General features: G+C 40.0%; 7 protein-coding genes across 12 annotated transcripts in view; 3 read left to right on the top strand and 4 right to left on the bottom strand.

Annotated features, from left to right (window-relative positions):
* Positions 1-12990: 12990 nt before the first annotated feature.
* On the bottom strand, positions 12991-22184 carry slc17a6b (solute carrier family 17 member 6b; the record flags this gene model as incomplete). Its single annotated transcript, XM_079470216.1, has 12 exons — positions 12991-13332; positions 13781-13908; positions 14425-14535; positions 14759-14891; positions 15403-15552; positions 16405-16547; positions 16832-16918; positions 17184-17271; positions 17741-17855; positions 19829-19947; positions 20481-20736; positions 22099-22184. The coding sequence occupies 12 exons, from the start codon at positions 22182-22184 to the stop codon at positions 12991-12993; spliced, it is 1758 nt and encodes a 585-aa protein (XP_079326342.1).
* Positions 22185-23418: 1234 nt separating this feature from the next.
* Positions 23419-57405, bottom strand: ano5b (anoctamin 5b). 2 transcript variants are annotated; one of them, XM_079465041.1, is made up of 19 exons: positions 56908-57405; positions 45746-45804; positions 43285-43392; positions 37172-37240; positions 36271-36678; positions 36067-36182; positions 35779-35913; positions 35570-35675; positions 35430-35490; positions 30429-30580; positions 29705-29779; positions 29356-29584; positions 29080-29258; positions 28532-28629; positions 28257-28387; positions 27968-28173; positions 27621-27823; positions 26171-26276; positions 23419-25722 (listed from the first exon to the last, which is right to left on the bottom strand). In XM_079465041.1, exons 1-19 carry the CDS (start codon positions 56981-56983, stop codon positions 25492-25494), a joined length of 2748 nt encoding a protein of 915 aa, XP_079321167.1. In that variant the 5' UTR covers positions 56984-57405; the 3' UTR covers positions 23419-25491. The 2 variants fall into 2 exon arrangements, with proteins under 2 accessions (XP_079321167.1, XP_079321166.1); XM_079465040.1 differs by lacking the exons at positions 43285-43392; positions 45746-45804; positions 56908-57405 and adding an exon at positions 40847-41225.
* tssc4 (tumor suppressing subtransferable candidate 4) lies at positions 57352-59879 on the top strand. 2 transcript variants are annotated; one of them, XM_079465066.1, is made up of 4 exons: positions 57352-57767; positions 58093-58209; positions 58353-58383; positions 58580-59879. In XM_079465066.1, exon 4 carries the CDS (start codon positions 58642-58644, stop codon positions 59545-59547), a length of 906 nt encoding a protein of 301 aa, XP_079321192.1. In that variant the 5' UTR covers positions 57352-57767; positions 58093-58209; positions 58353-58383; positions 58580-58641; the 3' UTR covers positions 59548-59879. The 2 variants fall into 2 exon arrangements, with proteins under 2 accessions (XP_079321192.1, XP_079321193.1); XM_079465067.1 differs by having other exon boundaries at positions 57758-57785.
* A 491-nt stretch (positions 59880-60370) lies between these two features.
* On the top strand, positions 60371-71301 carry ano9b (anoctamin 9b). 2 transcript variants are annotated; one of them, XM_079465028.1, is made up of 24 exons: positions 60371-60621; positions 63847-63903; positions 64555-64686; positions 64773-64909; positions 65024-65073; positions 65505-65563; positions 65679-65764; positions 65848-65982; positions 66082-66175; positions 66301-66361; positions 66446-66528; positions 66611-66715; positions 66922-67086; positions 67408-67444; positions 67524-67635; positions 67718-67775; positions 68208-68305; positions 68405-68574; positions 68767-68919; positions 69018-69165; positions 69841-69963; positions 70201-70294; positions 70428-70540; positions 70704-71301. In XM_079465028.1, exons 1-24 carry the CDS (start codon positions 60601-60603, stop codon positions 70744-70746), a joined length of 2334 nt encoding a protein of 777 aa, XP_079321154.1. In that variant the 5' UTR covers positions 60371-60600; the 3' UTR covers positions 70747-71301. The 2 variants fall into 2 exon arrangements, with proteins under 2 accessions (XP_079321154.1, XP_079321153.1); XM_079465027.1 differs by having other exon boundaries at positions 60405-60621; positions 63847-63915.
* A 1154-nt stretch (positions 71302-72455) lies between these two features.
* Positions 72456-90193, bottom strand: pkp3b (plakophilin 3b). 2 transcript variants are annotated; one of them, XM_079461103.1, is made up of 14 exons: positions 90053-90193; positions 89091-89250; positions 84570-84658; positions 83303-83940; positions 82132-82255; positions 80802-81006; positions 79327-79501; positions 78881-78998; positions 78587-78751; positions 78329-78508; positions 77875-78028; positions 77214-77409; positions 76249-76336; positions 72463-73429 (listed from the first exon to the last, which is right to left on the bottom strand). In XM_079461103.1, exons 1-14 carry the CDS (start codon positions 90074-90076, stop codon positions 73388-73390), a joined length of 2358 nt encoding a protein of 785 aa, XP_079317229.1. In that variant the 5' UTR covers positions 90077-90193; the 3' UTR covers positions 72463-73387. The 2 variants fall into 2 exon arrangements, with proteins under 2 accessions (XP_079317228.1, XP_079317229.1); XM_079461102.1 differs by lacking the exon at positions 90053-90193 and having other exon boundaries at positions 72456-73429; positions 89091-89496.
* A 1281-nt stretch (positions 90194-91474) lies between these two features.
* Positions 91475-120003, bottom strand: cd81a (CD81 molecule a). Its single transcript, XM_079464682.1, has 8 exons — positions 119790-120003; positions 113790-113904; positions 96783-96880; positions 96522-96596; positions 93656-93769; positions 93453-93539; positions 93250-93333; positions 91475-93127 (listed from the first exon to the last, which is right to left on the bottom strand). The coding sequence occupies exons 1-8, from the start codon at positions 119853-119855 to the stop codon at positions 93065-93067; spliced, it is 702 nt and encodes a 233-aa protein (XP_079320808.1). The 5' UTR covers positions 119856-120003; the 3' UTR covers positions 91475-93064.
* A 2803-nt stretch (positions 120004-122806) lies between these two features.
* The window catches only part of kcnc1a (potassium voltage-gated channel, Shaw-related subfamily, member 1a), a gene marked incomplete at both ends in the record, with an annotated part of 22911 nt that continues 21103 nt past the window's right edge, over positions 122807-124614 (top strand). The window contains one exon of one of the 2 annotated variants that reach the window (XM_079464660.1): positions 122807-123388. In XM_079464660.1, coding sequence (XP_079320786.1) covers positions 122819-123388 — 570 coding nt within the window. The remainder of the gene's footprint in view (positions 123389-124614) is intronic. The other variant, XM_079464659.1, reaches the window with a different exon arrangement.

Genomic DNA, 124614 nt, shown 5'->3' with positions numbered 1-124614 from the left:
ATTGAGCCAAAAACAAAAGGTCAGGTAAAATGTAAAATATACATTTCATTTTGTAGAAAAATATGTTTATTGATAAACTCTGTGTTACTACACAGCATTTTAAAATGCTTAAAACTTTTCACAGTTTCAGGTAGTTTAATAGAGGCTTTTGAAGAGCTCCTGGATATATCAATTTAATTTGTAAAATGTCCTAATCATTTTATTTTTAGACGTAACTTTCAAATAGATTTGGTCAGGTGGAGAGAAATGTTTTAGCACTATAGCCTCTTATGTATTACACTAAACGTGGAAGACAACTCTGCGACGATGATGCCAAAAACAACTCTTCAAGCAGAGGTCAATACATCTCGTTTCAACGACACGAACGAACAATGAGGAATTAATTTACCTTTCAAATGAGTTACAAATCAAAGGCTACCACGTTGAATTCAGTTTTGTTTTGTTCATTTATTATATTTTAAGAGAATAACAGAAAGATAAAATACATAGGGGCAAAGTGGCTTACCTCCTCAGCAATGCAGATCAGCAATGTAAGTGTCAAACTTTCACTCTCTCCTCCGAACACACTATCGGTGTCAAGTTACATTTACACATTGGCGTGCTCATTCACTCTATGTCTGGGACGTGTTTAACAACTAGCCATATGATCATTCTGTACCATGGAGCTGACTCAAGACACCATAGGGTTGTTATAATTGGGCAGAACGACCCACGAATATCCGTTTGATGCTACAAAGACGCACACCGCAGTAGCAACAAAGACACAGCTTTATTATTTAAAAGTGTACATCAAGTTCACAAAACGCAGTTCAAAGTGTCAGACTGAAAAAGTACATATGTTCCGTGAATATCTTTAGCTGAAATCTCATCTGGGACGTATCTTATGTTCTGTGAACAAAATTTACATGTGGGTGCTGTTTCTGTTCGATGAGATATGTTTTCTTAATTTGCATAGGCTGCGCTATAAACAGACAAGTGGACGACACGTGCAAACTATTTTAACCACTTGTAAAACTATAATCTTGTGTTGTTCATAGAAAGTTTCGATTTTTATCAAAACTACCTCTTGTTGCAGCAGACCATTAGCTGTGAGGTCCAGGACCACCCGATTCCAGGACCACCCCAGTAGATGGCGCTGGTGTCACTTATTCGCAAGCCTATTTGTTCTTTTTCAGTATGCATCAAAGTTGCATTCAGTTTCTTTGTGAAATTGGTTTAAGCATATCTTTTTTTTATTGGATTATTTATTTTATTTATATTTGTTACGAAAGCCAAAGTGGAAATAAAGCTTTTAAAGTTATTTTTGTTTTATTAAATTCAGTAGGCTACATTATTTATTAAGGTCATGTGGGGGTGTCCTTGTTAGGTTGTAAAAGGCGGGTCAAATCGTCTGCGTTTATTGGGCGGATATGTCTACTTTCTCCACCCACTCGGTTGTTTACGGCGAGAATAATAGATGTGTATTCGTTCTCCTTCGTTAAAGAGTGGTAAATATTAGGCCGTGTCGCGGCTACACGTCAGGGATCACTACGCAGCACCGTAACAGATGGCGAATTTATGCGTTTCCTGGGCAACCAAGGAGCGCGTCTGGTCTTTGGATAGACACGCGCGATGCCAGCGAACACCAGGCACGTGCCTGACCAAATTGGTCCCTGGGGTCTGTGGGACCAGTTCAGCATCAGATGGGCCCATCACTAATTGGAGTTCTTTGTCCCACAGCAATACCTTTCTTTCTGCTCGATATAGGACATGTCTACATCGTATAGGCTATTTATAGAAATAAATGGCCCTGGATCCAGCAACTTAACTGTATAACTAGTTTAACTTTATAACTTAACAACTAGTATAAAAAATAATGCAGTGCATGGAAAACAATTACCGACTGGATGCATATCAGATGTTTATGTCGATCTACAGGTAATGTGCTCTGTGTCTTAATTTACTCTCAGATTTAATTACAGAGTGAGTGATGCGGTCACTGTTCATAAAGTGTCAATCCATCATCCGGGTCACTGGCCTGAGGCTGCGACTGCAGAGTAATTACCGCAGCTGTTAGATTGAACAGCAGCCTGTGCGCTGCTGCTGACGTGTAGAGCCGAGTTGAAAATACGAGGTGCACATTTGGAAATCGTTTCAGTTTTTAGAGTTTAGGCTGAGTACGTGTTTGTCCCTCATGCTCTCGTTTAGTTTTGTTTTAAGAGAGCCTGATCGAGTGGAAATCTAAACCTAGAGTAGTTTTTGGGCTTGGATGGTTTCTAACAGGATCTATAGGTTCTGCATAATGTCAGTTTTATAACAAATACTTGATTTATTACTCGCACTTTATTTTAAAGTCGTCACTAGGTGGAGCTGCAGTACAGTAATCCTATTCATGACTGAGAAATTATTCTTAACGTTATGTTCAGATTTGGCTGTTGATTTCCAAATAAAGGTTTAAGTGGTAATTGTATCTAATTTTGTTTGTGACGTTAAAACACCAAAGAAAGACAAAAACAGGAAAACATCCTTGTGATCCCTGTGGTCCTGATGCAGCACCCTCAACTGTGCACGCCCCCCCCCCCCTCTCTCTTGTGCTGTGTGTGTGTGTATTGTAATAAGATTGTGTTGAGCAGTGATGAGATGTAATATAATTATCACATGATGGAGAACTCGCCATCAGTACATTATCAGTTTTCAGTCTGGCATCCACATCATCAGCTCTGTAACAATGCCCAAACACTCGAGCAGTTCAGTCTTTTACACAACAAGCATACAGGTTGAATAGAACACCACTACGCCGTAGTGGTTTTCTTCTTAATGTGATTAGAATGATTTCTCTTTCTGCCGTTCTCTTTCATACACGGAAAACAAACACTCATGCTGTTTTTTGGCACAGTCGATCCATTGATTTTAGTCTAGTTTTCAAAATACGCTATGATAAACACATTCCTTCTTTACTACTATTAGCATCTCTGTCTCTATGGCAACCTTCTCCATCTCTAAAAATCCAGAGACACATGACAAAGAGAATGAGATGGAGAGAGAGAAGGTCGAAAAAGCCAAGGCCAGACAGGCATTCTGTTTTGAATGAGCATGCAGCTTTTTATAGCAAATACAGCAATTCAAGTGGAAATATTCTCCTGTGCTCTCTCCCTCTCATGCACACAGACATGCACTGTAGAAATGATTGTCTTGAAGCAATAATTTGGAACATTATTCACAAATGTAATTAATAAAATCTTGCTTTTTGCTGCAGCCATTCCATGGTGTTGAGTGCATAAGAAGACAGATGTGGCCCAGAGCAGACTGAAGATGATTTTCATTGGTTCAGGTCGAGTTTGTGGGTGGGATAGAACACTTCAGGGTTAACTGCGTCAGAGTGTGCGTCAGATTCTCACGTTTCAGAATAGTAACCTTAAGGGAGGGGTAAACGGATTAATTTAATACCACAGTCAAAGTTTCACATTTCGCACACGCATGTTGGTAAACTACTTTTATGATTTATAGAACTTTCCCTTGACCTAATGGTTTTAGCTATACTGAGCTAATACTACACCACAATAATATACTGTACCACTATACATGTATATTCCCCTACCCTCCTTTTTGTATTTACCTATTTTAATTTAAACTTTAGTTAGGAAGTATTTTAAATGTCAGGTTTTTCTACATTGCGAGGCTATGTAAGTTTAGGATAACATCTAGAGCTCTCTCTCTGACCTTGATTTGTTCATTGAGTCTAGGAAAGGCTAAATCTCTTGGGTGATGTAACTGGGGAAACAGGTGTAAGTGTCTCCAGGTTCAGGATGACTCATGACAAAGGCAGAAGTACAACCACATTTATTCATTAAAACACATCCAAATATACATTTGTTCATTCAACTGTTTTGAACATGAATGGGAGTATGTTGAAACAATCTCAGAAATGAATTAAACTGTCTTTTAAGTTCTGCCATGTTCGCCTTTCTATCCATGCATTGATATGAAAGACCAGTGTGTTCCTTGAACCATGGTGGATACATTCAAAGACAGTAATGCTGAGTCCAGTTTTGTTTTCTCTCTGAAACTAAATACAATACCGTATATTTGTTGACAAGTCTGTATGCAAATGCATGTGTTTCAAGCAGCATGCATTGTTAGGAGCATGACGGCTACTGTGAGCAGCAGCTTTTCCTCTTTCTACCAAAGTTTTTTCTTATAACCTTCTATTTGTTTACCACCCTGTGTCTTACACAACCTTGCCCTCTTCTGCTGTTCTGCCCAGTAGTCTCTGAGTGACAGTTAGCAAGTTGATTCAGACTGCTGTATACTGAAATAATTGGACAGGAAGTACTGCTCGGTTACTGACGACAGTGCAGTCTGTGAGTGAGTGTGAGTGTACAAAAGAGATTTGTTTTTTACACATTGTATTTTTGAAAGTGCAGGAGATGATTATTGATTTGTATAACCAATAGAAGCGAGAAGAAAGCTGGAAAAGAGAAACAGAGGGTACTGAGGTGATGACTCAACAGGCCCACCACGTCGATCACACTACACTGCAGTGTGTGACTCACCTAACACAGGTGAAATGATAAATGAATAGAAGCAGAGAAGAGCAGACAGAGAGAGAGACTGAGTGGATGAATAATGCCTGATATGCGTATGATGTTAGCAAAAATATGTTTACTCTTTCATAGGGTTGGGAATCGAAAATCCATTCCAATTCTGGAATCGGAATTGAAAGCTTAGGAATCGGATACTTGAAATGAAATTTTAAGAAAAATATTTTCCTTGCAAACCAGTCAAAAAGTAGGCGAAATGACCATACAGTTTGATAAAGTTTTACTTTACTGTACTTAACTGTGGAATTGAAACTGGAAATGGATAAGAAACGAGAAACAGAATCGGAATGAATCAAATTCAAATGATACTCCAACCCTAGTCTTTCAGGACTTGTGAAAAACAGATATAAACCTGAAAAAGAATATAATGCTGAAGAGCCACTGAAAAGTGTGAGAGAAACAGTGTTCACAGGCAATTACAGCCCACAACTCTTTATTACGTTTAATTATCTTCATTTAGCTCGAACAATGTAATAGCCAAACTGCTGCCAGCCTGTTTACGCGTGGCTGGTTCCATAGAACCAGTAGAAATTGACAGCAGTGTCCAAACCATGTTCGGTGGTCTCTGCAGATATTTCTGTACTCCACGTGACATTTTAAGTCATAAAATAAGAAGTGTCATACATTCTCCCAAGAGCTTTTTAAGATCTGTGCTCACACTTAGGAGGTTTTATTTTCACTTTTGACGGGGTGTGTTAAATCCAATACGTTTTTAGGGTGTAGATGTGTGTATAGTTGTTTTACCACGGCAGTTACGACACCTATTACGCAGAAAGCTGTTAGTCAGTTAATCAATGCAGTAGATAGCAGTGTGCCATGAAGTAATTAATAATGACATCAAACAAACTAGCAAGTGTCAGATGTTGTGATCTCTCACTTCCTGCAAAACAGCCTCTAAACCTGTAACTGCATTATGAAGCTCCTTTCATTCAAAAGTAACACATACTTCTAATATATATATTTGCTTTATATAGTTTATTTTATATATCTAATGACATACATACTATATATCTATATATTATATATAATTGCATGCACCAAGCGGTTAAACGCAATTTTAGATATTCTTGTTTATATTTTAGTTCTTTTCAAAGTGTCTCTCTAACTTGTTCTATCATTCTCTCTCCTCTCTGTCACCCCGCTCTCTAATCTAAGAGCTTTACTTCCCCTCTGTCACCTCCGTGTGACTAATCAAATCTGCAGAGGAGGTGTCTACACAACAGGAGTGAAATCAATAATCAGGCTGGGAGGGAGGGAGAGCCAGGCTGGCATGTCTGTCTGTGTGTGTTTTGGTGTGTGTGTTTAAATGTTTTATATATATTATATATATATATATATATATATTCCTGCAACATTTATTATAGTGACATAACGTTTTGTATAGTATTATTATATGCACATGCAGTATAAAGTATATACAGTATGTTTTAATAAAAGCTGTTCATATATTGCATAAATATGATTATCTTGGAGATCATAATCAGTTCTTAGAAAAAAAGTAAGATTTCTCTTAATGTTTCTACACGTGCATGTTGACAGGAGTTCTCAGTGTTACGACTGAAGTCTATATGGTGACGTCTTAATGGGATCTCAAGCCCTCTTGAGGCCTCTCTCTCTTTTTTAATGAGATTTTTACAGCCAGTCTGTGTCACCCTGCCATGGCGCATCAGGGGTCTGCTGGGGAACAAAAGAGCCCTCATGGCTGCGGATACGGGACATACACATCCCTCTTCTCTCTTCCCCCCTGTTTCCTCTCTCTTTCCTCCATCACGCTGTTGGTTCCCATCTGGTGAAGGGGTTTTGTAAGAGCTGAGTAAATAAAGCCCAGTCTGGCAGCACTCGCACCCACACACATACATTTATATCCACTTGAACACATACAAAGACACAAAGAATGACTCCATTAATTGATTTGGTAACTCTCTCTGTCTCTCTCTCTCTATCATTCATTTGGTAATTCTCTTATTTATATATGGAAAGTTTTCATGTTATTAATATAACTCAATTACGTTTACAGTATTACATGATATATGGGTAACTGATATTCAAGACAACGTCCCTTTTCCTATATGGCATCTTGAATGTGCTGAACCTCTCTGTGGGACATATGCCTTAGTGTGGACTGCCGGCCGGCTCTTTTTAAAGGTCAGCCTTGTCCCTGGAGTCTCTCGCTCATGTCTCTCTTCTCCATCAGTCACTCTGTGATTCAGGTGATGGCGAGTAGCATCACTGTGTGTGATTTCATGGTAGGTGATAAAAGAAGATGCATTTAAACACCAACATGATTTGTTCAACATGATGTTTCCATTCTACAAAGGGAAATTTGTAGCGAATCAATAGATTACATTTATTTTGTCACAAATTCCTGTGAGACTGTGTTGCAATATAACATTGTAAAAAACATGAGCACCCATTCACAGTTTAAGAGCAAACAATGGTTACAAACTCTGTCTAATCCCTCTCTCAACCCTCAAAGTGTCAAGATAAAATTGACTCTTGGCATTACTTGGTGATTTAAAAATCGCTGAAACCGATATAGTGATAATATCATTATCATGAATCAGTTTCATCATGATGGCTGTTGATGTGGAAAGCTGATATTGTGAGAGCCAGAATTTTTAACATGTTATATCTGAATGACACAAATACAGCCACAGGAAAAAAACAGATCATCCAAAATGTTCATTTAATCAGCATTTCTAGATGCATTGTGGCCAGTCCAGTGTCCTCAATAGTGACAAGCGAATGGAAACTGAGGTGAAAATCAAGGTTATCAAATCAAAAATTGTTTTAAACTTTTTCCTAAATATGCATACAAATATTACTGCTGTATTGCTTAAGTAAATATGAACTTGCAGTTTTTGAAATCTGAAGAAATACAGAGCATATTTTCATTTTTGTCATGATTCTCGTGGTGAGACACGGAGAGAGGACCCAGGTGCATACAGCGGGTAAGGGGTTAACAAAAAATTTAATAAATAATAAAAACGAAGACCCACGAGGGGGTAACAGAACAAAACATGGATACAATAACATGGCTAAGACTAACTACACAAAGACTTAACATAAACTCAAAACAAGAACTACAAATACACTTAACTAGACTCGACAAGACACATGGACTCACCACACAACCACAATGAACCAGCACAAGACAGAAGACACAAGGGCATTTAATAAGGGAGCAAATCAAGAGGGAAACAGGTGAAGGGCATTAATCAATAACGAGGGTAACGAGAGGATGGGAACAAAGACGAGACAGGAGAGAGAGTATGGAAGGCCATAAGAACAATAATGGCCTCTCTCCACACAAAACATGAGATTCTGTCATGATCCTGCCACTAAACCAAGAGAAACATGACATGATGCGGCAGAATCATGACACATTTTGACCTCTTTCTCCAGCAAATAGAAACAATAGTTTTATTTGAAATGTGATAAGTAGTTCACAGAATGAAACAAAAATTATAAATTTACCTAAACACATACTTACAAATAGTACATTTCAGCATCAGAAAAACTGGTTTTGAAATGGTCTCTTGCTGTAATATTTTTCCACGTCTGTATACTTTACTGCATGAAAAGCAGAATCACACGTATCACCCCACCCAAAAAATTTCCTCTGGCAGCACCTGAACAGGATGGGAATCTTGATTACAAGAAGTGAAAAAAGGATGTCAGCATGCAGTGGCGATACAACAACCCATCCAAGACAACCTGCTCTGCCAGTCAGGTGGTTTCTAGGGTGGAGCTGACTGAGATAACCCATAACCTCAAAACAAGGCAACCATTTTGAATACAGGCTTCATTCACTTTCTCCTTATCCTCTGGTTCATATACAGCAATATACTGTACAGTATGTTCTACCAAATCAAGCCTGTTTCATGTGTCTCCATGTCCTGAGACGACTTAAATTAGATGTGTAAAAATTCCTTTTTACTGAGTGATTTAAAATCATGTTTCCCTCTCTGGCTTACTGTAGACGAGAATATAATGATGGTGTGGAATAATTGATGAGGAATCTAAGAGCTGGGCCAGCGGGGGGAAGGGCCGTCTTCTGTTTTAATACCAGAGCTCACTCATTCACTGTTTGTCCCCCTCACACATGAGATGGATTACACAGACATCCACCCAGACCTCTCCCTCCTTCTCCCAGTGGAGACCGAGCTAAACACTGGATACGTCAACCAGTCGACTGCCCCTGTCCGTGAGGAGATCAGGAGATATTTATGAGTTGAGGCAAATCCTGAGGGTCCTCATGCAGGCCCCTGTCATAAAAGAGTGATTTCAGTCCCACTACACCAGCCCTCCGTGCCCTGAGGGATCACTGCAAAACCTGCCCCCCATCCATGGATAAGCCTATCAACTCACATCAAAACACATACAGGATCCAAACAGGTTTATATTTATATTAAAGCGGATATATAATTACACATGCTAGTGGGCATTACTGTGTCATTTTGTATAATGTAGATATAACTGAGACGCACGGATGAACACTAAGTGTGAGGGGAGTGAACTGCTGTCTGTGCAGGACATGACAAGGCATCCATGACGGACACAGCTGAGGGAAGCAGTGTAAACATGAGTAATAGGGTTACGATTGATGGTCTCACTGTGGTTGTCTCATTAGCAAAAGCAATAATGCAATAAAAGGCAGAGTGTTACAGTAGTCTCATGTTAGATTACTCGTCTACATGGCATCTACACCAACCAAAATCTTATTTTTTATGTTATTATAATAGTACATATTTAAAATAAACAGACCCTAATATTTCAATGACAACAGCGACCTGTGGATGTGGACGCAACCACTCACAGAGCAATTGTGTCCAAACTCAATTGACAATCTTTCAATTAGGTTCACACAAGTATGTGTCTTTCTTCAGTCAATCTGATATTGTAATCAGCTGGCAAAAGAAAGGTTATCCATCAGTTACTCACCAACACAATGTAACACAGAGCAAACCTAAACATTTGCTGTGACTGTCCCCTCCAGCGGGACACTAGCTTGACTTTCACTGCCCTGCTCTGTGTATGATGCCACCTGGCTTTGTACCAGGTTGTGGTGGAGGATTGTGAAATTTGAGCAAATGAAAGTCTGAAACATAGCGCATCATTTTCTCTGTTATGCAATATAATACACAAATGACTACACATTTCCTCCTGTAGTAGATAGATATATGATAGACAGACAGACAGACAGCAAAGGAAAATAGACAACCAAGGGTACAACCTTTAAAGCCAAGAGCACAGTGTCTGCCAGGCTTGTGTGAGGCGAGTGTCTCATTTTCACCACCTTACTGCTATGTACTGCAGGGTTCTGGCGGCATCCCAGCATGCATCTGTGTCTAATTGTGAGAAAGCCAAGTCAGGCTCCAACACACCAAAACCGTTCCAATCTTTCTAATATTGTTTTGGGGGGGGCTTGAGGTTTATATAAAAGATTTATGTTTAATAACTTTTCTTTAATAACTCTCAATCAGGCTGTTTTTGAGAAAGTCATTATGCCACAGATATTATGCCAGTTCATTAAACATTTCATTCAAGTTGTTAAAATTTCTTGGTTGGTTGGTTTGTTAATGATTGAGTACCGTACATATGTTGTTTGTATGATGGCAGCAGGTTTCCTGCATGAGAGATGCTGATGGGAGACTGTACACATTCACTAAATAGCTTCAAAGTGCAGCCCCTCCTTCTTGCCTCCATTAGGAGGTTTGTGCGGTCAATAGGTCTTTCTGATCTCCAGTGACCCTCATATTGATTTTACTAGAGCAGAGGAAGGGCAGAGGGATGTCTTATGTGTGATGGATAAACAAATTTTGAACAAGAGTTCAAATTTAGATATATGGTGAACTGAAATTATTTACCTATATGCACATGATATGCAGTAGGAACCATTTTATGATTATTTCTTTAGGTTTTGAAAAAGTGATAAAACAAGCAAAGGCGGATACAATTTTGTTATTTTTTATATAAAAAGGTTATATAGAGCATTTCAATTTCACATCAACATACCTCTCCATTTACAGTAACACAGTAAAAGAAGACATATAATCACACTTCACTCATAGGCAGGGAACGAGAATAAGGTACCTCAACATCATCAGGCAAATTACTGTCATTTTTCAAGATTTTTGAATACCTTAACACACAATCCTCATGTCACAGAATATTGCAACATGTAGTAGGGAAATGCAAGAGAGGGGAGAAAGGGAGCAGTTCTCCAGCCACAGACAAAACACAGAACAGAAACAAGAGGGAGATACAAAAGAGAGGATTAACAGAAAATAAATCTGAAAATAACATACTCCCAAAAAGCAACCACTGGCAACCATACAGGACAACTACAACAGAGGTGCGGCCACCTGCAGATCTGAGATCCTTGGCATTTCACACAGGAACCAGCTGCAGGTGACACTTAAGAATCATTCTCTTCTGGTGAGTGGGCCCAGCACAAACAAGCTCTTTACATTAAAGAGAGTGGCACTGGGCTCTTGCTAAATCTAAATATATTTTATATATATATATTTTAACAGTAAGTATTTATTTAACTTTTTTTTAATTGTCATCACAAAAACACTTAAACCAAAAATAATTACAGGTTAATTTGCTAATGTGTTACATATTTTTTAATGAACTGACTAGTAACTGTTACCATAGATTTATTGCTTTGTACATTGAATATGGTAACGACCTGCTGCTAGGACCTTAACAGCCCCTTTCACAGGGTTTTCCTAGTGTTCTTAACGGAAACTGTCCCCTATTCCAGCTAAAATCCCACAGTACAGGTTACCTTTGGATAATTGTGCAAAGGAATTGACACATCAGTAACATTTTAAACGAAAATAATCTTGATAGGTAAAGCACGACTTTTGTAGAAACAAAAGTAGTTTTGACCCATGCATACTAACATTCACAGATGTCAAAATAGCATGGAGTGAACATGTGAGTAAAAAATGAAATTAAAGAGTCGTAGAGCCTTGACACACTGTGCTTTGTATAGCTCTACATTGTTTTTGTCCGAACGTTTTCAATTATTGTGTCTTTTATACCCATCTCAAGCCTTATAAGCAACAATGCAGTCTTGTTTTGCAAACACCACATTGAACAGCACCTTCCGAATTACATAATAAAACATGTCGTGCTGAGCTAGAGAAACACTTTTGTTGCTTTTAGTTCATAATCTATTCTAAAAAAATGTGCTTTATCTCTGCAGTGTCAAAGACCAAGGTCCTCTTTAATTTCTCATAGACATTTTATATACGATGAGTAACACACCATGAGGTATACACAAACCCACTTTGTTGTGCTGTTAAATGACGTTCAGTGCAATCATAAAAAAAGAGACCAGTTGCTTGGTTAGGATTCTCTACAATAGTATTTCTCCATGGATGACACCAGACAGGTTCATTAATGGGAAGCTTTCCCCAAAACTTATGTAATCATTGACTCACCTTCGAGATCTTCCAAATCTGTATTATTTTCTTTGTTCTGATGAACACAGAGAAAGGTATTTGGAAGAATGCTTATAACCAAACAGATTTTTCGCCCCATTGACTCCCATAGTAGGAAAAAATTACTTTATCATTGTTTTTGTTCTGTTGAACACAAAAGAAAACATTTTGAAGAATGTAGGACAGCAAACAGTTCTGGGGCACTTTTGACTACCATTGTATTTTTTCCTATATGGTCAATAGGGGGCAAAATATGTCTGGTTATAAGCATTCTTCTTTGTGTTCTTCAGAAAAAAATAATTTAAACAGATTTGGAACAACTCGAATGTGAGAAAATGATGACAAAATATTCAGGTGAACTATCCCTTTAAGCATTGGTTCTGGAAGCCAGTAGTCTGACTTACTCTATAGGCTTCTTTGTTGCGAAGGCTCAGAATATTTTCACAACATTATACATGATTGCACTTGAAATAAAGTCACTCTTCTTAATACATAGAACATTTACAGTCTGCCAATTTGATGTTACATCTCCCATGTATAATTCTTTCCATTTATGTTTTACTCCATTAAATTGATCATTTAGATTTGTGCAAACATACAACATTTTAAGTATTTTTATATGTTAATCTGTAATCTTTTTAAAGAACTCACAAACTTCTACGACATCTACAGTGTGGGCATACATTTTATACTGTGCTGTATGTACAGTTGCCCTAAAAGTATATGGACACTCAAGTCACATTTACAAATGCACCAGTTACTTTGTCAGGTCTTTGTGAAATTTGATGTTTGCTCTGAGAAAAGCTCATGCATCAATTGTGTGTAGATGTCACTTCATGTAATTGTTTGTTAACTATTGTAAATGTGGCTAAGTTGTCCAAATACATTTTTGTGGCCACTGTACGTTTATGTTCTTTTACAGGTGTGTACAGTAGACTGTGCATGTATTCGGTCTAAGAGTAATTCCCACCCTGCCTGTATCCATAACCTCCTTCTTCCACCCCCTCCTGTACATACTCCTCACGTTTATCCCATCCTTCCGCCCATCCGCCATTCAACTGTGAGGTGGCACCGTAGGTCTTGGCCGGACCTCCCAGGGCACCATAGCTCTGGGTGATGTCCCCTGTTTCCTCAGCCAGCTCATCTTCATCGATGAAGCCACACTTCTCCTCGCTGGTCTGCTCTGGATCCGCCCATGGCTGTTGCTCTCCCGAGGCAAATAGGCCGTAGAAGATTACACCACCATAATGCACCAGGGCAGCGATAAGAAACACATACTGCCACTCTTCTCGGGTCTGAGGGAAAGACAGAGTTGTCAGGAATTCTGACATCAAAGGCTGAACTGTCATGAAAAAAGACTCATCCAGGGGAGCTGCATGAATAATGCATGACAAAAAAGATTGCGCAGCTATAGCAATAGACATTGACCCAACTCTTACTCAAATAGACATCTCACACCTTAATGAATGAGCGCTTTAAAACAAGCTATATTTTCAATGATTTCAAATTCCTAAAGGTATTGAAGGAACGATGTAAGGATAACTAATCTTTACAGCTGCAGGAAAAAGCATGTCACAGTTCAACATCTGTTGCAGTTAATATTTTATTTTACTGGGATAATCTTACATCTGACTAAGTTACACAAGAAATTCAAAAGGCCAACAATTTAAATCTATTTAAACTAAACTTATAGTATAACCGAAATGCAAAAGAAAACCCTAGCAAGTCAAGACTTAGTCCTACCTTGTGTTTGGTCATAGCTCCCACAATAAGAGGGCACACCATTCCTGACAGGGTTCCCACTCCATTAGAGATTCCCATGAGGATACTGGCATATCGAGGAGCGATGTCTAAGTGATTGACATTAAAACCTGATGGACAACAAAGGAAACTATTGAATTAACGTATGACAAATCAATTAAATTTTTCAGATCACTTCCATTCCATCAACAAACAATTTCATGCCGTGCAATCTCTGCATTTTGTTACATGTTTTTCAGCATCTCTAACATGATGTTGGAGATTCAGTCTAAAAATAGAAAGAGCAGCCATCTCGTAAAGCGTAGGAGTCTCTAGCCCCTCCCGCTCAGAGTGCTCTGTCTGGATGTACTGCCTGCGCTGTTGCTCTCGGGGGACAGTGTGTATGAATAATTTAAAAAGTCCAGCAGAAAGACAAATTCCTTCCAAGCAGCAATGATGGCAGATTTTAATGAAAAATTGGAGAACCGATATTCTGTTAGAAAGGAGTGCTTTCTTGCAATGTTCAGAGGCCGTGCATTGTTACATTTTTATTAATGCAAATTTCACTTGCCATTGTTGTGTGTAACAACATGTTGATTGAGACACACTGCTTTCTTAAAGTCAAAAATTATTCCAAAGAAACTCACCTGATATTGCAAACCCACTGAAGCCAACCGCTAACACAAGGAATGAAATGGCGACCCCTTTACTGTGGGAGTAACCCACAACCAACAATAGTGTTGCCTCCATCCCAAAGCCTGTGATTGATAAAAACATATGAATGATAATTTTCTTACAGTTATGACAAGTACAAAAAGTATGATTTATGAAGAATAAACCGTTTTACTGAAATTGTCAAATATTAGATTTGTATAATAATTGTGCATTCCTTTACATTCGTTATTTTTATATTAATAATTTGTATGTAACTAACCCAAGGTCAGAGCTAAGCTAAGTGTAGATAAGATAGATGCCACTCACCTCCACAGTTCATAATCTTCCGAACTGTGGTGGTAGACAGGATGTTTTTACAGCGAAGGTAATCAGCTAGCTGTCCGCCAATGGGCACAATAATGGTCATCACCAGATGGGGCAGGGCTGACAGCATGCCAACCTAGGAGAGTGTGGACATACAGCATCTTTTACGAGCAAGTTTTGATAGACTGGGTAAATGTTATGAAAGGAATAGATGTAACAATGCAACCTTTCCAGCAATCTGAGTAGTGTCAGTATTAGTATAAATGTGTTCATTCTAATCTAACTATAAGATGTGAAAACACTATTTAATGCTTAAATGTAGGAGAAAACAAGAGCGAAATGAGATGCAAACACAGACTTAAATCACAGATAAGCGATCAATGAATTATTCATTATGAACTGTTCACAATGAATAATTCATCAACCAGTTTCAGACCTTGGGGATTGACAAAGGTCACGCATTTACTGATGCACCCTGGAATTATACTGTACATAAAAATCATCTCAGACACATTTTGGCCCAAATAAAGCTATAATTGCTTATTGTATAATTGTTCATCAGGATTTTATTATTATTATTTAAAAAAATCTAGTTTGTTTAAAACAATAGGACATTCACATATAGGCAACATAAAAAATGAAATTACCTTGCTAATCTCAAAACCAAACACTTCCTCAAAGTATGCAGGCTGGCTGATGAGCAGCAGGTAGAAGGTCCAACTCCTGCAGAAGTTGGCAACAATGATTGCATAGACAGGCATGGATGTGAAAAATTGCCTCCAAGGTGTCTTGAATTTCTGTGGGAGAAATTTGAATTGCCATATTCGTAAATTCTTCACCCTTCCATTATTAACTTTAAAATCATACAACTGAGGCATCACCACTGATATCGATAATCATTTTTCAATCATATAGTATAAGAAGTCATTGATGCTGCAAGAGACCATTATGCATTGGAATAAACCTTACTTGGGGAATTCATAGCATAGACCTATTTCACAGAGTGACGTGTACAAACCGGAAGTAGGGTAAACGCGTATTCGGTCAATGCTCTAGCTCCGTTCACTACACAGAACAGTTGCAGAGACTAGAAGAAGTTAGGCATGTAGTGCTCCCTTTATGCTGATTTGACTAAGACCTTGATAATAAATAAATCACACAAAAAACTATTTGTTTTTATAATGTTTGTTTTCCCTATTTTTACATATCCCAGTAAACCATGAACAAATCAGACAACATATGACACTTTTGCTTTTGGTAAATAAAATGACTGCCTAAAACAAGCTGAATTAATGAATGCATGGCTATGGCAGCAGTGCTTCAGGAATTTATTATCCCTACTTCTGGTCTCCGTCGCCATTTTGTGAAATAGGGGAATTAGACAATTACAAATATGGCCACCAAATTGCATTCTTGCCTTGTACATACAGGACATGGTCTATAAGGACCAGCAACAGATAATTTCTCAGCACTCTCCATCAAAGCTCTGATGAAATTAGAGAATTTTACAATGTAAATTTCCCCAGTCCATCTATCAAAACAAATAAACTCAGCACAGTGCCACATTACACGGTGTACTCTAAAAAAAACTTTAAAAAACTGCTTTTTAAGCTAAATTCGTTTTGTGTCAAGGCTCTGAACAAACTTACTTCTGCTGGACCCAGCAGCTTAGCACTCTCTCCAATGCTCTCCTCAATGTAGCAGCGTTCTTCATCTGTTATGGTGGGGTGTTCAGCTGGACTCTCATATGACACCAAAACCCAAAACATATACCACAGAATTCCAAAGCAGCCTACGGAGAACACATTAAAAGATGACTCTGTTTGAAGCAGGCAAAAGTAAAGATAAGATCAGCTGACTGATATCCTCAAAAAACTGGATTACAATTCATTATTGTTGCGAGGTGCAACACTTGGCACAGTGACAGACAGATTTGGTGTCAACAGAGACATGGAAGCATCAGAGGAAAAATCAATACCCAGCATCAGTGTGTGTATCTATACTACATTTTCAAAACCGTTACAATTAAAGTTTAGGATATAACTGTTAAAATAATAAAACTAGACACACACTCACCATAAACATAGAAAACAGATGACCAGCCAGTATACTGCACCAGGATCCCAGCAAGAGGCATGGCAATGACAGCGCCTGCATATGACCCTGTAAAACAGGAAACCAAGATCATATGAGAAGTGAAATGATGGGGATAATGGTTGAGAAATCTTTCAAATAAACTGTGTGTTTAAACACAAATTGTGTTAACACATTACATCTCATTTTCCTCTTTCCTTAATTGGTGAATATGCATACAAGACATGACTTTACATTTTTCACATCAGCAATGTTTCTACGAATTCAACGAAATACCAATTAAACTGAAAATTATTATATTCGGATCCACATAGAATATAAAAATATAAATTACCACAGAAGGAGGTTGTTGCCAGCCGGCTTCTTTCCATTGGCGGGGCCCACTTACTCCAGATGCCATGGCATGCTGGGTAGGTTACACCCTAGAAAAGCAATAATGACACAAAAAAATAAAATGTTTAGACAAAATCTTTATATCAAACTTTTTACATTTTTGCATCAAAACAAAATGTCCTTGTTACAATATAGGCAAATACTATGTAATATTATGAGACAAATACAAGTCTAATGTTAAAGCCTTGTATCTATTCTATGAATTAAAATGTAACAAATATAAAAAAGGATCATAGTCAACATTGTTGGCATGGTGGAAATGTGGTTTTATCACACACATAGTTCCCTACAGATCAATAGAGCTACTAAAGACAAAGCCTGGGTTATTATTCTCTCAGAAATATCCTCAGGCCATCATTGATTGTTATATGACTTTTGGCGGCCCCGCTTAGGATTCCCACAATAAACTAATTAAAATGTAAAAAGAATATGTGAATGGTGAAATTCGGAATTAGGAAAAGCGGAATAACAAAGGATGTAAAAAAGCATATTTCCTACCTCTACAAGCCCTTGTAATATCCTGACGAATATGACGCAGCCATAGTGAGTCCGTGCAGCTGAGGGGATGAACATATTCAGTATGGACGTGAGGAAAATAGCAGCCCCAAAGACCCTAATAGACGGAAACGTAGTTACATTATAGACTGCTGGGCTATAACAATCTAAAAGCTTGATATTTATACATTTTTTTTCTTTTTAAGCCTACTAAGCAACCGCAAATATAATGTAACTGTATAGGCTACTCTCAGCTACTATTTCAAAAGGAACTTGTGTACGTGTATGTCGCAGAGTATCCTTGTATTAGCTATATTGATTGTGGTCGACCCTGATCTTTACGGTTAATAGCAATACTGAGAAATTAACTAAGATATTTTAGCAGTTACATTTGATTCAGCAAAAAGTATCATATGCAACTAAATGTGAATATCTGCCTTCGGTGTTTTATAATTTGTTGTTAAAAACGAGAAGGGTGAGGACATGGGTGCCAGTTGTTTTTGGTCTGGCGGGCTGTGCCAGTGACACAAAGAAACGTGTTTCCAATTCTCGTCAGGTCTCGCAGAGACGAAGCCCCTCTCACTTTATCTTCTCGCCAAGCAGCGCTAATCGGTTTGGAGGAGTTCTTCAGCACGAGACTCGCTGATTCTATTATATCTCAATCACGTCCCCCAGGCCGAAACATTTATTGAAAATTTGTATCATTTTAGGAACGAGATAAGATATATGACATATTTGACTGTCTGAATCAAACATATAGCCTCTATGATTGCTGTACGCAGATACATCTAAATGTTATCATGGCAGTTTTATTTTTGGAACATTGTTGTGTGACATATGAGGCACGGGCAAACCCTCTGGCAACATGTCCGGGGCTGGTTGCCATGCCCCCCTCATTGAGCAGATTAGACACGGTTTCCCCCGGGATCTCATTAACAGGTGGAGAATGCCTCACAGACCCGCTCCCACAATCTAATCCTACAACCCACACGACGGGTCAGCGTGCACTCTGCCACACATACATTATTTAAAACTCAAGACCTCCTCAGGCACAGACTGGTCAACCATTGCAATGAATCCCTGCTCTCTCTCTCTCTATATCAGATATGATTTCTCCTCTCACTCTTAAAAACATTAAATGCTAAATACTCATTTTAATTCTGTATTGAATTGTACACTGTAAAGAATTGCATTTTACTGGCATCAGTTTGCCACTAATTTACTGTAGATTTACATTCATGTCATTTTATTGCAAAGAGTTTGTTCAAAGATAAATGATCATTAAACACTAACGATTCTTTAACCTTACAGAAAAAAATATAAATGACAGCCTCATGCAAAGCATTCGGGGAATCAAAATGAGAAAAAAAGAAAAGGTTTATAGATTTCGGGTTCCCAGAATGCTTTGCACGAGGTTGTTATTTCATCGGGTTTTTTTGTAACGATAAAGACTTGTTCGTGTTTAATGTTCATTTATCTTTTAACAAACCGTTGCCAATAAATTAGATAAATATAAATATACAGTAAGTTACTGGCAACCAGCTGCATAACTACGGCAAAACGGTTTACAGTGTAGGTTACATTAGGTGACATTAGTATATACAGTATCCATAAAGGCCTTCCGATTTATGATGTAAAACATATAATTGATTCAACGTAAGAAACAAGTTAATAGATTTTGTACGATTCCATTCTATACAAACGTTCATAGAGTAGGCAAACATAATCACACGAGAAATCCATAGCTAACAACGAAGTGTCTCGTATTGAAGAGACAAAATGAATAGCCTACAAAATGATGCATTAAATATATCAGAACATTTTACAAGCTTATGCCTTCTCAAGAAATTACAAAGTCTTGTAATTAATGTTAATTTTACCGTTAATAATTATTATTCAATATGTATTTTTATTTAGTAGGCCAAATACGATTAGCTTTAGACATCATTATTGTAGGTATAGGCAGCATATTATTTATATTAAAATAAGGACAAAATCATAAAGCAAATGCAATTAATTTGGTATTTTGACATTTTGAGCTGATAAAAAATCTGAATGAATAAATTAATATGCGCATTTGTATAGCTTTACCTGTTCGCTGCCAGTCTAGAGGAAATGTATCCCCCGGGAATTTGCGTCACAATATAACCCCAGAAAAACGAGCCATGAATCATTCCCACTGTTTCGGGGTCCCAGTTAAACTTTGCCTTCTGAGAAAGAGAAATTAAGCAAAATATTATGTTGCTATCGAACCCATTGTAAAAGCCGAGAGACATTTTTTGAATAAAAACACGCACACATTATCATAGACCTCTTTAATGTGATGCATAAAGTAATGCATGTTATAAATAATTTACTTACTATCATATTTATTCGTTAATTTTCTATAACGGGAACTTTTATTTTCATAAATTTTCACAACACAAAAAATGAATTGACAACGATATTGTTTTTGTTTCCAGCTCAATAGTTAATCAATTGCGTGGCAATGACATTCAAGTCACCAAGGTCAATTGTTTTGCATCAGCACTTCAATATTGTCCAGCTTCCAAGCTGTTCAACAAATTCTCTTTTCACATAGGGCAAACAAATAATAAAGTTTTTTGTTGTTTGGTTTTTATATTCCCGACATTTTAACAAATTGTAGGCCTAAATGTGTGTACGTTTGTAAAGACAGTAGGCTACATGGGGATCACTTCTACTGACGTAGACATTTCATTCCAAGCGTGGCACGCGCACAAACCTCTTTGATGATTATCTTTCCGTTCAGGTGAAAGGTGCTGTTGTTAACCATGCTCACTATGGCCACGCCTAAATTGCACCGGATACCGAAAGAGATGCAGAACCCGAGACCGCTCATTATGGCGATGATGTAGCGGCGCGGAAGTCCAAAGCACGTGCAGTCGCACAGAGGTGTCTTTCTCTCTTTGGTCTGGGCAGGCCGTCCATCTTCGGTTAGTTCAATGTTGTCGCCAGTTTTTTGTCGCTTTTCTAACACCCTGCACCAGTCAGAAGAGAGCTATTAGACTCGTTGTTCTTGAATTTAACTAAACAGCACATTGAGTTCCAGGCCTATACAGCTAGTCTGGAAGGATTAATTAATGCAGTTTTTGCACTTCACAAATTTCCGTTGGGTGCAAACTAATCAAATCTGACTTAAGTCATCGACTCTTAAATAATAGCTGCATGCATTGTTTCCAGTCGATTCCAAAACACAGACAGATTCTGTAGGCTAGTGCTATTAAAAAATGGCTCACAAAATAGTTAGCATGTCTCTCAAACATTTTTCGAAGCCACCAAGCACAACAAATATAATATTTTAATGTAGACTGCAAAAGCTTCGTGTGCTGCTGAAAAGCGAACTACCGCATTGCAGCATTCCCTTCACCTTCACCCTTATTTACATTCACACGGCCTTAACGTAGGCTATACTGATATTTCTTTACTTAACTTACACATTATTTCTACAGTCATATGTATCCACATCAAAATTGTATTATTTATTACAAAAATACACTGTGGGAAGATTAATAGCCAAGTGCATCGAAATGTGCAAAAATAAAATATAAATATAATACTTTCGATTCTAGCACATCTCATACTGCATAATTTAAACATCCAACGTCCGTAAATGACTTTAATTTTGCCTTAAGTCTGAATAATATAGCACTGTAATATGACTGTAAAATATAAGTAAAATAAAAGACAAACACGAGAAAATTGGCCAACATCATTCTGGCAAAATGGTAAAAAACTAAAAATAAAGCTGTAACCTTTTATTAGGAAACGAAAAATTAGAAAAGAAGACACATTATTTAAAAAGAATGTTGGGAAGTAAATATATATATTTTGAAATGTATAGGCCATACACAATGTACCTTTGATTACCATTTAATTCTTACATTAATCTCAATGAGAGTTTCTTTACATGACGGATTGTTTGACTCGATATAAAGGAGCATCGAACCAAATAATAAAATGATCTATATAATATATATTTAGAGACTCTGTGAATGGTCTGTAAAAAAAGAAACCATACTCAAGGGAATGCTCTAATTGAACGATTACTATTCAATCGTAAATGCATTTTATTCACTGGATTACAACGTTTAAAGATAGGAAACTTGCATACTTCCATCCCCTCCTCCTGAGATTATGCAGAATTACATAATTCTATTCACGTCTCCGCAAAGTGTGATGCCCAAACGGATTGAGAAACACGCTGATAGTACAAATTGATCTTAACTGTGTTATAGTTGCCAATCTTAAAATAAATTAGATTTTTAATACAAATAATACACATATAAAATACATTCTTCTGACGTAATTGAATCATATCATAATATGTGAGAATATCTTACTTGTGCACGTGCCCCAGTACCTTCCCTGTTAGTTGTTTCAGCCCCTCTTTGCTGGGTGTAAAACCAGGCTCCTTCGGAGTATCCATGACCAAATGTAATAATCCTTCGTTTTTTCCCGTTTACGTTAAAGTACCATGTCACAGTGCGAGATGGCACAACATACCGGACCGATACCCAGCGAATCAATGATTCAGTAAGACGTATCAGGAAAATTCACCACGGTGTTCACAGCGAAGAAAAAACGCCTACACAAGACAAATATGAAAAGTGGTCTGGCCCTGTCTACTTGTCATTATAAACTCATTAAACCGCCCCACGTGCGATGAAAGAATGCGCTGCAATGTCAGATTAGAATAAAGACATTTACGCACACTTTATGACGACGAGTTAAAAACGAGATCGGATTAGAAAAAAACTAAAGAGAGAAAATAAACTGTTCTTGATCCTCGTCTCGCACGGTCACCTTTTCGTGGAAAGTGACAGTTCGCTGGCTTTTTGGAAGTGAAGGGCTTTCAGCACCAAGGTCAGCGACAGGCTCGCGTGTAGCCCAAGCGGCGAGAGGATCCCGCCGCTGCTCCTGTGCCAGCGAGGAGTGCGCTGTGCGCCAGGCGGCTCGCTCCCGTCTCAGTACCAGCAGCTGTTCACTGCATTGGGAGGGGTAAGAGAGGGCGTTAAATGTTCACTTTCCATTCACAATTAATTGTATTGAGCACCAGGTACTCAGAACTATGCAATATGCGAAAACTAATAGTTTTATATCTACGAGAATGGCGCGTCACATTAGAAGTTTCAACATATGTGCTTTTATGTGTATTGTTCGTTTTCTATCAAAGGTCGCGTAAACCTCCTGGGGGCGGTGCTATGGAAACGCCACGGAACGAGGGGTGTTTCCCCCTCAACGTGTGTATGTGTGCTCGCGTAGAAAGAAAGGTATATTAATAATTCATACACAGACCTAGCTCGCAATCCCCTCCTTCTCTGTCTTACTGTCCTCCACATAAAAATGCATGTTATTTTTAAGCCAAACTTAAGATCTTGATGAAGTTTGCATTTGCATATATAGGCCTATATATATTTCTAATAGATGGGAAGCGTGGGAATTGTTTCCCATCACAGGGAGTGATGATAAGCATAATATTTTAAGAATTGTGATTTAAGACCCAGTTTAAAACAACAGATTTGTATGTAGAAAAGTCTGAACTAGCATTTACAAAGGAAATCAGTGCGCATCACAACAAGTAGTTGAGCGCCATTAGTGAAGCGCTGGCGTCATCTAGTGTTGATTTAGCATATTGCAGCAAGGACACGTGTAACATATTTAGACTGTCACTGTACTATACTTTATTTGGCACTCCTCTTTGTAATGCAAACAAAAAAGTCTTTCTTCAAATAATTCTTCATTAACATTCTTTTTCAGAGCAATCTGGTCAGAAGACCAAAACAATAAAATAAATACATATTTGGGCATTATGTTTAAGGCAAAGGCATGGGTGTCACGGTCCCCTGTGCACATAGACACCTAAAACTAAAAACATCACATGAAAGACTGTACAGTCAAAATGTACACATTTCACTGAGGTTACAGATGCTATACGTTTTAAATACGATATGTTTACAAGTATCAAGACACAAAATAAAGAAAAACTGTAAACTGTATTTGGAAACATTCACATCCAAAAAAATAGTGTCAAAAGCTTACAGCACAGAACACAGGCAAAAATGAATAGTTTAGCAAAAATGTGTCAACTTAATGTAGACAATTGATGTTCACACCACTAAAGGGGCAATAACATCCTTGTGTTAAAACCCGTAAGTCCCTGTAGAGAATGGTTGACATTGATGTCAATAATGCTCACCAAGAGTGTTATTTATAACATATCGACGAAACATCTGAAATGTTGAAGGATAAGTTCAGAATTTTCTAACCAAATGTCTTTGCATCAGGTTGTTAACCTCGCAAACTGCAGGAAATGTATTAAGAGTTCTATGCCCCTGTACAAACCAAATCAATCACATTCAAGCAACTTATTTGGAAGGGTGCGGTTAGTAATCCTGTTGATAATATTTTCCAATTATATACAACTGCTATAGACTGTAATACTGAAAGCTGCAGGACCTTTACACTGACACAGGAAATTTCAGAGTTGTCGTCTGAGCAACACTGCTATATCCAATGCAGTTATCAGAGTGAATATCAAAGGGGAGGTTTGAGAAAACTGACTGATGCATGGACATGATTACAAAAATCGGAACTATTCCTTTAGGTGTTCCTTTACAAAAGCTTGATTTCTCCAAGTAATGATGAAAGCTAATGTTCATTTAACATCAGATCTTGTTTGATTATACAGATATACCATATGTGCAAACTTTAGCAGACGCATGAAGAATGACAAGGTAAGTGAAGCCATCATCATCCCAACAGCCTCCGTTTTTGGATTTGTATCAGAAAACATTGCAGGTTATTACATATCTTAACCTGTTGCACAATTCTGACCAAATAACATGTCAGCTAAATTATCAGTCTGAAGTTTTAAATACATCAGTTGGCAAATCTTCTACAATGTACATCACTGGTTATGCATGTACTTGCTTTCAAAGAAAGCCCTTTATTAAAAAAGATATAATAATAAGTACTTCAATAATCTACCTTTACAGATACATGATATGCAAGCGCTACAGAATTGACAATAACAATCAATGTTCTCTGATAGTCAAAATAAGCACAGTCCAAAATCCACTGAACTGCCTAAATGTTACATTGTCGCATTATACTGAACTTTAAGGAGGCAAAGAAATTGTTGCTTGCTTTTATCAACAGCATTAAAATTAAACGAAGATTTATTACCAAATCTCTTGCACACAAGATCTAACAGACACACTATAAGCAAAATTAACAATACATGTAGTTCTTTCACAGTCAGACATACAAGGTAAAACATGCCGATTACTTCTTTGAAAACAAAACAATATCATAACAGCAAGAGGAACAGACATAAAACTTTATTGCCTATATATAAATGTTTCAAACGTCTTTTTAAATAAAAAATCTGATTTCCACATACTGCTTGGGTAGCAACGGTTCCCGGTGAACATGAAGAGCAACAGGAGGCTGCATTCGAGAGGGTTCTGACATTATTGAGGTCTATATTCAAGCATTTTCACTGTGATGCTTAGCAACAGGCAACAGCTTTGCTTTAAAGAGCAGCTATTTTAGTGTATCCCCCTCGGTCAGAAAATGTACGTTTGCAGAGTCTTTTATTTTTTTTGGTATATAGTTCTGGCAGTTGAGGACAGGCAGGTTCTCTTTATCAACCATTGGATAAAGAGTTTGAAAAGAATTCCTCCATGCATTGCGGCGTAGAGTATACAGAGCAATCCCTGAGAGCTCAGTGATTAAATAACTTGAGAGAGCACCTTGTGTTTATTTGGACTAGATGGCAGCAGTGATGCGGTTTCTGTGGACAATGAGAAACTCTGACTCAGCTGAAACTTCAGTTTCTCCACTTCATAGTTGTGCAGGTATTCCTGAACCAGATAGCGTTCACGTTTTATTCGGGCCTTTACTTCTGAAGGGACATCTGGTATCAGCCATGCCACAAAGAATTTTACCACAAAAACAACATGCTGAAAAAGAAGGGAGAAGAACAGACATCAAGTGTACAATAAACTAAATTCTAACACTAGTTTCTTTATTAAACATTAAATGCTCCATTGCCTTGATCACAAATCTTTGTTCAATAATTTATTTTTTTAAATCTTTATAGTTGTAGTTCATCAGAAAATGAAATGCCCTTTAATTTACTTGATTTAATCCTCATTCCATACTTGGTATATATGGCTTCTTATCTTCAGCTGAACACAGGTGACTATCTATAGATCTATATACCTATAGCAGCATGACATTTAGCTTGTTTTAAGCTTTTATTTTATTGTCATGTTAATCCAGTATTGCTTTACATTCCATGCAGTGATGCATAAATTACGGTTTGTTTAACTGTTCTGGATTGTCAATATAAAGCATCAGGTTGCCCAAATGAAAATGATGAGCACTTTGAGTGATCGAAGTTCTTACTTCCATAATGATGATGAAAGCTAGCTTTGCAGCCAAGATGTGCCAGAACTGCATAGTGTGTGTGTACTGCTTTTCATGACCAGGTGGGTATCTGTAGTCCCGATAGCTGAAAAAAAATTGCATACAGCATTAAAGCAACACTTTATAGTTTTCAAACATAAAATAATGTCTCTAAATAATTTAGACTACCGAATTCTACTACAACTGCTAACTGAGCAGCCTCAAAGCAGATACAACCACGCTTTTTAAGTTCAGTGTTCGGGTCGATAAACACAGCCCTGCGGAAGAGTTTCCAAATGTTGTTTCTGCATTCTACATTCGTTCCATTGCTTCCCTTCCATCAGTTTAGTCAACAAATTCATGTGTATTGTGCTGCCCACGGGGAAGCTTATCGACGCTGGTAACAGACAATTATGCTTATCAACCACATAGGGAAACCCGTGAGCAAATGTTCCATAATGTTGCTTTAAAGGCATAAATCCCATGATTAAACAAAATATTACAGTAACACTGTACAGTAAGGTTCTATTTGTTAACAATAGTCGATGCAAAATGAACTAAGCTTGAACTAACAATTAACCACTGTATTTGAATTACAAAAGATTAATTGCAAAGACAACGAGATCCTGCCGATATGCCTTATTCAACATTTGCATGGTTAGACCCTATCTCACGGAGCATGCCGCACAACTCCTTGTCCAGGCCCTGGTAATCTCAAGGTTGGACTACTGCAATGCTCTCCTTGCTGGTCTTCCTGCAAAGGCTATCAAACCACTTCAGCTGGTTCAAAGCGCAGCAGCACGCCTCGTCTTCCAACAGCCTAAAAGGGCTCATGTGACACCCATTTTCGTCTCTTTCCACTGGCTACCAGTTGAAGCCTGTATCAGATTCAAGTTACTGAGGTTTGCCTACAGGACTATCACTGGATCTGCACCGGCATACTTTCACACCTACACTCCTACACCGATCAAGAACCCTGCGTTCAGCAAACGAGCGGCGCCTTGTAATGCCTTCTCATAAGGGCATTAAAATTGCATTCCCGCTCATTCTCCTTCACAACTCCTTCCTGGTGCACATTCTTCCTAATGCGGTCCGGTTAACCACATCTCTCACAACATTCAAAAAACTACTTAAAACACACCTCTTCTGTGAATACTTGACAGACAAATGAAAAGGAAAAAAACTCTTGTAGAGAAACTGTAGGAAAATGTATCCATATTTTTTTTACTGTATGATATATACGGATTTTCTCTCTAATACAAAAATGTAACATTACTAAAAACTCTGACACCCAAGAAGTAACCCCTTTTTATCCCTTTCAACTGGATTGCAGGATCATTTCAGGTCAAATTGTTTCCCCAATTTTTGTAGAAGTGATTGTTATTATACTACTGGTAAAATGTGTTTTTAAAAGTTGTTTTTTCTATTCTACACTCAGGTGGACACATACCTGCATGTAGTGATGGTAGAGCTGTTAAACCAGGATGGGTTTTCCTCTGGCTCTGGTTGATTATCAAGTGGGATCTGAGAGATGTTGTAAAAGGAGAGACTGTTGGTGATGTAACCTCTCATAGTGGCCTCGCTGCCTGGGTGGTAGGCGTAAAGGTAGACCAGGCGAGGGATCATATCCGAGGTGAATGCAACGATGAAGGCCTAAACGTTTAATTTAAAGACAGAAAAATTCAAAAGAATTGTAGATGCTTGATGGTTAAAATTATATTATGTCCTGCTTTGTTAAAAGGGTGTGGCACTGCTTATCAGTTAACTAAGTAAAATGGTTGACATATATGTACATACATTTGTGACCACGGACAAGATGGCCACTACATTAAGAATCTCTTCCCAGGCTCCGATGTTGCGTGCTTTTGCTGCCACCGGCCTTCGAAACTGTGTAGTAAACTTCCAAGCATCGACTCGCACCTCCAGGATGTTGTTAAAGAGAGCAAGAAGAGGGGCCAGTGGAAAAGAGGCCACGAAAAGTGTTATGAAGCCAAACTGGATCACTGTCCAAAACACACATTAAACATATCAAATTAAAACTGTTAAAGCACACAAATGCCATAATGTGTATTTGAGCTAATCCTACCCATCTCCAGATACTCATAGAAGAGCCCAAACTGGCTGAAGTTCTGCAGATCATGGTCCTGCTCCCATCTGCCGTATGTACATTCCGGATGACTCCGGCCTTTCCTGCTGCCCCACCAGTTCCTGAGAAGTCTGTGACATTGACACAAGGGACCATTACAGTACGCGTTTTAGTTTGCATTCAAATTTTGTCAAGAGAATAATCCTCAAAATACATATTGTATGTGAAATATGCATGGTATTCTTAGAGGTCAAATTAAAAAATGTAATCCTTACGGCAGCAGAGCTTCCTGGACATTCCCAACCATTTGTTTTCCAGCCATGACGATGACCAGCTGTGTGCTGAGCTCAATCAGACAACCCCCAGGGTCACACTAAATGTTAAAATAAACTAATCTTTACATGTGTGTACAAATCATTTCATAAGCCATTGAGACTTTCCATTTAAGTTATAAGCCAGTAGTCAAAATCTTTGTTTAGCCAATCAGAAGACTTAGAGTTGAGTTTCTGTTATCCAGTTATTTTGCGCATTCACAGTGCAGCTTATATATGAGAAGCTAAGAATAGACTAGTCAAGTGTAACACAATAATTAGCTATTTATCGTGTTGGAAAATGTTACACGGTTGTTTTTAAGACAGCAGAGATTAAGTGTTGCCGCTCTACAGCTCCATCTCTGATTACAACATTTGTGTCTTTCTAGGGTGGGGCTCAAATCAAATTCAGTGGCTAAGCCTGACAGACATTCAAGAATGTCCAACATCAAATACAGTACCACTAAAGAGAATGATGTCTTCTGGAGCGCTGATATTTCACACTGTCTCACCTCTTCATTTCTCAGTCTGCTCCACTTTCCAAACATATAACTGTAGTTGCCAGGATGACCCACAAACTTTCCTTTAAAAAACGCCACATAGAAACAGGAAGAGTAGTAGTTCACGAACTGGAACATAAACATCTTCGTTGTCAGCTTGTTCTCATACTCCAGATGCGTCTTGGGAATTTCTGGAAAAAATAAACAGATATTAGTCCCCAAAAAAAAGCCGAACCACATCTTGACTCTGAAAATAGCATCTGAGGATATTCATTTCAGACCACTCACCCATATCAGTAATCCAAATGGCCACATGTTCATAAAGGAAATTGAGGACGAGGATAATGACGAAGTTGATGCAGGATGCGGTGACGGATGTTGCAAGCTGAGGGGTGATGAGGGAGCCGACCAGCTGGATCTTACTGGTGGGGCTGTCCTTCATGACGCTGGCAAACGCTGCATAAACTGATAATCTGTAAGCGATCACTCCCATAATACAGGCCACTACCAGTAACGTCTAACAAAAACAAGACACATGGAAGAACATTTTGAAGGGCTGATCTTACTATGAAAACTAAGTATGCATGGCAAACATACATAACCTCGACGTCCAAAAAGTAGAAGTTCACTAACTCACCCAGAAGAGAACAGTTGCTCCAGACAGGCAAAATCGAGCACATTTGCTAGTCAGAGGAAGATAAGGCTCAATTTCCTGTTATCAAACAGAGTGTCAACAAGGTCAAGCCGTGTTTAACTGCATTAACAGACATGTAACGATACATTTATGTATGTAAGTTACTTTTGTGTGAATCAAAATGACTTAACTAAAATGAATTGCTAACATATAAAACCATAAATGAGATGTATAAATGAATGTAAAGTGAATTTCACCATGACATCAAACTCGACCCCCATATTTCAATACACATTTCTCATTTTAACAAACAAACAACTAAGAAATCAAGATTGGCCCCCACATATCAACATTTTTCTCATTTTAAAATACAAACAAAGTAATGTTTTTGTTCATTCACATTAATGTTTTGAATTCCATGTGCAAATCCATCAGTTTGCTGTATCTCATGATGTCATTTATTATATTCGAAGAGAAGAGCATTAAAATCCCTTAATGTAAGGCTAGCTGTGGATTTTTCTGCATATGACATGGTCAGATGCTAAGATAAAGCTGTTATTGATGTTACAGTGTAATATTTGATCAGACAGGTGAAAAGATAATTTTCATCAGCTCATTTCAAACATTAATCAAACTGACCGGAACTACCAGGGCATTCGTTTGAATGCATACATACCAGCCGATCAGAATCGAGTATTCAAACACACTATGGCATAATTGCAGGTACCTGTGTGATGCGGTTGCGTCTGGTGTGTGTGCACTTCAACTCAAACTCTGGCCTGATCTGGAGCTGCTGCTGTTCCTCCTCAAAGTCCACGAGATCCCACTCATACTCCAGACGGGCCTGCCGCCGCTTCCATAACTCCAGGAACAGGGTCACTTCACAGCGGTAACAAAAAAAAGAGCAAGAGACCATAAATATCCTTAGCATCACCCACCAGAGAATTATTTAAGACCAGCTGATTTTATATACTGAATTATTTATACATATTTATATTCAACCAACACATGGTGGTCCTTTTACAAAACATATTTATTTTTGCCAAAATAATTGTCCTTAAACTTCTCACAAAGTTTAGAAGCTGAATATATATTTCTTAATGTATGAGTAAACAGTACACTGAGTGCAGGAATATTCATGCAGTAAAGATTAATGAAATGACTTCATAAGCAGAACTTGGATTCTAGTATGAATAAATTCAGCATTCAGTAATTGACACAAAGTATGCGCCACTACCCTCAAATGATTTTCCAGACAGTGATACATTACAAACAACACACACAATTACACTACTTCGTTGGGGATTCATGTAGTGAGCACATTCTGCCGCCTATTATTTGACTACATGAATACTTTGAAACGCTTTCTGCACAGTTATTATGGAGTATTTTAATGACATTAGTCTTTGAAGCAAAAAAGCATGTTGAATAACCACTAATCAAAAACAAACCTGTTGCATTACCAGTGCTTGCATGTTTAGAGTCTAAATTCAATATGGTTGTACAATAAAGATGTGAATATTTCAAATTGAAATAGTTTCACCGTTTATAAATTCAATAATCAAAATTCACCATTTAATTTTCAAAAAACTTGTTTTGAAATACAACCTTTAATATTCAACAGAAAAATTTCAGTTCATATTATTTCGGTTAAAAAAATTGCTTCTACAAATTCAGGGGTTCAAATTTGGCTTGAAATTCTAAGTTTCACATCCGGGAATCCCAGAAGGAGCAATAGAGCGCCGATTCCTCATATCCATGATCTCTACATGCTGCCTGACCGCTTCACCAGCAGATGGTGCAAGTCGGTTCTGAAGAATATCAAAGCAAAAAATGCAGATACTTTTTTTATATGTTTGCCAAACAGTCCTCTCACCTGCTCCATTAAGTGCATTTAGTTGTTCTCATAGATCTCCTAGTACTGCTATCTATAGTACAAGTTTATGTTTGTATTTGGCTTGCTATACTCATTCATTAACTTTTACGTGCATATGATACATGTACATTTAGTCATTTAGTAGCATTTAGCATTTTTATCCAAAGCAACTTATAAAGAGTTCATGGAGCAATAAAGCGATATGTCATACAGGAGCAAAACAACATTAAGTAGGTACAGTGGGGCAAAAAAGTATTTAGTCAGCCACCAATTGTGCAAGTTCTCCCACTTAAAAAGATGAGAGAGGCCTGTATTTTCGACATAGTTACACTTCAACTCTGAGAGACAGTATAGGAAAAGCAAATCCAGAAAATCACATTGTCTGATTTTTAAAGAATTTGTTTGCAAATTATGGTGGAAAATAAGTATTTGGTCACCTACAAAAAAAGCAAGATTTCTGGCTCTCACAGACCTGTAACTTCTTCTTTAAGAGGCTCCTCTGTCCTCCACTCGTTATCAGTATAAAAGACACCTGTCCACAACCTCAAACAGTCAGACTCCAAACTCTACTATGGCCAAGACCAAAGAGCTGTCAAAGGACACAAGAAACAAAATTGTAACCCTGATCCAGGCTGGGAAGACTGAATCTGCAATAGGTAAGCAGCTTGGTGTGAATAAATCAACTGTGGGAGCAATTATTAGAAAATGGAAGACATACATGACCACTGATAATCTCCCTCGATCTGGGGCTCCACGCAAGATCTCACAAGAACGTTGAGCAACAATCCCAGAACCACACAGGGGACCTAGTGAATGACCTGCAGGGAGCTGGGACCAAAGTAACAAAGGCTACCATCAGCGACACACTACGCCGCCAGGGACTCAAATCCTGCAGTGCCAGACGTGTCCCCCTGCTTAAGCCAGTACATGTCCGGGCCCATCTAGAGAGCATTTGGATGAACCAGAAGCGGTAAAAACTCAACTTGTCGTGTTGGAGGAGAAAGAATGCCGAGTTGCATCCAAAGAACACCATACCTACTGTGAAGCATGGGGGTGTAAACATCATGCTTTGGGGCTGTTTTTCTGCAAAGGGACCAGGACGACTGATCTGTGTAAAGGAAAGAATGAATGGGGCCATGTATAGTGATATTTTGAGCAAAAACCTCCTTCCATCAGCAAGGGCATTGAAGATGAAACGTGGCTGGGTCTTTCAGCATGACAATGAAACACACCGCCCGTGCAATGACGGAGTGGCTTCGTAGGAAGCATTTCAAGGTCCTGGAATGAAGATTTAAAAGGGAGTTGAAAATCTGTGTTGCCCAGCGACAGCCCCAAAACATCACTGCTCCAGAGGAGATCTGCATGGAGGAATGGGCCAAACTACCAGCAACACTGTTACAGAACCAGCAACACTGTTACAGAAAACATTTGACCACTGTCATTGCCAACAAAGGGTATATAAAAAACTATTGAGATTATTGACCAAATACTTATTTTCCACCATAATTTGCAAATCAATTCTTTAAAAATCAGACAATGTGATTTTCTGGATTTTTTTCTCATTCTGTTTCTCATAGTTGAAGTGTACCTATGATGAAAATTACAGTTAAGTACCATCTTTAGTCATCAAATAATGGTTTGAGTTTCGGGATGAGAAAAGTCCACTTATCCATTCAGTTAATTACTGAACCATACTGTGTATTGAGTTTTTAAAATAAAACAAGCCAATTGCATGAAACTATTTGAATGACACATGCGGTGGTATATGATTAAATGTGCCAGAAAACAACACAACAAGATTTCAAAGCATTGCATTGGTTACATAACACCATCACAATAAACGTAACATTTAAATTCTAATAAAACATTTTATTTTGGTATAAAACTAAATAGAAAATATATATATATAAATTTTAAACAGACAATAGAAGTAAATGAAATAGTAGTGCAAACAGATGTAAGAACAAGCCATGAAAATTTTTTTATCAGAACGTAAAATAATCTACAATATAAATAACATATTAAAATAAGTATTTTCTTAAAAACGTAATTGTAAGGAAAGGAAATAAATGCTTAAACTTAAACCAATGACCACTTAAAAGAGAAATATCAAGGAAATAATTATGCCTACTTTTCATCTGAAATCTCTCTATACGCAAACTAAATAAAGCCAATATGTATAAAGGCTATATGAACGAATGCATAAAAAATAAACAGAAATACTGCAACAATAAAGACACCTATCTTACTTGTTTTGCCTTCGGTGTTAGTTCTGGTATTCTGGTAATACGGCTGGACATCCTAAAATTCTTATTTTGCTATTTTGTGCTTTTTGCGTTCATACTCAGGGCTGTTCAGCATTTCTGTAGCCTACGCTTTGTCATTTGCTCTGAAGATTAAGCACGGTACATCGGTCCTGATGGTGGTCCGTGGACGCCAAGAGATAGACAGGCTACAGGCACTTAGCAAATCTTACAAGATTATACGTTTTTGTTCCACCATGCCACATGTTCGGGTCTAAAACGTTGACAAAATATGTCTTTGCACATGTCGTGTCCGATATGGCATCGGGTCCCTGGTAATTTAATATGAATGTGGTTTTGGCGAATCTACCCGAAAGACACAAATTAAATCAATTTAATGGTTAGGTGAACAACAAGTATTTGTTACACCAAACTATGCATAATTAGGTTAATACCGTGAGTGATTGACATTTTAGCATTTCACGAACAGACATCAACTCAAGCAGTGTGTCGTAAAGCGTGTGGCACATTATTGGGAAACGCACACAGCATGCAACAAAAGTTTGAATCTTTGTGCTTAAAAAACATTTTACAGCTGTTAGATCCATAACGCCATGAGGTAGACTTAGCTGCAGGCCTGCACAAGACGTTTCGGGTCTAGTCTAAGCTGCTAGATGAAATCTCAGTTATTTGACCACTTTAAACACAATAAATGTGATGTAAATGCTGATGATGTTTACTATTTATGTGAACATGATGTGCTGAAGTAAAAAATTACTTAATTCCTTCAAGCCAGAGTAGATGGGCACTCAAAGTCTGAGCATAAAAGGCCTAGAGTGTGTCTGTGCGGACTGCTGGCAGTCAATTTCTGATGATGCATAAGAAGAGATCTATTAACAGATTAACTGTGTGGCACACATATAAAAATAATCTGCATTTATTGCTTTGATCTATGTCAGAACCGACTTGCACCATCTACTGGTGAAGCGGTCAAGCAGCAGGTAGAGATCATGAATTGGCGGAATCGCCTTTCTATTGCTTCTCCTGGATTTCTCGGATGTGAAACTTTGAATTTCAAGCTGAATTTTAACCACTGAATTTGTGGAAGCAAATTTTTTAACCAAAATTATATTAACTGAAATGTTTCTCTTGAATATTAAATGATGTATTTTAAAACAAGTAGAATTTTTTTAAATTGTGAATTTTGATTATTGAATTTAGAAACGGTGAAACTATTTCAATTTGAAATATTCACATCTTTATTGTACGACCATATTGAATTGCAGACTCTAAACATGCAAGCACTGGTAATGCAACAGGTTTGTTTTTGATTAGTGGTAATTCAACATGCTTTTTTGCTTCAAAGACTAATGTCATTAATATACTTCCATATGTTATTATTTCTCATTAAACCTTGCGTTTTGTATAACCAACTCCTGATCAGATTCTACAGAAACTCATACATTTTCAAACAGAATAGACAATTATGGTCTTTACAGATTCATTTAGTAAATATATGCCAAGATTAGCACAAGATGTGATTAACACTCCAGCACACCACCAGAGGGAGTTATTGAGAAGGTATATTTATAAAGTAGGCCTAACTCACCCCAAATACCCATGAACATGGCAAAGAACACTGTCCCCTCATTATCAAACAGATGGGATTGCTGAGAAAAAACGTTCATAAGAAAAACAATTCAGGCATCATATTCTTAAGCAACTTCAATGTGACTGAACTGTTCTTACCCATGATGATAGACAAGTTGAATTGAGTTTCCAGTAGCTGCACTTTTTATCACAGAGTGGACACATGACAATCTTTCCACCGATTTCAACGTTACAGATCTCCTTACTGAAAACACATGTTCAAGGAAGAAGAGAAAAAAACTGTGATCACAGGTTATCCAAGAGCATTAACATCGTCAAAATTGTTCATCCTGTTTGAAACAACAAACCTTGTGATGTTGTCATCGTAACTGAGCATGCCATAAACAAAGCAGATCAAACCCATGACTGCAGCAAAAAACAGCATCTCTGTGTAAAAGCCCAACCAGGCGAAGTAGATTCCAATCTTCTCACCATAGTACTTTCTATGACACAAATAGAAATGTAGAAATGCAATGATCTGATACGCTGCTCTGTAACACTGAGACAGATAAGGGTCGTTTTGTTGCACTAGTAGCCTGGAAATTACATCAGTTTTATACAAAAATCAAAATACAAAATGTAAACAGTGTCCTCACTTTATTAGGTTAAGCGGCTGCTCCTTGTAAAAGCAGAGGAATCGAGCCCAATTCTTATACAGGTGAAACCGCTCGCTCTCACACTGCATGTCTTGTGATTTCTTCCAATACCGACACTGAGAAACAAACAGCAACCAGATTACAACTAGTTAACGTGTTTAAGAGAAGAAGCTACAATAAAATGAAACTAAAATGAACACTCACATCATGAAGAGGGTAGGCTGAGGTATAGGTGCCATTGTTCAACAGTCGCTTGATTCCAGTCTTGTCCTTTTCTTTACGGTCTTCCTTGTAGTAAGGACAGCGGGTGAGGATGTAGTACACAATCCTGTTACGAGTAGAAGGAGGGAAAAACGTCTCCTTATCCTCGATGAGAAAGAAGTCCACCTTACTCTTGTCAAAAGTTGCAGTAAAGTAGTCCGGCTCCGGTGTCATGATGTTCTCCGGCAGCCGAAAAGGACGCGTAAACCACTTCTGCGGGCCTTCTTGCACTTTGGGCCTAATGTCGCTTTCTTTAAAGGGCACTTTGATCTTAAGCACATCAGCGTAGGTGGCCAGCACCTCCCAAGGAGCGTGGATCTTCAGGTAATATGTCTTACGGTCATCAGATTCCTTCAGGGGTGATATTTTGGAGTTAGATGTTATTTATGACAACATAAAATTGTATCAGAGATCTATTTCCAAACTAATTATGCGTTTTAAATTATATTCATTATTTTTTATTTTATCAAAAATCTTGAAAACAGAAAAGACATATTAAAGGGATAGTTAACTCGAAAATTTTAAATCAATCATCGTTTCCACACCCTCTTGTCATTTCAAACCTGTATGACTTACTTTCTTTTTCCAAAGATATTCTGAAGAATGTTGGGATACCGAACACAGAAACTGACGGCACCCATTTACTTCTATTGTATGGATACAAAACCCATAGAAGTGAATGGGTACCGTCGCTGCTCGGTTCACAACATCTTCTTTTGAGTTCTGCAGAACAAAGAAAGTCATACAGTTTTGAAATGACAAGAGAATGATTTGATGATGACAGAATTTTCATTTTTGAGTAAACTATAACTTTAAGTACAGCATCTGTGATTCAACACCTAACCGATTTATCTTCAGTCTCCAGCTCCAGACCAGCCCGCTCCAGGTTGGCTTCAAATTCTCTTCTTCTCTCCTGGATGACAAACCACACACACAAAATCCTTCCTTGTTTTACCTACGTTAATGAACTACATTTACATTTAGTCATACTATATCATTAATAGTTGTTGCATCCACCCAACTCTCTTTTTACATTTACATTTATGCATTTGACGGACTCCTTTATCCAAAGCGAATTACATTGCATGATACTATACATTTGTATTTGAGTATGTGCAATCCCTGGGATCGAACACATGACCTTGGCGTTGCTTGCACAATGCTCTAACCACTGAGCTACAGGGAAGCTATAAGTCACTGTTTTTTATTAGTCACTGTTTGTGGAAATAGGAAATTGTTTGACATATAAGGATCTAAAAATTTTAACAAGCTTTGTCTTCAGAGTAAACATATATTCCCATAGGACTTTGTGGCAAGGTAAGAGACACTACGGACACAAGACGGCAGATGTAAACAACCCCGGAGGGGAATTTTATTAGGACAGTGTAGAAAAAAACCACAATCCAATGGTGACACCCCAGGGTGCTTGTGATTAGGAAGCTGCCAGTCCGTGCTCGTGCCAATAGTGCAGTTTTTCCGTCCTCGGGTTACTCACTGGACTCTGAGGGAAGAGAAGAGTGTTAGTTCTTTGGGAGAACAAGCCTCCCTCAGTAGTGTGTGTGTGCAGTTTATATGCCCGGTAGTTAATTGGCATCAGGTGTGGTTGATCAGCATTAGCTGCCGGGCCATTTCCCAGGTGATGCTGATCCTGAATCTGTACCCTCCGCCACACTCCCCCCCCCCAGCATCGACCTGGTATCCAGGCGTCTTCTGTGGGAACCTCGGGGAGATAGTAAGGGTGGGAGGGGAATGTTGCCTGACAGACCTGCCCAGCCGGACCACATTCGAGACAGCCCGTCCGCGTTGCCGTTCGAGGTCCCGGCTCGATGTCGTACCGTGAAGTGGAAGTCCTGGAGCGCGAGGAACCATCGGGTCACCCGTGCGTTGGTGTCCTTTGCTCTTGACATCCACTGTAGGGGGGCATGGTCTGTGATCAGGGTGAAACTACGGCCCAGCAGGTAGTAACGCAGCTCCAAGACTGCCCACTTCACGGCAAGGGCCTCTTTTTCCACCGCGGCGTACCTGGTCTCGGCCGGCGTCAGTTTTCGGCTTATGTAGGTGACGGGGTGTTCTTCTCCTTCCTGGATCTGAGATAGGACGGCCCCCAGGCCAGTGTCAGAGGCGTCCGTCTGGAGGAGGAACGGGCTGCTGAAGTCCGGGGCGTATAAGACCGGCGACGAGGTGAGGGCTTGTTTGAGGGTCTGGAATGCCGTTTCTGCCTGGTCCGTCCACTCCAGGGTCTCCGGTAGCCCTTTCTTCGTCAGGTCTGTCAGGGGGCTGGCTATCGAGGAGAAATGAGGAATGAAACAGCGATAGTAGCCCGCCAACCCTAGGAATGCACGCACCTGAGTCTTTGTTGTCGGACGGGTCGCCGCCCGCACGGCCTCTACCTTCTTTTCCTGGGGTTTGATGAGTCCCCGACCGATCTGGTACCCCAGGTACTTGGCTTCCGTCAGACCCAGGTGGCACTTCTTTGGGTTGGCTGTGAGTCCAGCCCGACGTAGCTCGTCGAACACCCTCCTGAGTCGGTCCAGGTGTTCCTCCCAGCTTTCAGAGTGTACCACCACATCGTCTATATAGGCTGCCGCATAGTTCTGGTGGGGTCGTAACACGATGTTCATCATCCTTTGAAACGTTGCCGGGGCTCCGTGTAGGCCGAATGGTAGGACTCGGTATTGCCAATGGCCGCTGGGGGTGCTGAAGGCAGTCTTTTCTTTGGCCTCATCTGACATTGGCACCTGCCAGTAGCCCTTGGTGAGGTCAAGTGTCGATATGTACCGAGCCCTACCAAGTCGATCAAGCAGCTCGTCTACCCGCGGCATGGGGTACCCGTCGAACGAGGAGACTTCGTTGAGCTTTCTGTAATCATTACAAAACCGGAGGGTGCCGTCTGGTTTTGGGACCATCACAATCGGGCTGGACCACGGGCTACGGGATGGCTCAATGACCCCTAGTTGGAGCATCCGCTGTATCTCTTCCTCGATAACCAACCGACGGGCTTCGGGTACACGGTAGGGCCGTTGCCGTACAACGACTCCAGGCTCTGTCCGGATGTCGTGTTTAATCACATTGGTTCGACCCGGGTGCTCTGTGAACACATCCTTGTACTGACGGACCAAGGCTTCAAGCTCGGTCTTCTGGGCCGCTGACAACTGCTCCCCCAGGTCCATGATTGGGTCGGCCTCCTGGGCATATGCAGCCACTTGTTCCCGCGGGGCGACCCACCTCTTAAGCAGGTTGATATGGTAGATTTTCTCCTCCTTCCTTCGTCCAGGCTGACGTATTCGGTACGTGACTGGTCCCACCTTCTCGACCACGGAGTATGGGCCCTGCCACGACGCCAGAAACTTCGAGGTGGAGGTGGGCACAAGGACGAGCACTCGCTCGCCAGGATGTAATTCTCGTGCCTGAGCGGGTCGGTCGTATACCCTCTGCTGGGCGCGCTGGGCCTCTGCAAGGTGTTGTCTCACCAGGGGCATCACCCTGTCGATCCGTTCACGCATCTCCGTCACATGTTCGATCACCGTCCGATGGGGCGTAGGCTGCTGTTCCCATGCTTCCCGTGCTATGTCCAGCAGTCCTCTGGGCTGACGGCCGAACAGCAGCTCAAACGGGGTGAATCCGGTGGAGGCCTGGGGAACTTCCCTGACCCCAAACAGGACATAGGGTAGCAAGAGGTCCCAGTCGCGCCCATCTTCAGCTACCACTCGCCGTAGCATCCGTTTAAGGGTTTGGTTGAATCGTTCAACCAGTCCGTCCGTCTGTGGATGGTAAACTGACGTGCGCATCTGCTTGATCTGGAGCAGCTGGCAGAGGTCCTTCATCAGCCGGGACATGAAGGGAGTGCCTTGGTCCGTCAGGATGGCGCTAGGGATGCCCACCCTGCTGAACAACATAAAGAGCTCTTTGGCGATGTTTTTCGCGGTGGCTTTGCGCAAGGGGATGGCTTCAGGGTACCGAGTGGCGTAGTCCACGATGACCAGGATGTGTTCATGGCCCCGGGCGGACTTCGGCAACGGCCCTACCAAATCCATGCCGATCCGACCGAAGGGTACCTCAATGATGGGCATCGGTATCAACGGGCTGGGGGGCGGGCGCCGAGGAGATGTTCGCTGGCAGGTAGGGCAGCTTTGGCAGAAGCTCCTCACTTCTGCATCAATCCCTGGCCAGTGGAACCGGTCCCGGATTCTCTGTAAGGTGTTCTGGGCCCCCAGGTGTCCTGCCATCGGGTGGGAGTGAGCCAGTTCGAGGACCGCTTCTGTCTTGGTCCTCGGCACCACTAGGAGATGTTTGAGTTCCCCCCGCCGCTGCGCGACACAGTAGAGTAAGCCGTTCTTGACCACGAAGTGGGGGAGAGGGTGAGGTGCAGGGAGTCGATCTTCCCCCTCTAACACTCGGACCTGGTTCCAACAATGCTTCAGGCGCCCATCTTCTCGCTGTTCGCGACCGAACGTTCCTCCTGCGGTGACCTGGTGAAACAAATCCATAAATACATTAGGTGGGGGGTTATGGCACTCACCCTCCCTCTCGCTGCCAGTGGCCACGAACGACGGCTGCTTGTCTCGGGTCCGTGGTGCTCGACGTCTTTGGCGTCCCACGTTGCCCCGCTTCTCCCGGACTGTGGTGGCAAGGAGTCGCTCGAATCCGGGCCAGTCCCTTCCCAATACCACTGGTACCGGGAGGTCCTGGACAATGCCCACCTCGATCTGCCATGTCCCTGGCTCGGCTGTGATGGCCACCCGGCGTGTTGGCACATGCTGGGTGTCGCCATGGACACAGGTAATCGGAATGGTGGCTTTGCTGTCAGGTAGCGGCCGTGCCACAGTGGGCTGGACCAGGGTGATGGCACTGCCCGAGTCAAGCAGGGCCCGGTGTGACCTCTTTCCTATCCAGATGGCTCTTATAGGTGCTCCCTGGGGCATGGTGCGGTGCATGGTGCATCCTGTCACCCATGCACGGATGCCGGGGGACGGGGGTTCGGTGGGCATGGGTTCGTCCAAGGGTTCAGGGGCCGGCGGCCTACTCACTGGTCGGATAGTACCCTCCGGTCGTCGCCTGTCGAATCCACCCCTCCGGGGTGCCGTCCTCTCTCTCTCTCCAGCATCTCGGGCGGATGAGGCTTCCGCTAACTCCACAGCCTCTACCAAGTCTTTCGTCGTCTTCGGGTTCATCATGCTCACCGATCGTTGGAGATGTCGGGGAAGGGCACGCAAGAGACGGTCTATCATCACCCTCTCTGCGACCTGCAGTGCTGTGGAGTCGTCCGCCAGCAGCCAGAGGTGAACTAGGCGTGTCAATTGGGCGACTTGCTGCCGTACCGGTGCGTGTTCGTCATAGCTCCATCTGTGAAACTGTTGAGCTGCACAGGGAGGTGATAACCCCCCTCGGGCTAGGATCTCGCTTTTCAGCACCTGGTAATCGTCAGCCTGTGCAGTCGTTAAGGCATAGTATGCTCGCTGCGCTTCTCCCGTCAAGAAGGGTGCTAGGATGCGTGCCCATTGATCATTCCTCCACCCCTCCCTGGTGGCGATTATTTCAAATGTATGCAGATACGCCTCAACGTCATCTTGGGCCGACATCTTCGTCAATAGAAGAGCAGCCTGGTGACGGGGTTCGGCTAGCGGCGCTCGTGATGCTGCTGCTTGGAGCTGTTCACGCTCTCGGTCGGCTTGCTCTTGTCTGGCCACCAGCTGGTCAAAGCACTGCTGCTGGCGGACTGACACCTCCGTGAGTCGACGTAGGATTTCCTCCATTTTAGTCGCGGAGAGAGAGAGGCGTGTCCGTAGTTCCTGAGACGGAATTAAATCACAGATGTTATGGAAAAAAAAAATTCCGCTGGCTTGAAGGTCTCTTACCACTATGCCCGCATTCTCCACCACTTGTGGCAAGGTAAGAGACACTACGGACACAAGACGGCAGATGTAAACAACCCCGGAGGGGAATTTTATTAGGACAGTGTAGAAAAAAACCACAATCCAATGGTGACACCCCAGGGTGCTTGTGATTAGGAAGCTGCCAGTCCGTGCTCGTGCCAATAGTGCAGTTTTTCCGTCCTCGGGTTACTCACTGGACTCTGAGGGAAGAGAAGAGTGTTAGTTCTTTGGGAGAACAAGCCTCCCTCAGTAGTGTGTGTGTGCAGTTTATATGCCCGGTAGTTAATTGGCATCAGGTGTGGTTGATCAGCATTAGCTGCCGGGCCATTTCCCAGGTGATGCTGATCCTGAATCTGTACCCTCCGCCACAACTTGGTGACCAATGGCTACCACGTCCTGTATTATGGAACAGCATCTTACACAGGTGACTCATATGACCTTCATTAAACATAAAAGGTTCTGGCCATCATCGACCTCTGCAGCCTGGAGAAAACATACATTGTATTATCAAGGATCAAATGGGTTCACCAGCCGATGCTTCAGTGTTCATTTAAAAGACAAAAGCATATGGTGTTAGAAGTGGTTGTACTCTGATCCCTTTATTTGCAATCTTTGTTCTGCATTTAGAGTGTATTGTGCAATTGTTTCGGTCTGTCTGATTCTGACTCGTCATAGTCAGCCATTTCCCTAGTTCTCACTGTGTCATATGAGACATCTCACCCCGAACCACCATGCAAACCCTGCCCAGATCCTCACCAGGCTATTTTTATACACAATGTGGAATAATATGCATCTGGCATTTTGTAATTGTGTTTAAAGAGAGCAAGTGCAGAACATCTTGGAGCACAGTAACTCGGGGCCTAAATAACCCTGTCAAAGGAACCCACAGAACCATGCCGTCGTTCATTTACCAACATTCTTCTGTGTTCTTTTAATTTTGGGGTAAACTATCACCTTTAATATAGAAATGTTAAACACTGTATTGTTTGCTGGACATCAGCAAATCAACAATAAATCAAATGTCTGTTTGTGTATGGAGCGTGTGTCTTAATGATATAATCATGAAAGTATATTAGTAGCATACCGCTTTCTTGTCTCCATCTTTGTCATCAACGTAAGACAGGACAAAATCGATGCGACGTATACCATCCTTAAAGTACACCGAGTCCCGGTTCTGTTCAAACTTGTCAATCTAAAGAAGATAGAGGGATATAAATCAAGACAAAATCTCGTACACAACTATATGAGCATAGAGCCTCCACTGGAAATACCCAACATAACGTATGAGATTTCTATTTATGATAAGGGTCTTTCATGTTTTCCAACTGGCAACACGCCATGAAAGCAGTGTGAGCAAGCCTGAGCAAGCAATGGTCGTGAAATACACAGCGTAAGAATTCACTGTAATGCGCAGGCCGAGAAACACTAACACTGCAGAAATAGCATCATGAGCGATGCATGAGAGACTGCAGTGAGATGCGCAGAGATAACATGAGAGATTACGTCAATCAGTAGTCTATCAGTCTAGAGCATTATCACGATTTACTGATGCTATCAGATGATAACATCCAAAAAGGCATGTGCGAGTGTGAGCGAGAGAGAGAGAGAGAGAGAGAGAGAGTGTGAGTGAGTGAGAGAGTGTGAGTGAGTGAGAGAGAGAGAGAGAGAGAGAGAGAGAGAGAGAGAGAGAGAGAGAGAGAGAGAGAGAGAGAGAGAGAGAGAGAGAGAGTGTGAGAGTGAGGTAGCATCGTGAGAGTGAGGTAGCATCGTGAGAGTGAGAGAGAGAGAGAGAGAGAGAGAGAGAGAGAGAGAGAGGAACATGTTCAGTATTCGGCCTTCGGGCAAGTGATTCATTTTTATTCGTTTCAGCCAATAGTTTTCATTTCGGTGAATCCCTATATGCCATGATACTACATGACTCACCTATATGATCTAATTGATATCAAGGGATGCAATACTGCATGTTTTGCTTTATATTATCCACAAAACCATGTAGCTGTGTCTCCCTTTCAAGAAATTCATGTCAAATTTTTACTCACCATATGCCTTATTATATAGCATCCCTGCCATCTCAGCCATTCACTTACCATTAATATCATCACTGGCAACTATACAAACAAACCATTAACCATAAGAAAATAAACCATACCAGAACCTCATACTTCTGCTACATCATACAAGTACAAACATGCCCAAGGATTTCCAGTTAGCCAATCCTGCATTTTTCCTCCAAAGAGATAAACTTTTGCAATGTTTCACAATTGAGAAATACATAACAGTCCTTCCTTACATCAAAAGTTAAAAGGTGTAATCACAAAGGCATGCAGGAGGAAATACCAGCTGTCCTTACAAACTTGCTGCTCCAGACCCCAAGGCAAGCCGAGACAGATAAGTCACAAGAAATGCTAGCCAGCTTGGCACGTTTGCATATATAAGACCATCGAGAGAGGCAAGAACAAGGAATGCTGTTAGACTAATCAAATTGGCTATAGCTGTGCACTGGGAAGGCCATTTGTAAAAACATTATATTGCATAACATAATGAAATGGGAGAGGGTTCCTAAAGGAGCACTTGGATTAAATATGGTCTTTGTTAACTCTGATTACTTATATTGATTATGGCATTGAGGATTATTGATTACTGTTGACCAATTATCAACTGAACAAGATTCTGTGCAGTCTACTAAACAAAAAGTGATATAAAAGTCTATATATATAGAACACTTAAGAAGACTGTTAAGCAGAGGAAGTGTCTATGTCATTATATAATTAATGCATTCACACACATACATTTTTAATAGCCTAAGATAAAACAAATATAAGAATTTTATCTCAGGGTCAAGGAGATGAGAAGGCACAGGTCAGAGTTGTTGAAGTGTATGCAGCGGTTTGTTGATAGTGGCAAAAGTATTGCTTGTTTTTATACAGATACCCTAGGTCTCTGTGTTATGGTGTTACAAAAGGATTGTGCAAAATGTCCATATCACACATAGTTCTAAAACACTGGCTCTGATAAACGCAGATCACTCCCTTTTTTAAAGAGCTGCTGCTGAGAACTGCTGAAGCTTAATGTTCTTCTCATTTCAAAGCATTTGTAAGAGACTTCACGTGTGCCCAGCAGTGGACACCTTTCCAACTACTGATGAATTATGTTATTTAAACACTCCAACAGAAAGTAATTACATCAGATTACTTTAAAATATAATTTTAGTAAATAAAAGAATGCACAAAAAGATTTTAAACTACATTTAACTGTTAAGTCAGATGATTCTGTTCTGACAACAAAACCAGTAACACGTTCTATTGCTTTAAAAGGCCTCACGAATCATTTTGACCTTCAAGTGTCCAAACACAAATGTTTAAAACATAAACAGAAAGGTTCTCCAGATCATGAAAACATCACTCATCGGTTTGGTTATACAGTATATCTGTAGCTTTGTACAGTATAAAACAACTTCAAACCACAACAAAATCTCTTTCTAAAACAAGGCAGACTTGAAAAATAAGCTATAACAGAACATGAATGAATTGAGTTTGACATCTTACCTCCCTGTGACCAGGAAGCTGTATTCCTCGACCAGATACCGGGTTAATGCCTCCGTTATCTGTGCAAGGGAAATATATCAGTAAATATGAGGTCAACAAAAAGGAGTCATTCTCTTTAAAAGCTTTTTGTAATACCAGGAAATATTTTGGTTGCATAAAAATATATTTCCCCTTCAGTCGGTCTCTCGACGTTGTGAGAGACTGACTGGGGTTTGATCTTGAGAACCTACCTTCTCCGAGATAATTAATTATAAAACGCCAATGGACTTGGCGAATGGCACTCGCACGCCAGTCTCCGCCCCGTACATACGGGTATAAAGGAAGGTGGCGGCGGTCATTCACTCATCCTTTTTTTCTCCGGAACCTGTGTGTTGCTACATGCGATACTCGACTTCGAGACTGATTTTAACCTGCTAGATTTACGACGCGGAGCAGCGGACTTCTCCTTTCGGTGGACTTCCCCTGGGCGTTTCGGCAGAAGGCTACAGACCTTAAGAGGTAAGTCCCTCCGGCTACGAGCATGTCTCTCGTAGCTGTGTCCACGGATGCGACAGACTCATCCCGGAGTCTGACGGCCATGATACCTGTGTCACTTGCTTGGGGCTCAAGCATGCTGAGGCAGGTTTCACTGATTCAGCATGTCCTGTGTGTGCGGACATGGCAATCAGGGTGTTGCGGTCACGGTTGGCTACGTTCTTTTCGAGCGCTGCCACCACCCCGTCTTCTTCCCAGGCATCTTCAGCCGCTGTTTCGGCATGGTTGATCGCTTTGGCGAGCGGCGGGGGTGATTCGGGGACTCCTATGGATGTTGCTCCGTCAGCTTCATGCTCGCGGACCGTCCATACCCCTGCACGCTCACATGGTTCGTCCCCTACGAGCGGCAGACGGCCGTCTCATAGTGGAAAGACTTCGTATAGGGATGATGACTCCATTTCTGTCGCTGCATCGGACAGCTGCCTGCTGGCATCTGATGTGGAAGACTCCTCTGATCTCCTGTCGTCAGGCAGTCGAGTGCCGGAGGAGACTGACGCTGGAAGTTTCATTGGGTCCGATCCCGGCCTTTCCAACGCTGGATCGGGGAAGGACGTCTCCATCAAGTCCGGGCCCTGCACCCACATACTCACAAAAAGAGAAATTTCCCCTGGGTTTTCCTCCACAGCACTCTCGTCCAGACGGTGTCTTGATGGATCGGGCCGCAGACCGCAATCTCCCCCAGACGTTGCGTCAGGCCGCCTGAAGCAGGTAAACATACAGAGCCGTCAGCTTCCCGGGGGTCCCCCCTGTGCGAGGTGACCGCACTGTCAGCCACCGAACCAGCCTCCCCCGGCACGGTGAAGCAGATTGTCCCTCTGGTCCCGTTGTCGCGGTTCTTGGGCGCTTGGCAGCACACCAGCCCGTCACACTGGATAGAGAGGACAGTCCGTCTCGGTTACTCGATCCAATTCGCCAGGCGCCCCCCCAAGTTTCGGGGCATTCTGTACACCTCGGTGCGAGAAGAGAATGCTTCCGTACTGCGGCAGGAGGTCGCCGCCCTTCTGGCAAAGGGTGCGGTCGAACCCGTCCCTATAACGCAGAGGCGCATCCTGGGCTCGGTACGTCACCAGGATTGGTTCGTGGCAATCGACCTGAAGGACGCGTACTTTCAAGTCTCTATTCTCCCCCGACACCGGCCGTTCCTACGGTTCGCGTTCGAGGGAAGGGCGTATCAGTAGAGGGTCCTGCCATTCAGTCTGGCCCTGTCTCCACAGGTTTTTTCCAAACTAGTGGAGGCTGCCTTAGCTCCTGTCAGGGAGCAAGGCGTGCGAGTGTTAAACTATCTCGACGATTGGCTTATCTTGGCACACTCGCAAGATGTGTTGTGCACGCACAGGGACCTTGTGCTTCGGCACCTAGACCGTCTAGGCCTCCGGGTCAACCAGGAGAAGAGCAAGCTCTCCCCCGCGCAGAGCACCTCTTACCTCGGTATGGAACTAGACTCTGTCCGTATGTCAGCACGTCTCACCAACGAGCGTGCACAGTCAGTGCTGCGCTGTCTGAGGTTGATCAGTCAGAATCCCTCGACGCCGCTGAAGAACTTTCAGAGGCTCCTGGGGCACATGGCGTCCTCGACGGGGGTAATCCCTCTCGGGTTGATGGACATGCCGGCGCTTCAGCACTGGCTACAGAGTCGGGTTCCCTGGACGGCGTGGCACGCCGGCACCAGGCGGATTACGGTAACGCCTCAGTGCCTTTGCACTCTCTTACCCTGGTCAGACTTGACCTTTCTCCGAGTGGGGGTTCCGCTCGGACAGGTTTCGAGGCATGTCGTGGTAACGACAGACGCCTCCCTGCAAGGGTGGGGTGCGGTGTGCAACGGGCACGCAGTATCGGGTCACTGGACGGGTCCCCAACTGCGGTGGCATATCAACTGCCTAGAGTTGCTAGCAGTCCATCTGGCACTGAGGAGGCTCCAGCCCCTCGTGCAGGACAAACCGTCCTAGTCCGGTCAGACAGCACGACTGCCGTGGCGTACATCAATCACCAGGGCGGCATACGCTCACGGCAGTTGTCGCAACTCGCCCGACGCCTCCTCCTCTGGAGTCAGCAGGTGACCAAGTCCCTGCGGGCCACGTTTCTCCCGGGCTACCTGAACCAGACAGCCGATGCGCGCTCTCGTCAAGGCACTCCCCGCGGAGAGTGGCGGCTCCATCCCCGCGCAGTCCAGCTCATATGGGAGCGGTTCGGTCAAGCATAGGTGGACCTGTTTGCCTGCCCGTACTCCACCCATTGCCCGCTCTGGTACTCCCTGACCGAAGGTCCCCTCGGCACGGATGACTTAGCACACAGCTGGCCGCGGGACAAGCGGAAGTACGCCTTCCCCCCAGTGAGCCTCCTTGCACAGGCCCTGTGCAAGGTCAGGGAAGAGGGGCATCAGGTTCTGGTAGTGGCGCCATACTGGCCCAAACCAGACCTGGCTCTCGGATCTGGTAGATCTGACGACGCCCCCCCCCCTGGCCCATTCCCCTGACGAAGGGGAAGGGCACGGTTTGGCACCCCAACCCGGGCCTCTGGAATCTCCATGCCTGACCCCTGGACGGGACGAAGAGACCCTAAGGGGCTAGTCGGTAGCGGTCCGGGAGACTGTTCTGCAGGCTAGAGCCCCTGCCACTAGGCGGTTGTACGCTTATAAGTGGCGCCTCTTCTCGTCCTGGTATTCTCCCCGGGAGGAGAACCCACGGAATTGCCCGATCGGGTCGGTGCCTATTTACTGCAGAGACTTGAGAGTAATCTCTCCCCTTCCACTCGGAGAGTGTATGTTGCTGCCATTGCCACACATCACGATCTCGTGGAGGGTAAGTCTCTCGGTCAGCACGACTTGGTCACCAGGTTCCTCAAGGGCGCGAGAAGGGTGAATCCACCTCGACCGCGCTCTGTACCCTCTTGAGACCTTAACGTGGTCCTACAGGGCCTTGGTACGGCCCCGTTTGAGCCCCTCAGAGTTGTTAGTCTCCCTCATCTGTCGATGAAAGCTGCACTCCTGACGGCGCTCGCCTCCATCAAGAGGGTGGGGGACCTACAGGCATTTTCCGTGTCCCAAGGGTGCCTAGAGTTCGGGCCCGGCGATTCTCACGTTGTCTTGAGACCCCGCCCCGGTTACGTGCCCAAGGTTCCCACCACTCCCTTCCGGGACCAGGTGGTGAACCTGCAGGAGCTCCCCTCAGGGGAGGAAGACCCAACCTCTAATGTGTTGTGTCCAGTACGCGCGCTGCGCCTCTATCTGGACCGCACACAGAGCCTAAGAAGCTCCGAGCAGCTCTTTGTCTGTTACAGAGGACAGCACCCGGGGGGGGCTGTCTCCAAACAGAGATTGGCGCACTGGATTGTGGATGCCATCACGGTGGCATACCAGTCCCAAGATCGCCCGTGCCCGCTTGCAGTGAGGGCCCACTCCACTCGGAGTGTGGCCTCCTCGTGGGCACTGGCACAAGTCGCCTCTCTGGCAGACATCTGCAGTGCTGCGGGTTGGGCTACGCCCAGTACCTTCGCAAGGTTTTACAATCTTCGCGTGGAACCAGTTGCAGCCCATGTCCTCAACGCCCCCGGCATGTAGGACGGACTCCTGTTTTGGGTGTACGCCTGCGAAAGCGCCTTCTCCCCTCACCAGGTGGGACTAGTGCGCTATTGTAGCCTCCCTACTTTCCCCTCTCGGGCGAAGTATAGGCATTCCATCCATCACTAAGCATTGCACTTGGTAACAGACTGAGCGGAGCCGTCTGTTAGAACCAGGTCCGTTATAGGTAGAGTCATCCCTGCTCAGGCAGACCCCTGTACTAGGACTAGTGCCCCATACGTAGTGACTCCCCTCTGGGTCATCCCGTGTGTTGAATTCCTCACTCATGATTTCCCGATTGATGAATCTGTGACCTGGATAATCCCACCTGGATTGTCCCCCTATTCGGGCTAACACCTTTCCGCATGTTGTTCTCCCCGCCGGGGAGACCATGTTAGTGTCTCCACATGTAACCTCCCCTCCGGGTAGGATGTGGCCTCCGTAACACACTCTTCTAAGAGGAGAGCAGTGTTTCCCCAGTGTTCGGCTCCGGACAGCTCCTCGCTACTAGAGGCGTACGCCACTGTCCGTGAGGCCGTCAGTACAGGCTTCTCAGTATGACCAATAATATGTGGCTGGAAGATTACGTCTCGCGGTAGCACTCTTGTGACTCGCTAGCCCAGTCAGGGTCGCTCCGCTTCAGGTCGTGATGTCGGTGCAAGCGATGTGGCGTTTAAGATAGATCCCCAGTCAGTCTCTCACAACGTCGAGAGACCGACTGAAGGGGAACGTCTCGGTTACGTCTGTAACCTCTGTTTCCTGATGGAGGGAACGAGACGTTGTGACTTCATGCCACAACGCTTCACCGAATCACTGCAGTGAACGGGAGTGCCCTCTCAGGTTCCTCAGTACAAAGGGTGAGTGAATGACCGTCTTCCTTTATACCCGTATGTACGGGGCGGAGACTGGCGTGCGCGTGCCATTCGCCAAGCCCATTGGCGTTTTATAATTAATTATCTCGGAGAAGGTAGGTTCTCAAGATCAAACCCCAGTCAGTCTCTCACAACGTCTCGTTCCCTCCATCAGGGAACGGAGGTTACAGACATAACCGAGACGTTTTTAAAGGTTCCTGTCCACATATTTTGTGGATGGCATCCTAAAGGTGAACAGAATAAATGAATTTAAGTGAATCTTTTCAAAAGGAGTCTATATTTTGCTGGAGTGCAGCCCCAGCTTAGCTTAATTCCAGTAATATTAAAGGCTTCAGTGTACTTGAGAAATGTCATAGCTGCCAAAGTGAAATATCCAACAGCACCTCACTTGAAAATGGTTTAGGCAGATGTGAGACTTTCCTGTCTTTCTCTCTCCCCCTCACAAACTGACAGATATTCGATTGGCTAGTCAGCATATGATTATAATGGTGAATAGCCGACTTTCTGGGATAAAAGCACTTCCTGTGGGAAACAAGACAGCCCGCTTTTTCTACCAGGATAGACATAACTGACTAGGATGACGCCTTTCAAAAGGCATGGGCAATGGGCAGTCTCGGTGCGGTCACCAGATCTGATTGGAGGTGAACTTATCACCTACAAAATGATTCATGGAGAATTTCTCATTGAATAAAAATGCTGTTATATAAAAACCTCTGACCTACCAATATATCTTTTCTCTGAAATCTGTCAGGTGAATACTTGATGCATTTTATAAACCAAAACCACTAAACTTCACTATACTTCAAACGAATTACTTAAATATTAAAAAGCTGGTTAAAACCTGTCTAAAACCTGTCTAAGTCGTCAGCAAGCTGGTCTCTGAGACAGCAAATCATGCGAAGGCTGTTCATCTTTGCAGCAGTGTAAATTGTGTGCATCTCTTAATTAAATTCTCTCAGGAAAACAATGGAAACAACACACACAAAAACACTCCATTTCGCACCTTTGCACCTGCACCTCACACATTCAACACGCTAACTGCATGAGACTTGTGCAGTTGAATGAGAGTAGCTGTAAACACATGGGCTGGGCAAAAAACTAATTATACAGAGGGTCTGCGTTGCGATTTTTAGATATGGCAGAGAAGGACGGCATAAACAGACTGCAGAAAAGTTGACAAATTAAAAATAACAGCTATGAGGCAGTGATCAATTGAAGGTGCAGAGGAATGAATGAACGGATCAATGGCAGCAACATTTTCTAAAAAATCTGTGGGATTTGGAAGCAGGCTCCCATCCCATTTGATAACACGGACAAGCACACATGTCCTAATATGTTCTCAGAGACAACAGCAAGCATAAAAATGCAAAAACAATGCAATGAGAGGTATGAATATAAAACAGAGCAGGAAAAAGGACGATGATGACGTTGAGGACGGACATATAAGCGCACACTGAAGTGATGCTCTGTCCGTACCTGCCTGAAAGATCCTCCGGTATCCCGTCAGAACGGCACAGTCATCTTAACCCATGTGACAGTCAGGAATGGAGAGATTTAAGTTTTAAAACCACACAGGGAACTTTTTTACATTTACGTATCATTTCTATAAAGAAATCAGGACAACACTTGGTAATCACTTAAAACCTTTACCAAAATATAGTCGGAAAAAAGGTACAAAATCATTTAAAAACATGCTTTAAAAGCACGTATCAGATATTTTAAAATGTACTTAGTGTATCCATGTTGATTTTGTGCAATTATAAATAACATTTGTAAATATCAATGTAATTCTGGAGTCCATTTGACATGCATACTTAAGAATACCTGACACACTCTAAAAATGTCAAATTATCTCTCTTTGCATGCAGCAGTTAGTGTCACCACGGGTTCTCTGTGATTTCATTTCCTGTCACGTGTCTTTATGAATGAACAAAATTGCTCAATAAATGGTGGTTACACTAGACACTTCATGAATTTGACTCTAATGAAATATAATATTTAGAACAAGGTCGTTCCAGTGACTTGTATTTACTATTAGAAACTAATGTAAGATTATGCCAAGGTATCTGATATGGTGTTTAATTGAGAATTTAATCGTTTGTTATCACTGTTACACCACATAGGCATTTCTGCATTAATTCCCCAAATACTCTCTCAAAATGAATTAAAACCAGAATTGCAGTCTTAGTACACAGAAAAGATTATGTATGGAAGTCATTTGCTAATTATTTAGACATTTAGACTTTTAAATGTAATTAAAACACAGGGACACAAAAAAGGCTGTACTCTTTGGACAAATTGTTATATGTTAATATGCTCGCCTACTTGAAAGTCGCATTGGATAAAAGCATCTACCAAATGCATAAATGTAAACCATCTTTAATATTTACCTCAGACCTGGCAGGTTCAATTGAGATCCTATAGAGTTATAGAGATCCTACTGATATCACTAGAGTTATAGGATTCTAGAGGTTAATGTAATATGGCTCTCTTTCCATCTTTTCATTAAGCAAATATTTGCATTGAGCAGTTCTGGCAGGTGCTTGGGTCTCGCAGGCTTCCTCTGATCATGTTATTATGAGTGATGATTAGGTCTACTGGGAAAAGCGTCCTTGATAATGGCACCTTTGTGTAATGCTTTGAAACGGAGAGGGAAAAAACAAGCGTGGTGTTGATAGAACCTGTCTATATACAAATCTGTGACCCTTGCAGTAATTTCCCAGTAAACACAAACTCGATCGTGCTAAGGGAGATCTACCTTTCTGGAAAGTTCACACGCATCATTTTAAATGCATTCTAGTGCTATACTTGGTGCATTTTTTGATACAGTACAGTTTGATTAACTCTGGAATCGGTACTGCTCAAGAAGGAAGTCGGAGCCCCTGGTATTTCAGCTATTACTCAGCAAACAGACTGAAATAGGTTTGTTCAGCAGATCTGAAAATACATTCCCAAATCCAATTTGCTCCCACATGATGACAATGCTGACATTTATAGTAGAAATAAAAGGCTTTGTGATTTCATCCTCTGAATGCATCAATGATACATTCCTAATGCTTGACATAACACATAACTCTCAACAGGAAAAGTGTGTCAGGAACCACCAAGGCACCAGGTCAGCAAGCATTCACTTAATACCACCTTGACATTATAAGGCGATGGTGTCAATCTGAGGCAAGCTTCTACAGGAAAAGTCTTGGAGAGGCCAAGATCTGTTGTTGATACAGTTATTCAAATACACAGGAACTGTTTTATTATCAGCAGGACACAATGGTGTCTCAGAAGAATTGCAGTCCTTTTTAATCCACAACAAAGTCTTTGATAACAAACCAAATAATGACAATGGTAGGCTACTGTAAGGGCAGGAGCAGTACAAAATAAACAGATACATAAAAGTTTGGTAAATACAATACACTCCCTGGAATGTCCTGGTTTTGTTCTGGGTCACGTAGACTCAGAACTCCCAAGTGCTATGAAATTACTCCACACATGGCACTTTTCTGAACAGCAATATTTAATAATCTATTCATTTTTGTAATCTAACAGCTGTTTGAATCTGACAGTATTTCAAATCACAGAGGCATAAATACATACATATATATATATATAGGTCATTTCTGACTTCAGGAATGGTCAGCTGCTTGTTCAGTATGCTATCAAAGGGAAAACTAAATTAAACAGCCAGTTGCTATAGCAACATCTCATTCTGTGTACCATGTGTACCATGACCTCGCAGCATCTTGGTTGGAAAAAATAATTTCAATTTAAAACATTTGGAAAAGACACATTTTAACATTTAAGTGGCTATTATACTCCCTAGCATGACAGGTCAAGGGAACTCAAGACACACACACAAACACATTAGGGACATGGACAGACATGAGTGTGACACTGTTGCATTCTCTAAAGAGGATACCATGGTCTGCCCTGATAAGAAACAAAGTCATGAATGTGACAGCTCAGGGTGACAATGCAATGATAAACAGTGAGGAGACAAGGGGAATTCACAATGTCACAGAAGAGTTTAATAAACAACCGTTTTGAAAAGCAGTTGACAGTGATAAACTCCATTCTAAAGTAAGATAAAGAGCGTAAATAATGACATTTTTATGATCTTGTTGGTCCAATGAAGTCCAAGTTTACAAAAAGGCTATTAACATACATGCAATTATTGAAAAAATTGAAACCAAGCATAACTGTAAAACTAATATGTAAATGAGCTGTCACAGGCTATCTAAAAATAAATTTAATGAAAAGTCGATATTGAGAACAGAGAGGACACTTAAAGCAAAAGGCGAGACTCAAAAAACATACATTGATGTAATCTCCCTACATCTCATGTTTATCAGGATCATTGTATCATCATTATAATGACATGCAATAATAATATGTTGCCACCAGAATTGCTGCAGCAGGGAAGTCTAGTTAAAATGGTTCATGGAGGAAGGATTGAGAACTTTCTGCTCAGATACATTTACAAGAATTTGTAGAGCTGTGTGTAAGCAATGTCTTATAGACCAGTTGGCACTTCTATGGTGTTCGGTTGTTTTTATTTTGTAGTAAATTATGCAGCTATGAATCAAAAGTATATTAAACCCATTCATTTTGTGGTCTTTCCATAGCCTCCGAAGCACTTGGCTATTATTACATTTACATTTAGGCATTTGGCAGACGCTTTTATCAAAAGCGACTTACATTGCATTATCCTATACATAGGTATCTGCAATCCCCTGGGATCGAACCCACAACTCCGTGTTGTTAACGCAATACTCTTACCGCTGAGTTTGTAATTCAATAAATTGAATTATTTGTCCATCATTTTTTAATTACACTTTCAGAAATAATGTGTCTGCCATCGTACTTTAGCAGTGCCAGCATCTTGGTTGGACAGCACAATTAAATCGCCTATGAATTTGAACCATTTCATTACTAAGGATTAAACCCATGGAACATAAGAGAAGATGGGAAAGAGGATTAGGGTGGGGTTTCCCTAAAATCCAATTTAAACAAATTCTATGCAAATGACAAGTTCCTTTATATTCTGATCTCCTGTATTTAATCACTCATTCATGACACAGGCAAACCCTTGGAATTGCTAAGAATTGGAGAGCAAAACATACACTTTGGCAAACAATCCCACACACCTATGTGAATGAAGTCACGGACAACAAACATACACCTACACGGATAAGAGCCCCTCTAGCCTTTTAGTGTTTTAACAAACATTAATCAACATACAGCCATAAGAATAATAAGAGAACCTAACACACCCGGGATTGATTTATTTCAGCGCCCCTCAGATCAATAATTCATTCACAGTATTACAAAACTAGCCAAACTAATACTGAGGGGATCAAACTACACGTCGCACATCTGTCAGATATATAAGACGAATTGTCAGCCTATTCCATCCTGATGTTAATACATGATGATGCAGTCTGTAATTAGATTAACTTCCCAGTGCAAACGATATTATGAAATACTTTGTCGATTATAATATACATCCCTGATGTGTTCTAATCCTAACATGGTCTGTGTACAGCAAAAGACCAAAATAACACTGAATGGGTAACATCAACACCAGACGTTATACGGGTTCAACATAAGAGCTGTTTTATTCCGAAATGAAGCAGGGACCGATGCCAAGCCATGTGGCCAGACTTGGAAGACTGTAAAAAGGGTGGGAAGTACCAAGCTATTCCTAAAACGGCAAATGACACAGGAAAACAACAAAACACCTCAAACATTTACTAAAACTACACATAAACAACGAATTGGTAGGCCCAATTGCCAGGTAGATAAATGGACATATTTGTTTACAATTTAGACCACGTTGAAAGCGTCGGAAAGTTAATGCAGAGTGGCAGGAGGTTTGGGTGTAGACCACAACTTTTCCATGCCTGCAGCTGAAAGAAGCTTTCTAAAAGCACAACAACACCCCAACGCGAAAACTCACTTGGATGCATGTAACTGATGTATGCGTTTTACAGTCATGTTTAAATAAGACCTAACTTGACGAACGGGTTCTGCTCTATATCGTCGCCTTTGTCTTTGACATCCTGTCACCGGATTAAACGAAACTGTTACATTAATGTGTCCTTTCATTTAGAGGTTGGACTTGAACGCAAGACGAACCTCTCTACTTTAGATTTTTCTCATCGTTACACATCAATTTACCATAACAGTAGTAATTTTCTTACCTTCGATTTGGGAATCCAGTGTGTTAGACATTTCTATCAGAGTGGCTTCTTTCGTCTTTCCCGTTATTCGGTTCATCTTAAATGTCGTGCGTTTTTTTCCACCACGGGGGAAAATATAGAAAATCAGTCGAGGAAACAGACCTGTCTTCTGGTATGACTTAGCTGCCGAATGGACGTTTGTAGTGACTAAACTAGAAATCCTTCACTCGCTTTCTTCTAACGTCAATGACGAGCAGCAGCGGAATGAAAAGATCGGTGCGTCCCAAGCGGGATATATTGCCCTCCGAAGGGCCCTTGGGTAAGGGGACACCATACAACACGTTGCCCCAAATAAAGATAAGATGACGTTGTTTTACTGCTCCTTTTGCCACGCTAATGTTAAACGGACAGATGACGAGATACAATTGAGTTTATCCCTCTATAGTTGACATATCAAGAGCTTTACTCTTCGAAGGGATTAGGGCATAGGGATGAGTACTTCGGAATTGAACGCAGGACGTGATGCCTTGAATGGGAGTGGCTAACAAACCAACTCTTTCCGTCGGCGTACGGGCATCAAGGTATCGCCAGAGCTGTTACATATGTTACGATCTTTTTTGTTTTAAGATCAATACAGAATAAATATTTACTGTCTGTGTACGTATTTTTTTTTGTAAAGAACAATGCACGAAGAACAACACGTTTACATATACATCACCTTAATTAATTTTAAATGAAAGTACACGAGGACCACAAAAGCTTGTATTTAGGTAATTTGCTTCCCCTGCTGGTGATCTGACGAACTGCAATTGTAGTCTGTCACGCAAGAAGCCTACATTTCCAACAATCCACCTCTCCTCGTGCAGCATGCGCAGAGAAAGGTATGGAACTACGCACTCGTATGTCGACCACATACACGAGAAATGACTTAAATTACGGATGCATTATTTAAACTTTGTTTACAATAGTTTATTGTTAGTTTGTAACACTCGCTGCATCTGGAGTTATTTAGATCGTCACATTAATGTAGTAACTTGCGCTAGCGGTGTTATTTCACGAGCACGCTAGTGCTATCATTGCTAACGTGTGTTCACTTCATTAAGATCGTGATCTTGAAAACGTCCATATTCTTGAAATGTCGCGTTTACTTTTGTTAATATTTAAAGATGTGCCAACATTTTAATGGAAAACAACATGTTTACACAGCATATAAATAGACAATCTAAAGCCCCAAGGACGTCGCTATGGATGTGGCTTTGATCGCTACTCTGGATCGTACGATTAAACGAAGCAACTCGCAGTGCCTGTGAGTCATCAACACCAGTAAGATAACAGCCCACACCCGGGTCAATTTTATCAATTCAAAGTTTTTTTAAGATCAGTCCCGTTAAAGTACATTTTGTGTGAAACTGTTTATAAATAGGTGTATTGAGTAATTGACTCAGTCGTTGTGTTTTTTTTCTCAGCACCTGTAGGAGCTGTCTCAAGAGCCTTTTGGTGAGCAAGGAATTTCTCCACTTCGCTTTTCTCTCCATAGTTCTTATCAGTTTGATCTTTTCAGTTTTGAAAATAATAAAACATCAGGTTATGTGTTCTGTGCAAAAAAAAAAATCTTGTATGCATGCAATATTTACTCTTCAAAAAATCAACCTAAAGATTGTGGTTAAATTGATCTAAATCTTTAACTTTGTAGATTTTCCACTTGGTATCCCTGAATAAATATACAACTTCTAATTGTGTCCCTTGACTCGGTGTATGAGCATAATGAGTGACCCAAAAAGCACAGTAAAGGGTGTTTCTGGCAGCCTGTCTAACAGAGACACCATTGAACTTCCGGATGATCTCTCTCTGAGCGACTCTGATCCTGATGAGCCCAATGAGCAGTTTGTCAGAAAGGTTGAGGACCTGTCATCATCCTCAGAAGATGAAGAGGATGCTCACTATGGCAAACCTGTTTCCCAAGAAAATCCCACCTTCAAACTGACAGGCGGGAGCTCTGAGTTTTGTGATCGTAGCAAGGACATCTTTGCACAGTTGGAGAGTGCTGCGAAGCTCACGTCTAAACAGTTAGGGGAAGACAACATTCTCGATGGCACGTTTGCTCGTCCTGCTCCACCTTCACCTCCACAGGCAGCTCAAAGGCAGTGTGCCGCTGGCCCTGAAGCAACCGCAAAAACACCAAGTAAAAATCTCCCGGATTACCTTGCACACCCCGAGCGCTGGACCCACTACAGTCTTGAGGATGTTTCTGAAACCAGTGATCGGAAGAATAGCCAGGTTGCTCATCAGTACCTTCAAGGCCTTCAAGATAGCAAAAGGTCTCAGGATGCTGTGCCGGAGACCTTCAGTCCAGCTTTAAACCAGGGTCACAGCAGCAGCGGCTATGAGAATAAAATCGTGTTCAATAAACCCAAGAGCAAAGATCAAAGTGAGAACAAACCTGACCATGTTAGGAAGGAAGAAGTTGGACTTCAGCACCTTGATGATGGAGAAGAGAATGAAGGAGACGTTGCTCCTCTGCCTCATATCAGTTCATGGAAGAATGAGAAGAAAAAAAGGAAGTGGGTGACTGAGGAAGACAAAAAGGTAGTTTTCAACACTAACAAGAAAGTGAACCGCAAACACTTCCGTAAAGCACTTGGAGATGATGAAGGCAAATAGTGAACAGTTCGGACTTGTACCCCTAATTTTGCTGTTTGTATGTATTTGAAATCTACCAGTATCTTGAATAAATATGATCCTGGTTTTGACGGACTAATGGTTTAGTTAAATTCAATTATGCATTTTAGCAATTATCTGTTTGTTTTTTATTTTAAAAATGTGATAGATGTGTTTGCAGTCATAAAGTAGACGGTACATTAAATGTCCTGTCTCGAGTGTTATCAGCATTTTACCTTATTAAGTATCTTATCTGTCTCTTTTATTGTGACTTTTCATAAATAAACGTTATGCCATATGTATTTTGAGATCATATTAAACAAATGTGCAATGGATTGATATGTCGCTCATGATGTAAAGTTACTCTCATGATGGTTGAAGTTTAATTTCAGTTCTGTTACACAATGTTTTATTGGAGCCAGGCAATTCCAGTGATGTACATTTTTGTGAAATGTTACCTCCACGGTTTTACATCTTAAGAGGGCAGAGATATGACATATGTAGGAGGTTTAAGCTCGACATCTCTAAAATATATTTTGAATTAGCTTATGTTAACACGGAATGTGTAGAAAGTCAAAAACAATTCGATCCGATATGTTTTTAAATTTCATATTTTAGAACATGTACAAAGTTCAAGTATCATTAATTGAACTACCACATAAAAAATGCTTTGTGCTGCTTACGATAGGGATACTGAGGTGGGTTTTGCACTGTTGTGTTCTGGTTCACATGAATATTTACAGCTACATAATTTACTATGGTTGGCATAGACGCAAACAGGTGAGTTTCGAACTTTTATATCGAGCGCCGTGAAACCACGCCCACCAACACAAAGTATACGATGACGTATGTGATCGTATGTACAGGTATGACACGAGCATACTTTACGGTTCGCGGATATCTTGAACTAGGAAATACGGAAGTCTACGCTAAACTGCTGGGAACACGACTTTACTTCGTTCCTTGGAGTTTTTTTCGGCTATGTGAGGACAAAAAAAGAAGTTAGACGGACGCCAGTCTTCTTGACCTTTCTCTTTAACAAGCTTTGATGTCAGGATGCTCTCCATTGATCAAGAGGTACATGATCTCCTATTTTAATGTCTTTAAGTTCTGCCAATGACGGTGTCCTTCTTTTCTGTCATTTTAGTTTGGCGGTGTGTGCTTATTTATTGATAGGATTGGGGATCGAAAACCAATTCTAATTTGGAATCGGAATCAGAAGGCTTAGACATTTTCAAGAACTCTTATCAATTCCCGTGGGCAGAAAAGTTACACGCGTTACGTGATCTGCTCGCGGATAGCCCTTATGAAAAGTAACAATATTTTTTACTGTAGTAAGCATAGTTTAACTATAGTATTTGCATTAAAAAGCACAGGAACCAGAAATTAACCACAGTTTAATTACAGTTACCACAGTTTAACCAAGATGTAGTTCAACCATGGTACTACAAATTGTAATAAATCAGAAAAACCATGCTTCCTACAGCCTATATACAAAGAAAATCTCACAATTATAGCCTATATATATTGCAAACACGTCAATAAGTCAGGCTAAATTCCATACAGGTTGATATCTAAATGTTTTACCTCAACTGTGGAATCGGGAATCTAAGAGTCGAAATAGATTAGCAGAATCGCAATTGGAATCGGAATCGACCGAATTCAAATCCAACCGTACTTATTTATGGGTCAAAACGACTCCCGATTCATCATGAACTTAAAATGCAGTTTTTTAACATTGGTTGCATTTATCAGCGTGCATGTGCAAATATTTCACCTGTAGTGTTTGTTGTTTTAATTTAATAGCTTTCCGTTTATGAAACAACAGGTTTCTATTGTACCTAAGTGTTGTACACACCCATTTATGAGTTTCAGTAACAACCTACTGCACTGATTAAGAATATGGAGATTTTTTTTCATGCATTTGACTGTCTCCTGTCTCCATACTTGTAGTGTACTTAAATGTCATTGGACTCTTTAGATAAATCTTTTTTGGATTAACATATGTTCCAAAACTGGTTAAACTGCATATTAAAGAGGGATTATTTTCCTTAGAAACTATTTTGAGGAATAGCTACTCACTTGGCCTGAACATCTTGTTTCTCAGAGCAAAAGGGAGACTGGAAAATCCTTTCATTCTTTTCTATTATGACTACTGAAACCTTATCTAAGTTGATCTCTTGATTATTCAGTTACTTTAGTGATTAGATATTAATAGCATCTACAGATGCCAATGTGTTTGTCGTGAGGTAAAATAAGGGAGGCCAAGCACAATACCACAAGCCACATTTAAATTAGAGTAGTAGAGGTGCAACAGTGCTGCTTCAATGTGTGAACAAGAAAAATAAGTATGCATTTTATTAATGACTAATGTTTGTGTGAAGAATCAGAATCTTTAATCTTTCTGACACCCACAATTACACTGCAAACACATAGCTTGTAGTTGAACGTCTGTCCCACATACATGTTTGAACCTGTAATAATACTGTGTTGTACAATAAAAGCAAAAGAAATAGGGGAGAGAGCATGACAAAGAAAAACGAATGCCACGATGCAAGACATTGTTTTTAACTTATTGATCCTTTTAGTGGATATGATCCACTAAAGCATCTGATCATATAAACAAACTGCCTTTATTGGTTAAGCATGCTTAAATCGGGTTTTAAAGTTTTATTTTACATCACAAATGATAGACATTTTGTTGTGCAGAAATGTTTACTATTTGATATGCCCCTTTATAGGTTTAATAACAAAATGCAATGGCATGGCTACCAAAAAATGTTATTTGTAACCTGTTCTGGTGCACAAAAGGTTCTTCGTAATGTGGAAGGGTTCTACAGACTATAATAAGTATAATAATAAGTAACAAAGAGTTCTTTTAAGAACCTCTGACTGAAACTTACTTTGGAGAACTAAAATGGTTATTCTATGGCATGCCTGCAAGGAACCTTTTAGCATGTTTATTTTTTAAGAGTGAAATCTTGTTTTCTACATTAAAGGTTTATTTGTAGTCTTAGACTTTATTAGACTTTATATGGTCAATCCACTGTACATTCTGTAAAACAATTGACTGCTCATGGAGTCATTCAAATATTTGCATTTGAGTTAAGATAAGGTAAGGTTTTACTTTACAAACATGTGCGTGGCTCTGTATGTTACTTTTCATTATGCCTCTTTCCTCTCATGTAAAACACAAGATTGACTTGATTTAAACACTTGGAACTCAAAGTCCAAGAACTGCCATAAAGTTGGTTTGAAATTGGACGTTCAATATTTGTGAATTTAGGGACTGTCTTCTTTACAACTTCAATAGCATTTAAAGTAAATGACTTACAGCCAAAAACCTAACTGTACAGTGTTCATGTCTGTGTCAGCTATATTGCACACCGTTTTATATTTTTGGACATTATTATAATAAACCGTCAAATGCAAGTATATACGCGGATCTCATGATTACAAACTTGCTAGTCTTGGTCACTGCCAGAGGTTACCTGACTAGTAGCGTCTTTGGTGGCAACCAACTATAACTCATTGCTAAAACTTACCTTTTTGGTAACCTTAGACTATAAGCACATAATTATTAGCAACAATTATTTCTAGCCGGAGATCATGAGCACTCAACAGAGTTAAATAGACCAATCTTACCTTCTCTGGAAGCTTAATATAATCATGCCATAGTTTCCCATGTACACTTAACAAGAATAATATTACTTTTATCAGAGTCTGAGGCTTAGGCCACCCTATTTAGATTGGTCAGACAACACTTTTGTTGTACTTAACAGAAATTTCCATTATTAGCCTCTAAGGTCTTAGTACACTTAAACTAGTGCCAAGTTGTTAGCCGGATCTCTAGAATTCTCAGCTGGTGTGTCTCTGCCACCTAGACAGGATCCTAGTCCGTCACTTGAAAAGGGATTTGTGGTAACAAGCTATAACGGGCATCTCCTTATATTTATAATATAAGACTTTATACGTATAGAATAATGCAGAACACTTGACAATCTATTAGTCAGATATATGTTTCATGCCAATTACAGAATCAATCTAGAGAGTACTAAATTGTATACCTGACAGTAGAAAAAGATGCGACGGAAAATGACATAGTGCCGTTTGTCCAAAGGCACACACAGCATGGGGTTCAATCCCCGTGAACATTTTGCCAGCTTCCCTTAAATACCCAGACCGAAATACCCTTCCTCCACACAACAACAATTTTACATTGTAAAGGACTCTGTACTGGATCTGATCATTGACTATGTTGGAGAGGTTATAATAGCTCTATATTATTCTTATGTGTTGCAGGATCATATTGCTTTGCATGAGCTGGAGAATGGAAATGAGCCCTTACTTTCATCACAGGTAGAAAAAGAGGCCAGTCATGTTTTCGACCATTTGTATTTGGCAGACGCTTTTATCCTAGAGACTTACAAGTAGGAGAGCATATGACATTTTGTCAACACGCTAAACAGTATTGTTAGTTATTGTTAACCAACCAGCTTAAATACCAGTCACCATAATCATTTTTGTACTTGTATAACTACAAATGTATAATACATGACTGTTGTTCAACCTAATAACATTGTGGTCATGGTCATGATAACATCACAGCTCCCACATGTCACATTACATATACAAACACTGGTCGTCCTTCCATATCCACAGCTTTAAACATTACTGTTTCCTGATCATCAATTTCTGTTCACCAGGATTCATCTTCATTCATTACTGAATTAAGGAAGCCATTTAATTAAATTATTAAATGTTTATATAAATTACTGCAGTATTGTACTTACCAGATTTGTCATAAAACTTGACAGCATTGTTTAAAAAACAGACAAACAGACATATACTGTACTTAGTTTCAGTAAGATGTACTAAGATTAAGTTATACTTCATGTCTCAGTATACCATTAGTTGTTGAATTCTAATTCTGTAAATTTTATTCCAATTAAAGTATTTCTTTAATGATGGAGCTTTAATTGACTTTAACTTGTTTCTGCATTCATTCAGTATGACTCCGAGTCTTCTCAAGAGTATGACTATGTCATGGTGGCTGACATAATTAGAGAGACAAATGAACCAACATTCAAGAAGCAGGATGCATATATTAGGAATCTGAAACTGAAGAACATTAAAGTGACTGTACGTTTGATCACTTTCTCACTTAAGTTTTAGATTTTCATCTGAATATCCCTGTTTCAAACAAGGCTCTCTTTTCTGTTGAACAGGCAATTGAAAATATGGGAAAGGTATTTTATGGCATTCGTGCCCCTGAAGAAATTTTCGCAAGGTACAAATACTTGCTAAAGGTCTCTGATTCCTGCAACTGGAGCGGGGAGCAAACATGTTTCCCGTTTTCCACCAGGTACTGTATACTAGAGCTTATAAACTCTTATTAAAATGCATTTCAAAAGGATTAAAACATTTATCCACCCGAAGCCTTTGTAATAAGTTTTTCCTCTGTTGCTTTGTTTTACAGAATCAGGATTGTCCACTTTGTTTTACATAATACATTTATAGAAACAGGTGGTAAGTTAATGGCGAATCAAGAAATCTCTCTTTAGTAGTTGTCTTGGAATATGAAAAGGTTCATATGAAAACTAAAAAGGGACAAGGCCTTTTCCACCCCAAAGTAAAAATTCCTTCATCTTTTACTGACCCGTATGTCATTGCATATGACTTGCTTTCTTCACAAAAGAAGAATGTTGGTAACCAAACAACATTGGCCCCCATTTACTGTCATTGTATGAATGCAAAACAACAGAGAATTTCTGTAAAATATTTTCTTTTGCGTTTCACAGTTGAAAGGGTCATATACAGATTTTAAACCACATGGGGCTGAATAAATGATGACAGAATTTTTACTTTTGGATGAACCATCCCTTTAAACCTCAGAAGAGAATGAATGAAACATACGTCCACGTCTCATTAGCCTTGTTTCTCTCCACTAATACTTTAAGAGAATCTTGAAGATCTTCTGACTCAAGGTGTTTTCGAGTCCATTTTCTGTCTGCACGAGGTAAAAGTCTTTCATTCTTCTTTTTGTTCTATTAAAATGTTCATGGAAATCATGAAACTGCTGCAGATCGTTCAGTTATAAAAAAAAGTATTCCAAAAAACCTTATCTTTTAAAGGAAAATAAGCAGAAAGAACTAAAAAAGACCTGGGCAAGCTGGTCTGCAGTATTCAAACTTTTCAGACAGCCTATCAGTCATATTAAGTAAGTTGCATGCAGTGTGTCATCATCTTGTTCTATGTTGGTCTTGCTTTTTAACACTGTCGGTTTGCATATGTCATTGTCAGAGACTACTTTGGGGAGAAGGTGGGACTGTACTACCTGTGGCTGGGCTGGTACACACGGATGCTCATCCCTGCAGCTTTCATTGGCATTGTTGTGTTTTTGTATGGCATTGCCTTCTTTAATACTAGTCCGCTTATGTGAGTACATTAAAAGCCCCTTTTTTTAAAAAAGGACTAAGATTAATAAATCTATTATTTTAAATAAATCTTTATTTTAATTGTGGTGCGTTGTTACAGAAAAGAAGTCTGTCACTCCAACATCATCATGTGTCCAAGATGTGACAAGCGATGCCATGTGTGGAACCTGTCTGACACCTGTACATATGCTAAGGTCAGCAAGTAAACGTGTTTAGAATTGAGGATTATGTGAGATGGGGTTTCAAATGTAGTGAGGAAAAGTACCTGCAATTAATTACCAACTTGCGCTGAATGCTTACATTTGGAATTCTCAAACAGGTCAGCCAGCTATTTGACAACGAAGGGACTGTGGCATTTGCCATGTTTATGGCAATTTGGGGTACGTTTTGTCTTTTAAATAAGGCAGAATGCATATTTCTTTGCACGTAAGATTGATGCTTTTGTTTTGACGTTGTTTTAATAGCCACGCTGTTCCTGGAGCTGTGGAAGAGACATCGAGCTCTGTATGTTTCTAAATGGAATGTGTATGACTGGTGTGAGGAGGAGGTAGAGAATCTTGTCATTGTTTTTTAACAAAATAATAACTATGCATCTTGTGATGTAGCTAAATAACTCTTTGTTTCCACAGGAAGAGTTGATTTTGGGGATTGTGAATGATCCCCGATGTGAGCCAAAAGTGTTCAGACACTCCTTTCGGCGGACAACAGTGGTGTTGCTTCTGGTAACGCTGGTGGTGAGAAACAAAGTTTGCATAGAAACTTTTTACTTTGAGTGTGTGTTTGTTATTATCGCTGTTATTTTTTGTTCCTTTCACTTTCGGTTTAAAATTGTAAGGTTGGTCTTTTCTGCACATGTTTGCAATAATTTTTTTAATATTTCATTAAATATATTTATTTTAATTATAACTATATATAACACTAGTATGTGCATTGTTTTCAGTTGATGGTGATCATTGGTCTGACCCATGCACTGGTGATCTGCCGTATATTAGCTGGAATAGTGTTGTCCGAGAGCGAGTGGCATTTCTTGCGTGATCATGCCACCACAATAGCCATGTTGACTGGTGCAGTGCTGCACTACATCACTATTCAAATTATGACTAAGGTAAGTACTGATCTGTTCTGTCCAAAGGGAAGGAAACATCTGTTTGCTAAAGAATATAGCATCTTACAATAATGAGTGTCTTTTATGCGCAAACTTGCTGTCCATGTCTGCACTAATCCATGCTGTTACCTAAGAAAACAGGGCGCAATCCAAATTAAAATTCAAGAACTTCAGGAACAGGTTTCCTGATAATAAAATGTGTAGTGAAGTATTTGGACAAATCAGAATAGAATTCCAATTCACTCAACGGTACATTTTTAAATCATAGATGCTAGGGGATCAAATTTGTTCTTTCCACGGTAATTCACTGTCTCTTTTCAGGTCAACAGATTTGTGGCCCTCAAGATGTGTTTATTAGGTAGGTGCTTTAAGTGTAGAAACATAACATCCTTTACTGGACCTTATAAAAAGATTTTTGACAAATGATTAATTTACAGAGAAGCCTCGCACAATGGCCGCCTCAGAGAGGAGCTTCACTGTAAAGATGTTTACGTTTCAATTCTTCACACTGTTCTCATCACTATTTTATGTGGCCTTCTTTCTAGGAAGGTATGTGTCATTTTGTGTTCAATTATTTAAGATGTTTTTCTAATAACAGGCCATTTGAAGTGTCTATTAATGCTTTGTTCAGAATTAATGGCTACCCAGGAAACTATGTTCGAATAGGAGGCAAGTGGAGATTAGAAGAGGTAAGAGTGATATTAGAATTACATATGACTGTACAATTATGATAAAAATTCACATGTTTAAAGGGATATGGGATATGATATTCTTAAAATCAGTTGAGTTTAAAATAGTCCACTTATATTTACCCAAGTTGCTTTAATGTTGGTTCAGAAAACTGTTGGGGTTAGTTGGTCTACATTCACCGAACCTGAATCCATATATTGTTCTCATTGAAATATGGGCGGCACTAATTCGCCAAACAGGAAGTTGACCATTTTGGATTTAATGTGGACTTTTGTATGTGGTGAAAAACCTTTATATATTTCTAAATTGTACCAAACGTCAAAATTAGGGCCAGATAAACTGATGATGTTGCCATGACATAGAAAGCAACCCAAAAATGATGTCATATTTGCGTACATTGAGTAAGATTTCTTGCATTTTCTTCTTTTTAGTGCCATCCGAGCGGCTGCCTCACAGATCTCTTCATCCAGATGTCTGTTATTCTGGTGCTTAAACAAACAATCAACAACATCTTTGAGTTTGCAGTACCGTAAGTGTTAGGAAAAAAAACTTTTTCATTACACTTTTTCCGGTGCTAATTGAGCGACTCTTGCTTTGTTTCTGTGTATTTGGCTTCATGTGGATGCAGCTGGTTAAAGCTCTGTTGTAAGCGGCTGAAAGCAGATAAAATAAATGAATGTCAAGATGATGCAGGCAACATCGACTCCTGTGACCCCAGCAGGCTGCGTAACTGGCTGGACAATTACCACCTGAATGATGTGAATTGTTTCAGCTTGTTTAATGAGTTTTTGGAAATGGGTATGTATCTCTGCCAGCCACCACATTAGTTTTACATAACTGTAGATGTATTTTGCTATATTTGGATGTGTTCTATAGGTTCATGGCGTGTTCTTTACAATCATTGCATAAACATGTTATTTGCAAGAAATCTTTATAGCCATGTGTAAATTTAGTTTACCTATAAACCATGTGCTGTTCTTTCCTGTCTAGTCATTCAGTTTAGTTTCACCACCATCTTTGTGGCAGCCTTCCCTCTGGCTCCTTTATTGGCTCTGATCAATAACATTTTTGAGATCAGACTGGATGCTATCAAGATGGTCAGCCTGGAGCGCCGCCTGGTGCCCAAAAAGACTAATGACATTGGTAAATACTGTTTTGTGCTTGTATATGTGTGATGGCGAGGTTGTCTGTTTTTCATCATCAAGTAATTACTTTCATAATGTCCGGCATGTTTTTTCCAGGTGTGTGGACTAGAATATTAGAAGTCGTTGGTGTGATGGCTGTCATTGCTAATGGACTGGTTATTGGCTTTACCTCTGACTTTATCCCACGTCTGGTGTATCGGTACTCTTATGGGCCTTGTGCAAACGGAACCAGTGCCAACCTGGAGTGAGTATTACTTCTCACTTGCTTTGGTATATTTCACGAATTAAATTCTTTAAAAGGGGTATTTCTTATTTATTTGAATCGATTGTCTTTTGTCAAGTCTACTTTTTCCTGCATTATAAATGACCAGTTATTATACATTATTAATAACTTTTGTGGTGTTAATTAAAATAGATTATATAATATAGGCTATTATATATTATCAAGTCTTTAAACAAAAAAATATTTAATCAGTGGTTGTAGTCAGTCAAAAATAATTTATATGCATTACTATTAGACCAGAATTCTTTTAGATTTTATTTGAGTTTTATAATAGTTTTTATTAATATTTTAAAATTCGCATTTATTTTTAGATAGTTATTTTAGTTAAATGTTTAGCAACTTTGTTTATATGCTTTTGTCACTTTATTATTTATTTATTTAATTTTGTTTTGTATATATATTTTTTCATTTTAACAAAGCGACTTTGTTTAGTTTTAGTCGGAAATGATGTAGGGTTGATCTAAACAAGTGTACAAATTTATGCTTTCGCCCACATTTTCCTCTGTTTTTACAAGCATTTAAAAGTGAATAAAGTAGACATACTTTATATACTGTATTTGTCTTGATATTGATATATTCAGAAGCTTGTAAACTAATATTGGAATATGACTATGAATGTGTGTTTTTGTCTGACAGCTGCATGACAGGGTATATCAACGGCACTCTGGCAACAGCCTACATGTCAGATGTAAAAGTGCAAGAAGACTTCCTTATAAAACAAATGACCACAGAAAATGGAATCAATGTTAATCACTGCAGGTGGGCACTTAATTTATATTTATGTTTTATAATGAGTATACTTCAAATTAATTTTATTAAACAAGTCAAACATGTAGTACAGTTCTTGCATATTTGAAGTATACTTTATGTAATGTAGTAAGTACACTAATATCAATATACTAGTTGTTTTAACACAAAGGTTTTTAGTGTACTTGTGACTGAATTGGCCCTTTTTACATTTTAAGAATGTTTGCTGTGTATGTGTGTATTCTGCAGTTACAGAGACTACCGCAATGATGTGGACCAGAGTCTCACTCCACAGTTTTGGCTTATTTTGGCATTCCGCTTTGCCTTTGTTATTCTGTTTGAGGTATATTGTAATCAAATGTTGTCGATGTCTCTGTTACATTTTTTCACTTAACCACATTTTTTCTGTCATGACTATCAGAAGAGATCTTAGTTTGTAGAAGTGGCTTATGGAAGTTGTTTATCTGTCTGCTTAGCATGTGGTGGTGCTGTGCAAGTTTGTTGCTGCTTGGTTTATACCTGACAATCCAATCAAAGTGAAAAACATTAGGCTGGAATACAAATTGTCTCGACTGAAAAAAGAACTTAGGTACGTATTGTCCACATACACTACAACATGCATCTCCTCTGAGTACTTTGCATTCATGGTGTAGAGATATGTAAAAGTGTTATTACTTGTCTTAAAAAAACATTTATTTTCCTCTTCCTGCTGCTGATTTGCTGTTGTTTTTTTCTCATCTTATCTTCAACAGGGAAATGAATAAAAAATATGACAGCAGATCGACTGAAGTGTGAACCAAACCAGATGCTTTAAATCGTGTGGATCTTGTAAATTCACGAGACTTGCTGGTGTCACAAGGACATTTCATTAAATCCCTGGCATTTACCTGTGTGTGGAAAATGAAAATCTTACATTTTTAAAGAACTGTGAAAATACACAATTAAAGTAAGTTGCTGTTATTTCAGTTCATAGGAGAAATCCCAACAGGTCTTAGTAATACATTAATGTTGTTGGCAATATTATTTATATTTTATATTGAGAAAAGGCTTGCTTTTTTTAAATTTGAAATGCATATGTAAGCCTCCAAAATGTTTTGGATTGACAGTGAAAACCGTGTTTCAAGTCAATTATTCGAAATGTGATAATCCAAATGTATAAGGGTAGGGTACAAAGTACTAAAGGACTGTGCCAACGTGCTTTTCATACTGCCCAAGCTATGTTATTTTTATATATCTTCATGTTCATGTACCAGAAAATGTTCAATGTAATGGTAATTAAATAATGAAGTAATACAATGAAGTGAATCTTAAAGGTGGTTGCAAAATAAAATTGTCAATTCTTTTTTCTTCCATGAGGTGTCAGCAGAAATGCATTCTTAAAATACAAAGTAACTTCTAGAGGTTGATATATTTGGTGTTGGGGTTATGGTTCTGTTCTGGGCAGACTCCGTGCGCTCGTCCGGCACGAATTCCTGGACGGGGCGGGGAGATCCGAGAGTCGAAACCCCCCTGAGTATCGAACAGAACCATGAAATACATACATGTGATACACGAACGCGTAATCACTGAAGCACAGATTTGATTTGTAAATGAGGTGAAGTTGGGGATGGAGGGTGGGAGAAACTGTAGTTACTGCCAGGCTGTGATGCGGAATGAATGGGAATTTAAATGCTGCGCTGTGGTGTGTGTCGGATTAGGATTGGTGCAGGTCGGAACAGCTGACTGTCAACTGGATCAATCTAAACTGACGTGACCTGCCTGAACTAACGCGATGCTTGATTTACCTTTGGACAATGAACTGTTTTTTTATGCTTAGCAGATGCTTATGCTTAGCTTTTTTTATTTAAGATGAATTACCTTTTTATTTTGTAAGATTGAAGCAGTATTTCTTGTATAAGTGAACAAGGTGCACTCTTTTGATATAAATAATGTCTTGCAGAACGAGTAAATTCACATGTGCATATTTCAGTGGGTGCATGGCCGTTCTTCCAAACATACTTGGCTTATACCACACAAACCAAGCTTGCAGATGAGACATTAGCGGTGTGAATATTCAGTTTATGCCTTGACTGTGTGACTGTGTGAGAAAGTTTGTGAAAATTTCTGTCCACCCACTCTTTTTTTACAACTCCTGTGTGAATGCATGAGAGAAAAGAATTATGCCAGACTACTTTGTCAGCATTTTTACAATTTTCTCCTTATCTTAAAGTGAGAGCTGTTTTCGATCAAACTCACAGGATGTTACTCCCACACACTCAACTTAAGGCCAACCCACAACAATCATTCACTGACCTCTAATGCATTCCAACCTATCAGCCAATAGCCTCCAGAAGCTCACAAAAATGAGGCAAAAAGTTGCGCTTCCACCAGACAGTTCTTGTCAGTGTTTTGTGTCAGGTCAAGATCTGGAGAAGTTAAACGTTACTGTTCACATTTTATACACCAAAGAATACAACCAAATCCATAAAGGGATTCAGTGATCAGGAGAGTCTTTAGAAGATACTGAGTGGTACAGAGAACACCTCGTATTTTTAATGCAGACAGAAAGAGGAGTAAATGTGAATGATAGTTCAGAAAAGAAGACCATTTGACAGACAACACAACAAGCTTTTAAGAATGATAAAAATGATTTGTAGTGATTAGTTTAATGCATTCTTTACAACTGACACACAACAAAGCAGAGAATTAATTTGGTTTACAATGCTCATGAATTGAATTACAATGCAAATGTCTTTTATATTTATTTGTTAAGGCAGTGAGCGTTATATTTGTGCTTCGCTACGTAATGCTTTAACATGATATTCAGCTACAAATTCAGCTACAAAGATTTTTTCAGATGTAAATTAATGTCACTTCCCAGCTCTTTCACACTCCAATGCTAATAACTGTAAAGCCTGCAGCGGTGTTACATGAAAGCAAATATTGATAAAGCAGCAAATTTGTCTCTGTAATTGTAAGCAACTGCAATGTTTTAGTTTAGTGCTTCTCTAGGCAAAGTTTATTACTGAAAATGTTTCCTATTAAAACCGTGCATCCATTTTCATCTACAACAATGTAAAAATGGCGTGAATGGAGAATTGGTGTGTATTGCAATATGCAATAAGACTCACAGGAGTTAATATTTTGTGCCTATTCGTTGTCTTCTCCCAAACCGACTCCACTTTAGTTTGAGTTATATAGTAAACTCAACCAAGACCCACATGTGGGCCATCCAGGCTCAATCCTCTGCAAGCATTCCTCTACGTCTCTGGCATGTCGTAATACTTAGGGGTGTTGTCAGCTTTCCAATTTATAGAGTAAAAACTCTGGAGTACACTATCCTCAATGCTTCAATAGAGTCTGTTCCTTTTTCCAGTTGTGACTTTGGTGGTAAAATCCCACAGATGTCTACTGCCATCTCGAGGATTTTAGTATTGAGTCGTATACACAGATAAGATTAGATGGTTGCATCAATGAAATCTCGTTTTGCGTATCCTTTCTGTAATTAAAACAAAATAAATTATTAAAACGTTATGACTCCAACCTACCCCTTGTCATGGTAAATCTCAGTAGCAATCCCAAACAATAATGCGCTTTTGTTACATATCAGCTTTGATAAGGTTGTGTATGGTTTGATAAGGATGGTAAAATTTGTGCACATGACACACAGATCACCTGTCTGACTGAAGTCCATTTGGGCCACGGAGCATCAGAAACACACATATTCATACTTTATAGGGATTGTTCAATAAAATGAAGCCATAAGTCTGGCTACCCTATTTTTGGTTTTAAAAAAAGTTTAAAATAATTTTTAAGATATATTGTTTCTTGTTTAAAATTAGCAATTATCAGCACTAAATAAAATGTAACTTTTAGTAACTATACAAAAACTTTAATGAGACATGAAATTTTAAAATCGTTACTAATATAAACTCAGATAAGTAAAGGGAACATCATGTATGCTTGAACAGGGTAATGTCTGGTAATCAGTTATGGGCTTTAGGTAAATATTTGTCTAGCTATGCTGTCTAACTGACTGGGAGAGCAGATATCACACACATAGAAAAGCATATTGATGGGCATTAGAACAACCTCCAGTAACAACACCTTAGACGTACTCGGTTACTAAAGTAACCTCGGTTCCCTGAGATACGGGAACGAGTACTGCCTCGGATGACGCTATGGGAAAACTCAGATGACTGAAGCTTTTAATAATGCATTGAATACCGCACGGGCATTGGTGAGTGCAAAGTAAAACTTTGAACCAATGGCAGCGAAGCTGCACGGAACTACAGCTTTGAAAAGGGTGGAACTTATGGCTATTCAAGCAGACACATCACCGTAGAATCCTAGGTTACTTCGACTGAAGCGACGACCATATGCAGCTTGTAAACTAGAATTTGATAGTCTTATTTAATAAACACTGCATATAGGAATTTATTGTGTGTCTGATATTTGACCTGTGTTTTGACTTCCATAACCTTTTATGTTTTACTTATAGTCAATGTTTTCTTGTACAGCTGCTTTGTAACAATGAAAATTGTAAAAAGTGCTATATAAATAAAGCTGACTTGACTTGACTTAAACACTGCTAGGAACCAAGTACTCGTTCCCGTATCTCAGGGAACCGACTTTACGTTAGTAACCGAGTACGTTCCCTATCGATACTTCACTCGTACTGCATAGCAGGACGCTATGGGTAACCAGTATAATCCCACCATGCAACAAGTGAAACGAAAAACACCAGTAGATAGGGTATGAAGCAGGGAAGCCCTGCAGAAGGCGGAAAAGCCAAGTTAATACCGGTGCGGCTGGTAGCAACCGCAGTCCAGTAGTCTAGTCTTAAACAGAAAGGACCCGGGTCTGTAAGGCTAGAACGTCCAGACTGTAGAACCCAGCAGGCCGCCACACAAATATCCGCTATGGAGACTCCACTAGACCACGCCCAGGAAGAGGCGACACCTAAAGGGGGCGGAATGCTCAATGTAAATCTTAAGCGCTCTGACTGGACAGAGCAGGTTCAGCTCGGGGTCCGCAGCTCTCTGAAGTGTGCGAGGTCAGTTCCGGACTCGTCCATTCCCTGGGCCGAGTAGGGGGCGGGCCATGACCTGGTGAGTTCATCATGAACTTCAGGGAAGAACGGTGAAGTCCGCTGACAAGGGGCCAAGCGGTGCCCGGGCAGGAACCATTAGTCCAGGCGGCTGCGAGAGGGTTCCTCTGGGTTCCTCCACAGCTGCGTTCCAACCCAGTTCCTCCACAGCTTGGACTCCACACCCGGTGTGGGTTCACTGTGCTTTACAGACGGCAGAAGGGCAGGGTCGGATACTGAGCCTGACAGCTCCTCCATGTCTAAAGCAGCTAACGACATGTTGTCGTCCTCCTCAAATTAGTTTTCAACAAATGAGACCATGTCATTGGTGGCCGCCAATGGACGCTGGTCAGGCTGGGAGAACTGAACCGGCAAAATGTTTCTCTGTGGGGAAGGCGAGCCACGCCAAAAAGGCATTAGCCCACACTTCCCCGAGCGCGGGAAGGTCCCAGGTATGAGACGCACTCATCAGGCCCGGCAGAGGCATGTAGGAGTACCCCCCATGAGTGACAGGGACAACGCGGTATTTGAAACTTGACGGATGGCGGAAGGGAAAAGGAACCAGCACTGCTGAGGCCAGCGAAGTCTATGAGCAGAGAGGTCCGGTCCACTGCATTGCTTTTCCGACGGCGAAGCTATCAGTCCGAGGTGGCGAGCTAGAAGTCGTTGCTGAAGGAGACGAGATCTAGGGCCCTACGACAATGTGTCTGCTTATATAACCATAACCCACACCCTTTTTGGCAGGCGCCATCGCCATAGGTCCGTGCAGCTTCGCAGATATTGGCTCAAAGCTTAATTTGCACTCACCAATGGCCATGCAGTATTCACTGCGTTATTAAAAGCTTCGGTCATCTGAGAAAATTTTGTTTTCCCATAGCGTCCTGCTACGCAGTACGAGTGAAGTATTGATTGGGAACAACTATTCCCCTATTCGTACTATTATTTGTACTATTCCCACATTGTATCCGCCCACATTTATGCACTAAAATAAACAGATGACCATTGGCCTTGCAAGCTGACACTTAGTAAGAAAGTACACATTCTCTCTATATGCTGTATACTGTACACACACACACAGAAAATAGCCTTAAGTGCAAAGTCTGTACACAATAAGGGATCCAATTACATGAGTGAATATCAGATAACACAGAAAAGGTCTTTGTCTTAAGAATACTTGCTACTGTGTTAATTGATTTGTGCTTTTAACTGGGCTAGACACAGACACTCACCTGTTTGTAGTCTCTGTGGAGTTTGCTGTACTGAAACATGTTGCACAAAACTGTGGAAGCAGCTCTGGCTGCCTTTAGTTTCCCGGGACTGAGAAAAAAAAACAGAAGATAGAAACATGAGAAGCATTGCTGGGACATTGTGCTCTCAATTAAACTGCTTAATAATGAAACAGCAGGTAGGCTATATTTCAACAGTACTGGCATAAGATGTGAGGTGCATTATACATCAGTCTTTCATGGTCATATTTGTGTGAAACCATTTTCTTCAAAGATTAGGCTTTTCGAGGCTAAGTCCAATGTGTTTATATTATAACAACAGAGAGACAACTATAAAAAAAATCAATTCAGTGGTTAACAAGTATAGGATTTTAACTAAAACCACTATACCCATACAAAAATATCTGATTACAACAAAACCAATAGTTGAAATTTCAAGAATAAAAATATTACTTTCAATGTTTCCCAATTACTCAATAGCAGGATGATTTTAAGAAATTACTCTTACTTCTATGGAACACAAAATACAATATGTCCACACAATGGGGACCAATTGTTAACAAAATTCTTCAAAATATTGTGTTCTACGGAAGAAAGAAAATCATACTGGTTTGGAATGAAAAGAGAGTAAATTAGGAAAGAAGTTTCATTTTGAAGGTGAACTGTCCATTTAACATCTGCTAACACTTTGATGGTTCCCCAAAATACATTCTATAACTTTGCAACTTTATAACGACTTCTCCTAACCCTAACAATGCCAATACTCTAATGGGAATTATTTGCAAAGTTACTGATAGTTAGTATTATTGTCTAAAGTGGACTAACATAAAGTGTAACGCTTAGGTGTATTAAATATATATCATTACAGTCACAGAGGGGCATTTTCCATTATTTGGGTTATACCAGCCACTAGTGGAAAATGTGATATAACTAAATATTTTCTGAGAAACATTATGGTAATTCTATACCTGTTGTCATGAGATGTCTTAATGCCAACCAGCTTGGGCAGTCCATCAAAGAAAGCGATATCTCTTGCAGCTACAGAACTTCCTGTAACAAGATTATTGAGAACTCCACAGATATTCACCACCACGTCACTAGAAGGCTCTTTCTGATATCCGTCACTTGGGAGTTTGGTCACCAGAATATTCACCACTTTAGTGGCTAAGGATAAAAAGCAATGAGAAACATAGCTGGAGTTAGACAAACAGGAAGAGTGAGATACGTGCAGTGTCTCCTGTGGCTTTGGTTCAGTGGGGTGGATTACTTTTGGAGCAGACGGCTGAACTCAAGGGGGGTGGGGATATATGCTATATATTATATTGAGACCAATACAAAAAAGTGTCTGATGGGAACATCTGAAGTCTGAATGTGCGATAAAGTTAAAGAATGTGTAGGAGCCAAACAATGTGTCAAAAATCTGACCTGTACTATTATGGGATGGAACAGGGTTCAGTGGGGAGGCAGAAAGAATGAAATATACCCACTAAATGGGTTTTGCAAGTCATCTGCTTGAGCAATAAATATGTTTAGGACACTTTTTTGGCAGAATGCTGAATTCTTGGCTGGGAAATCTTACACATTGAAAACTAAAATTAGAGACAAAGAGTTGAGAGTTGACTGACTAACCCATATCAGCTTTGTTTTTGCAGTGTCGGGAGAGGTTTCTCAGAAGACCCATGACAGAGCGGAGTTCAGTGTCGGTGGGTGTTCGTAGTTGGTCGAGAATCACAGGCAACATCCGCTCCTGTTCCAGTGCCACTCGACTCAAAATTGAGGCCCACTGGGAGAGAGAACAAAAGAAATGAGCGAGCAAAGGAACGAGTACGAAGACGAGCAAAACGAGTAGTAAGGATGGAGCGCGATTAATTATAAAGCTTGCTTTAGACGTAGGAAAACAGTGAAAACAAAGAAGTGGAAACATGAGATCATAACAGAAAGTACAGTAAACTAATCAAGCACACGCTGCAAATGATAAATCACATGAGTGACAACATAAATCCAATATAATTGATTGAATAGACGGAATCTATCTGCGCTCCCTGTGGAGCTGGTTTGATTGGGTGTGTTTTAAACATCTCACTCTGAATTCCCCGGCAGTGATGTTTTGCAGGGCTCCCGCAGCACCCTCACGCGTGCATGTGTTTGTCTCACAGATCTGCAGGATGCGGTTGTACAAACCGACTATCTGAGGGTGCCACAACCACTCTGCTCCTTTAGGCACTCGTGCAACTTCAGAGAAGGTGGACAGATCTTGAATCTTCTGCAGAGACACATCATGAGCTTTAGACAGGACGCTTGGAAAAGTTATGCTTATATATTGAAATCAGAGAGTACTAACATCTTTTGCCTTCTTGCTTTGTGGGGTGAAGCAGCCTATGGGGTCACTGTGGCTTGTGCCCTGTGCTCGTGAGGATCCTTCCAAACGCATCTGAACCGACGCAGGGATCTCAGTATACAGCTGGTAGGAGAGATTGCGCAGAACACATATGCAGTTCTCCACACCCTAGGGGAACAGATAGGCGATTCAGATGGTTTTAGAAATTAATTTTGATTATGGCACTGAAACGGCAACTGTTCTTGGCTTAGAAAATGTTGTTTTATAACAATTGTGGGAAAGATTCAGATTTCTGACCTTGTCCTCTACTTTTCCCTCATCCAGAGAGTTTTTTATGTATCCAACCATGGAGTCGATCAGCCCACGAGTTTCACGCATCTGTTGCCTGGTTCTTTCATTCACTGAGCTCAGGTTCCTTGTAAAACATAAAAATGGGTGTAGTTAACATATCAATAGGCTTTTGTCTGCACGTTTGTGTGTTTCCATTTTTATAGCGCATTAATCTTTGTCTCTATAAATCCTTTGTCTCTAAGAAAACAATAGGCATATACTCTTCATCTGCTGTTGTTTGTTAACTTGCAAATTATAAAAACTATAAACTAACCAGCTATATGTGATTGAATGCATGTGTATGTGAGTTTAAATATTAATAAACCTTCATGGGTATTACTAGTTGTATTTAGACCAACAGAGTGTGAACGGCAGTGCAGAGGCATTTAGGTAGGGTTTATGAGCAGCTGTACCTGAGACAACCTGTGGTGTTGTAGAATATATCAGTCTCAGACATGCTCTGCTGAATGACCCCAGCATCTCCACCTCCAGATAGAGGCACCAGCACTCGCTCTGTCAGCTCAGACAAGCTCTCTCTTGCCAATCTTTCCTTCAGACTGTCTTTAGAAGACAGGTTCCACAAAATTCCTACAAAGAAGTGAAAACTGGAAATGTACCAATTCATGCATAAGCTGCATTTGAATTTGCACTTATTTGCGTTCAACTGTATGGCGAATGCTATAGACGGTTTCACTAGACAGACATACCTGAGACCACGTTAACTTATTTTTATGATGTTGCTTTAAAACCATCTATATGCTATAAGTTGGCTATATGGGGAAATCTTATGTATAGTTAGTGAATTTGTTGTATATGTATCAAATTCTCAACGACAAAATACCTGAGTTCAAAACGCACTCAAAATTCACTTTTTCACAAGACATTTTGAATAATCTGATTTAAAAACATGTCATGTGTTTCTACTTTCCAGACTCCAACAAGTTTTTGGGTCAGACAGTACTTAAAATCATGCTGGATCCCTGAACAAAGCCTTAGTAACCCTGTGTCTAGGTAACAAGCAAAACAGAAGCAGAACACCTGCTATAGTTTGTTCTGCACAGAAATGTATGAAACTGTTTTGTGTGGCAACTTCTGGCTCTTTTAAGACCAAATAATTTTGAACAAAGCTTGGATGTTTATTTTCACTATTTTGAAATCCAATTTAGGGAGTAATATCATTCATTTACTCCAAAAAAACGATTTGCTACTAAACATATTTCTAGTACACGTGATACAATCTAGTGAGGTTTTTTTTGGAGGGTGACTATTCTATTCATTGTCTAAGATCTCTTTAATGGCTACTGGGGGAAGTTACAAAGAACTAAGCCTCTAGTGTTGTGGGGTTTTTTAGCGTGCCATAGATCAAGTCATAAAATGTCAGTAGACCTGGCAACCCAATGTGGAGCACCAGAGAATGTCAAGGATTGTTTACTGAGTGAATGTGAGTGAGTGTCTGTGTGAGGGGGTGGAGAATGATAGTAGAGCTCACAAAGCACAAAGACCTCTGGGAGTCCAACTTCCCGCTGTACATATCTGAGGTTTGGAGTGACTCCAGTTACTTTCAGACTATCCTTTTTGTTCAGTTTCTCTCTGTGCACTCTGTGCTCTGTTCAACTACACCTGTTCACATTGACAAATCTTACTCCAAACTGGTGCCTCCACTCCCTCCACTGATATACTGTTTTGTATTTTGTTATCGACGTGACGACTGACAAAAGACTACATGTACAATTTACAATATTCACTACTGTACTTAAATAACTCTGTAATTCTAGCGAATGTGTGAGTTATATTCTGTGTATTCGTATTAAAGTCTATATTCCTTTATTGGGGTAATACAATGTTCAGAGTACTTCACCATGAATGTCCACTATTTATACAAGCACACCTGTGATATTTTTGCGTAGTTCATCATCCAGTTCTTTTAAAGCACCAATGAGTTTGCTTATTCCACCAGTTTCGATAAGTGCAGTCTTGTTGTCCATGTTCTCGTATATGAGGTTGCGTGTAGCTCCTGTGGCGTAGCGCTGCACCTCTTGGTTCTCACTGCTAAACAGCTGCACTAATGCAGGGATTCCCTTCAGACTGCGTACCTGCGAAATAATAAAAACAGAGAGAATAATTTTTAAAAAGCTCAAAATATTTTTTTCATCGGTTAGTTTTAATCACTTTAATTCCATATCTCGAAAATCCAATTTCTGTGCTTGACACTTCTCAGAGAAGTGTAAAGCACTCACTGCTTTCTTAAAGAAGCCCAACATGGCAACCTGTTCAGACGTCTGTCTTTGTTTTCAGTGATGTGCTCTCAGGCAGAATGTTCTACCCCTTGAGGGCCCAGGACAAAGATTAAGGGCAGAAGAAAGCCTTTCTCTCCAGCTGGCCTGAATATACCGTATAACAATAGTGAAGAAAAAGTAGTTTAGCCTTGAGTCTGACCACGAGACGTAAATTAGGCTAGTATATTTTATGATAATATAAGCAGCCAGTAGGGTTTTTTTTAAATCTCTGTTTTGTAAAGTCTACTTTAAATAGTTACTCTTAATCATTCAAAACTATTTTGTATAACTAGTATATCCAGTGGAGGCCATTTTGATCTATTTGTTTACTCAACAGATACATAAACAAAGTTATTTTTTTAATCGTTGGGCAATGGATTCACACATACAGACATACATGGTCACCATTTCAAAACTTCAGTAGGGTTGCATTTTATAGAAATTACATGTGAAATGATATAGTTCAACATTTAAAACCGTCTGTAGACTCCTGCATTCTATTCGCTCCGGATGCACTGTTTTTGAAAGGAAGAACACATCCTGTGTTTACGTTCTCTAATCCTGTTCAAACAGAGTGCTGAAGGCTGCTCAACACAGCAGGTCTGCTGGACCTCTTTGCCTCTCCTTAGGCCTATAGCTGGTCTCAAACAGTAGGAAATGTCTTAAAGACAAAATGTAAAACTGTGAAATTGTGTTTTCATGACCAAACTTTCCTGTCATTGTCAAGTTGTTTTTAATTCCTACTGTAAGCTATTCATAATTAAGAAAATTCCAAATAAAAGCATAACAAAGGCATGCAAACGCTGTGTGTGTGCGTGCGGTAACACACAAAATAAGTAGTTACATTAAAACTGTGCACAAAGGCCCTGACTTAAAGTGTTAATATGATACTAACACGGCAAATGTTAATAAGGTTGTTGAGCAAATGTAGTGTTTTTTTACCATGACTTTGGCTTCGTTGCTGTGGTAACACTGATGCTGTATGTACGCTGCTCCCAACATATGCATGGCAACATCGTTGGAAGAGATATAGTTGATTGCTGTGGTCATGTCCAGATTATTGATTCTGTTCGCACACACACAAAAGTAAAAAAGTTCAGAAAAAACTATTTTCATAAAATAATATATCAAAAGCTTGTTTTGTTTATAATATTAGTACAAGTAAAACTTGTATGAATCCTTATTAATGGTATACCTGGTATATTGTTTTTAATTGCTAAATGATTGGTTGTTTTCAACCAATATTTGGGTCAAAAGCAACAAACCTTAACGATGGGTCAAAATGATAGTTTACACAAATTTTTTTTAATTCTGTTATTATTTTCTCACCCTCAGATTGTTCCAAACCTGTATACATTTCTTTGTTCTGCTAAACACAAAATAAGGTATTTGGAAGAATGTCAGTAACTGAGCAGATCCCCATTGACTCCCATAGTATTTATTTTCCCTACTATGGCAGTAAATGGGGGACAAGATCTGCTCGGTTACTGACATTCTTCCAAATATCTTACTTTGTGTTTAGAAGAGTATCCCTTTAAATGGTCTATATTTAATTAAAACAGTTTAAACTGAGCTTTTTGGGCAAAAACAATCCAGTTCAATATACAAACCAAAGTTTGGGTTTGTCTCTTTTTGACTTAAAGGGACAGTTCACCCAAAAATGAAAATTCTGTCATCATTTACTCACTCTCAAGTTGTTCCAAATCTGTATACATTTCTTTGATCTGATGAACACAGTGGAAGATATTTGGAAGAATGCTTATAACCAAACAGTTCCAAAATGTACTGCCATAGTTGAAAAAATTACAATGGTAGTCAAGAGCCCCAGAACTGTTTGCTTTCATACATTCTTCAAAATATCTTCTTTTGGGTTCCAAAGAACTCAGAACTGGTTGTCAATGATGGCCAAGTACTGTTTGGTTGCAAGCATTCTTTCAAATATCTTTCTCTGTGCTCATCAGGACAAAGACATTTATATAGATTTGGAACAACCTGAGGGTTGTCCCTTTACCTGAACTATCCCTTTAACTATGGGTTGAAAACAACACAGCATTTTCTAGAGTGTTTGGAGTGTAAACTGTAAGTTATTGTGCAATCAATTTGTTTCTCTTACCCGCCTAGACCATCAGTCATTCCATCTTCAAATCCATCACACACATCCACGCCACGTCCCACACTCTTCATACTATGCACAGACCCTGCTCTCTTTATGGTGCCCTGGTAATGCCCGGCACCCATCATAGTGCTGCCCCCTGTGGACATCTGTTGCCATTGCATGGAGCTGCCACTCATCCTCTGCTGCTGTTGCTGTTGCCCCTGTCGATTATTTATGCGGCTGATGGTGCGGTGGGAGGGGCCTTTAAATGAATACTGATGAGCAAACTCGGACTCCCTCCGTCCTCTACTAGAACCATCCTGTGCCAAGGTGTCGCTTAGGTGTTGTTGCCTGTGCACAACACTTGGTGAAGGGCTGTGGCCGTAGGACTGCATCCAGTTGGATACAGGTGATGACTGCCGGTGCATTGTATGGCCACCCCTTAATGCTGCCTCATGCTCAGTCCGATTCATTGTTCTTGATTCATTGTGCATCTGATTGGTGTAAGAGCCACTAAGATGGGCATCATCATGTGACATGTACGGGCGACCCACTACTGCCGGAATGGGGGTACCGAGACTGACTCTGTGCCGAGTTCCCATTTCTACCGCAGAGCGAGATGAAAATCCCTCTGTGTGCTGAGACGTCCTGGGGGTCTAAGTACAGAGGATAAACGAGAAATGAAAAACTGAAAATATGCCTAAGAATATTAATATCATGCAATAAACCATGTTTTGAGATTGAACATTGCTTTTCCAGGATAGTCTGTCTCACTGCTATCACACTGAGGGATAACAGGGCGTCTAACACACCATTTGACTCATGAAGTGGTGGATAAGGAATGTTTCAGATCAGCCCCTGAACTCAGCACATTGGGCCTGATCTCAATTCCACAGCTTGCTAGATCACCTTCTAAACAGAGCTTTCACATGAGAATGCAAAATATCACATCATTGTGTGTAACGGGTGCAGCCACACAGAGCGCAGTTATCAGGGGATTGTGGATTTTATAATCTAACAAATAACTGTTCATAGGTGAATGTTGTATCCTGAATATCAGCAAATATAGGCATGTATGAATGTAGGCATAATCTGGCAACTTATCCAATTTTATCTCTGTACTAAACAGCAACATTTGAAAACTGAATGGAAATGTTATTTCCTATTGTAAAGCTAAAGCTAAGACTAAAACACTTTGAATAACATTGTTTGAATAACTTTGTCAAGATTCTGCAAATGAAGAACTCAGGGACTGGAAATGTGTTGAATATATAGTCTCACTTACTGCTATTGTTCTGTTACCATTGTAGACAAGAGACTTGGAACTGAATCCAGGGCCTGTTTGGTATCTTGTGGTGGACGAGCCATTCAATTCTGAAAAAAACAACTGCATTATAAAATACTAAGTTTCACCTAATTTGATCTCTGTATGAGTGATGTTTTACTGTCAAATATGTCAGTGCTATACTTGTTTGAACCGCACTGGCCCCCATTCACTTCTATTGTACAGACACAAAAAACAATGAAAGTGAATGGGACATTTTTTAAAATGTCTTAATAAAAGAAATAAGTCATTAAGGTTTGACATGACAAGAGGGTGAGTAAACGATGACATAATTGTTATTTTTGGGTAAACTATACCTTTAAACACTTTTTGTCTGTTTTTAGATAAACTGAACCAAGAAAGAATAGCCACCAAAGAATTCCTCCCCAGGTGGCTTTCATTTTGATAGGGTTATTTCCAAAGCATTACATTGGCCTGCATTAACACATGACCCAGGGTGTCACCTGATCCATGTTTGGCATTCAGCTTTGACTGGGTGCTTCATCGAATTTTGAGAGATCAGGTTTCTATCACTGCTTGGCTTCCTACTCCGCTACCACAGTCCTTATCAGTAGTCCACAACAAATTGGTATGGGACCATACATTAGGTCAAAGTCTCCAAAACATTCTTAGAGGAAGCTGGTGGAGAGGGGAAGTCTGCTATAGTGATCACACTATAACAGAATGAAACAAGAGGAAAGGAGGATGACATCATAGGGTGGTCCTTTGTCTTTTCCTCTTCATCCCTACCTCTCTTTATTTGTTTCCTTCTTTCTTATGAACAACTTTGCTCTGAAACCTTACTTTCTGGTCAAAGATGAAAAAATGCAGTGTTTAATCCCAGGATAAAAGAAAACCACACAGCAGTAGAACACTAAAATAGTCTGTTTTCAAATACAACAAACCAAAGCAACCCAGCTTTTCACCCAAACACAGAGACAAGCACATAACTGTGGTAAGAGGAATCAAAATGAAGTCTGTTTTGAGAAACACAAGAAAGACAGATGAGGTCAACTATTCCTTTTCCTATATATCTATAACGCTGAGAAGGGAAATTTCTCAATACATGATGAAAACATATAGATTTTTTCAGATCTCCTGAATGCTTTTCAACCAAAGAAGGAAAATACTGTGGTGGCTAAAGTATCAACTATGTATCTTTATATTTTAATTGGTCTCTGAAAGCTAATTTAAGAGTAAATGCTTAGTAGAATGTGGCATCACTGAGGTAATATCTAAAAACCATGAGATAATACCCTCCTCTTAAAGCAGATTTATTATAAAACATTTTCCCACTCAAGTTATAAATTAAATTCTGTTCCACAACATGGAATATTACAGGTTTTACTAAATTAAAGTTAATCAAGATCCTTTTAAGTGTCAACAGGTTTTCTATGTTAAATGTCAGCCGGAAGAGCCAAGGAGTACTTAACTATAGCAGTGGTCAAAATGATTATTCAGCAGAATATTACCTCTAAAACGGAAACATGTTTTTTTGGTAGATATAAAGGTCTTCAGGCATTTCACATACCAAATGTTTAGAGTTAAAGCAAGTGACAGTAGGACTAAAATTTACTTTTGTTTCTCATTCTAAACTTCTAAAAATAATTCTAAAAGAATCTAAAGCAGTATAATGACATGCTTAACCTGCTACTGCTGATACTAATAAAGTGAGAGCTTTTTATTGCACATGCTGAATAAATAAAGAGAATGCCTCTGAGAATGTTTTAAACTCATGCCCTGTGCATCTGATGATTCCCAGAAAACTTGGCTACACACTGAGAAACAGAGCTTTAATCCAGATGACAAATAAATAGCGAAGTGTGAGCCACATGTTTTGTGTTCCAAAGAAGCAGCTGTACAAAAATACACCTTCCTTTTAACTTTATCGGGTTTATTCTCTTCAGAAATGTACAACACGTCCTCCTATTGAGGATAAAATAGAACTGTCCTACGGACACATTTGCTGCAAATCAAATAACAGGTCAAACTGAGCTCACGTGTAAGAGGACAACAAAAACGAAGAGAAATCACAATAAAATACATAAACATTACTTTCAATGTTTTTATGATGTTGATATTCTAATGTATGTAAAGTGGCAGTCCATTAGGTTATTATTATACACCATTCTTTATATGATACATAATAAAGAAATTGATTCAGAAAAACATTCAAGGACAGCAGCTGGGTCTCAATTTTTTATATAAGTTCACATCCTAAATTGTTCCCTAACATATTTTGGATAGAAGCTTTCAAGTGAGTTGTTGTGAATAGGGTCAGAGTTTGAATGCCTAGCATTCTTTCCCTAATAGGTCTCACAAAAGATATACATGTTGCTAGATTAAATGCTACTGGTCAGCAATGCAATTGCCAGTATGTTACTCAGACTTTGATGCAGAGCTCAGTTTGAACTATACGGTATAATCCATACTTTATGTGTTATTTAGATCTGTCACAATTTCAGATTTTCACGACATTATTATCACGGCCAAAGGAATTCACAATAACAATATTATTACGAGGTAAACTGAAACACATTAAATTAAACATAAAGTGGTTCTTGGTGCAATTTTATCCTATCAATAATCGTAGTTATTAATGTCGCGGTCGACACCACTAGTGTGATTTATTATTTTAGAGAAGCATGTGCACTTTGGACAAATGAAATTTATCATCACAAATTGAATAATAAGAAAAATTGAAAAATACAAAATAAATAAAGAACCTGAACTGAACTGGCCTTACTGACCTGCCCGTGGGATGTTTATCCTTCATCTTGAAATATGATACGACCAACAGCATATGCTAAATACTCCTTCTTCTACATATTCTGTTAATGTGTGATGTTTTAAACTGTGCCTGACTTGAATCCAGCCCCGGATTGGCTAATCGGGAGCACCGGGAGAATTCCCGGTGGGCCGGTCAGTTTTTTTGGCCGCGAGGGCCGGTATTGTCATGGCACGGTTGAAATGTGGCTTTCCCTAGGTTGCCTTCACTCACAGCAGCCCTAATCTTTTTATTTATTATTTTATCGCAGCCCCACTCTTTTTTATTTCATATTTTTTCGCAGCCCAACTCAGAGCGCAGCCTGCAGGTTAATGATGACGTGATTATCTTTTGACTCCCTGGCCCCGCCCCCGACAGCGCCACTGCAAGTTGCTCAAAATAAAAAACCGTCAGAAATAAAAATGGATGACAGAAAGCGCAAAGGCGGCGCTGAAAAGTCCAGAATAAAAAGCAAGAAAGCTCTGGAAACGGACGCGGCCAAATGTTCTAAGCCGACCACATTTTTTCTCAAAACAAATGAAGACGAGGAGACGGCCGGTAAGCTAACGTTAAGGTATTTAGGAATAGGAGCATTGCAAGACGCTAGCGGCCGTGCAAAACAAAGTTGTATGCAAACAATTCACATGTTTCAATAGGTGCAAGGTAGCTCATTGCTAGAGCACCCGTCCCACATTCGGACAGACGTCGGTTCGAAGCCCGCGTTAATTAATGTTTTAGGGTTGTCCATGTTTCCTTGAAGCTACACTTATGCAGAGGAAAAAGAGATGAAACAATCATTAGAAATCATTGTGAAAAAAAGTCAGATAACAGTCAAATAGTTTTATTATTTAATTAATGTTCTCATATTTGTAAAAAATATTTGAAGTTGTAAAACAGACGTTTCATTAAAATAAATTATAGTGTCATTAGACAGTGCAATACATTTTATTTTAATCTTTTGTAATTTATATTTTTTTCCTTATTTCAATGTTTGGATATTTATGAACACTAATTCTTAAAGAAAATAGATTCTGATACTGTCCGGCTATTTACTGTTCTCATAAATCTTCACTGTGAAGCAAAACTTAGGCTACTGTATTTTCACTGAATGACAATGAATTCAAGGCTGTAGAGAACAGTGCGCTATTGCAGACTTAGGTTTTAATTATCATTATTTTAATATAGTCAGTCGTAAACTAAAGTGGGCCGGTCTAAGGCATGAAACTCCAGGGCTGAAAATGAGTCCCAATCCGGCCCTGCTTGAATCGTTTTGTAGAGCATTAGCAAGATGGAGTTGAGCTAACTTTATGATGAGGAAAAAGTCTCAAAAATTATCGTGATTTAGATTTTTGACATAATCGAGCAGCCCTAACACAATAAGACCAAGCAAATATTTGCATGATGCAAAACGATTGAGTGTCACACAGACTCGACAGAGCATTCTACCCAGTTCCTATAACAGATTGGTGTTTTTCTTCATATTAAAAACAAAAGAATTAGCTTATTTATTAGGATTAATTAACTATTGTATTATAAAATAGTAACTAGTCCTAATGAACTAAACTTCATTATAAAATAGTTACAAGTAGCCTAAAAGGGATTTGTCATTCGTTGAATGCGTTAATGTGAATTAATCTGTCTGTCTAAAAACCCAGATAAGATCGTCTGTATGTTGTATTACGGGACCCAAAAGAGAGCCGTGGGTTATTGCTCACCTGTTGAGGTAACGTGAGAAGCGCTCTGTCGGGACGATGATGCGGCTTTCTCCGCCATGCGCTGCTGGACCTGCTGCTGGACGCGCTTCACTTTAGACAGTCGGTCTCTCGCTAGCTGGTCATCGGACGGGACCGCGTATGTAGTGACCGATGTTCTGGGCTGTAAGGCAGAGAAGAACATGCCCTCAGTGGCCCCTACAACACTCATGATTAAGTCACCAAAGTCGCTCCGAAAGTCGTATAATCCAAACTAGATATTTAATAAAGTGTCCGAATGCCCCCGAAAACCGTCCGGTAATGGTATTTTTCTGAATCTATTCCGAATAGCACCTGAAAGTAAATCTCACGTAGCGGAGGTCATATGAACAGCGATTCGTGCACTTGGTCTGTGTGTGTGCAGGTCTGCGCAGGCGGTGTGTGAAGTACAGATACAGAGAGTGTGTAGACGGGGCGGGGCCTCCTCGTTCACAATGCTCTCAGCACTGAGATATTTATGCACTGCTGTGCTACACAAGTGACGGTAAAGATGTGGAGATTATGTCAACTACACTTTACCGATTGCATTTGTGTGAAACAGCGTCAGCTTTGTTTGACTCATCTAATAGGCTACTATAGGCTACAAAAAGTACAATAGTAGGCTACACAAGTCATTTCGTCTTTTCTGTTTAAAAATGGGTTTTATTGATGCGACTTATAAATGCGAAAATAAACTGAAATACTTAGTGATGTCCAAGTAATATAAAGTATACAAATATTGAGAATGTTTGAGAATGTTTCATGCATTCTCCAGGTTTTTGTTTGGTAAAATAGTAGGAATGCAGAGCTGACAAAATAGGCCTACTTTTAAAGTCTATATATTTGTGATTTAAGCACAACACATTTTCGAATAAACACAATTGTAAATGAAAAACAAAACAGTATCACTCAATGTTTTCCATCACTTAAATCCATCATGGACTTACCAATCCAGAACTCTTTCCTTTCATTGTTCTTTAGGTTCCCAGCGTCTTCCCCCCTCAGTTCCTTTCCGTTAGTTTCAGGGAACACCGTATTACAATATCCTTCTTTCAGTCCACATTTCTTTCTTCTCCTGTGAACGAGTCAAGCACGCACTACATAGGAGTCATATAAAAAGAATCACACACCCAAATTCTGACCTTGCATGCCCCTCCTCCCAGGGATTTAATCATAAAAGAATATTATACATGATACTCATAAAGGTTTTTCATAAAATATATGCGGTTGCTTGGCTAAAACAAGAGCAGAGAAGTTGGGGAAGAGAAGTGAAAGTGAGGATTTCAAGCTGCTGTTACACATGTTTAATGAGATAGCAGCTCTATTCAGTTTAGTTTGACTGGATGTTATTATTTTATGTGTATAAGGGAAGATTACTGCCTCGTGAATTCTGACATGAATCATCACTGTGATTGCATTATCCACTTTCTGTTTGAAATGAGTGGCTCAAAGCTTTTGTTTGAAACAAAGGGAAGCCCCCATCGTTCAGTATACCACACCCATTCCAGCACTCCAGCAAATCACTTTCAGTTTTAGTGTTGCGAGATATTGTACAGCGACCCCTTTGGTTATTGTATTGTGATTATTTCACAAGAACATCTCTTTGGTCTCTATATTTTTATTTCTTTATAAAGGAAAAATGAGAATGGTTGCAAAATATAAACCATTGTTTACAAAGTTGGTCTTATGCAGTAGTCACATTCAAATCCAGACTCAAAACACATCTTTTTAACTTTGCATTTAATGAATGTGCGCTGTGCCTCTGACCGTCCGACTGTTTGTGCTGTACTTTATTATATTTATTTTCTATTCTAAACTGTATTTTATTTAAATTTTATTTTTCTTATTTCTTCACTGTTCTATCGAATGGATATTTTTAATTTCTTCTATGTAAAACACTTTGAATGTACCATTGTGTATGAAATGTGCTATATAAATAAACTTGCCTTGATATGATATACTATTGTTATTTATAAACTGAATTTACATTACAGTTATATTCAACCAAAAATATAAATTCTGTCATCATTTACTCACCCTCAAATTGCTTTGTTCTACTGAACACAAAGAAATATATTTGAAAGAATGTTAGCAATTTTCAGCTCTGGGATATTATTGACATCATTGAAAAATATACAATAGTTTTTCCTACAATGGTTGTCAATGATGTCCCAAAACTGCAAATTGCTAACATGCTGCTAAATATCGTTCTCTGTGTTCAACAGAACAAATAAATGTATATAGATTTTGAACAACTTGAAGATGAGTAAACGATGACAGAATTGTCATTTTTGGGTGAACTATAACTCTAATAATTATAAACGATTTATGATTAAACATGCAAAAATGAATAAGACTAAAAAACACAATATTTGTAAAATACATTTATTTCCTAAATATTTGGGCAACAATACCAGAGCAAAGTCTTGAACTGTTGAGTCAGGGCAGAGATTCAAATAACAGCTGTCAATTTCTGTCTCAAGTAAGTGTGAGATTATTTCAGCACGATTAAATTAATCAGTTATCTAACACTACTCGAGTGTTTTAACAGTTGACTTCATAAACAGCTCTTTTCGACTTCATAATGCTTATAGTTTCACTATCATGCTTAACCTGTTATAACCCTCAAAGCTTTACATGCTTCCACTGAAATTTCTGCGGAGGTTCTCTTCTTTTGACAAAGTACCAGAAAAGATCACACTTAAAGGCATACGTTGTCTTTACATGGTCATTAGTATACTGTATAGCTGTACATGTTACAAGACACTTTGAAGCATATCCGCATAGGCAATGTGTGTTAACAAGACAGAGTTGCATAACGCGCATATTAAATACTGATTTCAATAAATCAGTGTTTGTATGAAGGGAGCTTTATATAAGTGTGGTCTAGAGAAAAAAAGTGCATGATGGACACGTACACATGAAGGGTCACTGGCTCTTAATGGTATTAGAGTGCCATCTGGTGGTAGTTACGGGGTACCGAAGCAACTACTATGGTGCTGGCAATAAAAGAGCAAATGTTTATGGATCATTTAAGCATCCTTACATTGGTACCAGTAGAGTCATAACACATTCCATTAGGGTTGATGTAAGTGATTAAGGGATAGGGTGTTCAATTCATAAGGCTAAAAGGCATGTAGAAATCTAGTCCTGTCTATACTAAACAGTAAAAAGTGGCAGGACAGAAGAACTTCAGCGATGGGGCAGGGAATCTTCATGTCCAACTGCATTAGTGACAGTCATGCAAGATATGAGGATACACTATAGTAGTTTCAGAGAGCATAAAAGAGACTTTTGTGTGAAACACTGCAGCATTCATGTCATTCATGAGAACTGTAACAACCATTGATCGGCTTTCTTTTTGGTATCAAGACTAATGACAGGGCTCTACTGAATGGCATACTTTATAATAAGCAAACTTGCTCATCTACATCTTTGCAATCTCACTTCTAATAAGATTTGTATTCTGACTTTCTCCTCACTTAGCTAACACTGTTTATTTAGTGGTTTCTCAGGAAGAAACGTGTTCGTTCAAACAGCAGTCTCTGAGAGGAAAATGCACATGAGTGTTCGATACAAGATTCATGCTGAAGAGCCATACAGGGCTGCAAATATATACAGTTTATACATGTACATACGAAAAGAATCAAAACAGTAACACAAGAAAACTACAAGCGAATAAATGTAACCATCCTTCATGTGAAAACGTGAATGTGTGTAAAGTGTACTGCTAACGCTGAAGATTGCAACTGGTCACAGCGTAAACAAAAAACTGACTAGCTGTGGGTGGATCCACTGCGTTATTGGAATAAAAATGCACTACAAAATTGTTCTATGAGGGTTGAGGAACTGGAAATAGTGACTAGATTAAAATATGATGGTACATATTAAACAAAATAAGAGATGGTAGATATAAAACAATTTTTTTTTGCTGAAATTCATATCTTGCCCCTTCAATTTCAGTATACAGGGCTGTTCCTGATGCCGCAGCAGAGCACCATGCTGAAGATCATCTCAAAGATCTGGAGGGAAAAAAGGGCATAGTAAAGGTAAGTTATTGGGCTCTAAGCTAAAATTGTAATAAAACATAACATTTAGATTGATGCCCAATCATAATGAAACTACACTAAACACATTCACTCACCATGATAATAGCAACAACCAGGGCAGCAATGCCAATCAGATAGATCTTCTCAGAGAAAAGTTGCTTGATTTTGCTGTGACAGCCCTGGAAAAAAGAAGTATTGACTCTAATTCTGCAGTGCCGTTATATCAAATAAACATGATCTGTAATTTCAGTCTTTAGAATTCTACAGCATATACAAGAAAACATTCGGCGTTTCTCACCTCTGATATTGGGACTCTATCAGGACAGACATCTGTGGCTAGTTTATTTAACACAGTGTCGATGCCCCCTTTTCCACAGCAGCTAAGCTGAAACCCAGCAATGACACAAATTAAAGGTGATCTTACAAAATACCTTTTAGGGTTTGGAGAATTATGCTCAAACATTGTTTCAACTGCTCCTAAATTAAGTGAGGACTACTCACAGTCTCATGAAAAACCTTCAGCACAGCAGTGGCTCCCTTCTTTTGATCAGGATTTGTATATGAAACACCTCTGTCATGCACTGAGTCATAGAAAGTGATCAGCTCTTTGGAGATCTGAAAACAAAAACAATGTATCAGAATTGGTTAATCAAAGTCTAACTTTGTACCCAAGGAGGTGTTTTGATGTAAAGTATGAAGTCGAGTATATAAGTTTTCAATGGGCGTAAATCCCGGGGGGGGAAGCAGGGGACACGTCCCCCCATCCGAGGGTTGTCCCCCAAAAACCTTTTTTTAAATCTCATTGTCTATTGTGAAAAATAAATATTTATGTATACCTAAAATAATTGTGTAAACAGAAAAAATACAAACGCAATGAACGCTTTTTAAGTTTAGAAACTGTTGAGTTTCCCCTCCCCTGCCTAACAGTGGTTTGGCCTACTGCCAGCTTTCCCCATTCATTTTATTCCGCTACACAGAGTAGACACGCAAGCCAGGTAGGGCCGACATGGCTCAGCTCATGTGGTTGTTGATGTTTAACTCCATTAAGTTATTAGCTTTAAATGAACTGATTATATTTAATGTAGTTGGTGCTAAGTTATTAATAAATTAGTTGTGGAAACTGTACAGCTGATCCTCCTGAATCGCGGCAAACATTGTGGCGCCCGCATAACTGTTAGCTCAACTAACGCAATCATTATAAAAGTGTTTAAACAACAAAACACATTCATATACATATATTTGACAATCAGAATATCAGATGTTTCATGACATAGTTTACAAGTTTTATATATATTGAATAAAAAAGAAAAAATGCCATGAAAATATTAAAGAGATACGTTCTAAGTTGCCTTGAAAAAATGTGCACAATGTGCATTAAGTTATCATTCGTAAGGCATGTATATGGAAACGTAGGGTGTGTATATTTAAACTGGCGAACTGTATGTGATCGGATTCTAAAACTCTTAAACCCGCTTCCTTTTGGGTGATGAAGAGTTAGTCAGAAGAGACTGAGATGACAGAAGTTTTCGTGAGTAAATAACTTGCGATATGTGAGGCAACTTATGTTTTTCTGTTAAAATACTGATTATTTGAATACTGATTATTTTTGCTATCGCAATTGGAGATGAAGTTATCTCAAGTACACGAGATCATAGTTCGCTACTTTGTCGATTTACCACGGGTTTTTTTAGAAACCTAAATGCCAAACTTAATGGCAAAACCTCTTTATAAGAATGGGTTCTTATATAGAAAAACAATGTCACAGTATCAATCCCAGGCAAAAGAGACAGAAATGATTGAGGGACAGGGAGAGCAGGACCACTTTTAGAGGATTAATTCACCAAATAAAATGAAATTCTGTGATTACTCCGTTTCTACAAATCTGTACACATTTCTTATTTGGTTAAACACAGAGTATTTGGAAGAATGCTTGTAACCAAACATTTCTTGGACCTCATTGACTAACATTGGCAATGGTAGTTAAAAGTGCCCCAGAACTCTTTGCTCTCCTTCATTCTTCAAAATATCACTTTTTGTGTTCAACAGAACAAAAACAAATCAATGTAATTTTTCTTATATATGGTAGTCAGTGGGGTCCAAAAACGATTTGGTTACAAGCATTTGTCCAAATATCATTCTCTCTGTTCATCAGAACAAAGACATTTATACAGATTTGGTGAGTAAATGACAGGATTTTTCTGTGAACTATCCCTTTAATGTTTTTGGAGTTGTGGCTGTTCAGCAGATGAACATCACAGGCTCATCAATTAACAGTAGGATCTGTCAATTTTACAAGTGTAATGAAAACAGGTTGGTTATTATGAGTATGAAAACGTCTCGGTTACGTCTGTAACCTCCGTTCCCTGATGGAGGGAACGAGACGTTGTGAGAGACTGACTGGGGGTTTGATCGTGAGAACCTACCTTCTCCGAGATAATTAATTATAAAACGCCAATGGGCTTGGCGAATGGCACGCACAGGCCAGTCTCCGCCCCGTACATACGGGTATAAAGGAAGATGGCGGCGGTCATTCACTCACCCTTTGTACTGAGGAACCTGAGAGGGCACTTCCGGTCACTGCAGTGGTTCGGCGCAGCGTTGTGGCATGAAGACACAACGTCTCGTTCCCTCCATCAGAGAACGGAGGTTACAGACGTAACCGAGACGTTCCCCTTCAGTCGTTCTCTCGACGTTGTGAGAGACTGACTGGGGATCTATCTAAACGCCACAGCGCTTGCACCGATATCATGACCTCCAGTGGAGCGACCCTGACTAGGCTAGCGAGTCACAAGAGTGCTACCGCGAGATGTAATCTTCCAGTCACATAGTATCGGTCATACTGAGAAGCCTGCACTGACGGCATCAAGGACAGTGGCATACGCCTCTAGTAGCGAGGAGCTGTCCGGAACCGAATATTGGGGAAACACTGCTCCCATCTTTGAAGAGTGTGTTACATTATTTTCTGCTGCTTTAGGAGTCAGTCTGTTTATTTTTTAGTTTGTTTTTTATACTACATACGTTTTCACAATAACAGAGATAGCATTTAGATGTGGTTGTATGTTGATGGCTTGATTCTAAACAACTAAAAAACATTTCAATAAATAGTTTTCAAGAAAAATAGGCTTTTTCATTGATCCAAAAAAACTTAAAACAATTGATAATGATGCCGTCTCCATGCTACAATAATGATAGTAGCAAGGCATACCTCTGTGTTCACATATATTTATACAATTCTGACTTTATTATTTGTGTCCCCTTCAAAAATTGCTCTTAAGAAATGTTATGTTTATTGTCCCCCCTACTGTTAAATGAAATTTACGCCCATGTAAGTATTGCTTGAAACTCAATGTATGTGTGAGAAACCCACTTTGTCTTTGTTCATAAATCCCCAGATACCAGCAGCGACCTCACAGGCAAACAGAATGACCAGGCAGGCAAAGAACTGTTGAGGAAAAATATGTTTATGGGCAAGAGTCAGTCATACCACTGAGCGAGGTGATTATGCATTTTATTATAAACACTCATGTAGATGGACTTTGGAGAGGTAGTATTAAATGTTGTTAGAAAACTATTAGAATATACCAAAACTATATATTTTGTGTAAATGGTCTAAGGATGTGTTACTCACAGTTCCCAGAAGACACTGGGATTCTTGTATGGCCCCATAGCAACCAAGGAATCCAACAAACATCATGACAGCACCAACAGCAATCAAGATGTAGACACCTGCAAAAGATAACATAATGATTGTTAACAGAAATCCAAGATCCTTAAACAAAACTTAATGAATAATGTTAACAGTAAGCAACCATGGAGTCTTAAAGAGTGAGCCATAGAGCTCAGCTTCTTAAAGAGACAGCTCACCCAAAAATGACAATTCTGTAATCATTTACTAACCCTTGAGTCTGTACAAACCTGTATACATTTCTTTGTCCTGATGAACACAGAGAAATATAAAGTATTTGGAAAAGAGCTTGTAACCAGTTTTTGGCCACCTTTAACTACCATAGAAGGAAAAATGAATGGTAGTCAAAAGTGCCCCAGACTGTTTGCTTTCCTACATTCTTTTATCATCTTTTGTGTTCAACAGAATAAAGAAATGTATAAAGTACTTTTTCCTACTATGGTAGTCAATGGTGGCCAAGAACTGTTTGGTTACAAGCACTCTGCAAACTATCTTTCTCTGTGTTTATCATAACAAAGAAATGTATACAGACGTGGAACAACTCGAGTTATGAGTAAATGAAGATGATTTTCTGAACTGTTCCTTTAAATGCTGAATTATATTTTCAGGATGCAGTACTTCACTGTCACCAGCAGAAGCCACCGTGTGCTTATTTCTAGTCGAAAGGGAGGAAAGGAAGAAAATGCTAAACATTTGGAAGTAAAGAGTGCCCAAATTAACTTTCTGTTTCCATTCCCTCACTCAAAGAAAAAATTTAGAAAAAACTGAAATTCAGCCCCTTTATGTAACACTAGGTACATTTTTGGAAGTAAAATAAAACAAAATGTAAGCTGTGCATTCAAAACCCCAAAAGAAAAATGAAGTAAACATTTGAGGTACTTAGTAACTGGTGTAACCATAGCAACCCCAGGAGGCCCTAGGGCACATCAGAGGCGTTTGCGTGAATCTTCACAAGACAGTGACAATGAGCCCTCCACGATGAGAAACGGACATACAAATGTTAGGTCACTCAGCACACAGTATATGACTGAGCATGAATGAATTAAAAATGAGTCTTCCACAATTCTTATTTTGAGTCATAGCTTTCCCTTGTGTATGTCGGCTTCGGTTTATAATTATGCATTATTTACATAAAGCAAACAATGTTGTTTGTTCCTTTGTATCATACATCTCTGCTGTTCTAGAGGGAATTTTAAGTTAAATGTTGAGTCATTTTAAAGATAAGACCAGAGACTGTGCACACGCTTTCTAAAGAAACCTGTGGTTTTATTACAACATTTTACTCAAGTCAACTTGAATAGTTTCTGCAATGCTGGTGACTTATTATTTACAGACACACTTAATTAAGCTGCATCACTGAATACAAACAGTGTATACTGGTTAACTAAACAATACTTTTTTGCTCTCTCTGTTGAAGTACAATACTAAACATTTTGTTATTTCTACATGAAATTTGTTATCTGTACCAACATCATCTCTCATCTCCCAGCCTGCACAAAGAGTGCATCTTCGGTTCTGCTATAGTCAAAGAATCTTAATCATATTAATTATATTATGTGCCCAAACTGCCAATGATTTTAAAAACCACTGAATGTTATGCTGTCATTTAACATCAATACACATCTTACTGCAAGAGATGTTTTTTATAAATCAATGAAAACTAGGGAGGCGTAGGAGGGGGTCAACTGGCTCCATTTTCTTAATTGCGGTGGGTTCTGGGCTCAAGGCAGTGCCACCAGCCCATCTCTCACTGTGACAGGCCTGAATAGAGCAGCAGAGGGAGACTAGCATACTGATCAGCTTCACAATACACTTTCGCTTTTAAAAACCACACCTCGCTTTCTTTTTCTGCTTGTTTCTTTCATCCTTAGATTTCTGAAATGTATTTAGAAAATTCACATATCTCACTAAATACCAGCATATGTGAATAACTGATATGTAAACAAGCACAAAAAGCTTTGCTGCTTAGCAGAGTATGTTTTGACATGATTGTCTAAACCTCGCCATATATAAACTGAGGTGAAAAAGGAGGATGTAAGAAATTTCTATGGACAGGTGCTTCCTGTGTGGAATGAATGTCTTATGAGACAATACATAGAAGAAACACGGAATCCTCTGGGAAGTTACTGATTCTGATGTCTGCGTTTCTGTCTGTACATCTAAGAGGGTGCATGAATGAGAGTGTGTGAGTGTGAATAAAGTTCCCATTTCAAATGCAGCTTTTTCTGCTAATTCAAAGAGCAGACATGTGGCCCTCAGCCAATAAAAGACAGACAGACAGTGAGAGCGAAAGAAAGAGCTGGGCGTGTCACATAGCAAAAGGAAATTTGCAAAAAGAAAAAGAATGGAAAAAGAGAAAAAAGGAAAATATGATGGAGAGGAACAGGAAAAGACGGCAGTTATCAGTATAAGAAGAATAAGACCAAATTAATAAGAAAAGGAACTGAAGAAGTGGACAGCTGTATTAGTTAAAGGGATAAGTCACCCAAAAAACAAAAATTATGTCGTCATTTACTGAACACAAAGAGAAAGATATTTGGAAGAATGCTTTTAACCAAACAGCTCTTGGACTACCACGGTAGAAAAAAAATATTTTTATAATGGTTTTGTTCTGTTGAACACAAAATAAGATATCTTGAAGAATGTATGAAAGCAAACAATTCTGGTGCACTACCATTGGTTGTTGTCCTCTATGGTAGTCAATGGGGTCGATAAATTACATTTACAACTAAAGAATTAGTATTTCCTGACAGAATGTTCTTTTTTGGGTGAACTATCCCTTTAAGAGTGAATGGGGAAAGAATACGAGCATGCACACTTAGAACAAACATATGATGGCAGAGTTCAACCACACTGGAAGTGATGGTGAGAAGAAAAACAGCACAGAGAAAACGAGAAAGAAAGGAAGGAAATGAAAGATAGGCATTTTCTCGGTCAGCAGGCTCCTGTTCTGGAGGAGGGGTGGAAGAAATTATGAGCAGATTTTTCCTCTCCTTTCTTTTTACTCTTGAGACTGTGTTCTGTATCTTCTGTCCTTTAAATACAAAGCCTGTACATGCGCATTTAGGTTCACTTAAATGTGTCTTTACTACTTTAAACAACACCCTTTATTAAACACTGGCACTTATTTTCTTATATTAGTTTGATTAAAGATTAGTCATGACTCATGTATCTGTAAGCCTCTTCTAAACCTGCCGCTGCTGTCTAGTGTTCCTCTAGTCTAGTAAGTGGAAACGCATTCATAGCTTTTCTAAGGATAATTACTTCCTTTTCCTGTTTTCCTCATCAATCTTGCCTTTGTTTTTCTTTTAACGAGGCCGTTGACTCCTTTCCTCTGTTTTAATCATTACCTCTCACTCAGCTCAACAACTAAGATGATCGTAAGGACTTTGTGTGTTTGTGTGTCCACACTGCCAAAATAAAATTTTCATTATTCACACGATCAGTCTTCATCAGAGCAAGCTGATAAAGTTGCTGTAAAATGTTTAAGTGTGTGTGTGTGTGTGTGTGTGTGTCTGTGTGCGGTTAAACTGAACTGGCCTGAACAATTCTATCACGTTTCCGGATGACAACCTGAAAGAAAAAATGCTACAGAAAACAGCAAACAAGATGTATTGTTTTTTCAGTGTAATACTGCCAGGCCTGTGTATGGAGGGTGTGGAATCTGGAGTAAAAGAACCAGAATATGAATGTTGTTTTGCAAACCTTTCTCTATTTAATGGTGTCTAATCTGGTAATGGAATCTTAGTGACTATGATGATATAGCAAGAAAAGGGCTAGGTTAATATTTTGTCAGGCTATACCAGACTGACCAACTGGCTTCTGACAAATTGGAGCTGTTGAACTGTCACATTTGACAAAATTAGACTAACACAGGATATAGGTGTCATGATCCTGCCTCTCCTTGTCTTGGTTTTCGAGTCTTGTGGCAGGATTATGTCAGTCCCATGTGTTTTGTGTGGAGAAAGAGCATTGTTTTGGTTTAAGAAGCCATGCTCTCTCTCCAGTGTCGCGTCCTTTAGTCCCGCCCCCTTGTTTCCCCGGTTAGCGGTCCATTAGTGTTAGTCTTGTCTCCAGCCCTGATCCATCTTTCCCTTAGTGTTTCAGTCCCCTCACCTGCCTCGTGCAATCCTCCTGTTAGCTTTCCCTTAGTGTTTCATCCATGTCACCTGCCGGCACTCTCCCTGTGTCATCAGTCCTTGTTAGTGTTTCCCTTTATCAAGCCCCAGTTTCCCTCTGTCTCTTGTCGGTTCATTTTGCATTTTGCACACTTTGCACATTTACCCTTCGTCTGTCTGGATTACCCGTGTTCCTGTTCCCTGGATTCAAATTTGTGGACTTAGTTTGTTTTTCTTAAGACCTTGTTTGTTTTGTTCCCCTTGTGGGAAGATTTCAGTCTTGTTTGTGTTCATGTTTTCCCCACCGAGGGTCTTTGTTTTGGATTAAAGTCTTGTTGTTCAACACATGTCTGCCTGCGCTTGGGTTCTGTCCACAACCATAACAGAATGAACCGACCAACTTCGAACCCAGCAGGCAAGATGGAGGCAAGACGAGCGACCCAGGCTCATCGCCTCCTCCAGTTACGCCAGGGGCACTGTGATGTATTGGAGTTTGCGGACCGCTTCTTTGAGGTGGCAGGGGAGATGGTCCACAGTGAGCAGGAACAGATGGTCCTGTTCAATGGCGGTCTCAACCAACCACTAGCGCGGTGGGAAATGCAGATGCTGAGACCGCTGGGCTTCACAGACCTGATCAGGTATGCCATGAATCGGCCGGAGCCCAGTGTCTCAGTCCAGCCCAGTTTTTCCACCCCGCTGGCCGCCATCCCCGAGGGCCATACCCTGCAAATCGGGGCCGTGGGCCTCTCCTCACCCTCTGCTCCACCACCAGCTAGCCTCCGTGGTAGGCGTGGACGGAGGGAGTCGTGGGATTCCCCGTCCGACTCTTCCAGCACGGAGATAGTGGGGTCCCCCACCGCTACTCTGCAGCCGGCCACACGTCCTCTGAGCCGGTCAAGGAGGAAGAAGCAGAGGAGAGTGGCACCATCCTGTCCTGCCCAGCAGCCGGTATCCAGCTCTGCCCAGGCGTCAAGTCCGGCGGTCCCGCCAAGTCCGGCGGTCCCGCCAAGTCCGGCGTCTCAGCCGGCGTCTCAGCCGGCCCTCCAACCTCCAACCCAGTCAGCCTTGCCCCAGCCGTTCCCTACTACGGCCGTCCTGTCATGCCCTACCCCTTCTAGTTCCTCCCACTCCAAGAGAGGTATCCCTTCCATGCCCAGACCTTCCTACCCCACCCCTCCGCCCAGCTCTAGGAAGCAGGGTCCTGTCCCTCCTAAGTCCCCACCCAGTTATGTTCCCAAGTTTTTCCCACCAATGCCGCCTCCCCCCTTCCCATTGATGTTTATTTTATTGTCCAACCCAATCCCTTTCTAGTCATGTCAGCCCTGCCCCTAGTCTGTTCTGTGTTTATGGTGTCTGTCCTCCTGTCTGTCAGTCTTGTCATGTTTAGTGTGATCTTGAAGAACTCCTGGAGGAGTTCTTTAAGGCGGGCGCTCTGTCATGATCCTGCATCTCCTTGTCTTGGTTTTCGAGTCTTGTGGCAGGATCATGTCAGTCACATGTGTTTTGTGTGGAGAAAGAGCATTGTTTTGGTTTAAGAAGCCATGCTCTCTCTCCAGTGTCGCGTCCTTTAGTCCCGCCCCTTGTTTCCCCGGTTAGCGGTCCATTAGTGTTAGTCTTGTCTCCAGCCCTGATCCATCTTTCCCTTAGTGTTTCAGTCCCCTCACCTGCCTCGTGCAATCCTCCTGTTAGCTTTCCCTTAGTGTTTCATCCATGTCACCTGCCGCCACTCTCCCTGTGTCATCAGTCCTTGTTAGTGTTTCCCTTTATCAAGCCCCAGTTTCCCTCTGTCTCTTGTCGGTTCATTTTGTTTGTGGACTTAGTTTGTTTTTCTTAAGACCTTGTTTGTTTTGTTCCCCTTGTGGGAAGTTTTCAGTCTTGTTTGTGTTCATGTTTTCCCCATCGAGGGTCTTTGTTTTGGATTAAAGTCTTGTTGTTCGACACATGTCTGCCTGCGCTTGGGTTCTGTCCACAACCATAACAATAGGTCATATCCTTAGAAGGAAATCTAACAAGTATAATCAGCAACTTCAGTTCCATGGCAAGTTAACTACAGAAATGTGTTTTGTAGCATGTTACAGCATAGAAGACATTCTTGTGGAAACACAAAACCGTACGTATTTGCCAGAACAAATCGCACAATAATGCCTGTATCCTTCTGTTAAGTTTATTGAAATTACATTTAAATGTGCTTTTTCAAAGAAATTTCAAAATAGTACAAATCTACAAACCCTTCAAGAATTCATTTGAATTCAAAGTGGTAATGGAATAAAACTAGAAAAGGCTGCGCTGCCTTAATATGCCATTACTATTACGACCAGTGGCATTCATGTGCTATTGCCCAAGCTGTATCTCACTAAGGTCCTGTAGCTGTGTTCTGATTGACATTCTTCAATTCATCAAACAGCATCTGGCGGACACCCAGCCAAACTCTTTTGACCAATTAATTTGTACACTTAAATAGGCTTTCAGTACAGAAGAGCATAAATCCACATCAGTTCTGTGGTACAAATAAAACCTCAAGACCATGAAGAATAGTGCACTTCTATGTTGATGGTGAGTGCTGATGGATTTTTAAAGTGATTGTGATCATAGGAACAGGAAGCCATTTTGCTAATTGAATATAAATGTATTCTCAATATTGACTGAAAAACCATTTTGGCTAAGTGTCTAATGAAGCCTGTTGACATCAGCATGCCACCATACAAAAGTTACACCAAAGGGTGTACCGCTCCAATAATGGTCTGATTAAACTGATATTTATTATCATGTTCTTCAGCAATGCTTATCTGTTATGTTCTAACTGTTTCATACGTTGGTTTTCTACTTTCAGTCAGTGCTAATATTGTTAAAGGAATAGTTGTTGATTCAAATCTGTATACATTGTTTTGTTCTGTTGAACACAAAACAAGATATTTTAAAGAATGTGTGAAACTACACAGTTCTGGGGCACCATTGACCACCATAGTAGATTTTTTCCTAATATTGTAGTCAATGGTGTCCCAATACAAACATTGTTTCAAATATATTTTCAGTGTTCAGCAGAACAACAACATTTTTACAGATTTGAAACAGCTTAATGGGGAGGACTAAGATGACGTATTTATAATTTTTGGGTGAACTATCACTGTAATTCATACAGCCAGACATTTAGCAGGAGTTTTACTTGCGTTCTCCTTGGGATCCCCACAGGATGTTTTAGTAGATTGACACTAAGCACTTTGTCATGTGTCTGATTTTGGTCTGAAAATACATGCCTGCCTAAGGATGTCCTAGAAAGACATTCATTAGATTTGTTTTCTTTATTAAAGTGGGGGATTTCTTTGGTCAATGTTAAACCAAAAACTGATTACTCATGTACTGAAATGAGGTATGTGGTAATCTGGAACATTTTCCTATTTAATACTACAAAGTAAAAAAAATCTGTAGAAATTACAGTATTACTGGGAGCAGTTTGTTCAAAGATAAATTAAAATTAAACATTAAGAAGTCTTTATCCTTACAGAAGCCTTGGTGAGCATAGTCTTACTATTTTTGAAAATACTAATCTTTAAAAGCTGCATCATAAATTAATACATGATATGTCCATGATATGAATGGCGCCATCTGCTTCTATGTGCGGTGAAGTCTGGGATTACTGTAATCATAATGATCAACACAAGAATACAAAGCGCTTTGACAAACTTGGCCACTTAGCAATATTTAGAAGTGTGTGCCTATACACCAGTGTTGTAATGTGGCATCTACTGTGGCACGTAGATATGCTGGCTCACTTTTAAAGCGGCCCTGCAATTGTGTTTCACGCATTCTGACTTCTTTACTATGTTAAACATGTTGTCTTCTCATGCTTAACATGGTCAACTTGTCAAAAAATGAGTTGGACATTTTTTTAGAACATGAAAAATCGTTACGTAACAACTTTTCTTGGTGCCTTATTGGACAATTCCCCTGGAAAAGTCACTTTCACTTCAACTATGTTCGCGATGTTCAGCTGTGTTTGTCTGTTCACTGCATTTGGCGATGAATGTTATATAAACGGTGGATATAACGTTGGATTTGGAGATTGTCTGAAACTGATAGAAGGAGCGACGTTCCCGGCCCAAAACGATGCCGGACATGATCCGCACCCGGTTCACGAGTATCCGTGTTTGGCATGCTGTCCGGGGAGCGGGCTCCGAGCTTGCCAGTTACTTCTGAACCCGGAACAGGGCCTTTAAAGGGTGATTTAATTGAAGATCAATTCAGAATATGGAGGTATGGGCGTTGGATGAAGGTCTAGAGCCAGCCGCCTGAAGTTCTTCGTCCTGATGTTGCTGGACACTGGGGGCGGTTCCAGGACCTCGTCGGTAGGCACCGGCATGGCAGCTGCTGAGGACAATGAAAATTGTGGCCGGGCCTGAGGCAGAGCGAGCAGGGAGAGAATTGTGGCTGTTGGAGCAGCTAATGGAGGCAGCCTCACATTAGTTGCAACATCCAGGGTGGGGGCTTGAGGGAGGGAAGGATGGGGCTGGAGTGAGGGAGGGAAGGCCAAAGCCCTGGGGAAGGTAAGTATAACTTTGGGCCGGGGCCTGTGTTGCTAACAGAAGCACCCTCACGTTAGTTGTCGACCTTGGCGCCGCTGGCCAAGAGCTTGCTGAAGTGAGGGGGAATGATTGTGAGCAATCTGGAACCACCTGTGGAGGTAGGCTCATCAAATATTGGTGACTGAAGATGGTGGGGCAGGCCGAGTTTCTTGGGAAGCAACGGCTGGTGCTGCTCGTCCGGGGCGCGGCCCAGACTAGCCAAAAGCCTACATCGTTAAGTGAAACTGTCTAAGTGTTGTTGATAATGTGTGTGCACGTGCTTTAGTTCCGCCCTCCCCCCACACACGTAGCATGTTTTCGGAAATAATCGTACAGCCATATATTTTTAAATGTTATCAAACTAAAGACCCTAGGGACATTTGAAGGGTGTGATACTTTTCTGTAAATACTCATTAACATGAGATATGCGGAAGCTCTGTGTGTTATAGCCGCTTTAAACACTTCGTGAGATTCACGTCAGATCGACTTATTGCACAAAATACGAACATGACCTCTGTGATTTTCGTGATGTACTATATTGTCGTGTGTACATGCGACAATTCTTCACTTAAAAATGTATGTCACTCAAGTAAATGTAGTGAAGTAAATGTAATGCGTTACAACACACTACACTAGGCTATAATGTTAGCGTGCTCTTGTCAGCAAAACACTGCTGTTGTCCATTTAATGCGGCATACAGTCAACATATTCATTACTTTTTAACATGTCCTGTGTACTGCAATGTGCTCTACCTTGTCATTGTCAAACTTTGAAATCCGCAAATAATGTAGCTTATTCCACACCTTGCAAAGTGTAGTCTCATGTGTGCACTCTCCACAGGCAGTTAGTATTCTTTTTTCCGCCTCTAGAGCTCACTATTTTTCTCTCTACTCTATTATTGCATACCACAGTAAATCTTTCCCTGCTGCATTCAATCTTGTTTTATTTTTTTGCAGATTAACGATAGTTATCAATATCTGGGTCAATTAATAGGAAAAAACTGTGAATCAGTCGACATCTAATCTAAAGTAACCAATATCCCAAATGAATACAAACTTCTGATTTATTGTACATATTGTAAATAGGAATTAATATAGCTCGAAGAAGGCCTAATGGCACTGAAGTCGCATTTATATGAGCCCTAAACTCTTGTCCAAAATATACTCTCTGTTTAAGTACAGCAGCCACTCATCTCATTTTGTTTCTATGGATACATCATTCCCCTGCCATTAAGGAATAATTGAGTCACCCAGGGTCAGTTCCATTCCCCTAACACTCAGCAGCAGGGGTTTGCAAGAAGAGGCTGACCACATACCACCATGAGGCTTACACAATGCTGTATGAGCAATTCCTCAACAAAGCATGAGTTTTAGTGGTCGAGTTAAGGATGTTTTAGTGTTAACGCATCTTAGAGCAAGACAATCTTAGATGTCCTATTTTAACGTATTTCTTTCCTTAAACAACAAACTCATTTAACCTGTTGGCCATGTTGGACAGTTGAAAATGAATACAATGCATGAAGAAAGGGTTTGGGTGGATATTGGAGGTTTTAAAAAAACATGATTTACAAAAATTCAAGATACAATACAACACAATTTCTTTTAGTTGTTGGCCTTTTAAAATATTCTGTGGCAAATACAGCCACACCACCCCAAATGCTGTTCAAATATGTGTATTGTTTTCCCTCACAGTAAATCTCACCCTTGAGAAGGGCCAACAAATTCACAATCTGGTTTAAATCAGGTAAGGAAGGGGGCCAGATCATTAGTCTGATGATGATGTTTCAAAGCCTCTTCTGGTTAGCCAAGAAGGGGATTGCTTGGCCGCATGCAATGGAGACTGTGGTCTTTGTGAATTATTTGACTTGTTTGGCCATTGTTTGGCCAAATACATTAGCAAACCAAGACGCTCCAAGTATCATCATTAACAAATTCAGCTCTCACCATTTTAATTTTGTATAAATTGTACACCTTGGCACTTCTGGAAACTCGGTGTAATTTGCAGTTTTGGAAAATGAAGACACTAGAGGGTTCCCTGGTAGCTTTACACTTAATTGTTGATTCTAGTGATGTATATTTTTGCCTTTTCACAACAGCTTTTTGAGGAAATGGATAGACACTGGAAGCTATATCTTGAGATTAACTGACAAAATAAATAAATATGCTTCCCTCAACCTTTTTAATAACTAAATTTATACAGTACAGTATACGCCTACATTTTTGAACAGCTGTTGCTTAAGTTCCCTTTTTTAAATTACACTTATATTATACCTTCCAATAAAAACAAAATGTAATATTCAATTGAGGATTAGAGGGACAGTTGTTTATTCAAGGCAAAAGCCTGCCTCACCTGAATCCATCCACAGCTCATTCTCTGATGGGTTCGGGCACTAGTGATCTCTCACATTACACTCCATAAAGAGCAATGCAGGGCGTGTAGAGATTCTGGCTGCAGGCCATTTCCTCACATTAAGATGTTGAGAGCTGTGATGTTTCATCTGCACGCCTTACATGGCATCTTTGCACTTTGCGGACAGGCAATAGATCAAAGCGTGCATATCTGATCCCGGCAGAACAACTTTGAGTCCAAATGCACATTCCCATTCATCACCTGCATTATGTCATTGAGGTCTGCCTGGACTGTAAGCAACTCTGTATTGGGTTTATTTATTGGGTTAAAATGCGTTAGTATTTTACAAACCCTATTTTACCCACAAACCCCTGCTGGCACCACCACCCACCACTGCTTCTCCCAAAGTGCCTGAGCCATAAGTGATCTTCCAGTCAGCCCTTCAGCTGTTCCCAGACATCACACATGCCACCTGCTGGGTTTTTATAATAGGGGCTGTGTACCACTGACCTGCTGGACCTTCATGGTCAGAGAGTCATGGGCTTGTCAAACAACTGTTCAAACACACCTTGCATTCCCAAAAAGTGTAATTGTTGTCTTTTAGATTTGCTTATGTGTTGTATAGCAACACAGGATTGTTAGCAATACCATATTCATGTACTGTAAGACAGACACACACACATACACACAGAGTTGTTCCAAATGTTCAGGAAATTCTTAACATGACTCACAGGGAATTTAACATTTTCCAAACCCTAAGTGGAGCCACACTAACTAAACTCCTCCCTCTACCAAACAGAGCTGGCAAAAAATCTCCATTTGCCAAGAACACATTATAACATCTTGCTTTACAGAAGCTCATTGAAAACAAAGATGTGTGAATGTGTTTGAGAGCAGACAGGACTGTGAGTGATATATGTGTGTATATGTAAAGGGTAGGGGCTAGAGAAAAATACATATATACACTCTTAAAAAAGTGCTTCAAAAGGTGAAGAACTTTTTGGTTCAGTAGAGAACCTTTAAAGTGATAGAAAATTCTGTCATCATTTGCTCACCCTCATGTCATTTCATACTTGTAAAATTTACTTTGTTCTGATGAACACAGAGAAAGATATGTGGAAGAATGTTAGCAATTTTCTATTCTGTGACATCATTGACTACCATAGAAGGAAGAATTAAATGGTAGTCAAAGGTACCCGAGAACTCTTTGTTTTCCTGAATTCTTCAAAATATCTCATTATGTGTTCAACAGGACAAAAAATATAATATTTTGTTCCTACTATGGTAGTGGATGATGTCCTAGAACTGAAAATTGCTTACATTCTTCCAAGTATCTCTCTCTGTGTTCATTGGAACAAATACATTTATACAGGTTTGAAACAACCTGAGGGGGAGAAAATGATGCCAAATGGTCTTTTTTGGAGGAACCATCCCTTTAAGTTAATTTAGATTTTTCTTTGGAGTATTTTTGTTTGTGGGTCAGCCAGATGCAAAATGCATAGTCTGATTGCTACTGTAACTACGCTGGAGCGTGGATTTGAACTAATGATGTGAATGATTGTTGAAACTGCTGCAACATTTAAAATTGATGAATTGATAAAAATTTGTTTTGTTTTTAATGGCAAATTATTCATATTTAGTTTAATTTCATTATTAAGTTAATTTAGAAAAATGTTTGGAGTATTTTTTGTTTGTGGCTCATACATAACACATAGTTTGATTGCCAACTGATGTGAATGACGGTGTTTAACTGTCAAAATAGTTTACAATAAATAAAACGTTTTTTCTAAATAGTTGATTTATTAGGTTAGTTTAGAAAAATGTTTAGAATAGGCTATTTTTGATTGTTGCTCATGGACAGAACGCAGTTTGATTACCAACCGTGCCAATTTTAATGATTTGAATGCATGAAGGGCATGGATCTGCTTAAATTCCTCCTTTAGGTTCGGCTGTTGCCTTAAGAAACCACTATGTAACCGTGTCCCAAACTTGTCAATATATTTGGTTTGTTGGACATCAAGCAACACTGCTGTCACGATCGTCAGCTGAAGTGCCCATGAACTCCAGTAGAGGGCACTCCAATCAGGATTCTGGCATGTTGTATCCATTCCCTACTCCAATTCCCATAACCCCATGCTAATATTTTGACAATAACCACCACCAGGTCTTCCCCATTACCACTCCCTTATATATACTGTGTTTGGACTCTCAATCAACGCAAAGTCTTGTTTAGCCTGTCTGACATTTCCGAGCGGTTCCCTGTGTTTGGTCCTTCTGTGTATTATCTTGGATTTTGATATTGACTGTGATTCTCTGCTGCCTGCCCCGACCTCTGCTTGTTAGTGTTTTTGATTTTGTATATCCCCTGACATACCTGACGCTGTTCTCTGATCTCTGCTTGTTTGACCATTCTTTATAATAAAATACTGCATATGGATCCGAACGTCTCTGACTCCTTGTTACAGGATCCAGCAGCCCGGTACCCTCTCATTACTGAGATGTCTATTCCCACTTCATGGTCAGCATATCAACTTTCCAGCTCTATCATTGACCCAGTAGATCAGCTATTGTACCTTCGTCAAGGAGGCCTATCTACTGATGAGTATGTCCAACAGTTCTGTGAGATATCCTATCAAGTACAGTTCTATGATGAAGTTTTGTTTAAGGACTTGTTCCGTTTCGGACTCAATGACTCAATTAAGTCATGGTTACCTAGAGGAGAGTTTAATGGCAGTTTAAGGGACATCATCGACTATGCAATGATGTTATGTGACTCTCCATTCACTGTGGTAGAGGCAGAGGACGTGTTGAAACCCCAAAGAACTTTTTTGGGGGGCCAACAGTGTCAAGCGCAGTTGACAGTGGAGCTTGCAGTACCAGTTCCACTGCACGAGATGGCCACCAGCCCAGCGCCACTACACGAGAGGGCCGCCAGCCCAGCGGCACTGCACGAGATGGCCACAAGCCCAGCACCACTGCACGAGATGTCGATCTGCCAGAGTCGAGTTAAGTCTGAGTCGATCTGCCAGAGTCGAGTCAAGTCCGAGTCGATCTGCCAGAGTCGAGTCAAGTCCGAGTCGATCTGCCAGAGTCGAGTCAAGTCCGAGTCGATCTGCCAGAGTCGAGTCAAGTCTGAGTCGATATTCCAGAGTCAGGTCAAGTCCGAGTCGATCTTCCAGAGTCAGGTCAAGTCCGAGTCGATCTGCCAGAGTCAGGTCAGGTCCGAGTCGATCTGCCAGAGTCAGGTCAAGTCACTGCTGACTGTCCAGAGTCAGGTCAAGTCACTGCTGACCGTCCAGAGCCAGGTCAAGTCACTGCTGACCGTCCAGAGCCAGGTCAAGTCACTGCTGACCGTCCAGAGTCAGGTCAAGTCACCGCTGACCGTCCAGAGTCAGGTCAAGTCCCCGCTGACCGTCCAGAGCCTTGTCAAGTCTCAGCCGAGCTTCTAGAGCCTCATCACGTCTCAGCCGAGCTTCCAGGGCCTTGTGTCATCCTGTCTGTTACGCCCAGCAATGTTCTCTCAGCCTGTTGTGTTGCTGTCAAGGAGACTGTTATTGTGGTGGAACCTCCATAGGTGGCGGCAACTGCTGAAGAACCTTCAGAGGTGTCCAACTGAGGAGGAAGGGTGGGGGTTCAGGAGGTTGACGAGGGCCTGGCAAGGGGAAGGATATTGGGAGAGGTAGCAGTCCCTGGGGCCAGGGTGAGGATGGTGGGAGGAGCCTGAAGCAGGTGGAGACCCACAGTGGAGTCTCTGGAGGACGGAGCCCTGGTGGAGGAAGGGCTGATGACACCAGGGGCCGACTGACGGAGCTGATGGAGGAGGAGCCCATGGTGGAGATCGTGATCTTGTCTGTTGTCTAAGACAAGAGCTTTGCATACTTTTTCGTATAACTTTAGCCGGGCTTACGATACAGTTTTGCAAGTGCATTAGACAGGGCGGCTTGTTTGTGTGTGACGTTAGTCAATGGCGCACAGCTAATTTACTTAGATTTAGTCTATTTTGCGATTGAAACTTGTTTCCCGGCTGCCTTGAGTTCATATAGCAATATATAGATCCCTGTGATTTCTGTGATGCGGAATCCTGCTATTAAAATCTGTCATCTGTATGCATGTATGAAGGTGTTGCACAGTTAAACTCTCATGGATATTTCTGTGTCTCACTATATGAGGACACATGAACATCTTGTCCAGAGTTGCCCTGAGGGTTTATTTCAGGTGCATTTAACTGTTTTCACTGTTTGAAAAAAACTATTGTCACTGAACTACTTGCACTGAAAGTCAAGTGTCTATTGTGGGAGCGTCTTTTCACGACGTTAACCTAAACGCTCGAATGAAAAAATACTGTAGTGTTCTATAGTATTTGATATAGCAAATTGTGGTATTCTTGTTGTAAATTGATCAACTGTAGTAATAGAAGTATACTTTAATATTTACTATAGTAAGGTTCAAAAACACTACATTATCTTGGAATTTTACAGCAGTTTACTAAAGGCCTAGTAAATACTATAGTATAGGCTACAGTACTTTTATGTGGACAAACATCAACATGAGAATGCACGATTCACATTCTCATTTGACTAGTTATTTAATCCCTTTTTGTCCACTGACTGGCATGTTTTAATGGTGTCACTGTTTTACCAACGAGTACTAAAAAAGTCTCTAGATCCGGCAAAATCTGATTTATTTTGTTTTATAAAAAAAGCTAAAAAGTCTTACACCCATGGGATGGGATTAAAGTTAGTTTGGGTGAACTGTTCCTATTAACTAGGATTCTTTCGAGTTTTCCCTATAACTCGAGAACTGTTTGCCCATTTGTTAATCTCTGTGCCTGAAAATGTACAAGGGATTCCTGAATAAACAAAAGTCTTCAAACAGTATCCAAAAAAAACAGTCCACCTGTGTGTCCCTGACACTTACCTCTGACCACACATATGGCCATGGGAGAAAACAAACCTGTTTTCTAAGGGAGCCATTTTCTATGTAACGTCTAATTCTGTACTATTTTAAGATTCATCATTGTGATCATTCATCAAATCTGAATCATGAAATACATTTTAATACATAATAGTTATTTTACAAGGGCAATGGAATAAATGCAACAACATTTGATCTTCATGCTATTTCTAAAGCACAGAAAAGCAAAACAAGAAAAAAAACATTTGTTTTGAGTGCATGTCTATGCTGTAAGAGAATAATGTCTGGAATATATTCTTTCACTGGGCGTGACTGTATTTTACGAGCAGCATCTGTGTTTATCATTGCTCTGTTTATTCTTAATCCCACACTAAACACCTTACTTATGAGTATAAGATCACTAAGATTTCATTTTTAAATGTGTCTGACCTCAGACGAACAAAATAAACCATAAAAGTTCCATTTCAAAGAAGGTTGAACCTGAGAATGCAACCACCTTGAATTAATAGCTATGGACCAATGGTAGATGGAAGGTGTTTACCAGACAGAGCAAAGTTTACTGGATAGTTTGGCTTGGTTTAATGCAGCGAACTAGTGAAACAAAGCTAATTTTGGCCTCATTTGAGACACAATTACACCAGTTTAGACTTAAAGAAGAATAGAGAATGGCTTATAACAGTGGTTCTCAAACTGGGGGCCCCAAGATGGATCAAGGGAGGCCACATATTTTATGAAATTTAGAAGTTTGTCATAGATTTTATGCTATCAAACATAGAAAAAATAAGACCACCAACCAATGGAATTGATGTTAGAACATTGTATAACTAAATATGTTTTTGGTTTTTATTAAAATTGTAAATTTACGATTATAAGCCTTTATTTTGGGGGGCCACAAAGAGATGAACTCTACACAAAGGGGTCCTTACACGAAAATGTTTGAGAACCACTGACTTCTAAAATAATAGATAGACAGAAAAAAGGAGGAGAGCAATGGAGAAAGATTCTCTTACTGATGTAAAAAGTGCTGGGTGCTTCCTTTTCCTCAAACTTTAGCTCCAGAAGACTGCTTGTCTTACTGTCATGGCGAAGCCATAGTGAAACTCCCAAAATGACACAACCGGCCAGCTAAAAAAAAAAACAGAGTAAAAAATGTTAAGTGATAAGGTCAACCATTCGATATTGACACATACTGTAAGAAACTTGCAGACTTTTTAAACGTGACATATAAAAACACAATTTTATGTTTCCAGATTCCAGAAGTGGTTTGAGTGCATTTTGTCCATTTTCCTCTGTCTGCTTATTTTCCATTAACAAAGAGAAGGGGAGACACATTCTGTGGGTCGGGGGAAGGGAAGGAAGAATCTTGTTACAGACCCCATTTAGAGGCCCACAGTGCGGAGGGTTAAAAATATCAAAACATCACTGTACTCCACATCTAGCATGGTACAGCCCTTTTTTCTCTTCAAATGGCTCACACTGATGAGCATTCAGATGAGTAAGGCCAGTAAACACATGACATATTCACGAGAGAGGGTGTTAATAGACTCTTGTGGCTGGGGGGAGGGAAAGGCAGAAAAAGGGGGAAAGGAAAAAGGGCGTAGGCAGTCGGCAAGACATTTAAAGTAGCGCTACAATAAGTGGTATTGTATGAGTGAGGGGATAAAAAGTGGGAACGTTTTTGGTGTGGGGGAGGGGTGAGTGCGTGACACGCAGAAGGGGTTTATTTGGCTTTGTTTATACGGCTTTATTTACAGCTGAATCACTGTCGAATCAGACAAGACCTGGCCCCTGTGAGAGCAGCTGGATCACGTCAGGAATGCGTATGCGCTCTGGAGGAATGCAGGGTGTAGATAAAGAGGATCGGAGACCGCCAAGAACCAGGTGGGTTCTGTTAGGAGCGAGGAGATCCAGCTACCCCACAAAGGCGAGGGCAACAGGAATGTCAGGCAGACCATCAAAATGGGAAACAAGGGGTTCTGACTTCCTTCCTTTTCCTTCTCTCGCTTTCCTACCCCTTTTCAGTATAGAATCTACAACCGTACATCCGTTAAACATTTACACGTCAGTTCTACATCTGTGAACAGCTGCCTCGCTCAAGTTATTCACACCAGGTCACACCCCTGACACACCATATATGAAGAAAACACTGGGTACTTTCTCTTCCCTCTAAAAGTTTTTTACTCACCCTTACTGTTTTCTAACACCTGTTAAAACTTCCCCTCCTCTTAATGACGAAGTTGAAACGACGGTCATAACCATAAAAACAGCCTAAATATTTCATATAGTTGACAGAAATGTGTTATTTAAAACGTCATCAGCATCACCTTGTCTAGATATTGTGAGGTTTGCAGTGGCCAATCCATTAATAATTTTCTTCCAAACCAACTACCAACAAGGGAAAAAACTTTTAAAAGAGGGTATAAGTGTGAGAGAGCATTTCCACTTCTCCTTCTGTCTTTCTCACTCTCTCCAAAGGCCATATAGGCCCATTCCGGAGCGCAGGCAGCCTGCTGCTTAGCAACTGAGTAAACATGAGTCCGGCCAAAGGGAGAGGTTCTGAAATTAAGCAACTTGGAGAGGCTCAGTCACTGAATCATGCCAAGCGACTCAGCAGTTTTACATTACATTCTCTCAAAGTGACTTCAAGAATATCTGTCTACAAGGATATTCCCCTGAAAAAAGTTTACAGTACACCAGGGGTGGGCCATAACTATAGTTCACTTCACAGTGTCCTGGAAAACCTTCCTTCTTGGTTTCAGACTTTTTTTCGACATATATTCGTACCACTTACTATGTAGAGGCAAAGAAGAGACATCATTTAATAACAATCTATTTGTCATTGAGGATCTTGGTCTTGACGTAAGTGTGATGTAATTCAAATCACAAAATATTTGGAGAGCAAAAAAATTCATTTGATACAAGATATGCAAGCACAGTACACTTTTGCAGAACAAATAACTACACAGGGTAATCATTTAATTTAATTGTTTATTTGTGATGTCGAATTTATACATATTTATAATTGTATGTATTTTTTTAAAGCTGTTATTCAACTACGCAAAATTATAAAAAGCACTATAAATATAAATTAATTGAAAAATGTAATTTTGTTGTCCTAATGCAATGGATTTTGGACAACCAGATACAACAGGAAATCAATGTTGCAGCAATTTCAAAGTGTGATAGTGACAACACAAGAGACTGACTTACTGTACGTCAAAACCAACAAACCAGAGGGAAACACTAACTAATAAACTTACTGCTGTATATGACCCCGCCCCCCAAAAAGAACTAAAGGGCCAACAAACTATATGCAGGCAGCTCTAGTTTGTGATTTCTGTCTTTTAAGGGATACTCCACCAAAAAATGTGTATTCTGTCATGAACTGTTGGTTGCTAACATATTCCAAAATATCTCTCTTTGTGTTCAACCAAACAAAGAAATGTATACATGTCTGGAACAACTAACAGAATTTTCATTTTTGGAGTTACCCTTTTAAGGAAACACCAGAGCTCTCTATGTGAAGGCTGTCCAGTTTCAGTATTATAAATATTTGTGACCTGGCTGACTAGTATTGTGAATTCTGTGAACTTCAATATTTGAGAATCGCCTTCCTGGTGGAGAAGGAAATGTCACGGTCCTAAAGTGGGACACATGCACAAATGTAATCATTCTAAATTTCAGTAAAGCTAAGTGGGTTTAAGTATAAGTAGGATAAGTAGGTTTAATGAGTATTATCACAGAATAAACCTTCTTTAAATGCACAAGCCTAAAAGGTGCAACTCTCATCCACTGCTAAAACAATCCATATACGAGACATGATCGCTACACGCGGCTGATTAGTCTGGGTAGCTATCATGTCAGTGCAACTTTTAGCACCGTACAGCCTATAAGTTCAGTATTTCAAACATATGTGTGACATAGTATCCTTACAAAAGTATTTCTAAACGATGGAAGCCATAAACTATTTTACTGGTGGAAATGTGTTGCAAAAAAAACCACAGTTAAAAAAATATATAAAAAAGCTTCCACCATGATGTGGAATATATGCAACGTGATGGGCATAATCCCGTTTTCTTGGAATCAAGAACCCTCTTGTTCACCTCTACTCTGTTATAGCAATGTGTTGATGAGCATTCTATTTCTGCCCTACAACCCAATAAAGAGTAGTTTTAGAATGTCAATGTTGAGCTCAGAAAAAGATCAATCAGCTGTAAAAGAACACATCCAATCAAGAAAAATCTTAGTAAACTCATACAATTATATGAATAACATTTGTTTTAATTTGGCACATACAGTAACTAACTTATTCTTCCTCAACATATTGTCATAATCGTATTACGAAGATATTGTATTGTATTATTGGAGGCTTGGAAGTGGACATTGTTTTAACAACCACTTTTCCACCATTATCTATTTGGGTTAAATTCCAAGGCAAAATAGGATCTTGGCCTCAAAGTTAAAAAAAAAACTATTTTGCTGTAAAGGGTCTGGCCACCTGTTGGGCATGGGTGTTAAACATCGGTGTTAAAGGGACACCTAGCCCCGAAATGAAAATTCTGTCATCATTTACTCACCTTCGAGTTGTTCCAAATCTGTACAAATTTCTTTGTTCTGATGAACACAGAGAAAGATATGTGGAAGAATGCCTAATGCCAAATGCCTAAATGTAAGAATGATTGTAACCAGACAGATTTTGCCCCCCCACTCCCATAGTCGAAAAACATTTATTTATCATTTTCTTGTTCCATTGAAAACTTAATACATTTTGAAGAATGAAGAACAAGCTAGAGCTCTGGCGGATTTTCCTGTGCTGTGAGTTTGTGTAGCTCTATAGCGCGGTATGCGATATTACCGCCTTCGTTCTTGTTTTGGTTGCAAATATCGATAAAGTATGTTTTTGGGCTATTATTATGTAGCACATGTTTTTTTAATGACATAGACGTTTTAAAACAAATTAAATCCTTATTTATATTTAGTGTTGAATACAGAACATGAGGTACAATAAAAACGCAAGAGGCTACACGCTTTTTTTCCTTTACGAAAGAAAAGACTCAAGGCTAAATGTTACATATAATATTAGTATTAATTATCAAAAGAAAAGATATAAACGCATTGAAATTGAGATGGCAGGCGTTTTTCAAAATGATATTATTCTGTTATAATTCGAGTGCCACCATTTCGTAACAAGTTAATAATAAGGCTATAGGCTTTCCATAAACAAGCCGACATTTTCCTGAGTTATTAGAAAAATATTCAGAGTTTGTAAAAAGTACAGAACAACAGCAATTAAGTTCACGTAGAGCTAACGAAAAACGCGTTCATATGCAGACTGCCCCGAGCACAACAATATAAAGAACAATAGCTAGATAAATATTTATATGATCATCATATTTATATCTAGCAGCATGTTTTTGAGGAAACGATCTGTACACCAGTGACTGCAGCCGGCTTACTCACTTCTTCATCGCGCAGGTGCTGCAGATCCGTGTTTTAACCTAACCCAACACTTAGCGATCAAGTTTATTTAAGTGCTTTGTATTGATATTTCTATGTTGATCATTTTGATTCAAATAATTTGAGCATTTTAAACTGCGTTTAGAAGCTGAAGACGCCATTCTCGCATCTTTTCACCAGAAGCCCTTGAACATATGACGGAATACAGTAAATTATGATAATCAACGAATAATGTGTTTATAGTTCATATATGCACTCCTGTAAGAAACTTAAATAAAACTAAATACAAAAAAGTGCATTGATGACGGTGATGACCTTAACACCGCGGTCGGCATCTCATAGCGGTAATGCGGTTATCGGACAGCAACGGTTCTGTTGCACTTTTCCCCCTGTGGTAGCTAAGGGGGGTAAAATATGCCTGTTCTGAGCCTGTTCTGATACATTGTTCCAAATATCTTTCTCTGTGTTCTTCAGAACAAAGACATTTATACAGATTTGGAACAGCTTGGAGGTGAGTAAATGATGACAGAATGTTCATTTTTAGGTGAACTTTCCCTTTAAACCCACTAAGGAATAACATGCTTTTTCGGTTTTAATGGTTGGTGCTCCTTTTTGGTTTAGTCTTTCGAAATGTGACTTGTGCTTTAGACCACAACTGTAGTGATCATATGTTTCGGTTGTGTGGCACTTTCTGGGTAAAACCTTTAGAATGTAACATCCTTTTGCCACCTTATGCAGAACACAAACCAAACTAGGTGCAATTTCCTTTCTTTAATCCACTAACAGCTAAAATACTTTTCTGAGCATAACTAGCGGGAACCAATCAAACAGCCATTTTAAGAGGACACATCCAACCCAGTAACGTTAAATGGCATGGCAACTACACATTTAAATAGTATTGTAAACAGTAAAACACAATATACTTGAAGAATGTCACAAAGATCTCAGTTAACAGTTAACGTTATGTGTTTGTTCTTTATAATTAGCGATAGTTTAAACTAACGGTACTGAAGGATAACTCGAATCTATATTTGCTTATTTATTGCTTCGTTGTGTCACGATACAACATGTGAAAGAACATATTAGCACGCAGTGTAAATTAAAATAAAAAGAGAGAGAATCGTAAGTTTGAATGCTATATTTAACGTTACATAAGATAACTCTCTGTCCCAAGGTTTTAATAAGCGTGAGCTGAGGTCTTGCTGGTCTTCTCCGCCCCGAGTCCGTTATTTTCACTCAGGAGAAAGCTCCATTTACTTGGAGTAAATTTTTACCCCATTTCTTCTCACCAACTCACACTTTAGCCACGGCTCTTTACATAAAACAATCTTAAAGCATCATTTGATTGTAATTGTAGTTGTTTTTAACTTCAGCTATATGACTCCATATCTCGATCAGTAAAACGAAAGTTGGCGGCGCGAGATTCCGTTTTATACATTACAGCTCGTAGCGGCTGTAAACATAACGGATCAACAGTCTCCTTAATACACAAAACCAATGGCGGTCTCTCAGGCCAGACACAAGACCAGCGGACAAAATGAATGACTGCTTACCCAGAAAATGAAATTGAAGAAGAAAAGCATGTATTTGATGCATTTCGTGCAGCCTTCCACGCCCATGGTGTCGGTTTCTGGAGGATGTTTTAAAGCCTTTAACAGAGAAATGCCTCGACGATGCTCGGTATGCAGCGCTCGCGGAGATTGAGCTCAAATCTGTGTATGCGTGTGATCGTCTGGTCCGCGCTTAGACTCGACGTAAAAAACGGGCAACACCCAGTTCCTCCCCCTTCAAGAGACCGTCACACACAGACCTATGTCAGACTCATAAATATACACTAATAAAGAGCAATAAATGCTAGCAAGGAGATTTCAAATGTCACTTATATTTTTATGCAGCACTTGTTATTGTTTAAATTAACGTGTTTATTGTTTTTTCTTTTTGCCATTCAATACTCGTGCTGATGTGATTTTTAAAAATAAAGCACGCCTCTAAATCCAACCAGTCATAATCCTAAAATCCAACTGGGCTTTAATTAAGAATACAGATTACGATTTTATTGTCTACATTGCAGATATACTTGTGAAAACCTGTGAACAATTAAATTGCCAGACACTGTAGTCATGTTTGGATATTGGGGTTTCCAAAATAAATATTTGTCTCCATCTAGTGGCTGAAAAGAATATACACGATTTGGCAAAATAGTCAATAATTTTTAAACCGTAAAGTTAAGTGTAGTTATTAGTCAAAGGTACTACGGAACCACTCCTCTAAAATCCAACAAAACACTGCTAATTTGTTTTTATTTATTTATTTAGCTAGTTGTTTGGCTGTCATACTGTCATACGAGAATATTTTTCAGTTGTTTCAAGCATTAGACTTGGCATATATGAAGTGGATTCTTTGGTGACAACTGAATTGTATGTTATAATGACACCTTCAATGAAACAGAATGTTAAATATATATTCATCAAAATGTAAAAAAAAACAATTATTAAACACGATTAATGATGAAACAGCAAACATGTAAAATGTGTCAACTGACAAAAACATTTACTAAACTATTGTTTGGCCACCAATTTTTGAAATAATATAAAAAATGGTCACATAAAAAAAAATTGATGACTCTATTTGATTTGTATTTACTTTCTTTATTGTATTTGTTCTACTTAACTGTGTTAACTGTGTTCTGCACTTTAGTCTCCCAACGAAAGTTTTTGAAAATTATGTTTTGAAAAGAATTGTGTCATAATAAAATACATTTTAAAAAAATGAGAGGGGGTGCCGGGGGTGTTGGTTATAAAATTTTCCTTACTTTCAAATCTCAATGTTGACAGGTTTGGTGTTGATGTATTATGTAACAAAACGAATATCAGAAGGAATACACATTGTAAAAATAAAATTATTCTTAAAAACACAAATAAAATGAACACCAGTGAAACCAATCATTAATGTACTTTAGCATAAAAGTGAGCTGTATATTAATCCCTGAACCGCAGAGCCACAATTTCGCCATTAGATGTCACTAATGTATTGAACATTTTCCAGAATTAACAATACAGAATGTGCTGTCATAATGTAAGTCTATTCTGTAATGCATTGTTGTAGTACTAAGACAATTTTAGAAAACCTTTAACTATGAGTTCCTACTGAAACTTTCTCTTTATTAGCTTTTATTTAGAAAAGGGTTTTTTTTCTAAGGAATAAATTAATTGCTCAGCAGACGAACGCTGAGATGGTTGCAATGTTTTGGCCCCCAATCTTACCCCCACACCATCAGTTAATGGGTTTCTGACAGTCAGAGATACTCCTGGGAATATGATACAAGAACCCATAAGTGCATGGACTATATTTTTTCTTTTAAACTTAATGGGTTTTCCTCCTAAACAGGCTTTGATAATTTGGGACTAACCCCATTATCCTATTTGTCTTCTGAAACAAGGCACACACTTTGAAAGCAAATACATTTTACTTCATTTTTACCCTTTCAAGGATTACCACAACACGTTTGAGTTTATCCAGCCTACTACATACTATACCACATACCATATTTAACACACTCATAAACTCATATTTTACCATTTTTGTCAGCGTGTTAATTACAATTGTTGTGCTAATTATTTTATGAAGAGACTTAAAAATACAAGATAATAGAAGGCATGGGGCAGCACGGTTGTCAATGTTTTCTTAAACACTTTTACATGTCGTGTTTAGTAAAGCTCTTTGCCATCTGAAACCATCCCTAATAATCTCTTGCACTCGTCTACTGAGCCACCAAGCAATTGCGCGTGCGCCTGCGCGTCTAAGGGATCTAGAGGAGGTAAGTGTTGTCTCTCCGAGCCTCTCTTTATTCGCACCGCCAGGAGAGGAACAGACAAACGAAAAGAGAGCCGGACAATATGAACGTATAGTGAAAAGAGGATGTGATCAAATCTTTCTGAACAACATCTGGGGTCCTCATCAAATTTGACATATTTGAACTAAAGAAGATTCGAAAGGACCCTTCCTCACCTACTTCAAAACTGCCGACTCCTTACAGAGATCCTGTTGCAGTCTTTTTTTTAATGTGATGGATGTTGCGCTAATCCACGAAACGCTTCTGGTGCATCTCGACATACATTGAACGCTTAAAATGTGACGACACGATTCTTCTATTGACACGTTGTCGGATTCGAGGAGGCGTCTATTGGGAATTTGGAGACGAGGCGATTGAGAGGAAAGCAGGGAAAGTGCGCTCCGGAGCTGTCCTTTCAGAACCACACACGCATTACAGCGATACACCACAACTCATCAGACTTTCACCTTTGCTTGATCTCATGGTGTGCATCACAATTTTTACCTACAACTCGGAGCAACGTCTAATAATCTTGTTATCTCATCTTTTGGCACCTGAAGGCAAACCCTGACAAGACCATCACACGCTCATGCACATATATGTTGGATTGTTCAAGATATTAAAAAATCTTCGCACTTCTTTTTATGCGTTACCTCATTTTCCGTTATCTCACCACCGCGCCCATGGAATTTCGGGCTCTTTTAGCGTCGTGATGCCTGGCCCATGCTCGAGACATGCCTAAGCGACGAGATGGGCCAGGGTGACGAGAAAGACCGTGTTGTGATTAACGTGGGAGGGATTCGACACCAGACCTACCGCAGCACCCTGCGCACTCTCCCCGGCACTCGTTTAGCCTGGCTCGCCGAGCCCGATGCCCACAGTCACTTTGATTATGACGCGCAGACTGACGAATTTTTCTTTGACCGTCACCCAGGAGTTTTTGCACACATTCTCAATTATTACAGGACTGGCAAGTTACACTGTCCTGCTGATGTGTGTGGTCCTCTTTATGAGGAAGAGTTGGCCTTCTGGGGAATTGATGAGACAGATGTGGAGCCGTGTTGCTGGATGACATACCGGCAGCACCGAGAGGCCGAAGAGGCGCTGGACAGTTTCGGTGGAGGACCGGCTGAATTGGGCAACGACGATACGGAGGTAGATTGTTTGGGTGATTCGGCGGATGGAGACGATGAACTTGAGATGACTAAACGTCTTGCATTGGGGGACTCACCCGACACCAAATCTGTTGGGTTGTGGCAACGTTGGCAACGCCGTGTTTGGGCACTTTTTGAAGACCCCTATTCGTCTAAATATGCAAGGGTGAGTGGCATTAAAGTGCCATTGGTCTTTTGGTAATTTGTATTTAATCAGTACCCTGTTTCATTGGTTAATGAATAAAAGTGTGCTGAAGGTAATCACTTTATGAGGTCATGATCATCGATAAAAAATTTGCACAGAAATGAAAGAAATAAGGAGCAACTGGTTGCCTTTCATTGTGTGCGCCATTCAAACATTTCTCTCTTATTAACTATAAATCAATGTTATCATCAACATACTACATTTGTTTTTACCCAGAGAAATGCATGTGCAGAAATGTCTTACCTCTTGTAGCATTGATCGACAGCTCCTATGACTGCTGTGCCACGCGCCATGAGCTCCCTTCCCTGCCACGGGCGTGCTCGTGCACAAATTCATCTCACTGGGAAAACATGAAAAAGAATATATATCATGGAGGCTTTATCGGCACACGATGCTTTGAGATAAGACACACCATGGTTCTTTATTCTGATCAGAATGAGTCACAGCAGTTGATGCCAGATTTAATTATTGGCCTTTATGTGGACCATTTCTTTGGCCCTGTCAGCTATTATAAACATTTTAGTTTAATTGTGTGTGTTTTATAACAAGGGCAATAAGATAAATCTATAAAGGTAAGTTTAGTCTGTACTGAAGTCAGATTGCCTCTTTTGTTTTACTCTTGTTTAATCAGATTGAAATGGTCCAGGGACACTGCCAAGATCTGGCTATAGGCTACTAATGCCGATAAATGGGTAAAGGAATGTCGATGTACAGTTAGAAGTGAGTAGATTTATGTCATGGACCAATAAATAAAATGAACTTGTCTTGTGAATAGAAAGCAACATGCTGCTCAAAGACAGAGGACGAGAATTTGATTAAGTGCACCATCAACATCACTGGAGTACATAATGGCTCACAAAATGTGTATCACTATATTAGTTATAATAAGGCAAGAATAATTTGTCTAAATTAAACAGTCTGAATTTTCTAAACCTGTTGAAGCTCATCAACATTTACTTTTAAGCAAGTAGATTGCTAGGTCGGTGAACACATGATAAATAATAGATCATACAGAAGTTGAAATGTATCTGAGTTGAACAATATGTTGACATAATGAAGGCCTTTGAGGAGCATTCAGTGCCTCATTAAATTTTCTGCATTGTGACCAGTAAACCCTGACATGATTTATAAGTTATTATTTTGAGATTTGTGGTGACATTTTTTCCTGAATCGAATCATAGCAAGTC

Source organism: Barbatula barbatula (assembly GCF_947034865.1).
Source record: "Barbatula barbatula genome assembly, chromosome: 1".
Taxonomy (NCBI): domain Eukaryota; kingdom Metazoa; phylum Chordata; class Actinopteri; order Cypriniformes; family Nemacheilidae; genus Barbatula; species Barbatula barbatula.
This window is presented reverse-complemented; position numbering and strand designations above follow the sequence as displayed.

Excerpts from the sequence above, each read along its gene's own strand:
- pkp3b (XM_079461102.1), bottom strand. The coding sequence starts at position 89,298 with ATGAGTGTTGTAGGGGCCACTGAGGGCATGTTCTTCTCTGCCTTACAG. Across the intron at positions 79,502-80,801 it reads ACTACGCAAAAATATCACAG|GAATTTTGTGGAACCTGTCT; the intron begins GTGTGCTTGTAT and ends ACTTCTTTGTAG. Across the intron at positions 77,410-77,874 it reads CAAAAACAAAGCTGATATGG|CCACTAAAGTGGTGAATATT; the intron begins GTTAGTCAGTCA and ends TTTTATCCTTAG.
- ano9b (XM_079465027.1), top strand. The coding sequence starts at position 60,601 with ATGCTCTCCATTGATCAAGAG. Across the intron at positions 66,529-66,610 it reads ATGACTGGTGTGAGGAGGAG|GAAGAGTTGATTTTGGGGAT; the intron begins GTAGAGAATCTT and ends TTGTTTCCACAG. Across the intron at positions 70,295-70,427 it reads CCTTTGTTATTCTGTTTGAG|CATGTGGTGGTGCTGTGCAA; the intron begins GTATATTGTAAT and ends CTGTCTGCTTAG.
- cd81a (XM_079464682.1), bottom strand. The coding sequence starts at position 119,855 with ATGGGCGTGGAAGGCTGCACGAAATGCATCAAATACATGCTTTTCTTC. Across the intron at positions 96,881-113,789 it reads ACCCAGCACTTTTTACATCA|GTGTCTACATCTTGATTGCT; the intron begins GTAAGAGAATCT and ends TATCTTTTGCAG. Across the intron at positions 93,770-96,521 it reads GATTTATGAACAAAGACAAA|ATCTCCAAAGAGCTGATCAC; the intron begins GTGGGTTTCTCA and ends TTTTGTTTTCAG.
- tssc4 (XM_079465066.1), top strand. The coding sequence starts at position 58,642 with ATGAGCATAATGAGTGACCCAAAAAGCACAGTAAAGGGTGTTTCTGGC.
- ano5b (XM_079465040.1), bottom strand. The coding sequence starts at position 41,098 with ATGGCGACACCCAGCATGTGCCAACACGCCGGGTGGCCATCACAGCCG. Across the intron at positions 35,491-35,569 it reads CAACTTGTCTATCATCATGG|CAATCCCATCTGTTTGATAA; the intron begins GTAAGAACAGTT and ends GTTTTTTCTCAG. Across the intron at positions 29,259-29,355 it reads CATTTGGATTACTGATATGG|AAATTCCCAAGACGCATCTG; the intron begins GTGAGTGGTCTG and ends TATTTTTTCCAG.